At 42.3% G+C, this 144,179-nt stretch overlaps 1 protein-coding gene across 5 annotated transcripts; it reads left to right on the forward strand.

Annotated features, from left to right (window-relative positions):
* Positions 1–14,066: 14,066 nt before the first annotated feature.
* On the forward strand, positions 14,067–112,895 carry CCDC91 (coiled-coil domain containing 91). 5 transcript variants are annotated; one of them, XR_014026947.1, is made up of 15 exons: positions 14,075–14,087; positions 22,593–22,669; positions 27,647–27,689; positions 30,013–30,094; positions 33,766–33,890; positions 35,250–35,417; positions 36,342–36,446; positions 53,810–53,887; positions 69,387–69,494; positions 81,694–81,786; positions 83,150–83,218; positions 85,401–85,577; positions 91,410–91,523; positions 98,316–98,488; positions 109,027–111,041. XR_014026947.1 is itself a non-coding variant. In XM_081331331.1 (13 exons), exons 2-13 carry the CDS (start codon positions 27,660–27,662, stop codon positions 109,153–109,155), a joined length of 1,278 nt encoding a protein of 425 aa, XP_081187457.1. In that variant the 5' UTR covers positions 14,067–14,087; positions 27,647–27,659; the 3' UTR covers positions 109,156–111,036. The 5 variants fall into 5 exon arrangements, 2 of the variants coding, with proteins under 2 accessions (XP_081187457.1, XP_081187456.1); XR_014026948.1 differs by lacking the exons at positions 14,075–14,087; positions 98,316–98,488 and adding an exon at positions 111,050–112,895 and having other exon boundaries at positions 109,027–109,370; XR_014026949.1 differs by lacking the exons at positions 14,075–14,087; positions 98,316–98,488 and adding an exon at positions 111,801–112,895 and having other exon boundaries at positions 109,027–109,370.
* The last annotated feature ends 31,284 nt before the right edge of the window (positions 112,896–144,179 follow it).

Consider the following 144,179-nt stretch of genomic DNA (forward strand, 5'->3'; position numbering starts at 1 on the left):
TAGTCCAACCCCCTGTTTGGGCAGGAAACCCTATACCATTTTAGACAAATGGCTGTCCATTCTCTTAGAAACCTCCAGTGCTGGAGCATTCACAATTTCTGGAGGCAGGTGGTTCCACACTGGTTAATTGTTCTGTCAGGAAGTTTCTCCTTAGTTCTAGGTTGCTTCTCTCCTTGATTGTGTCCTGTAGTTGTCAGAGTCTTTTGCCTTTTGGTTGGTTCAATTTGACTATGTCAACAAACAAACTTTCCAGACAGATCCGACAGACTATACAGGATTTTCATTTGCATCAAAGGTATTCCAGGCCAGAAATCACTCTGAGGTCTAAAGAATCTAGTCTTAAAACACAATTCATTTCATTGACTGGCTAAACGCCAGGCCCAGAATCAGCTTCACTATCACCAAGCACTAAAAAACACATAAATCACACACAGTTTATTAGTCTTCCTGGGATTTCTCTGAGTTAGATTGAATGTAATGTTGGAATGTTAGCAATAAGGAAGCCAGCTGACATAATTTATTAGGACTTGCGTAAGGAGTTTGACAAAAGCTCTTAAGAGTTGTTAAAAGAGTTGAAAAATGGCAGGAAGGATACGACATTTCTGTCCAGCATCTCAAGCTGTAGGGATAAAATGATTCTTTTTACACACATCTGAAAGGCTGACAATAGTGTTATTACTAAGCTCAGCTTTGTTTCTAAAGTTATCACCCTTCCCTTTGAGGTATTTAAATACCATGTTGGACAGGAAGCATTGACATGACATGGTCCTGTGACTGGGGGAAAGTTGAGTCTAAATGATCTCTGAGACACCCTTCGTGCTTCCTTCCTAAAACATACAAAGGACAGCTGCAGGAATTGGGTATGTCTAGTTTAATGAAGAGAAGGGCCAGGGGTGACATGATAGCCGTGTTCCAATATCTCAGGGGCTGCCCCAAAGAAGAGGGAGTCAAGCTATTCTCTAAAGCACCTGAAGGCAGGACAAGAAGCAACGGATGGAAACTCAACAAGGAGAGAAGTAACTTGGAATTAAGGAGAAACTTCCTGACAGTGAGGACAATTAATCAGTGGAACAACCTGCCTCCAGAAGCTGTGAATGCTCCAACACTGGGAGTTTTTAAGAAGAGACTGGACAGCCATTTGTCTGAAATGGCGTACTCCACACGGCCATCTCAGGACAAGCCAAAAGTGGTTTCCAAAACCTTTTTGATTCTACTTCAAAGGCCAGCTGAAGTATGAAGTCGAGAGGAACAGCCTACGTGACAAAAGCAAAATTTTAATTGAGCAGGATCTGGAAAGAATGAGTTAATGAAACAAGAAGGTGCAAGTCTAAAATTGCCAATTAGTCATCCAGCAAGAAATGGTAGGTATGCTTCGGAAATAGGCTCAGCGGCTGAGTAGCAACCCTGTTTATGCCTTCTAGTATTTCATTTCAATCAGCCTTTCAGAATGCGGAAAAGACCCATGTAATAAATATTTTGCAGCAATAAATAATACTGTGAAGACCAGCTCAGGGTAAGGGTAACAGGAACAGACTCTCTTCTAATTAAAAGCTGCCTGTGAGATCACCTCAGCCCTAAAAATGATGAGCAAAAAAGCACTTTTTTAAAAACTCTGCTTCTCAACATAAAATACCTTTCTGACTTAGTAAGGGAAAGTGTGCAATGGCACATATCCTTGGCAACTTGCTTGTTTAGTTTTATTTTTTATTTTATTTTTTTAAAAAAATCAGAGTCTTTTGCCCCCCCCCCATCCAAAATATTTCCCTGCCTATTTCAGCCCTGTTATGTTTGTATGCAAATGCCAGGCTGCAGATCATTAATAGCGGTCTTTGCCTAATGGGAAGGAATGCAGCCTTGCTCCATATTGTTTTGGGGATACATTTTCATATCGCATCGTCTTCAGAAGTCTGAAATTTAATAACAACGACCTCTTTCATGATTTGAATAGTTCAGGAGAGAGGACCACACATTTTGCTTTGGAGCTATTCAAAAAGGAAAAAAAGAAAAATAAGCAGTTTTCTATTTTTATATTCAGGTTTTCATTTCAAGCTTTTCCAAATGATTTCTAGCATGGCGTTTGCCCCCTTTCCAGACATTATACACCCTACATCACCATACGCTGGGTTCGTGCACTGGGAAGAGTGCAGAAAAGAGGAACAAAGATAATTAGGGGGCTGGAGAGTAAAACATATGAAGAACAGTTGCAGGAACTGGGCTTATCTATTCTAGTGGGGGGAAAAAGGACTAGGGGTGACCTGATAGAAGTATTCCGATATTTGTGGGGCTACCACAAAGAAGAGGGGGTGGGGGTAAACCTATTTCCCAAAGCACCAGAAGGCAAGACCAAAAAAAAATATGGATGGAAACTCATCAAGGAGAGAAGCAACCTGGAGTTAAGCAGAAATTTCCTAACAGTGAGGATAACTAACCAGTGGAACAACCTGCCTCCAGAGGTTGTGGGTGCTCCATCACTGGAGGCTTTTAATAAGAGACTGGATAGCCACTCATCTGGAATGCTATAGGGTCTCCTGCTTATGCAGGGGGTTGGACTAGAAGACCTCTAAGGTCCCTTTCAACTCTGTTATTTTCATTGACTGTAATCCACCCTGACTCGGAACATGTAATGAAGTTTAGATTTGAGAGACCAGCCTTGGTTACTTTGTGCTTGCTTACTGAAGCCTTTGTGATATTTTGATGCCCAGTAGTCCTTCTGACAAGTTCAAAATCTTCTTTTAATTATTTTAAGATAAATGTAGACCTTGAACCCACCGTTCTTAGTGTTTTCTCCAGGAAAAAAGCAGCGAATCATGCCACCTGTTTTACTGATTTTGCTTGTAGGAAACTGGCAGAGAACATGAGAAATCCTTCCTTCCTTCCTCCCTCCCTCCCCCCCTCCTATGACAGATGTCTCTGCCTTGGACGTACCGCAATTTATCATCCAGGATTGATTATACCTTCAGAAGTCTTTTATGAAATAAGGAGCAATTGTATGCTATGACAGACTGAATCCTTCCAAGCACTCTTTAATACTTTACAGTTTGAAGTTGTGCATTTTATAGCTAGTGTAACCGGCTAAATAATTGTGTAAAAAGGCAAAGGCTCCTTTGAGCTGAACTCAGCTCTTGATGACTACATGGACATATCAACATTGTTCACTTGGCAAGAATTTGAAATTGCATTGCCATTCTTCTGGTCTGTCTGTCTGTCTGTCTCTCTCTCTCTGTGTGTATCTGGTGTGTTCTTTCCAACTTCCCAGGCTACAGCCTTAGGATCTCCTCTAGTCACCCATCCAAGTACTAATGAGGCATGATTCAGCTTAGCCTTTTCAAGATCAGCCAAACATTGGTAGGTGCTGCCAATAGCTATTATAATTATATACAGACTGTAATGTTTCTTCACTTCTCTTCCTTGCCAGTTTGATCAAGAGGCCTAGAAGATTGTGTGTGTGTGTGTGTGTGTGTGTGTACATATGGGTGTGTTTGTCTGTATGTGGGTGTCCGGCCTGGGAATAGTTTGGCCTTGTTTTGGTAAGAGCTTTCTTTATAGATATAATTCAGAGGCCTGCAAACCATTTTTGTGTCACCGCAGCCTTATTTACTGGAAAGATGCGTATCTTGGTCTTTGAAAACCGTGTCTGCCCAGGTATCATGAAGTACAAACAAGGATAACATTCGGCTATAGAGTTATTTATTTATTTTCCTATGGACTGATAGAGCTATGAAGCCTTTTCACGAGTTAAAGATTTGGGCATCTTACAGGCTCGTGATATCTTCAACTTCTTTGCTGACTGAAGACATAGTTTAGGGCTTTGAAAACTGAACATAACTCCATCCACATGTTAATTTTTTTAGGACAGACTCCATATACCTCCTGCAATGGCAAAAGGTTCAAGGATCTAGGTGAAAGAATAGAATAGAATAGAATAGAATAGAATAGAATAGAATAGAATAGAATAGAATAGAATAGAATAGAATAGAATAGAATAGAATAGAATAGAAAATATGGATGAAATAGAATAGAATAGAATAGAATAGAATAGAATAGAATAGAATAGAATAGAATAGAGCTGGAAGGGACCTTGGAGGTCTTCTAGTCCAGTCCCCTGCTCAGGCATATTAGGGTTGATACCTAATGTAGGTAATTTTTCAGAATACCGGGAAGAAAGAGATCTAGCCTGATTGATAGGCAGGGAAGAAAGAGAACTTATATTGAGTTGTGAAGGTGAAATGTTTTAATTTAAATATTAATCATTTATTTCATCTGAGTCTTTGTAAGAAAGGTCTCTTATTCACTATCCTGTTTCCCAAACACCTTTGAAGAGAGATTACCCACTGGAGAATTCCTGAGTATTGCACAGTCTTGGAGTGACAAAACCTGGGGGCGGAGCTAAAAGAGGAATCAGCCTAGAATCCCTATATGGTCACAAACAAAGTCCGACCTCCACTGACCTTTATCCAACTCCTAGCAGATGCTAGCAGTTGAGAATCTTCCTGTGCATAGGCACGATTAGCAAAAAAAATCAGCTTAACTGGATGTCCACAGGATCTTTCCTGCTTGACACAGCTATTTGATATCAACGTTATAGATTTCAAAATCCCATGAAGAATGAAGTAAGAATGAGGTCTGTCTTACATAGCCCAGGAGTTCTCTTGATTGCAGTGCATTCTTCAAAAAGTCCATTAGCTGGGAGGTGATTACACTTGTGGTGTATTTCCTGTAAGAAAATGAAGCATCCATGCATAATTTCTGCCGATTCATATTCACATAATCACTGGAGGAGAAACTTTGCCTGGAGTTTGCCTGGAGTTGATGGGAATTCAGTACCTTTAAAAATTAATAATGAAATGGAAACTCCCTTGATGCTATCTGTCTGAATGTAGCCTGCCTTACACGATAACGAATATTTCACTCCTGCAAGTTTGGGTTTCTCTGTCTCTTCTTCCTGAGGGTGCTTTATCTCAGAGCAAAACAGATGCCAGATTCTTTACAAATTCAGCTACATTAAAAGGGCTCGCCTTATGCAATTTAAAATTCCGCCAAAATGAGTTTTCTTAGTAACTGCAGTATTCTCAGTGAAAAATATTCTCTCCAAAGCAGCTGAAGGCAGGACGAGAAGCAACGGATGGAAACTAACCAAGGAGGGAAGCAACCTGGAACTAAGGAGAAATTTCCGGACAGTGAGGACAATTAATCAGTGGAACAACCTGCCTCCAGAAGTTGTAGGTGCTCCAGCACTGGACGTTTTTAAGAAGGGACTGGACAGCCATTTGTCTGAAATGGTATAGGGTTTCCTGCCTGAGCAGGGGGTTGGACTAGATGACCTCCAAGGTCACTACCAAGTCTGTCATTCTTTTAAAATGTATGCACTAGGATTCACCAACTCCTAGGGGTTGGCCCAAAGTCACCAAGGTAGCTTTCGTGGCTAAGGTGGTGTTAAAACGCATGGTTTATAGCCTGGTGCCTTCGTCACTAGACCAAAGTGAAGTCTGCAGTAATAAAACACCAGGAAAAGTAACCATGACTGGGGCAGGTGATCCAGGCACATTCACCTCTATATTGGCATTAACACTGATTGCCAGGACAGTTTTATGGGGCTTAAAAACCCCCAACATGTCATCATTAATATTTATGTTACTCATATGTAAGGGGGTAGGTCTATACATATGCTGTATATAGTAGCTTTGTATGTTATGTATGTGTACACTTTGAGAGCAAGCAACTAAATTTCATTTTTAATGTATGCCGTTGTGCCCACAGTAAAAAAATGACCATAAAAGTTAACTATCTGTCTATCTTACCAACTCTTATTATTTTATTTTTTTTGCCACCATGTCGGTGCCCTGTTTTCACAGCAGGAAATAAGAACTTTCCCTGAATGTTTGCAAGACCCTCCAGGGAAGGCGCCTTCAAATTTGGCCCTTTTATGACTTGTGGACTTCAACTCCCAGAATTCCTCAGCCAGCATTCCTGGCTGAGAAATTCTGGGAGTTGAAGTCCACAAGTCAAAAAAGGGCCAAGTTTGAAGAGCCCTGCTCCAGGGGGATGTGAAATCCTGCTTCGGCAGCCACCGGCATTCCAGAGAGATCTCAGAAAAGCTGGCTGGGTGACATTAATCCCGATTTCCCCAGGAATTAATGAGTTGCAGACATTTATCATGGATTGATGGAAAACAGGGAAGCCCTTGAGATCTTGTCCCTTCTCTAGAAAACCCACTTCAGAAGACAAGGATTGAATTGAGACCAAAATGCAAGAAAGGCAGAATCCAAAAACAATTAAAGTCTTTCTTGACTCCCCATTGGGATGGGGGTGGAGTGTTTATTCTGTATCCTTCCATTTTGCTTTCCTTCCACGGAGCTCAGGCGAAGTGAGACTTAGGGTGACGCTCCCTTTAAAATGGAGTAACCACTATAAAAATCCTTGTGGCACATCATAAACCGAACCACTTTCCATCCAGAAGTGTTGGCTGGCTCCACTCTGAAAGTCACATGCAAAAATATCTAGCCTGGACAGCTATCATTGATTGTGCTAAGCCAAGTAACTGTGGTTTAATGCTGAATAAACCACAGTTGGCTGGACTCCCATGATAACTAAGCCATAAACCATAGTTAACACACTGCAGGGACTGGGTTTGCAAAATAGGATAAGCCAAACCCAAACCCAGCCACATTTTGGCACGTTACCATGTGTTCATCCAGTTCCTGGCATCCAACGGATTTTATTTTCACATCAAACCTACGATAAAATAATTGGCCTCGGATCACCCACGGAGACTGACGGAGGAACTGCAATTAAACCAGGCTTCTCTGATACACAAATCCGTTGGATAGCATGATACGGTGCTGTTAACCACTATAGTCTCGAATTTTCATAAAAGGGATGGGAGTGTAATGGACTGCCCCCCCCAAACAAAGGCGGGGGGAAGAAAGTGCAGGGGAATTGCGTGTGTGTGTGTGGGGGGGTGTCTGTTGCAATTTTTGGCTCACACAACTGAGAAAATTGGTGCAATTTGTGGAGGGCAGGTTTGCAGAGCTGTTGCGAGGGACCATGGTGTGCTTTGGAGCTGGAGAGATCCTAAGGAAAGATGGAGGCGTGTCTGCGGCTTTTAGGTTTTCAGACTGGGACTTGGGTCAACTCTGGGGTGTGTTGGCCACTGCTGGTGGAGAGGAACTGCTTTTGGAGAATTCACAACTTCTGGAGGCAGGTTGTTCCACTGGTTAATTGTTCTGTCAGGAAGTTTCTCCTTAGTTCCAGGTTGCTTCTCTCCTTGTTGAGTTTCCATCCGTTGCTTCTTGTCCTGCCTTCAGGCGCTTTGGAGAACAGCCTGACTCCCTCTTCTTTGGGGCAGCCCCTGAGATACTGGAAGACTGCTATCATGCCCCCATAGTCCTTCTCTTCCTTAAACTAGACATGCCCAATTCCAGCAACCGTTCTTCACATGTTTTAACCTCCAGACCCCTGATCATCTTTGTTGCTCTTCTCTGCTCTCTTTCTAGAGTCTCAAGATATTTTTTTTTACATCGTAGTGACCAAAAGTAGATGCAGGATTCCAGGTGTGGCCTTACCAAAGCATTGTAAAGTGGTATTAACACTTCACGTGATCTCGATTCTATCCCTCTGTTAAGACTTCTCAGAAATTTCATTTGGGCCAGAACTTGATGGTGTTAGGGACATGGTATATACAGTATATATGTTATACATGTGTAAACTGTGTGACCTGTACTGGCTACCAGAAAATTTCTGAATGAAAAAGATTCTGGTGACTACCTATGAATTCCTGCATGGCCTGGGACTTTATTATTTGGATGTTAGAGCTGGTGGTCATCAAAACCCTAGCCTTAAGCCTAACTCTAACCCTAAATCCCGTTGTTTTTGCTTATCCTTTAAGATCAGATAGAGTCAGCCATACTCCAGGTCCCATCCTTTAAACACCTACTCTATTGAACAGCATCCGCCCACCAAGATTTGAATGGCTCCAGCTCTGTTTTGATTTTTTTTCCCCAAGCTCCTGGCTAAAAAGGATGTGGGTTCCTCTTGCGAGAAGTTTTATGAGATTTTTGTGGATATTTGCTCCACCGGGGTAACCGTCCTTCCCCCCCCCCTTTTCTGTCTAGCATTTGGTTTTCTATCATTGTTTTTAATTCTGTATGCTGCCCAATGTCCCTGAGGAATTGGACTGTGCTAGGAATGTGAATTTTACATACATTCATACATACCAGCGTTTGGCTGCAGCTTAAGAAGTGCCCGCAGATGTCACAATTGAATTTGTGATGATTGGCCTCACCTAATGTGGTTGGCTGGCTCTGCGTTTACAGAATTGCATGAAACCCGTTGCTTCCCTCAGGTTTTAGCCAACGAGCTTTTATTTTACATGCTGCTTCTTTAAAACAGACATTCCCGCTTCTTAAAAATGCAGTAAAGCAAGATTAATAAAAGGACAAATTTCAGCAGACAGAAAACGCTCAGAAATATTTTGTGTAACCCGATCATGTGGACAGACCGAGGAAGCTTCTTGGTGTAAAGTAGTGGGGCAAAACCTATTTGTCTGGAAAGTATAAAAACAAATAACAGCATAGAGCTAAAAACCAAGCTTTTGTGTGAACTTTATGTTATTCTGCTAAAATCATTTTATGGGCCACATCAACCAGAGGTGTGATTTGTAGCACCTATAAATTAAACAAGCAAAATCAATCAAAACCAACCAGTCAATCAATGCTTTTCACATCTTTGACTTTAATTTGCCTCCGTACTGAATAATAAAAAAAACACTAATCGAAAGCAGTTAGTTTTTCCAGCTAGCAAAGCCAGAAGCCGCAGCCCATGAAAGCACATGTCTTTTAATTACATTTGTTAAGTCAGAGATGATGTGTTATTGTATTCCGTTTGATCTGCCGTCAAGTAGCTTATTTCTCCTCCTATCCTGTCTGGTGCAATTCACTTGTTGGGTGAATTTCATCTGCATTATCCTTCACTTCATTTTGGGATGCTGTTGTTCCCTATTCTGCAGCTGCTGACTTGTTTCCGTCGGGGGTTCGTTCTGTGGGAAGAATCCAGAGAAAGAAATATTTTTGGGAATATTAAAAAGGCAGAATATATTTCCCCAAAGGATTTTAAAGGCAGAAACCAACACACACACACACACACACACACACACACACACACACACACACACACACACAAAACACACACAAGTCTCTCTGCCCCAAACACAAACCAAGTTTGCAGAAATGCAGATGTGATAATCTTGTCACAAAGATTGGAGCCAGGAAGCTGGAGGGATTAGAAAGACAAAGATCCCTAGAATCAACAATCCCTCACACCAAAAAACCCAAGTCATCAGCCCCAGAGAAGCAGGATATGACCTTTGGGATATAATAGGATTAACCCACCACCATCAGAATACCAGAAAAGCACACTCAAACTCAGGTGAAAGTTCATGCCACAGGAACAACTCCAAACAAAAGCTCAAGAAGGTATAAATACCCACCATTCTCTACTACATGTGGTTAGTTTTTTCCAGAGCTATCTTTCTGTCTGGCTCTCCTCTTCAATAAACTACAACTTTCTTTCTAAAGCAGTCTCCATGTTTTTTCTTCCCAGCTTGGACTGGACCCTGATGAAGATTTTTTTCCCCTTCAACAGTTCTTTAGGAATGCAATATGTTTCTCGAATATCTCCTTCAGCGTCTTTCCGAGCACTCTTCTTATTTTCAGAGAAGACAGTGTACAATTTTGGCTTTAACTAGCTGCTGCTCCGCGACTTCCGTTTTGTGTGATGCAGTGCCTGAATTCTTTTTCTTTTGCTTCGCTGTGTAACCAACGTCCTCATTTTTCTGCATTTTAGCTTTAGCTTGATGTTGAGAATTAATCCAACTCTCTGAGCTGGTGTTTTATAAATTAACAGGCTACAGGGTTTCTCAAACTTGGCAACCTTAAGGGGGGGTGGACGTCAGATCCCAGAATTCCTTGGCCGGTATTTTTGGGAGTTGGGAGTCCACACACCTTAAACGTTGGCAGGTTTGAGAAACAGCGGTCATCTAGTCCTCAATTTAGGCCAGGGGTCCCCAACCCCCAGTCTGTGGACCGGTACTGGGCCGCAGCATGCCAGCAACCGGTTCGCACAAATAAGCAAAGCTCCATCTGTGGGATGCAGGCAGCACACAACACACCTGGGTCCGTGGAAAAACCTTTCTCCACAGAACTGGTCCCTGGGGCCCAAAAGGTGGGGACCTCTGATTTAGGCGATTGGGACCACAATATTTATCATTAAACAAGTATGAGACATCATGTGACCACATCCAATTTTTCAACCTTTTTTGCCAAGGTCTTTAAGTAATTCACTGTCATTAGGCAAGTCATCAACGTGGTTGCAATTGGCAAGCTTCTTCTCCATTGACTTTCTTTTATTATTTTATTTTATTCATTTCATTTCATTTTTATTGCTTTAAAAAACAAAACAAAAAATGGGCACCACGATTGGGATTTGCCAGCTTCCCAGCCTCTGGGCCTCTTGACTTTTTTTCTGGAAAGATTCCCCCCCCCAGAGATAAAAATAAACACACTGTCAATGAAACAAAACAAACCCACTTAGTGCTCATTGCTCAGAGGTCTGGCCAGGAAGGTGGCAAATCACAATTAGATGACCACAGAATGCTACAACCCTCGCAACTGATTGTCAAGTGTCTTAATTGTGATCCTGTGATTCCCCAGGGATGGTACAATTGTTGTAATTTTGAAGACAAGTCGTAAATGAGTTCCCCCCCCACACCGCACTGTTGCAACTTCAAACTGTCGAGGACTACTGTGGCCTCAATCTCGACGGCTTTTCTGAACATTTTCTTTGCATGCATGGCACACATTTTTCAGCTATCCTTGCCAGAAGCAGGAAGTAGGCATGCTTGACGCTGCAAAAATAAGATTGTCTGCATAGTTGAGCAGTCACATTCCGTTGAACCCCCATTAAAATCTGGGTTCAAAAACAAAAAAAACCCCACACACTGTGGTTCTTGCAAGTGCTGTTGTATGATTTCTGGAAGGCTGTTTACAGGCGACCTGTAGGAGCAGATTGTCCTTGGTTAAAGGCTAAATTTTTGATTTTCAGAATCAGAATAAGCGAGTTGGAGGGAACCTTGTAGGTCATCTAGTCCAACCCCCCCTGCCCAAGCAGGAGACCTACACTATTTCGGACAGATGGCCATCCAGTCTCCTTGAACACTTCCAGTGATAAAACTCAAAGTGTTTTGATTAACTCTTTAACTTTTTCCCAAGTCTGTTTCAAAGTGGGTGAAACCCAGCACTCTAAGTTCAAAAGCATCGTTAATCGCTTGGACACTCAATGCTACCTCTAGCTCACCCTTGTGTCATAGTTTCTAGCTGGGGACCCCCCCGCCCCCCAATTTCCTCTGTGTCTCGTTTCAGGCCTTCTTAGTAATACGATGACCAAAAACCATTCCACCTGATTTACCAATTTGTCTGCGTAAAGCAAAGGCTTACGATGCCTTTAGGATCAATTTATACACTTCATTTTCTCACCTAGAACTTCAGGTACCTTAAGGTGGAAAATCTTCAGAAGCAATGGCAAAATCCGCCTCTTTGCAATCCATGTTTTCTAAATGGATATTGTGAATATACTACTAACTTCTTTTTTTTTTGCCAGCATCCAGTGGGCCTCTGAGGCACTAAAAATAAAACATCTTGAGACAATTTACATACAAAGTTTTGCAACCTGGGAAAAAATGTATTTGAATTTATATAGCCGTCTCTCACACACTTGATTTTAGGCGATTAACAATGCAAAAATAAAAATACACGGCAGCTGAGTATTTATTTAATGTTGTCGGTTGAGATCCTGGGATCTAAGCAAATCGGGAATTGCTCTATTTCATTTCTGTTCTGAATATTGGGCCAATAATTCTCCACTTTCTATAAGCTTTAGCTATTTTTCTATTCTGCTCAGCGTGCTATTTGAGCTTTTCCCGTATGTGGGCCTTCTTGGTGTGGCTTCGTTCTTTCCTAAGACTGATTAGACACAAACATGGCATGCATCTTAATCCAATAAAGATATACATACATTCATGCATGCATGCATACATACATATGTAGGATTGCAGCATTTGTTTGCGTAAATTTTTTTCTTCAGTTGCAGCCAATCCATCTTGATAAATGTTACAGCTCATCCAGGAATAAATTTTAATGTTCCTTGCGCGAGAGATATCTTCCCATCGGTCCTTGCCGTCACGCCCTGGTATTTATCTACCCACATTTTTAATAAATGTGTTTGAAATCCCATTAAAATTTGGATCCTTTCCGTCTCCAGGCCGAAAGCTGCTTTTCCAAAAAGCAATACTGGGCTTTCTTAATTTTTTCCCCTTTTTTCTTGAAAACGGCTTCACTTTCTTGGATGAGAAGTGAAATGTTTTCAAGGAAAAAGTAAAAGGAAAACCAAGAAAGTCTACTTGCCCTTTGGAAAAAGCACCTTTGGGACAATCATGACCTGGAAGATTGAGAATCCCCATAGACATCTTCTGTCCAGGGAGAATTCAGCTGAATTTTTCCAGCTTAATTTCCTTGGCGCATTTCCTTTTTCACAACAATTTGTGTCGATGCAGTTTTTACTTTTGCACCTCCTTCCCCCCCCCCCCATTACTGAGTTTTCCTCCGATTGTTGTATTTCCACGGGCTTTAGCTGTTTGCCTTCTGAAGCAACCAAGGTTAAAAAGTGTTAAGATTTACTAGGGGAATATTTTTTTCTATTTTGCAAGCAGGGCATTCTTCTTCAATAGGCCGCGTTCTATCTTTGCATTACAGTTCTGCCCCCTTCGATTATTCTGTGCTTTCTTTTTTGCTTTGTATTTTTTCCACGGCTAAATATTTGCCACATGTTGTACCTTATTCGGTTTCAGCGGAGCTGCCTTTATAATTTCGGCAGCCACATCTGGAGTCAAATTATCGCCCTCGTAGTTCAGTGCGTTGAAAAAGAACTTTGTATTTGCATTCCACCATCCACATCGCAGAACGTTCAAACGTAGCTGAATGTGTTGATTTATTTCTCATTTCTTGATTCATTCTTCCCTTGATGGCCCTCATTATGGAAGTTTTTGGTTACAGAGTACGATACAAGTAGTTCTTGACTTGTGACAGTTCATTTAGTGAGCAAAGTTACAACAAAGTGACTTGTGACCGTTTCTCGCAGTTACGACCTTTGCAGCATCCCCAGGATCATCTGGATCAAAATTCAGATGCTTGGCCACTGGTTCATACTTATGACCGTCGCAGGGTCCCAGGGTCATGTGGTCACTCTTTGCAAACTTCTGCCAAGGGGGAGGGGGAATTCTGGGATTTACAGTCCATGCACATCTGGTGAATCCTGGGACTTGCACCTCATGCGCACCTGGTGAATTATGGGATTTGCAATCCACGTGCACCTGGTGAATTCTGGGACTTGCAGTCCACGTACACCTGGTGAATTCTGGGACTTGCAGCCCATGCATGCTGGGTGAGGGGATCTGGAGGTTGCAGTCTCTGCATGCTAGGGGAAGGGGATTCTGGGATTTACAGTCCATGAACATCTGGTGAATCCTGGGACTTGCACCTCATGCGCACCTGGTGAATTCTGGGATTTGCAATCCACGTGCACCTGGTGAATTCTGGGACTTGCAGTCCACGTGCACCTGGTGAATTCTGGGACTTGCAGCCCATGCATGCTGGGTGAGGGGATCCGGAGGTTGCAGTCTCTGCATGCTAGGGGAGGGGATTCTGGGATTTGCAGTCCGTGCATACTTGGTTGGGCAAGACCGGTCCAGATGAGCTCGGGAGATCCCTTTGCACCCGCGCCAGACTCTCTTGCCTTTCAACCTCTCTGCCTTCCACCAAGAGAGACGCCCGGGAAGACCTCGGAGCTTATCCCTCCCTCCCTCCCTCCCTCGGCGGACGCGACTAGATGACCTCGGGAGTGCCCTGCCTCCCTCCCTCCCTCCCTAGGCTTGGCGAGAGCGGGCAGGCGGAGCTTCCCCCCCCCGGTGCCCCCCCTCCCAGTGTGCTGATAGGTCCCTCCGCCGCGCAGGCGCCCTAGAGGCGGAGGTGTGGCTGCAGGTGAGGGGGCCGCGGCGAGCTGGGAGGGGGGGCGCAACGGGCGGGGTCTCCGGGGTCGCCCTGGGCACGATCCGGGCATTGCAAAGGCGGCCGGTGGGCAGTGCCCACTTTGCAAGCGTAGCCGGCGATTGCAAGGTCTCCGGGGCTGATTGCACCGAGCCGGCTTGCTTTCCGCAGCGGTGCCCACCGACGCCCGCCGGGCGGCTCGGGTGGGCATCCCGGCTTCTTCCCCCGGCCGGGCTGGCATTCCCCCTCCCCCCCACCGCCAGCGGGCACCGGCCCCCGTGGGCTTCCCTGGCAGGCTGGGTTGCCTTTCCAGAAGAGGCCCAGCTGCCATCTGCCAGACATGGTGTAAGGTCTCCTGCTTGGGGTGGGGCGGGGTGGACTAGATGACCTCTAAGGTCCCTTCCAACTCTGCTAACTCTCTTAAGCCCCGGCTAGACGGTCACTGCACGGCCAATGGGCCCTTCATTCCCTGCTTTGGCTCAGGTGGAGCTGGGCATGACCTCTCGGGATGCCCGGCTCTGGTTCTGGCCAGGGTGGCATTTGTGGGCTGGAAATGGGGAGGGGGGGCTTTCTGTGGGATGCCCGTTTTGGAGCCATAGAAGAGCTTTTTTTTTTTTTTAAAGGCTTGGCTGACTCTTTCGTGGGGCACCCAAGGAGTTGGCCCGGTGAAGTTTCTAATCAGATGCTGCCTCTTGAATAGAATAGAATATAGAATAGAATAGAAAATAGACTATAGAATAGAAAAGTATAGAACAGAAAACACACTTGGAAGGGACCTTGGAGGTCATCTAGTCCAACCCCCTGCTCAGGCAGGAAACACTATACCATTTCAAACAAATGGTTGTCCAGTCTCTTCTTAAAAACTTCCAGTTTTGGAGCATCCACAACTTCTGGAGGCAAGGAGTTCCACTGGTTAATTGTTCTCACTGCCAGGAAATTTCTCCTTAGTTCCAAGTTGCTTCTCTCCTTGATGAGTTTCCATCCGTTGTTTCTTTTCCTTAGTGTTGATATAAACCTTAATTGACACCTTCTGCCTTATTGATATCTAGGGGTGGTGTGTGCTTCTGGGTGGTTTTGCATTTGCCAGGAACTTGGTAGAAAAATTGTGAATGCAGCTGGTTGGATTGTTGAGCAGTGTCCCAAAGGTGCTTTTTTCAGCTTTTCTTTGAAGACGTTTCGCTTCTCCTCCCAGAAGCTTCTTCAGCTCTGACTGGATGGTGGGGGGAATGGAAGGATTTATACTCCTTGCAGAGAGCTGGTCATTTGCCTTCTTTTAGTGAGTCATTGAGGCCACATGGAGGTGTACCTGTGTCCTCAGGGTCACCTGAGTAGGTGTGCAAATGGGTATGGAGCCTTCTTGGAACTGCTGAAAAGGGGTTTCATTCCCCACCGTCCAGTCAGAGCTGAGGAAGCTTCTAGGATGAGAAGCAAAATGTCTTCAAAGAAAAACAAGAAAGTCCAGGTGCCTCCTGAAAAAAAAAAGCACCTTTGGGACAACCGTGGCCTGGAGGACGGAGATGGTCCATCAACATTGTAGTGCAATGTTTCTCCCCCTTGGCAGCTTGAAGACGCGTGGATTTCAGGGCCCAGAATTCCCCAACTATCCTTGTTTTCCGGCTGCGGAATTCTGGTAGTTGAAGTCCACCCATCTTTAAGCTGTCAAGGTTGTGAAACGTGCTTATTTTTCTGTTTCAACTTACTCAGTGTTTTGTTTTGTGCTTGTTGTTTTTAAGCGGTTACAGTTTTATACTGACGTTGTTCATTCTGTTACAATAGTTGTATGCCGTTGATTAACGCAGGGGTAGGCGATCAAACCGGTCAGTCCTAGAGGAGATCCACCCTGACTGCTCTTTAGAAGGCCAGATCCTGAAGCTAAAACTCAAATACTTTGGCCACCTAATGAGAAGGAAGGACTCACTGGAGAAGAGCCTAATGCTGGGAAAGATCGAGGGCAATAGAAGGGGACGACAGAGAATGAGGTGGCTGGATGGAGTCCCTGAAGCGGTAGGCGTGAGCTTAAATGGACTCCAGAAGGTGGTAGAGGACAGGAAGGCCTGGAAGAACGTTGCCCATGGGGTCGCGATGGGTCGGACACGACTTCGCAGCTAACAACAACAACAGGCAACCTTGGCTCTTTTATGACTCATGGACCTCAACTCTCTTGAAGTCCACGAGTCATAAAAGAGCCAAGGTTGCCTACCCCTGACTAGTGGGTACCACGTTAATATATATTGCTAATCCATGTACGGTATGCCACACAATAAGTGGTATCATGCAGTATACAAGCACACGTCACTTTCAGAATAAGCAATGATTTGTTAAGTGCAGAAAACATAGGAACTTGTGTGTGTGTGTGTGTGGGGGGGGGGAAATAACAGCAGAGAAGAAGAGAAAAGAAGATGAGTTATCTAATTTCCCTCAACACTTTTCCGTCTTTCCAGCTAATTGATCCTCTAGTTCAGGATCTTAATTATTGCTGAGTTCTCAAGGAGTCGCCAAACCACTGAAAACCAGTGATTGACAGTGAAGAACTATCCATCACAGATGGCCGGGGATGAGTGGAGGAGAAATGGTGATGGGTAATAAAATGTGCAGGGCGGTGCAAACTCTTCTCCTTATGTTATATCGTTTTGGCACCATCACAGTGATAGACAGATGTCTCTTTTCTAAGATTTCAACCATTCTATCCATTTCTGTACTTTTTCCTCCAGCTCCTCTTAGAATAGTTTGTTATCAAACTTTCTGTGTTGCTCTAAATACAGGGATCTTCAAACGTGGCCCTTTTATGACTTGTGGACTTCAACTCCCAGAATTCCTCCGCCAGGCACGCTGTCTGAGGAATTCTGGGAGTTGAAGTCCACAAGTCATAAAAGGGCCAGGTTTGAAGACCCCTGCTCTAAAATGCCTCTCCATCCAGTCTCATCATTCGTTCCCGTTGCGTTTTCCTGACCACCGAGATTGTGCTCCTACTCCATGTTGTATGTTGGGCCTTATTGTTTAAGCTCCATGCTGTTCTTTCTGTTTCGTTAAGAGTCTTTTAAACATTTTTTTTCAGTCTCTCTCTCTCTCTCTCTCTCTCTCTCTCTCTCTCTCTCTCTCTCTCTCTCTCTCTCTCTCTCTCTCTCTCTCTCTCAATCTCTCTCTCTCTCAGTCACTCTCTCTCTCTCTCTCTCTCTCTGTGTGTGTTACATAGAACTTTCATTTTAATTTATTTTTTATTTATTTTATTTATTTTATTAGATTTATATACCGCCCTTTCCCGGAGGACTCAGGGCGGTTTACAGGGCATTTTAAAATCATACCAATACAAAATACAAGTTAAAAGACAAATAAAAGATTAAATTATCCCTGAAAATAAAACCCCAGTTAAAATTCTCAGCCTGTTATAATTCTTTAGTAAAGTTCCTTGTAGGGCTGGTAGTTTGTCGTTTGTTTAAGCTTCAATGACACAGTACAGTCATTTTAAATGAGAGTTAGATTTTTGATCTGGTTCCAAATCTCTGCTTATAGGTTTCATGCTGCTTAGTGCAGGCTGACTCAGGAATTCTGGGAGTTGAAGTCCATGAGTCATAAAAGAGCCGAGGTTGCCTACCCCTGGCTTAGCGTTGGCCAGTCCATATTTACAACACTTAGTTTTCCAACAGGATCACCACCTTTTTAATCCTTAACTGACTCCTCTGCACTTTTTCTTTATTAAGTCCTGGATTCATTTTTTGAACTTGTTTTTTTATTTTTGTGGTGAGGTCTACCTACCGGAACATAATAAAAAGGTAGAAGAGTCGGATGGCGCCCGACCTTCGCTCCTTCCGGCACGATCTGAAGACTTATTTGTTCGAACAAGCCGGCCTGGCCTGATGGGGGATGGGTTGGGATTTTATTGTTGTTGTAAATATATTTACCTATTGTTTTAGCTTGGGCATTTCGTTTAATTCTTTTTTAACTTTTGTATCTTTGTACTTTTATATGTTTGCCCTGTTCACCGCCCTGAGTCCTTCGGGAGAAGGGCGGTATACAAATAAAATTATTATTATTATTCGGTATTATTATTATTATTAAAATCAAACAAGAAATTCATACGTAATAGTGATTAAGAGGTACTAAATGTAAACAAAAGAGAGACCTATATACTATTACAGTAAATATAATTTTGCCAATCCTTTTAAGTATTATTAAATCTGGAGTGTGCAGAAATTTACTACTCTTCTTCTTTTTATAATAAAAGGATTTTTCAAAATGGCCAACTGCTGCTGTGCAGCATTAATACCGGAGTGGGTATAGATTCTCCTGCTTGAACAGGAGGCTGGACTACAAGACCTCTAGGGTCTCCTCCAATAATATTTTAGGGTTGTTAAGTTTTACGTGAATTCTTATGCGGGTCAAAGACCGAAATAAAAATTCATTGAAAAAACAGTTGTGCATCTTTTTGAACAGCGGGCTCACACATCATGTGTGGTTTGTTTTTGCTTAGTGTGATATGCAAATGTGGTCTTTGTGGTTTACAAACCATGATTAACAAGTCTGAAAAACTGCCAAGCAACAGTCACTTGAAGCAGAACTTTGGGACGTTATGCAAACTTTTCCTTAGTAAAACTTGTTTTTCTGTATGCTTGGGTCTGTTTTTTTAAAAAAAAATATTTATTTTCTCTTTAATACTTTGTGTTTTTATTTTTGTATTATGTAAACCGCCGAGAGACTTTTTTTGGAATTGAAAGGCACGTACATCACAGAAGTAAATAAATAACACGAGTTTTAATGCATTAATCATTTTTTAGTCAAATTTATATGGCCGCCCACTGCATGGAAAGTTACTGTGGGCTTATTTATTTTTTTTTACAATTCTATTTATTGCATTACGGTCATTTTTTCCAAAATAGCCGCTAGGTAACATAGAGAAATTTTGAGGGTCTCCTTCTATGTTAAAATCAAACAAGGTCATTTCTTAGGGCAAGTTGCATATTTTATATATTTATTTGCATCTTACCTTTATTATTTTTACAAATAACTCAAAGCGGTGAACATATCCATCACACCTTCCTCCCACTTTCTCTACAACGACAACTTTGTGAGATTGTCAGGCTGAGAGAAATCCCGAGGTCTTCCAGCTGGCTTTCACGGCTAAGATAGGATTTGAACTCATGGTCTCCTGTTTTCTAGCTTTGCGCCTTAACCACCCCGCTCTCTTATCATATTAGGGGATATGTGTGCTAACAGATGCAGTTGACTTTTTTTAAATCAAATGCTATCTGGATTAATATGAATTTTAAGCTGCAATGTACAGCTCGTTTTCTAATTAGGTGACAAATAAGATTTTATTTTGAGAAGGGTTTTTAATCGGGTGCTTATACTGCGTAGATTATCTTAGGCTTGGCCAACCTTATTTTGCCTCCCAACCAAAATTGTTGCTTAGTTGGAAGCTTCCATTATGATGCTAGCAGCATTATTTTGATACGCAGATTTGAGTCACGGCAAACTGCCTTCCTACATCCAGATTTCCCCTAAGAAAATATCAAGGAATTTGGGGTGCTATCCTTGATTTGCTTTCTTTGGAGGCCATCAAGGCTTTTTCTGGAATCAAAGAATAGAATAGAATAAAGTAGAGTAGAGTAGAGTAAGTAGAGTAGAGTAGAGTAGAGTAGAGCTGGAAGGGACCTTGGAGGTCTTCTAGTCCAGCCCCCCGCTCGAGCAGGAGAACCTATACCATCTCAGACAAGTGACTGTCAAAAACCAGTGATGGACCACCAACTGGAGGCAAGCTGTTCCACTGGTTGATTGTCCTAACTGTCAGGAAGTTTCTCCTTAATTCCAGGTTGCTTCTCTCTTTGGTCAGTTTCCAACCGTTGTTTCTCGTCCTTCCCTCTGGTGCTTTGGTGAACAAGCTGGCCCCCTCCTCCTTGTGGAAGCCCCTCAGATACTGGAAGACTGCTAACATGTCACCCCTGTTTCTTCTTTTCTTTAGACTGGCTAAATAAACCCAAGTCCTGTAGCTGTTCTTCATGCATTTCATTTAACCAATAAGATCAAGCAATGGAAAAGAGATGTAAGCCTCTGCTAAACTTGAGAATTTATTAGACTCGCAGACTTCAGCTTTCTCTTCCTACCCTAATTGTACATAAAGTCCCTGACTCGGTATCCATCTGCAGCTGACTTCTCTGGAAATGTCTTCTTCTTTTCCAGCACTTTCGTAATCATGGCATGCAAATCACTTTCCTATTTTGGGGAGTGCATAAGCCCTCTCCTCCTACTTAGATTGCCTCTTAATTAAACTGTCAGTTTTGTTCAACGGTTGTGAGACGAGCTTCTCTTCATTTATTAGAACATCTCAGATAATTAGTCCGTTGCAAGAAGATCAGTTCATCCTGTTCCTGATCAAAGCATCTGAAGGGTTTCTTAGTAAAGAAGATGATGTGGAACTGGAAATTCTTTTTACAACAGCAGACAAGAGTGTGTGTTGGAAACTCATTCGGCAGACAGCAAATTATAACTCAGGCTCATCTATTTCAGAGTTTTGTGGAGCACATGTTTTTTTTTTTGCATGTACAGTGTCCGTTACTTGACAAGATTAAATTTCTATGCTGGCAGGTCCTGGCTCATGAACAGCAAGTTTATAGATAAAATTTGCATGTCATTCCTCTTAACAAATTTTTTTAATACCCCTGAGGGTATCACTGCCATATGGTTAAAGGTGCTTCAGGTTTTCTGTTTGCAGGCAGCCTGAATTATCCACAAAAACATTATTGAACATATTTGTGTAAAGGGTGTTGTAGAAATATCTATGGGGATTCTCCATCATCCAGGTCATGGTTGTCCGAAAAGTGCTTTTTCAAAAGGACTGGACTTCCCTTGTTTTTCCTTGAAGACGTTTCACTTCTCAAATAGAATAGAATAGAAAATAGAATATAATAGAATTAGAATAGAAAATAGAATAGAATAGAATTAGAATAGAAAATAGAATAGAATAGAATTAGAACAGAATAGAAAATAGAATGGAGAATAGAATAAAATAAAATAGAAAATAGAATAGAATAATAGAATAGAATTAGAAGAGAATAGAAAATAGAACAGATCAGAAGAGAAGAGAAGAGAACAGAATAGAATAGAGCTGGAAGGGACCTGGAGGTCTTCTAGTCCAGCCCCTTGGCTCAGTTCTGAAGAACTGAAGAACCTTCTTGGATGAGAAGTGAAACATCTTCAAGGAAAAACAGAGAAAGTCCAGTTGTCTTTTGAAAAAGCACCTTGGGGTGATGCAGAAACATGATTTTGCTCATCTTCACAGGATTTCACACAAGTATCTCTTTATTATCTGCATGAGCAAGAAGAATGTGAAAAATGACCAGCAGCTTTCGAGATTGCATAATCAAAGAGCCTGCCAATTTAAGGGTAATGCAATAGCTAAGAGATATGCCGTTTTTCTTGTCCTGTCTCTTTCGTGGATGTGCTGTGTAAGGCGGTGGCTCATCAGGGGAGACAATGTTGGTATCATATTGCTGATCAGCCCAAACACTTAGACTTAAGAGAATTGTAGCTCTTGAACTTCCTTGATGCAATCATGTGGTCTTCTGTTTACTACAGGGGTCTTCAAACTCAGCCCTTTTATGACTTGCGGACTTCAACTCCCATGCCTGGCTGAGGAATTCTGGGAGTTGAAGTCCACAAGTCATAAAAGGGCCACGTTTGAAGACCCCTGGTTTACTACTTGGCCTATGCTGGACCTAGAAATTGAACAACACTTGTGGAAACTTGATGAAAATAACAAGCCATACCACTTGGTTTCTGATATGGTGTGAATGGGGTTTCTTGAGATAATGATGATATCTTGGGATAGGTCAATCACTTTTATCTCGTGATCTTCATTTTTTTCCTATATTCCCTGCTTTAGTTTGATCTGGACTGAACCCCCTTCTTCTGAATCTCTGAGGACCAGACATGAAAGCTGATCTATTAAATACTGTTTATATAGTCCAGGGGTCTTCAAACTTGGCCCTTTTATGACTTGTGGATTTCAACTCCCAGAATTCCTCAGCCAGGCACGCGTGCTTGGCTGAGGAATTCTGGGAGTTGAAGTCCACAAGTCATGAAGGGGCCATGGTTCTTCCATGCTGGCTGAGGAATTCTGGGAGTTGAAGTTCACAAGTCATGAAGGGGCCATAGTTCCCGTATGCTCAGGCTCAGGAATTCTGAGAGTTGAAGTCCACAAGTCAAGGGGTCTTCAAACATGGCCCTTTGATGACTTGTGGACTTCAACTCCCAGAATTCCTCAGCCAGCCTTGTCATAAAAGGGCCAGGTTTGAAGACCCCTGTTCTAAGATGACGCTTTCCCCACTTTTTGTCTGAGTGCAGTGGAAACGCTCTACACGTTCTGAGTAAGAAGAAGCCAGTTGCAAACTGCCTGAACAGGAATTGTTGGTGATCTGATTGACTGAGATGATGTAATGGACAGGACTTGACTAGCTCAACCTGTTCTACTAGATTGGGCCTAATCCAGATATGTTTGTTTGCTAGGCTTGTATCCAGACTTTGAGATCACATGTTCGAGAAGAACAATAAAGAAAGAAAAATAAAAGTCCAGGACTTCACAGGTACCTTCCCTTCAGGTCAGGAGTTGCTAGAGCAAGCTAGTAGTGAATTGATTTGCATTGCAATAACTCTCTGATGCAGTTGTGTGGTGTCTCTTTTTTTGTGAGCTCAAAGACCCCGTATTTACAATGTTTTTAGGGTCTTAAATCTCACTAAACGTGGCCTCAGCAGATACATTTCCAGTCACTTGTCTGAAATGGTGGACAGTCACTTGTCTGAAATGGAGTAGGTTTTTCCTGATTGGGCAGAGGGCTGGACTGCAAGACCTCCAAGGTCCCTTCCAGGTCTATTCTATTCTAATTTCCAACTATCCTTCCTTCTGGCTTCCAGCCCAGAGATTTGCATCCCCAATCTCATAAGCTATCTAGACCCAGGAAACGTGGGACCACTTGTGAAAGGACTTTTTTTCGATGTTGCGTTGACTTGCCTATTATCCTGGTGCATAAGTATGTAAAGGAAATCAGGTCACACCAATGAGTGGGTAGTGTCAAGCTTGACTCTTTAACGTTAGCGATACTGCTAAGAATGCATGCTAAGAAAAATACACATTGTGATGTTGGATCTTAAATATCACACCGTTGAAAACTTACATCGCTCTAAGATGGAAGAAATTCGTGTGTGTTTCTCTTTCTTTGTTGCAGTGTTAATTGTTCCGTTCAGAAAGCAATCAGGGTTCCAGAATTCTGTGATTTTTTTATGTTGTTTTCAATTTGGAAAAAGAAATATTTTAAAATGCTCTACCTGTGTGTGCACGATTCAAGATTTATTCTGATATCGTTTTTTTAAATTTAAATTTCTTTTTTTTAAAAAAAGGGAAAGAAGCTCAGAGTTAATGCTGTAGCTTGTTGTTGGGATAGAATGTTTACATTTTGCGAATTAAGTTTAAGATTAAGATCTGGTAAAATAGAGAAAAGAGAAAATAAAGGGGAAAAAATGCTGTTCTGTGTTTTTTTTAAAAGAAAAAATAAATGTGTATTGCTACGATATACATGCTATGATTGAGCGATGATTGGTTTTAAAAAATTCTTGTTGATTTCTTGTGGTTCTCGTACCTAAAATATTTCAGAAATGGGGAAAAAATGTCTTAAAAGCTTTGAAGTATAAATCGGCACATTTGTAACGAGAACTTTCTTTTGTTGCCGTGCTGCAATAATTCTTTATTAAGGCTCTTTATAATAAGCAAATATTTGCTGTCATTGAGAGCTATTTCACTTGTAGTTTATATCCCTTAGAATTAATTGTAGCATTAAAAGTCTTGGGGGGATTTTTTTTTAATGCATGTCAGATCGCACAAAATAACATTTAGGTCTATATTTAGCCAGCCTAGCTGTAAATAATTATGGAACATCTGGAATTGGTAAAGGGATGAAGGATCGCTTGCTAGAAGTAACTTTCCTTTATGCTAGGCAGTTCTGATTTTTCCCATGTTCGTCTCTAAAATAAAAAAAAATGCACTCGTTGTAATCTTGTGCCCTTTGGAGACATGGGGATGGTGATCTACATTACAGATTAGCCTACTTTGAAAAAAAAAGGCAGCTGTGCATTTCCATCTACCTTTGCAAATTTCTTTTTAAAGCAAGCGACATCTCAAGAGTGAAATCCATAGACGTAGGGACAACAAGAAGAAAACAGTATTTTTCTAAGAAAGAGAAACAGTATTTGTCGGTGTATTTACTACTGTCAGTGTGGCTGTCCTAAAAATATTTGGAGATAGTCTCATAGAATTGTTGAAAGAAAAGTCTTCATCATGGTTCAAGCCGGGGATAAACAACATGGCGACTGCTTTGGAAAGAAGGTTGCAGTTTATTGAAGAGGAGAGCCAGACAGGAAGATGGCTCTGGAAGAAAAGAGAGGAAAAAAAGGGCTGAGCACATGTAGGGACTGGGTTTTTATACCCTCTTGAGCCTTTTGTTGGGAGTTGCTTCCTGTTCCTGTTTGAGGCTATTTCCTGTGTCATGTATTTTGACCTGTATCCCTTTGGCATCTGTGAGTTAATCCTATTATGTCCTGTTTTAGACTTTGGGTGGGGTATGTAGATTTTAGATTTTAATAATCCAACTTTCCTGGATTATTTACCTCTGCATCTCTACAGAGCTGGTTTCTGCTTGGGAGACCTGGGGCTATCAAGAAAAACTGGGCGTTACTTTCTGCCTCTTTAAGATCCTTTTAGGAAATATATTTTTCTGCCCTTTTAATATTTCCTTCTCTGGGGGGGGGCTGACTTCCCGCAGAATCATAGGCCTGGAAGGGACCTCGGTGGTCTTTTGTGCCAACCTGTTACTCAAGACAGGAGACAGGAGACCTTCCCAGTCAAATGATTGTTCAGTCTATTTAAAAAACCCTCCAGTGATGGAGCATCCACAACCCTAGAGCAAGCTATTCCATTCATGAATTGCACTCATTTTCTCCTTACTTAATTGTTGTATCTCAGCTTCCACCTATTACTTCTTAACTTGCCATCTGACGCTCTAGAGAATAGGTCAATCCCTTCTTCTCTGTGACAGCTCCTTAAGTACTGGAAGAGAACTGTCATGTCCATCCCACTTGTTCTTTTCGGTAGGCTAGACATATCTAGGTCCCTCAACTATTTCTCATACATACAATTTAGCCTCCAGGCTCTGTCATCTTGGTCGTTCTTCTCTGCCCCCTTTCCAGGGTCTCAACGTCTTTTTTTTGTATTGTAGTGACCAGAACTGGACACAATATTCCCAGCATGGTCTCACCAGCATGTAAAGTGTAAAGTGGTAGTATTACTTGTCGTTGTGTTGAGGCAATCCTGCTGTTGATGCAGCTTAAGATGTTGATGCATTGGCTTTTTTTGGGCAGCTGCGGCACACTGCTGGCGTGCTGCTGTACAGTTGTATTGCCTTTTAATCACCTGTTTATGCCTCTTTTTCCGAACGGCCTGGCTAAATAATCTGTTCAAGGGCTGTGGAACACTTAAGAGGCACGGATAGAGGAGAATACTTGTCGCTCAAGGTTGACATGAGCGGTGCATAGTGCTCTCTGAGATTGGTGGTTTTCTTGCAGATGTTTCATTACCCAACTAGGGAACATTATCAGTGCTAGAAGGGAGTGGGGTTTGTGGAGAGGAGGAAGAGGAGGAGGAGGAGGAGGACTGTGGGATCCTTAGTGTTCTCTGAGCTTGGTGATTTTCTTGCAGACGTTTCATTACTAAACTAGGTAACGTTATCAGTGCTAGAAGGGAATAGGGTTTGTGGAGAGGAGGAGGAGGAAGAGGAGGAGGAGGAGGAGGAGGAGGACTGTGGGGTCCTCGATGCTCTCTGACCTTGGTGGTTTCCTTGCAGACGTTTCATTCCCAAACTAGGTTACATCATCAGGGCACAGTAAGAGGCATTGGAAAACCCCTCTGGATGCTCCATTGCTTGTTAATTTGGGTGAGGGCTGAGAATGAGGTCCCCTCCTGAACTCACCAACCTTCAGTGAGTCAACAATTCACTTTTTGAAATTACTGATATTTGGAAATCTACGTTAGTAACATATATGTATGTCTGAGTTAACTTTATCTTCCTAAAGCTTATCACCACAATTGACTTCTTTGTAGAGGTCTCTAGCAGCGGGCCACCGGTCACTGAAGCCCCTTGGCGTTTGAGCGTGAAAAATACATTTCACGGGAACTAACAAATCAAGTTTAAGTTTCTGAAAAAAAGGAATAAGCCTCTGTCTTCATTTGCTAAATAAGGGCTAGGCATTCTTTTGAGAAACATTGTGCACATCTGGAATTTTGAAGGAATACTTCTGGGTTTGTATAAACTGGAAGCTGGCAGGAAATTGCTTATTTAAATATATCTTCCATAGAAGTCATGAATAAACACAAGCTAACTGTTATAAGAAAGCAAAGTTCTTTTCACCCTATTAATCTACCCAAAATTTTGCAAACCGTTATCTGTTTTCCTTAACTGGTGGATAGGCTTCCAAATTAGGCAGTTTCTTCACTAGATTTGCATCCTGCCATTCCTGCAAGGGCAGAAGGCACTGTAGGTATTTTTTTTCCACAGCCACAACCAGTAGTATAGGTTGACCCAATAGGTAGTAGTTATCCAGTCACTTTCTACAACCTATGGAGCATACATCCACTCACCACCAGCCAAGCTGAATTCAGGAAGTATTTACATTTTGTTTGCAACCAAAGAAACGCATAATCCTTGACTTGCAAACTTTCATTTAGTGACTATGTAGGTGAAGAGGGAAGGGGTGTCCCTCCTGCATTTTTCATTCAACCTACTAAACCCATCCTAAGTGCCCTGATTTTTCTTTTTTTTAAAAAAGCAATATATTTTTTCTTTTTTTAAAAAAAGCAATATATTTTTATTGAGGGTTTGATTTTAAAAAAAAACCAGTGAGAAGGCAATGTTCATAGGATGTAACCGGTCCCTCTATTTGCCCCCAATTCTGTGCTTCATTAGTAATTATTAATTAAAAAGGTAAAGGTAAAGGTTCCCCCGCACATGCGTGCTAGTCGTTTCCAACTCTAGGGGCCGGTGCTCATCTCCGTTTCATAGCCGAAGAGCCAGCGCTTGTCCGAGGACATCTCCGTGGTCATGTGGCCGGCATGACTAGACGCCAAAGGCGCACGGAATGCTGTTACCTTCCCACCGGAGTGGTCCCTATTTTTCTACTTGCATTTTTTACGTGCTTTCGAACTGCTAGGTGGGCAGAAGCTGGGACGAGTAACAGGCGCTCACTCTGCTACGCGGCACTCGGGATTCGACCCGCCAAACTGCCGACCTTCCGATCGACAAGCTCAGCGTCCTAACCCACTGAGCCACCGCGTCCCTTAATTATTAATTACTAACTACTAAATATTAATTATTAATTACTAACTACTAAATCTAGATTTTGAAGGCAACTGTAATAGTCCAGTCAAAATAGTTCTGTTGTAAATTTATAATATATAAAAGAAAATAAATTGCAAGTAGGGAGGAGACATTAACTCTTAACTGTGTGTTGTTCTCTAGGTATTCCTGAAAAATGGATGATGACTACTTTGGAGGATTTGAGGTATGGAAGTAAAAATATTTAAGTGTTCGCCACTGATATTTTCAATAATGAAAGCTATGTAGCACTCAGAGTTTGAAAGCATGGCAATCGATCGCTCTGTGTAAATGATTTGTGTAAATTTTATTCCGTCACCTGTAATGTGTCAGATTCTAATTTATGTAACTTGTTATGGATTTACGAGTTGCTAAGACGGGCAAGAAAACACAGTTTGCACTTGAAATGCCCTGGGATATTCTATTACTTCTTTGAATATCAAGCGGTAAAATTTCTCTAAATGTTCAGAACTGAAGTGTATCAATGTTGATCACGTCTCGGGAATCTTTAGCAAGTGATTGCTTTCGCAGCGTTTGAAACTAGCTTATATTTATTTCCCCTCTTTACCAAATTCTTGTGTTTTAAAAGTGTCAGAATCCCGGACTTCTGCATCCGGATATGGTAGTTATTCCCTTGAAGGAGTTCTGCCTAAGTCCCTCTTCAGAGTCGGGCAGCAGAGGGAAGTTGAAATCCTGTTTGACCGGTGCTAATTTTTTTTGGTGTGTGTGTGGGGGTGGCATTTCATCTCTACCCCCCCTCTTTTTCCTAACAGAGTGCCAAAAGTTAGGAATACAGGAAGCTGGTTTATACTGGTTGGGAAAGCCATGCCAGGGGAGCGAATTTCCTGACCATTGGGCCAATGTTTAATATAAAGTTATGCCAAACTTCACATTTTTATATAATATGGAAAGAAAATATTTTTGGCATAAATAAAAAGCCAATCAGGGTAAAGTAACAGGGCGCTTTCAAATGCTCACACGCTGGTAATCAAGGAGAGATGCAGCCTAGAATTAAGGAGAAACTTCCTGACAGTGAGAACAATTAACCAGTGGAACTCCTTGCCTCCAGAAGTTGTGGGTGCTCCGTCAATGGAGGTTTCTAAGAAGAGACTGGACAGCCATTTGTCTGAAATGGTATAGGGTCTCCTGCTTGAGTAGGGGGTTGGACTAGAAGACCTCCGAGCTCCCTTCCAACTCTGTTATTCTATTAATTAATCAGTGGAAGATCTTGCCTCCAGAAATTGTGAATCCTCCAACACTGGAGGTTTTTAAAAAGAGATACATCCTCCTGCTTGAGCAGAGGGTTGGACTAGAAGACCTCCAAGGTCCCTTTCAACTCTATTCTGTAACTAAGTAGTAAAACAGAGGTGGAAGGTGTTACAGTATTGGATTATGTGCTATACCAGGGGTAGGCAACCTTGGCTCTTTTATGACTCGTGGACTTCAACTCCCAGAATTCCTGAGCCAGCACGGCTCAGCTTGGAAACCTCTCCTTTTCCCCTCAGCATGGCTGGCTCAGGAATTCTGGGAGTTGAAGTCCACGAGTCATAAAGTGGCCTACGCCTAGCTCAGGGGTAGGCAAACTTGGCTCTTTTATGACTCATGGACCTCAACTCCCGGAATTCCTGAGCCAGATGGCTCAGGAATTCTGGGAGTTGAAGTCCATGAGTCATAAAAGAGCCAAGCTGGCCTACCCCTGTGCTATACTGTACTATATAATTCATTTGTTGAAGGGGCCAGACAGTTTTTGATGTGACTGTTTTTCTCTAGCGTCACATTATTGATGAACAAGCTCCTTAAAAAAAATACAGGGAGTACAAGATCAGCCAAACTGCAATCTTAGTGAAAGTTGAAATAGCATGAAAATGCCTTCGTACCAAAATCAGAGCCTTGGTGGAGCAGTGGGCTAATGCCTCCTTAAGTAACACCAGCTGCCTGCAATTAGTGCAGGTTCGAGTCCCACCAGGCTCAAGGTTGACTCAGCCTTCCATCCTTCCCAGGTAGGTCAAATGAGGACCCAGATTGTTGGGGGCAATTAAGCTGACTTTGTAAAAATGCCGCTTGGGGTGTGTGTGAAAGCCCTAATAAGCAGGCATATACATAGAATGAAGGCTACTGCTAAGCTTGTAAGCCGCCCTGAGTCTTCGGAGAAGGGCGGGATATAAATGGAATTAAAATAAAATAAATAAATAAATATAAAAATGGTGCCATGACTAGCATCTTCACAGCCGGAGGCCGCATGTATGGCTTCATTGCAAAACGTAAATAGTCTGCCGGGGGGAAAAACAACAACAACAACAACAACAACTAGATTTGATTTAGTTCAATCCAGGTACGATTAAATAAATTGTCATGCCCATTTGTCTCGTGGTGCTCCCCACGGAAGTGTGCGCATTGGAGCCATGGACACCAAGCTGGGCTTCAGAACTGCTTGGAAATTCTTCAGATTAATAATGAGCATTGAAGAAAATCTTGTGCCTAGCTGAACAATATGTGCCTTGCACTTTTAGGCTGCAGAAATTTTTTTAAAAGATGGAAACGGTGAACCTCAGACAACGTCTCCTGCTATTCCTTGGGCAGCCTTTTCCACAGGTATAGAGAAATACTGGTAATTTTGTGTGTGTGTGTGTGTGTGGGTGGGTTCTTACGGGCTTTTCTGACTACTGGGGGCAGTGTCAAGAGAGAAATCAGTCTGGAGTCATTACATTCCCACAAGCGAAATCCAGCCTCTTTTGACATCCGTTAACTCTAATCTAGCTCTAATTTAGTGCTGACCATTAGCTGACCAGATTCTTGTGCCTAAGCTTGGGCAGAAAATCTTAATGTGTGGTCCTGACAGTTTGCGCCTGACATGAAGATACGTTAGTCCTTCCTTTTATGTCATACTCAGATACACAGACATATACACTATGATGGAGATAGATTAGTTTATTTCCCAGCTTGAAAAAGATGTTTTGATTTTTAGTCCATTTCTAAAAGACTCCACAGACGCTTTGCTGGTCTTTACTGATTGGAATAATCCCTTGGCCAGAGAAGTGAGTTCAATCATCTTGAACATTTCAGAAGTGAAATTCTCAAGCTTACAAACGCTTTAATGTTTCCAACCCGTACTGGCTTATAATAAGGGTTATTACAGTACATTTTCCCCAAATACTATAACATTACATAGTATTTGTCTTGGGTTCTCAAGATGCCTTCCCGAATAATCTTTAGAACAGTTTTGTGAGATGTTGTGAACAACTTAGTGAGATGTTGTTTAGTGGAGAAAGAGTCAAGAATTAGATACCGTATATACTTGAGTATAAGCCGAATTTTTCAGCCCACTTTTTGGGCTGAAAAAATCCACTTCGGCTTATACTCCAGTGAACAAAAAAAAAAGAACTTACCGAGGACTTGCGCGCGGCCGAGGCTTCGGTGCTTCCGGGATCGCGCGCACCTCTCCCAAGCCGCCGCCGTCCGGAGACCTGCCGAAGTTTGGGGAGGTTTGGGGAGGTGCGCGCGCACCTCCCCAAACCTCCCCAAACGTTGGCAGGTCTCCGGACCTCCGCGCCCTGCCTGCCTGCTTCTTTCCGCTGCCTGGCTGCCCTACGATGTAACCCGCTTCATGATAGAGTGCGACGCCTGCAAGGACTGGTTTCATGGCAGGTAACACAAAGCGGTCATTCTCGCCTTTCCCTCCCCCCCTCGCCCGCCCGCTCGCTTTTTTTTTCCTCTCAAGCATCACTGGACTGGGCCAGGGAAATCAGAGAGAAGCTGGGCGTGCAGCGTCACGGCGACGGCTGGAAGCCTCGCCCAGCTAGAGACAGAGAGGAAGGAGGGAGGGAGGGAGGGAGGGCGCGCGCAGGCAGAGAGGGTTTGGTCAGGGTGGCGGCGGCAGCGGCGGCGGACACGGGGAGCTGAGGCGCCGTCCGGTAGGTAGAGGCCGTTATGGGAAGGAGGCGGGAGAAGGGACGTGTGGGGGAAGTACGGGGGCCGTGTAAACGGAGTACGTGCGGCGCCGCGCGGGTCTGATAGAACTGGGCCGGCAACGGGTGCTTGTGAAGCGGCTGAGGGCTGGCTAGGAAGGGGGCGGCGGCGGTGGCGCTGGCGTTTTGCGGGTGGGACAAGGCTCTCGAGAGAGAACATGGTGGAGGCGGAACCGACCCCGCCGCTCCCTGCAGGGGAGAGAAGCCGGGCAAGCGCTGCTCCAGTCCTCGCTCTTCTTCCCTCTCCCGATTTTGCCTTCCTCTCCAAGATAAGTTCGAGCGGTAGGGGAAAGTTAGAGCCCCTTTCTGAGGCCGCCCCTTACTTGGGATTGTTGGGCGAGAAGGCGACGTGGGCATGGAGGAGGAAGTAAGTCGCGCTTTACTCGTCACTGCGGGGTGGGGAGAAAAAAAGTTCTTGCCGGCCGGACTTGGATGGCGGCAGCGGCATCAGCTGGGAGCTGCAGCCCCGCCTAGTCCGGCTGAGCTGAACCAGCTCAACACAAAGCGATCGGGCCTTTCCTCCCCCCCCTTTCCCTCCCCCCTCCCGCTCTAGGGCAGAGATCCCCTTCCTATCGCTCGGGGCCTTTCGTCTCTTTGGCTTGCCAGGGCTGGAGCGGCGAGAGCGAGCGACAGAGGAGAGATGGTGGGCTTTCCTTTCCTTTCCTTTCCTTTCCTTTCCTTTCCTTTCCTTTCCTTTCCTTTCCTTTCCTTTCCTTTCCTTTCCTTACCTTTCCTTTTCTTTCCTTCCCTTCCCTTCCCTTCCCTTCCCTTTCCGTTAGAGAGCTACCTTCGTGATTACAATGTGGAGTGGCCGACTGAGGCTGAAAGCACATTAGGTAGCACTTGAGACATGCAGGCAAATCCTGCTAAAGGGCTTTTCCCCCCCACTGGATCCGCGCTCCGCAAGCCTCTGCCGCCGGCGGAGGGTGGATCCGCGCTCCGCAAGCCTCTGCCGCCGGCTGGATCCGCGCTCCGCAAGCCTCTGCCGCCGGCGGAGGCTGGAACCGCCGGCGGCAGAGGCTTGCGGCAGAGGCTTGTGGAGCACGGATCCAGCCTCCGCCGGCGGCAGAGGCTTGCGGAGCGCGGATCCAGCCTCCGCCAGCGGCAGAGGCTTGCGGAGCGCGGATCCAGCCGGCGGCAGAGGCTTGTGGAGCACGGATCCAGCCGGCGGCAGAGGCTTGTGGAGCACGGATCCAGCCTCCGCTGGCGGCAGAGGCTTGCGGAGCGCGGATCCAGCCGCCGGCGACAGAGGCTCGATCCGCCGTTCTGCAAGCCTCCGCCGCCGGTTAATACCCTGTATTCAGCTCTGGGAAGTGGGGGGAAGGGGGAGAGAGGGGGAGTTTGGGAGGAGGGGGAGGGGGAGCTCCACAGTGCAAAAATAAAGCCCTGCCGCTCTTCGCGTTGCTTGCCCGACTGGCTGTCACGGGACCGCACGGATCGCCTCGCTCCCACCGGCAGCTGATTCCTTCGAGTTTGGTCTCGAGCGATTTTGCATTTTCTCCAGTGCTGAAAGCCACTCGGTGGATCCCAGCCTCGGCTTATACTTGAGTCAAGAACTTTTCCCAGTTTTGGGGGGTAAAATTAGGGGTCTCGGCTTATACTCGAGTCGGCTTATACTCAAGTATATACGGTATTTGATTTTCGAGAAGGAGTGGAGATTTGATCTATGGATTTACCATCTGCAATTTTATCCTCCTCTCTGTATTGGGTGTGCAGAAAACTAGACAGTGTGCAAATTCACTCCAGTTTGTGCAGAGTAGACAGACGCAAATTAAGCAATATCTGTTTGGCATACATAACTGCCTAAGCCGTTTTCCAAATCAGCATAACTGCAAAAACATTGAATTCTTGCTATACAATTATTTTGTTTCCATAACCTATATTTGTGTGTGTGTGTGTGTGTGTGTGTGTGTGTGTGTGTGTGCATCAATTAAGATCGTTTACCCTTAAAAATCGGACAATTATTTTTACAAAGCAATATTTATTCTACTCTCTTGCACAATTAGAACAATTTGAAAGTTTCACTCATGGCGTTTGTTTGCTCTTATGCTCTTACAACAGGAAAACTTATGAGAATTGCTACTATTTTGTTAAAAAAAGATAAACACACACACACTAAGCAAATTTGTGTTTTGTTTTTATGGTAATTCATGGTAATTTGTCGATTGTTTTTGGCTAGCACACCAAGTCCTTATTTTTAGCTTCGCAGAAAGATACAAACTTTTAAAAACAGATGTCTATTGAAATTTCTTTTCCTTTCACTTGCATTCCTTTCTCTTCCTTGTTTTCAACAAATAGTGCCTGGAATTATTGTACCACCGACAGCTTCTGCCGGGCTGCTTTTGAAACAGGCTCCAGATGATGTCCCAACAGACACTCAACCGCCACCCAATACTTTAACTGCAGCTGATCTTAAAGAGCAGGTAAAAATGATTTTATGATGATTTTTAATGCACGCAACAATACTTTTGAAACAGAATCCACGGTTGTAAATAAATTGTAAGTAGAGAAGGACGAGGGGGTGGTATGATAGCTGTCTTCCAGTACTTGAGGGACTGTGCCAGAGGAGAAGGGCTCAATTTATTCTCCAAAGCAGCTGAAGGCAGAACAAAAAGCAATGGATGGAAGGTTATCAGAAGAAGATCCAATCTGCAACTAAGGAGAAATTTCCCGAGAGAAGGTGTGTGAATTAATTAATCAGGGGAAGAGCTTGCCTCTGGAAGTTGTGGGTGCTCCAACACTGGAAGTTTTTAAGAAGAGACTGGACAGCCATTTGTCCAAAATGGCATAGGGCAGGGGTCTTCAAACTTGGCCCTTTTATGACTTGCGGACTTCAACTCCCATGCCTGGCTGAGGAATTCTGGGAGTTGAAGTCCACAAGTCATAAAAGGGCCAAGTTTGCAGACCCCTGATGTAGTAGATCACTGTGGATTAATCGGACTTCCTTAGAAGTAATCTTGCATAAAGTGCAACGATCTGAATGTCTTGCCAGAGATATTGTTGCCTCCAAACCCGGTTGTCAGGATTAAAACTCAGATTTTAGTGTATCTAAAGTGATCTAAAACATTTCCTTTCACATACAGGATTATTGGAAATCAAAGTGTAGTTTAAGAAATAGGGTAAGGAATTAAATGTGGAATAAGCTATTTCCCCTTTAAAGAGGAAATTTCTTGACTATTTTGCTTTTTGCTTTTTTTTTGAGATTGGAAAAATGCTATGATGAAAATTAGGGATGGAGAAATATCAGGCTAAAAAACTAACTAGGCCTGACAATGGGATGGTTCTTTAGATGGGTAATTTAGTAGATGCTTCTGAGAAAGATCAACGTGTGCCTATTTTCAGATCTATACAGTCAGGAATACAGTTAGTCCTTGATTTACGACTCTAATTGGGATGCTAGGTGAGGTTGATGTTCTGAGTCATACACAGTTTTGTATTTGATTTCTCATGCTTGTTAAGCAGATCACTGCAGTTGCTATTAAGCCAATCCAGCTTCTGCTTGTTGGAAACTAACTGGAACGGCAACGACTTCAGGATGCTGCAACTGTTGTAAATACATGCCGGCTGCCAATTGCCCAAATTTTGATCACAGGATTGTGGGGATGCTGGGATAGTCGTTAAGTGTAAGAATTGGTCCTAAGTCACATTTTTCAATGCCGTTGTAACATCCGACAGCCGCTAAACAAGTGATTGTTTGTCTAGGGCTACCTCTGTGTTTAAGCGTCACATGATTAAATCTTTACATCTCTACATCTCACTGTTTTGTGTCTTCCATAAAACAGTCAATTGATCCTCCGTTGACTGAGAATCCAAAAAGAGCATCTGCCAGTTATGACGAAGCTGATACAAGATTAAGGCGAAATGATTCTGAAAAGCATTTTCAACAAACCCTTTCAGCTCTGGAAAGTAAACTTCAAATGGCAGATGAAGAAAAAGCTAGAATAAAAAAGGTATAGCTACAAGTCTACAGAAACTCCCATTCAGGGCTGTGTGGTTGTTAAGCAGGGGTGGGGAACGATGGTCCTTTTATGACTTGTGGACTTCAACTCCCAGAATTCCTCAGCCAGGCCTGGCGTGTGCCTGGCTGACGAATTCTGGGAGTTGAAATCCATAAGTCATAAAAGGGCCAAGTTTGAAGACCCCTGTCCTAGAGAATAACTATTTAAGTATGAGCCAGCTGTGAGGTGCAGCTGCCCCAAAAGCCAATGAAGTCCTAGGCTGCATCAACAGAAGGATAGTATTAAGATCATGTGAAGTGTTAGTACTGCTTTATGTTGCACTGCAAGGACCACATTTGAAATATTGCACCGAGGTTTGGTCACCACGATACAAAACAGGCGTTGAGACTCTAGAAAGAGTGCAGAGAAGAGCAACAAGGATGACTAGGGGACTGGGGGCTAAAGCATACACTGAATGGTTGTGGGAACTGAGTATTTCTAGTCTAACAAAGATATGGAGTAACATGATAGCAGTCTTTTAATATTTGAGGGGTGGTCACAGACGAGGGGGTCAAGCTATTCTCCAAAGCGCCTGAAGGCAGGACAAGAAGCAACGGATGGGAACTCATCAAGGAGAGAAGCAACCTAGAACTAAGGAGAAACTTCCTGACAGTGAGAACAATTAACCAGTGGAACTACCTGCCTCCAGAAGTTGTGGCTGCTCCAACACTGGAAGTTTTTAAGATGAGACTGGACGATACCTTGTCTGAGATGGCATAGGATCTCCTGCTCGAGCAGAGGGTTGGAGTAGGAGACTAGGAACCTCCTTTCCAATTGTATTATTTTGTATTCTGTTGTGTAAGTTGGACCCTGAGTGGCAAGTGTAGTTGACAATTATAAAAGAGAGATGTTTTAATACAAGCTAATTTTTTTTAGGAGTTAGAAGAGCTTTTGGAAAAACACAGGACTTTGGAAACCAATTACATGAAAGAAAAAGAAGATAAATTAATTTCACATAAGGATATATACGACAAGCTCCAGGTAATGTTTTAAGATTTGTATCCCCTGAGGACGTTCTGGATTGCTCTGTTAGTTTATAGGCCTAACCATAAAGAACGATAGAAATAGAAAAGAAAATGCATCTGTTTAAAAAAAGAACTAAGGGGGGGGGGGGTAGAGCTATTTTGAATAGTGTCTGTTATTCAGTTTATCTAGCCATTTCTGCTGGTTGTAACCTTTCTGTATGTTTATTGTGTTTATACGTCCATTTTTAAAATCTCATCGCTCAGTTGAGCACTTAAAAATGTGTATTGGGACAAACATCCTGATACAGAAAAAGAAAAGAAAAACTAAAAATGAGAAATATGAAGATGGAGCCGTATCAATAAACAAGAGTATTTGTAGCTCAGGGTTGAAATGAGGGATCTCTGAGCGTGCTTGTTTTCTTGCAGACATTTCAATGCACTGATGATGTTACCTAGTTGGGTAATGAAACGTCTGCAAGAAAACCAGCAAGCTCAGAGAGCACCAAGGACCCCACAGTCCTCCTCCTCCTCCTCCTCCTCCTCCATCATCATTCCACAATCCCTACTCCCTTCTAGCACTGATGATGTTACCTAGTTTGGGTAATGAAACGTCTGCAAGAAAACCAGCAAGCTCAGAGAGCACTAAGGACCCCAGAGTCACACCCTGGTTGGTATCTCTTTACTCTCCTACCACCAAGTAGGAGATACAGGAGTACAGCCAGCCATACCAACAGGCTGAAGAACAGCTTTTATCCATGGGCTGTCAGCCTCTTGAATGGGAAAGAATTTTATAATTTTATGTATGATTGACTTGCGAGGCCGGTGTGTTGTGCAGTTAGCTCACTTGGTGTAATAAGATGGAGGGTTTGTGTCTCTGTGAGTTGGGGGTGGGGGCATGAAGGGAGGCTCAGCCAATCTCAATGTTTGTATACATGGTTGTACTTTGACAATAAAGGTTCATTCATTCCTCCTCCATCATTCCGCAAACCCTATTCTCTTCTGGCACAAAGGATGTTACCTAGTTTGGGTAATGAAACATCTGCAGGAAAGTAACCAGTCTCAGAGAGCACCAGGGATCCATCTCAGAAAGTTGTCGCAGCAGAGCCATGACAGAGAGATTGCTTTTAATTGAAAGATTTATTCAAAGCTCCTACCTTAACCTAGTTTAAACTCCAAGGAACCTTCACTGCTAAGGATCTTATCCTGTTCTTGTGTTCAGAATGAAGCTTGGGTCCAGGTGAATAAGGGAATCAAACTGTTAGGGCTTCCGTTGCTTGTTTTCTTCATGGAAACAGGATGTTTGGCCCTCTTCACTGGGTCCCGTTCTAGGTACCATGTTGGTTTTTGCCTTCTCTGGCGTTAGGACCAGCACCTGTGGCCACACAGCAAGCAAGCTGAAAAGTACAGCTGTACAGCTTGTCAGCAACTTCATTCAGCGAAAACAGCTGGCTTTGGTACTGCATAAGTAAGAGAAAAATCAACATGAATCAGGGACTTGGTATTTTTCCAGATGAATCTGTAGGTACTGTGAGTCTTTGGGAACCTCACAATTAGTATAAAGGGCAAAAGCTCTTGGGATTTTCTGGAAGCTTAGCCAATGAATTGTGGTGGAACAAGTTCTCATGGGCCAAAGGAACATGTAAGAAAAGTCGCTTTAACTAGTTTTTAACCAAGATCAGCAAATGTTTCATGCAGCACCCCCAAACCGTGTAAGAGGAAAGTCAGAGTGGGAAGTTACTCCCGAATCCTTCTCAGGTGTAAGTTGCACAGGTGAGGCTCCTTCCGACAGGCATTAGTCACGCGTGCTTCCTCCAGCTTTATGGTCTCCGATATTTACTATATGCTTGCATAGTCCACTTGCATCTCCCAGAACGAGCATTGGAAAACTTCAATTATAATTTTTCACTTGTCAAATCCGTTCCCAAACCGATAGATGTGTATATATTTAGATTCTCAGCAAGATCGTGTTCTTGAAAAACAATGCAACTTAATGTGGTTTGGTCTTCTCTCTCAAACATAGTTACAGTATTTTCTTTTAGAGTTGGCAACCGTTTTTGGAATTAAACACAAATCCTGGATTTGATTTTGAAGGCTGAAATGTGTCTTTATACTCCTGCCACCGCTCTATTTTTTCTTTTATTTTTCCCCCCATATCTTAAAGCTGGAAGAATCCTCGTTACAATTCACTCCGTCCCAGTGGTAATTAGGAAACAATGGTAAGAAGTGATTCAGAAGAGCATCATCACTGCTGACATTTAGGATAAAAATAGCCTTGGCTTTCATTCTTCTGAACAATCTCAAACTCAGGGATTCAGTTACGAAGTGACCCTATAGACAAAGTTTTAATGTATGTTTGTGTGGGAGAGGTTAAGGTATTCAAAGGAACTGGAGAGCAGCAAAATTTCGAAGCTTCCAATCACTCTGTAGTGAACACAAAATAGGGATTGGATCAGGAGAGAGAAAGAACTACTGCAGGAAGAGAATTTCGCATATTAAAAATATATATTCTGTCAAGATAGTAATTGGAGTGACAGGTGAAGAGTCACCAATTAAATAAAGATTATGACTTACCATTTTAAAATTTATGTAACTGATCACATATAAATAACTATTAAAAGTCACCTGTCTGAGGTCATTGCAAAAAAAGTATATCCTCTAATTAATTGGAACAACCACACTGTTGTCAAAAGCAAAAATAATTAAAACCAAGTTAACTTCTTTTTAGATACGTGATAGTAATGTATCAGAAATAAAATAGTTTCAAATCAAGTCAAATAAATCAAATTGAATCAACTTGAAGTAAACTTGAATAATAATAATGATGATGATGATGATGTTGGAAGGGACCTTGGAGGTCATCTAGTCCAACCCCCTGCTCAGACAGGAAACCCTATACCATTTCAGACAAATGGCTGTCCAGTCTCTTCTTAAAAACTTCCAGTGTTGGAGCATTCACAACTTCTGGAGGCAGGTTGTTCCACTGGTTAATTGTCCTCACTGTCAGGAAGTTTCTCCTTAGTTCCAGGCTGCTTTTCTCCTTGACTAGTTTCCATCCGTTGCTTCTTGTCCTGCCTTCAGGTGCTTTGGAGAATAGCTTGACTCCCTCTTCTTTGGGGCAGCCCCTGAGATACTGGAACCCTGCTATCATGTCCCCCCTCATCCTTCTCTTCATTAAAGTAGACATACCCAATTCCAGTAACCTTTCTTGGTATGTTTTAGTCTCCATTTGCTCTTCTCTGCACTCTTTCTAGAGTCTCAACATCTTTTTTACATCATGATGACCAAATCCCCCTTTCTCCAAACAAGTGTTCATTCCTCTTTATTGAAGAGTATAATGGGAGAGTATAATGCAACTTTTAGTATGCCGCTAAATCTTCAATCAGCAAAACACTGTTTAATGCTGTTCTTGAGAAGTCATTCCTTCACATTAAATACTAACTTGAGAAAAATTTGAGAGGTGAACTTGATGGAGCAGCTTCTCTGTTGAGTTCCAAACCTATCTTGCTCCCAATTATAGGAGTCTGAATTCTTGATCCTGAGGCGGCAATAAAGATGGAATGAAAAGTCTCTTCCTGAAGTGAAAAGGAGGGGAAGCCATGAATGATGAAGGATTGGTGGAGTGTTTTATTCAGGGTTGTGAGTATGATTCCAAAAGACGCATGTTTTGAAAAGGGGCTCTGCTGTCATCACCCATAGTCGCCATGTTACAAAAAAGATGTTGAGACTCTGGAAAGAGTGCAGAAAAGAGCAGCAAAGATAATTTGAGGGCTGGAGGCTAAAAAAAAAGAAAGAAGAACAATTGCGGGAATTGGCTATGTCAGGGGTCAGCAACCTGAAACAGTGAAAGAGCCGCTCGGAACCGGAAAAACTGGGAGCCGCAAAAAATGCGTGCGCATGCGTGTACATGCACGCATGCACAGAACAGGGTTTGACTGAATAGTGGAGCCAAGGCGAGATATGCACCTACCCTGCATATTTGAATTGATTGGTTGAACTATTTTAGTCCCACTTTTTTTTTTTGGACTGCACATGGCAGAGGACTGGGAGCCGCAGGAGACTGCTGAAAGAGCCGCATGCGGCTCCGGAGCCGCGGGTTGCAGACCTGTGGGTTATGTCTAGTCTAGTGAAAAGAAGGACTAGGATTGGCATGATAGCAGTCCTCCAATATTTGAGGGGCTGCCACAAAGAAGAGGGGGGGTCAACTTATTCTCCAGAGTACCTGAAGGCGGGACAAGAAAGAATGGATGGAAACCAATCAAGGAGAGAAGCAATCTAGAACTAATTTCTAGGTTCCTGTCAGAAATTTCCTGACAGTAAGAACAATCAACCAGCGAAACGACTTGCCTTCAGAAGCTGTGGGTGCTCTGTCGCTGGAGGGTTTTCAAGGGAAAATTGGACACCCATTTGTCTGAATCGGGTCTCCTGCATGAGCTGGAGGTTGGACTAGATGTCCTCCAAGGTCCCTCCCAACTCAGTTACTCTGAGTCTGGAACATCTAGATTGGTCCTTAATAATTGAAGTATGTAGGATGATCTCTGTAGGTTGGTAGATCTGAATACAAGTTGCTGGGCAAGGTGGCTTGGGTGTGTGTCTTGGAGGTAGGTGATTTCTCTGAGGAAAAACACTAGAAAATGTATGTGGTTTTCTTTTTTAAAAGTAATATGACTTGCATCCTGTTAAATACCATCTTCTAACAAAATATTTAGGTTGGTTTTGGGCGCAGACATGGAGGAGACAGAACCTGAATAATGAAAAATAGTGTTAAAAATCTACTGTATCTGCCTGTGAATTTGTAGATGAGATTCCTGGACTATTGACAAATTAAGGAAGAGCTTGGAATTAAGCTGTGCCAGTGGGTGGAAATGTACTTTTTTAGTCACTAAAGTGGGTTTTGGCTGTTTATTTGGAGAGATTTTATGTTTATGATAATACCCTCTTGCCTATTTCCCTTCAGTTTTTCTGCAAGGGCTCCGCTGTCAATTCTTCGTCCCCCCCACCTTTTTTTTTACATTTTTTTAACTCTACAACAGGGGTCTTCAAACTTGGCCCTTTTATGACTTGTGGACTTCAACTCCCAGAATTCCTCAGCCAGGCATGCTGGCTGAGGAATTCTGGGAGCTGAAGTCCACAAGTCATAAAAGGGCCAAGTTTGAAGACCCCTGCTCTACAACATTGTTCTTTGAACCACTCGGAACTGTGAAGTTGCTCAACCAGCGAGAGTGGAATTGAATAAAACGGATCAGAATAACATAAAGCGACCCTACCAGTTGGCCTGTTTGGCCTGAGTTTAGTTCAGGGGTCTTCAAACTTGGCCCTTTTTATGACTTGTGGAATTCTGGGAGTTGAAGTCCACAAGTCATAAAAGGGCCAAGTTTGAAGACCCCTGCTTTAGTTCATTTTGTTATCAACGGGTGTTCAGATAAAACTGACCCCATTCTTCTGCCATTAGGGCAGTAAAAGGTGGAGACGGTCAAAGAAGGTCTTGGAGGATGGCCTGTCTGGCCTTGGGAAGGAAGATCTGTGATCCTTGAAGCAACCTTATAGGCCAGATAGCATTGTAACTCTTGAATGCCTGGATCCCACTTTAGAGCAGAGCAACTTAAAAATGCATGGACTTCAATTCCCAGAATTCTGCAGCCAGCTTAATGGCTGGGGGAAGTCCACAGACCTTCAAGTTGCTAATGTTGAGACATACTACTTTAGAGAGAGCAACCTCTTCTTGGGAAGGGCATTAGAAGTGAAATGCAACCTTTGAGCAACCTGTCATAAAAATCACAAGACGTAATGCCAAAAAAGCCAACACAGTGCTGGGCTGCATGAACAGAGGGATAGAATCAAGATCACATGAAGTGTTAATACCACTTTACAAGGCCTTGGTAAGGCCACACTTGGAATCCTGCATCCAGTTTTGGTCACCATGATGTAAAAAAGATGTTGAGACTCTAAAAAGAGTACAGAGAAGAGCAACAAAGATGATCAGAGGACTGGAGGCTAAAACATATAAAAAACAATTACCGGAACTGCGCATGGCTAGTCTAAAGAGAAGGAATAGGGGTGACATGATAGCGGTCTTCCAATATCTCAGGGGTGGCCCCAAAGAAGAGGGAGTCAAGCTATTCTCCAAAGCATCTGAAGGCAGGACAAGAAGCAACAGATGGAAACTAACCAAAGAGAGAAGCAACCTAGAACTAAGGATAAATTTCCTGACAGTTTGAACAATTAACCAGTGGAACTACCTGCCTCCAGAAGTGGTGAATGCTCCAACACTGGAAGTTTTTAAGAAGAGACTGGACAGCCATTTGTCTGAAATGGTATAGGGTTTCCTACCTGAGCAGGGAGTTGGACTAGATGACCTCCGAGGTCCCTCCCAACTCTGTTATTCTGTTAATTGCTGCAGCCCCTCTAGATTAACCCACCACAAGAAAACTGGTTTGTTCAGTGAATAGATGATACTCATCTTTTTCAGAAAACAGTCTGCTCCATATTACTCTTTTGAGATGGAGACTGAAGATTTATGCTCATCCTGGCCCCAGACTTTGCCTTTTCTCTCTTGCATCTATGGTGGCCAGGATCTCGTGTCTTCCAGTTTGGGGTTACTGAATAGTAGCTGAAGGATTAGATGTCTAGACACTTAAACGTTTCAGTAATATTCTGACTCAGTCTTCTAAGTATAGAAATGTATTTATTCTTCCATAAACGTTTGGATATTAACAATTTCAAGATGGATGCAATTATTTCAGAGGCTTCCTCAAGCGAGAATCATAATGAGTAAAATTAGATTATAGCTTAAAAACCACTATAAAATTGATGATAAAACTTAAAGCAGAGCTTAGTTCTTTTTTTTATTCCAGGGAGGCGTTTAATCTTAAATTTCAAGTTACGTTGTGCCCTTTAAAATAAACTCTCATAGAAATGAAGAGTTGGTTATAATGCCTAGAATTATGTTTTCTTAAAGCTAAATACATGGGCTTTTTTTGGTCAGACACTGTGCTTTTCTCTGTAAAATAATAAACCAGAGATGAAAATGTAAGATTATCGTGATAAGCATGAAAAGACATGGGTTATGCTTTCATGAAAAAAAAACAACTGTGGGAAAGAAGAATGAATAACAGGATGGAACTTCAATTACTGAGAATTGCCAAAGGTCCATAGAACATAGAATAGCATAGTTGGAAGGGACCTTGGAGGTCTTCTAGTCCTATCCCCTATTTGAGCAGGAGACCCTATACCAGGGGTAGGCAACCTCGGCTCTTTTATGACTCACGGACTTCAACTCCCAGAATTCCTGAGTCAGCATAGAGTTGAAGTCCGTGAGTCATAAAAGAGCCGAGGTTGCCTACGCCTGCCCTATACCATTCCAGACAACTGGCTGTCCAGTCTCTTCTTAAAAAGCCTCCAGTGATGAACCATCCACAACTTCTAAATTTTTCACACCCTTTAACAGAATAACATAATTGGAAGGGACCTTCTCGTCCAACCTCCAGCACTTGAGGAGCTGTCACAAAGATGAGGGGATCGATCTGTTCTCCAAAGCATCTGAGGACGGGAAAAAGAAATAGCAGGTAGATGATCATTAAAGAGAGAAGCAACCTGGAACTAAGGAGAAACTTCCTGACAGTTAGAACGATTAACCAGTGGAACTACCTGCCTCCAGAAGCGGTGAATGCTCCAACACTGGAGGTTTTTAAGAGGAGACTGGACAACCATTGGTCTGAAATGGTATAGGATTTCCTGCCTGAGCAGCGGGTTGGACTAGAAGATCTCAAACGTACTTTTCAAACCTATAATTCTTTGTTCTTCCAGGTCCAATTTCCTAGTAGGTCCTACAGAGAAGTTGCTGCTTAGAACATGCATTTTGCAGCATTTTTCCTAACGGATTCCTCTGCACACATGTTGGCGTCGGTATAAATATCATATCTGGGCCTTTAGACTAGACTAGACTAGACTAGACTAGACTAGACTAGGAATAGAATAGAATAGAATAGAATAGAATAGAATAGAATAGAATAGAATAGAATAGAATAGAATAGAATAGAATAGAATAGAATAGAATAGAGCTGGAAGGGACCTTGGAGGTCTTCTAGTCCAGCCCCCTGCTCAAGCAGGAGAACCTATACCATTTCAGACAAGTGACTGTCCAGTCTCCTTAAAAACCTCCAGTGATGGAGCACCCACGATTTCTGGTGGCAAGCTGTTCCACTGGTTAGTTGTCCTCACTGTCAGGAAGTTCCTCCTTAGTTCTAGGTTGCTTCTCTCCTTGATTAGTTTCCATCCGTTGTTTCTCGTCCTGCCTTCAGGTGCTTTGGAGAATAGCTTGACCCCCTCTTCTTCCTTGTGGCAGCCCCTCAAATACTGGAACGCTGCTATCATGTCTTCCCTATTTCTTCTTTTCTTTAGACAGGCCAAACCCAAGTCTTGCAGCCGTTCTTCATATGTTTTAGTCTCCAGGCCTTTATTTAAATATTTCTATTTTCCCCCCTTAATAATCGTTAAGGGGACAGACGGGAGGGAGTTTTGTAAAGCATGAAAAATCCTGGATGAATGACAGAAACATTAAATATTTCCCCTGTTCCCCCAAATTAAGAGCTAAACGGTTAATAAAAAGTTTTTAACAATAGGCTGTAATCATTTGGCTAGCACTTCAGATTTTCAACACATTTTCATTCTGTCACTCCTTAAATTGTGTTACTGTAGGAAAGCTCTGAGAGCAGATGACAGATCCATTAATCTTCCATTGCACAATCACAACGTGTCTGTTTTGCTAACACTTCTATTACAACAGAGATTTAGCATCATCTTTTTTAAACTATAGTCTACTTGGCGTAAATATAATACCGAGCTTGTTATACTTCCCTCATTAGACAACAGGGTTTGATGGATCTTTTGCCTTGAGCAATTCTGAATGTGTCTGAACTCGGAAAGACAAAATACAGCAATTTCAGTAAGATTCAATACAATATATAGGAGTTGCATTTCACAACCTCAGCACTGTGAAAAACCCCTAAGCAGCATGAACACCGGGCGCTAATTGCCTAACTATAACATTGAAGGATCTCCCATGTTGAACATCTGGCCTTTTCTAGGCAACAAATATATTGAATAATAAAAGGACGGTGTTTTTTATTAATTTATTCTCTTTTTTTTTTCTTTTTGGCATCGCTGCAGTTAATTCTCATTTTGATTTTTAAACAAGACGAATGGGAATGGAAACAATACTCAACTGGAGGATACATTTCAGGTCTCCCAAAAAGACATTCCCGTTGGTGACATAGTTTCACCCACCGGTTTTCAGAATTAAATATACATTCATCTGTACCCATCACGCTGTCCCCTTTGGGGATGAGCGTTGTTAAACAGATCGCAGAAAAAAAAAAGATAAATTGTAAATGCAAGAAATTGAAGGACTGCTATATGGAAAAAAAAAGACAAAATGTAGTTAAAACTAGTTTTACTAGATATACATTTCCATACCTTGGGATGCTTGCAAACTATCCTTGTTTTCACCATGCCCATACAGTGTATATAGTTTTTTAAAAAACTGTTCATCTCTCTCTTTGAGGAACTCATTAATTCCATCCATCCTTCATTTCCTTGATTTCTCCCTTCCAATCTACCTGATCACTCTTCCTTCCCACTTTTTTGCAACCCATTTTTTTACAACCAGACAGGCAAAGTCAGTGGGGAACCCAGCTTCATTTAACAATTGGGTTGCCGACGAATATTGTTTCCAATGAACAGGGAGGAAAGAAAAGCAAGCAGTGTAAATTCCCTAAATGATTGAATAATTCTTCTTCTTCTTCTTCTTCTTCTTCTTCTTCTTCTTCTTCTTCTTCTTCTTCTTCTTCTTCTTCTTCTTCTTCTTCTTCTTCTTCTTCTTCTTCTCCTTCTTCTTCTTCTCCTCCTCCTCCTCCTCCTCCTCCTCCTCCCCCCTCCTCCTCCTCCTCCTTCGTTCTAGGTTGCTTCTCTCCTTGACTAGTTTCCATCCATTGCTTCTCGTCCTGCCTTCAGGTGCTTTGTAGAATAGCTTGACTCCCTCTTCTTTGGGGCAGCCCCTGAGATTTTGGAACACTGTTGGAACAAATAACATTATCAGTGCAATGAAAGGGATGTTGCTCCTCTCTGAGCTTGGTTGTTTTCTTGCAGATGTTTCATTACTCAGCCTAGGTAAACCCAAAGGCAACTGGACTTTCTTTTTTTACTTGAAGATGTTTCACTTCTCATCCAAGGAGTGTTCTTCAGTTTGTTCAAAACTGGAGACGCTTCTGAGATGAGAAGCGAAACCTCTTCAAGGAAAAACAAACGAAGTCCAGTTGCCTTTTGATAAAGCACCTTTGGGTTTACCTAGGTTGAGTAACGATGACGGAGGATCTGCATAGAAACCAAACTAGGTAACATTACTGTCTAGCATTGATCACCACAGTCTAGCACTGATAATGTTACCTAGTTTGGTAATGTAATGTCTGCAAGAAAGCAACCAAGCTCAGAGGGTATCAAGGACGTCTCAACCCTGAGCTACAAATATTTTCCTTTATTGGTATGTAACTACATAGAATTACTACTAGTGGGTACTCCTTCCTGATGGATAACAAAGAAATAATGATTACTACAAGGAAAGAGTTTGCTTTCATGTTTGTGTCTTCTATCTTTGATGAAACTTCATTTTCTCTCCCAGTAGAAAAAGTAGGTTTATGTCTATCAATTCAGTCCTGGTATGCACATGTTGTATCTGACAAGGCTGTGTTGCCAGCCTCCGTTTTCACATCTAGAACATAACTGAATCGCAGTGATTTAAATTACACTTAGTTCTGCTTAAATTTGAAGCATGCAAACATTGGTACAATAGCCTTGAGTTAGCCTTATGCGTCACATATAATTGATTGTAATTCCTTCCAGCAAATTGCTGTGCTAACAATCATTTCCAAGATTTTTTTGCTCAGCAGAAAGTATATTTTTCAGGCCAGTGCTGAGTCGCTTTGTAAAAATAGTTTCACCGGTAGGTAGGCCAATTTCTTTGAAAGCAACCTTTGTATTTTGATACTCTGTGTAATGATGTTTAAACATCACATAGATCTAGTTACATATCAATTAGAGAACGTCGTTCAGGCCATTTTGGAACGGGCATGGATGAATACCGAAATATTTAATTATGCTGATTATTGTGGATATTGTTGAATTTGGCACTACCAGCCATTCTACTTTACTTTTTAATTCTTAGATATGATTTACGATTTAAATATGATTTAAATAAGAGGCTGCTTAAGGACAGAAAAAAAATTGAAGAAATTCTTCGGTATCTCACTGGAGTTTTCCAAAAAGATTCTTCAATGAGCATTTCTGAAGATTTGTAGAGTATGAATGGACCAAAGCAGAACTGTTAGATCAGGGGTGGGCAAATATGGCCCCTTTACGATCTGTGGACTTCAACTCCCAGAATTCTTGAGTGAGCCTGCTGGCTCAAGAATTCTGGGAATGGAAGTCCACAGGTCATAAAGGGACTGTAGTTGCCCATCTGTGTGATAAAGCTTCTGCATATGAGAAGGTGAACCTACAAAGAGCCAGCCATGTGATGCAGCTGTAAAAAAAGCCAACACAGTCCCAGGCTGCTTTAACAGACGGATAGAATCGAGATCACGTGAAGTGTTAATCCCACTTTACAAGGCCTTGGTAAGGCCACACTTGGAATCCTGCATCCAGTTTTGGCCACCACGATGTAAAAAAGATGTTGAGACTCTAGAAAGGGTACAGAGAAGAGCAACAAAGATGATTGGGGGACTGGAGGTTAAAACATACAAGGAACGGTTGCTGGAATTGGGTATGTCCAGTTTAATGAAGAGAAGGATGAGGGGTGACATGATAGCGGTCTTCCAGTATCTCAGGGGCTGCCCCAAAGAAGAGGGAGTCAAGCTACTCTCCAAAGCAGCAGGACAAGAAGCAACGGATGGAAACTGAATAAGGAGAGAAGCAACCTGGAACTAAGGGGAAATTTCCTGACAGTTAGAACAATTAATCAGTGGAACAACCTGCCTCCAGAAGTTGTGAATACTGGAAGTTTTAAAAAAGAGACTGGACAACTATTTGTCTGAAATGGTATAGTTTCCTGCCTGAGCAGGGGGTTGGACTAGATCAGGGCTTTTCAACCTTTTCACCCATTGTACCACTTTTAGGATATGGCAACATCCGAGTACCAGCAGTCGCCTACCCACCTACCTACCTACCTACCTACCTACCTACCTACCTACCTACCTACCTACCTACCTACCTATCTATCTATCTATCTATCTATCTATCTATCTATCTATCTATCTATCTATCTATCTTTACCATTCTCTCCTCTCTCATCTGTCTATCTATACCATTCTCTCGTCTTATCTGTCTGTCTATATCTATCTATATCTGTCTGTCTGTCTGTCTGTCTATCTGTCTATCTATACCATTCTCTCGTCTTATCTGTCTGTCTATATCTATCTATATCTGTCTGTCTGTCTGTCTGTCTATCTATCTATCTATACCATTCTCTCGTCTTATCTGTCTGTGTATATCTATCTATCTATCTATCTATCTATCTATCTATCTATCTATCTATCTATCTATCTATCTATCTATCTATCTATCTATCTATCTATCTATCTCCCTCTTCCTCCCTCTCCCTCTCTACTTTGTTGTTGTTGTTGTTAGCTGCGAAGTCGTGTCCGACTCATCGCGACCCTATGGACAACATTCCTCCAGGCCTTCCTGTCTTCTACCATCTTCTGGAGTCCATTTAAGCTCACACCTACTGCTTCAGGGACTCCATCCAGCCACCTCATTCTCTGTCGTCCCCTTCTTCTCTTGCCCTCGATCTTTCCCAGCATTAGGCTCTTCTCCAGTGAGTCCTTCCTTCTCATTAGGTGGCCAAAGTATTTGAGTTTTAGCTTCAGGATCTGGCCTTCTAAAGAGCAGTCAGGATTGATCTCCTCTAGGACTGACCGGTTTGATCGCCTTGCAGTCCAAGGGACTCGCAGGAGTCTTCTCCAGCACCAGAGTTCAAAGGCCTCAATTCTTTGGCGCTCAGCCTTTCTTATGGTCCAACTTTCACTGCCATACATTGCAACTGGGAAGACCATAGCCTTGACTATACACACTTTTGTTGACAGGGTGATGTCTCTGCTTTTTAGTGTGCTGTCTAGATTTGCCATGGCTTTCCTTCCCAGGAGCAAGCGTCTTTTAATTTCTTGGCTACAGTCCCCATCTGCAGTGATCTTGGAACCCAGGAAAACAAAATCTGTCACTACCTCCATTTCTTCCCCATCTATTTGCCAGGAATTGAGAGGGCCAGATGCCATGATCTTGGTTTTCTTAATGTTAAGTTTCAACCCAAGTTTTGCACTCTCCTTCTTCACTCGCAACAAGAGGCTCTTTAGTTCCTCTTCACTTTCTGCCATTAGAGTGGTATCATCTGCGTATCTTAGGTTGTTGATATTTCTTCCAGCAATCTTAATTCCAACTTTTGATTCATCTAGCCCTGCCTTTCTCATGATGTGCTCTGCATATAGGTTAAATAGGCAGGGCGACAGTATACAGCCTTGCCGGACTCCTTTCCCAATTTTGAACCAATCAGTGGTTCCGTGTCCAGTTCTCACTGTTGCTTCTTGACCTGCATATAGGTTTCTCAAGAGACAAATAAGATGGTCTGGTACTCCCATCTCTTTAAGAACTTGCCACAGTTTGTTATGATCCACACAATCAAAACAGTTTGTTATGATCCACACAATCAAAGGCTTTAGCATAGTCAATGAAGCAGAAGTAGATGTTTTTCTGGAACTCCCTAGCTTTCTCCATGATCCAGCGTATGTTGGCAATTTGATCTCTAGTTCCTCTGCCTCTTCGAAATCCTGCCTGTACTTCTGGTAGTTCTCGATCCACATACTGCTGAAGTCTAGCTTGTAGGATTTTAAGCATGACTTTACTAGCATGAGAAATGAGTGCAATGGTGCGATAGTTTGAACATTCTTTGGCACTGCCTTTCTTTGGAATTGGAATGTAAACTGATCTTTTCCAATCCTGTGGCCACTGTTGAGTTTTCCAAATTTGCTTGCAAATTGAGTGTAGCACTTTTACTGCACTGTCTTTTAAGATTTTGAATAGCTCAGCTGGAATACTGTCACCTCCACTAGCTTTGTTGTTGCTCAGCTTTTCTAAGGCCCACTTCACTTCACATTCTAGGATGTCTGGCTCGAGGTCAGTGACCACCTCATTGTGATTATCAGGGACGTTAAGCTCATTCTTGTATAGTTCTTCTGTGTAATTTTGCCACCTCTTCTTAATCTCTTCTGCCTCTGTTAGGTCCCTGCCATTTTGGTCCTTTATCATGCCCATTTTTGCATGGAATGTTCCCTTCATCTCTCCAATTTTCTTGAAAAGATCTCTGGTCCTCCCTATTCTATTGTTTTCTTCTATTTCTTTGCATTGTTCATTTAAGAAGGCATTCTTATCTCTTCTAGCTAGTCTTTGGAATTCTGCATTTAATTGGGCATATCTTTCTTTTTCTCCCTTGCCTTTCGCTTCCCTTCTTTCCTCAGCTATTTGCAAAGCTTCCTCAGACAGCCATTTTGCTTTCTTGCATTTCTTTTTCTTTGGGATGGTTTTGGTTGCTACCTGTTGTACAATGTCGCGAACCTCTGTCCATAGTTCTTCAGGCACTCTGTCTATCAGATCTAATTCCTTAAATCTATTTGTCACCTCTACTGTATATTCAACAGGGATATGATTTAATTCATACCTGAGTGGCCTAGTGCTTTTCCCTACTTTCTTCAGTTTAAGCCTAAACTTTGCAAGGAGAAGCTCATGGTCTGAGCCACAGTCAGCTCCTGGTCTTGTTTTTACCGACTGTATAGAGCTTCTCCATCTTTGGCTGCAGAGCATATAGTCAATCTGATTTCTGTGTTGACCGTCTGGTGATGTCCATGTGTAGAGCCGTCTCTTGGGTTGTTGGAAAAGAGTGTTTGCTATGACCATCGTATTCTCTTGACAAAATTCTATCAGCCTGTGCCCTGCTTCATTTTGTACTCCAAGGCCAAACTTGCCTGTTATTCTGGTTATCTTTTGGCTTCCTACTTTAGCATTCCAATCCCCCATGATGATAATTTAATTTAATTTAATTTAATTTAAGGACATCATTTTTTGGTGTTACTTCTACAAGGTGCTGTAGGGCTTCATAGAACTGGTCAATTTCATCCTCTTCAGCACTGGTGGTTGGGGCATAGACTTGGACTACTGTGATATTGAATGGTTTCCCTTGGATTCGAACTGAGATCATTCTGTCATTTTGAGGATTGTATCCCAGTATTGATTTTCCTACTCTTTTATTGACTATGAAGGCTACTCCATTTCTTCTGAGGGATTCTTGCCCGCAGTAGTATACCTGATGGTCATCTGAATTAAATTCACCCATTCCTTTCCATTTTAGTTCGCTGATACCTAAGATGTCGATGTTCAGTCTTGTCATCTCTTGTTTGACCACGTCCAGCTTTCCTTGATTCATGGATCTTACATTCCAGGTTCCTATGGAGAAAAAATCTTTACAGCATCGGACTTTCCTTTCACCACCAGACACATCCACAGCTGAGCATCCTTTCGGCTTTGGCCCAGTCGCTTCATTCTTTCTGGCGCTACTAGTACTAGCCCTCTGCTCTTCCCCAGTAGCATATTGGACGCCTTCCGACCTGAGGGGCTCATCTTCCAGCGTCATATCGTTTTGCCTTTTGGTACTGTCCATAGGGTTTTCATGGCAAAGATACTGGAGTGGGTTGCCATTTCCTTCTCCAGTGGATCACGTTTTGTCAGAACTCTCTGCTATGACCTTTCCGTCTTGGGTGGCCCTGCACGGCATAGCTCATAGCTTCATTGAATTACGCAAGCCCCTTCGCCACGACAAGGCAGTAATCCATGAAGGGGCCCTCTCTACTTACTATCTACCTATCCATAAATAAATAAATAAATAAATAAATAAATAAATAAATAAATAAATAAATAAATAAATAACTTAAGCTTTCAAGCTATAAAACGCTTTGTGTCATCAAACTAGGGATACACTGAATGTGGGATCCTTGGTGCCCTCTGAGCTGGATGGTTTTCTTACAGACATTTCTTCACCAAACTAGGTAATATTATCAGTGTTAAGAGTTACCTAGCTAGCACTGATGATGTTTCCTAATTTGGATTGAGTCTCTTTCAGTTTGAACTTCAATTCCATTTTAGCCGCCTTCAGTTTTTTATAAAAATAATAAAGGCAGGATACTAATCAATCAATCAATTAATTAAATCCTTTTATTCAATAACTTCTAGGCCAAGTTGCCATATTCTATTCTGCTCCATTCCATTCCATTCTATTCTATTTTATTCTATTCTATATTTTCTATTCTGTTCTATTCTATTCTATTCTATTCTATTCTATTCTATTCTATTCTATTCTATTCTATTCTATTCTATTCTATTCTATTCTATTCTATTCTATTCTATTCTATTCCATATTTTCTATTCTATTCTTCGTATCCTGCCTTTATTTACAAAAGTCAAGGTGATGAACATATCCAGCACAACTTCCTCCTATTTCCTCACAACAACAATCCTGTGAGGTGGGTTGGGCTGAGAGAGAGTGACTGGCCCAAAGTCACCCAGCTGTTTTTTTTTATGGCTCTAAGGAAGGACTAGAACTCACAGTCTCCCACTTTCTAGCCTGGTGCCTTAACCACTAGACCAGGGGTAGGCAACCTTGGCTCTTTTATGACTTGTGGACCCAGAATTCCTGAATCAGCCATGCTGACTCAGGAATTCTGGGAGTTGAAGTCCGCAAGTCATAAAAGGGCCAAGGTTGCCTACCCCTGCACTAGGCCGAACTGGCTTTCCTGCCTTGACACTGAATCTTCTTGTGGATGTGTGGGCAGGGAGCTTCATTGTATGGTAAAACAGCAACAGCTGGATAGGCTGGCATGGGCCCCTTGTTTCATAGAAGGTCAAAAATCTAAACTGCTTTGGGAATAATAAGTTGCCCTTTCTGCTAACTGTGGGCAAGGCTGGTTATCTAATGAGGTATTTATCCTCCTTGGTTCACATTGCTTTTCGCTAAGCCTTAGCTGGAGTGAAAGAGAACTCATAATCAGACTACGAAGTTACGTTCAGACCAACGTTTCCCCAGCAGGATCCAACAAAATGTCTTTGTCTCTTACGTTATCGTCTTGGAATTAAAACTCTGGAACTGGAAGCAGAGAAAGCCTTGGTAGCGACGATGCCTCTTTGATAGACATTAAAGTGTGTCGGTGACGCCTGCCCAGATGTAGTGGCCTGGAAAAAAAGCTCGACCATTTTCCCTCATTTTTGCCTCTTATATATCTTTGTCTCCAGGAGAAGCATAAAGCGGAGTTGGAAGATTTAAGAAAAGCTGGACACGAGGCCTTGTCTATTATCGTGGAAGAATTCAAGGTAACCGTCGTGTTCTTTTCCAGGGTTTGAATTGGCTTCTAAATCCGTTCTGATTGTAGGATAGATTTCTTGCTGGGAAGAGGCAAACTAGAAACTGGAGACTTGTTTGTTTGCCTTTTTTTATTGAAAAGTTTTACAATACATTTTATCTTTAACAATCCCTCCCCCCCTCCCCCCGCCCACCCCTTCCTAGCCCTCCCTAACCCTCCCCCCCTTCCCCCCTCCCCCCTCCCCGACTTCCCAGAGCTAAATACAAGGTATAAAAGCAAAAAAACAATCATAAACAACCATATGCTAACAACAATAAACTATTAAGTCTATCGCACTCTAGCTCATATAAAATGACTACAAGCAATACTAATATTACATAAAAAAAGAATAAAAAACTTATTCAAATGCTAAGTGAAACTTTTTGGTCCCATATTTGTTCTGGATATAATCAATCCACTTTTTCCACTCCATAATATAACGTTGTTGCAAAGTTTGTTTGCCTTTTTTTTTTGTACCCACATCCTTAAAGCTGTTTTTGTAGGGAGGTGGTTCAAAAAAAAGAAGAAAAAGTAAGTTTAAAAGAAATTTTCGGGGATATCAAGCAGATGACCTTTCTGCTGTGAATGATGGGAAGGAAGGACCTTTGCAGGAAATAATGATGATATTTTTTTTTTAAATTCCATTTATATCCCGCCCTTCTCCGAAGACTCAGGGCGGCTTACAAGCTTAGCAGTAGCCTTCATTCTATGTATATGCCTGCTTATTAGGGCTTCCCCCCCCCAAGCGGCATTATTACAAAGTCAGCTTAATTGCCCCCAACAATCTGGGTCCTCATTTTACCTACCTGGGAAGGATGGAAGGCTGAGTCAACCTTGAGCCTGGTGGGACTCGAACCTGCACTGATTGCAGGCAGCTGGTGTTACTTAAAGAGGCATTAGCCCACTGCTCCACCAAGGCTCTGGAACGGTCCAGTGGATCAGCTGCTACTTCAGTCTTCAGAAAAAGAAGACTTTTTCTAGCTGTCTATGGGGATTCTCAGTCATCTGGGTCCTGATTACCCCAAAGATGCTTTTTCCAAAAGGCAACTGACTTATCTTGGGTTTTTTTCTTCTTTCAAAACGTTTCAGTTCTCATCCAAGGACTTTCTTCAGTTCTAACTCAGTTAGAACTGAAGAAGCTTCTTGGATGAGAAGTGAAATGGTTTTGGAGGGGGGAAAAACGCACACACACACACACAAGAAAGTACTTTTGGGACACAACTTTTTCTCCTGCAAACCAAGATGGTAGATGGGTTTGGAGTTAGAATCCTGGAGGAAAATCTGTCCTCTCCCCTCGCCCCCCCAATTCAGGGTGCAAAAAAAATAATAATAATGAGCAAGGATACTGAACACGGTGGTCACTTGAAAACCAGGAACCTGGGAAACAAAACTATTTAGTGCAACTTTTTTATTATGGTCACTGACCAACACAAACTTAATTACTGGAGTCTGCACGTCTGGCTTTCAGCTGCTTGAGTCATCCTTGTGAAGAATGGGGCAGAAAAAGAAGACAGGTACCGTGAAGATTTTCAGCAGCAATTAGTATCATGGACTATGGTGTCCTTTTTGCACTGGCTGTGTTGATTCCCCAGGGCTACGTCACTGGAAGTAATGTTGGGAAATGGCTAATTTCATCCCTGCAGGGAATCACACTGGATAATATCTGCATGAATGGACGTTTGGGAATTGAGCTGGAGTGACATCAGAGTATGACTCATGCCGCTCTGCCTGTGACTTTTCTCTAATCCAGTGTTTCTCAACCGTGGCAACTTGAAGATGGGTGGACTTCCACTCCCAGAATTCTCCAGGCAACATGGGAGTTGAAGTCTACCCATCTTCCAGCTGAGTTGAGGACAGTGCTCTAATCTCAGAAGGATGCAAAGGGCCAGACTGCTATCTAACCAGACTGTAGGAGATGACCAGGTTGAGCCCGAGGGAGGGGTCAAACGCGTCATTAGCTTGGAATCCCTTCGTGCCCACAAGAGACCTAAGTCCAGTTTTCCATGAATTCCCTTGACCCTTATCTACCGCCAATTTGCCTTAACCATTAGTGGAACTAAGGAGGAATTCCCTGACAGGGAGAACAATTAACCAGTGGAACAACCTGCCTCCAGAAGTTGTGGGTGCTCCAACACTGCAAGAGATTTAGGTCCAGCCCACTTTGAATCCTTTTCTTAACTCCCACTCATTTGAACGGTCTGAATCTCCCGGCGCTTGACACCCAGAAGATAATCTTCAGCTCATGAAAGCATCTTGCCTTTTAATAAACTAGGTTAGGCGGACCAATTTTAGTCTACCACATACATTCCTGCATTTTTGCTGCCATACATTACACAGATGCCGTTCTCTCCTTACCGTGCTAACAAATCCTAGGTTGCTGCCAATATATTTCAGTACATTTGAAGATCTTTTTCAAGGCTTTCCTGGCTGCTGTATGTACCGAGTGCTAGCCTGCAGTGTGTTTCTTGACTCCTTGTTCTCTTTTGAAAATGATGAGAAAGCAAATTTTACATGGAAGAAATCTTGCTGTATGTCATCTAAGACAGAAGCATAAACTCTCACGGTATGGATGAGCAATGAGGATGGAGAATGTGTTACATACAAAAAGTAGGGCCTCTTCTCATAATCCCTTGAAATTAAGTTGTTCTGTGAGGTGAGAAATAAAATAATGTTAATAAAGGTGGTCCAAAGCCTCCTTGGATATAAGAAATCAACTGTGAAGTTATTTGGATTCTACCTATATATATACCTATATATTTTAAACCACTCATTGCCAAGTTCGGAATCCAGTAGAATGGCATATTTTAGCCTTACTTTGCACAGAAGATGCTGTTTGCATAGTTTTTATTCTACAAAGGGCTTTCGTATCCACCATTAATAACTTTTTGTGAAGAACTTTCCAAAGGAAATACTAGCTGAGGTTCAAAGCAGTAACATGTCTAAAAGCTTTAGTAACATGTCTAAATAAGAGTGGAAAAAGTTCAGAAAACTTAAGCGAACATCTTGTTTTTATTTATTCCCACTTAAAACCAGCGCGCGCGCGCGCATGCACACACACACACACACACACACACACACACACAAGCAAAACCCCAACTTGGCTGGCTTGTACTTGCATTTTCTAAAAATAACAGAAAAACCCCTCTTAAAATATGCTCAGGCTGATGTCTGTTTTCATGTCACAATCATCCCGCTTCACCATCAGTCAGACATATAAGAGACCTTAGTGCGAAAGATCACACATGCATTGTACAAGGGATGTTTTGGTGACACACCTCCTCCAACTTGGAAGATTGTCGCAGACGGTTTGGACTTTTGATGTGAAATCTACAAGACAGTTAACAGGACGTTTCTCCCCCCACCCCATCCCCTTTCTGCCTGCAAGGTTTCCTGCGTTCTTCTCAGCTGTCTCTTTGGAACTGATCAGGACATGAAGAATTATGGATTTTTCACTCACAAGGGATGGTCAAAAAAGTGATCATCCAGAAGTTGAAGGAGAAATCCACACGCTGATAATTAATTGTTTGTTGGGCAACATTTAACTTACACTCTTCTTTTTTTCTGGAAAGGGGAGGAGAAGAAGAAGATAACTTTAGAACATAGAACGTAGAATCATAGGGACCTTGGAGGTCTTCTAGTCCAACCCCCTGTTCAAGGCAGGAGGGCTCATATCATCCCAGTCAAATGATTGCCCCATCTATTTCGAAAACCTCCAGTGATGGAGCAGCCACCACTCTGAAAGGCAAGCTATTCCACCGATCAATTGTTCTCACTGTTAGGAAATTTGTCCTTACTTCTAGACTGGATATCCCTTTGACAAGCTTCCATCCCTGACTTCTTTGGAGGATAAGTCAATCCCCTCTTCCATGAGATAACCCCTCAAATACTGGAAGACGGTTATCCTGTCCCCCTTAATCCTTCCCTTCAATAGGTTAGACATACATAGCTCCCTCATCCGTGGTTTCGGGGTGAGGTATCATCAATATGCCGATGATACACAGCTCTTTATCTCCACCCCGAACCAAGCCAGTGATGCCCTCGATGTGATGTCCCGTTGCCTGGAAGCGGTACGGATTTGGATGGGGAAGAACAGGCTCCAGCTCAACCCGGCCAAGACTGAGTGGCTTTACGTACCGGCATCTCGACTTGTCCAAGAGGTTCCATCTTTGGTTATGGGGGGAGAGGTGTTGCCTCCCGTTGATGGGGCGCGCAATTTAGGTGTCCTCCTGGATTCATGACTCAGTTTTGAAGATCATATTGGAGTCGTGGCCAGGGGGGCATTCGCCCAGGTTCGCCTGGTGTGCCAGTTGCGCCCCTATCTGGACCGAGATGCCCTACGTATGGTCACTCATGCACTCGTTACCTCTCGGATAGATTACTGCAATGCTCTCTACGTGGGGCTGCCCTTGAAGACCACCCGGAGGCTCCAGCTGGTGCAGAATGCGGCTGCGCGGGTAGTGATGGGAGCATCCCGATACTCCCATATTACACCCCTCCTGCGTGAGCTGCATTGGCTACCGGTTGTCTTCCGGGCGAGATTTAAGGTGCTGGTACTTACCTTTAAAGCCCTACATGGCTTAGGCCCGGGATATCTGCAGGACTGTCTGCTGCCGGGGACGACTTCCCATCGCCCAGTGCGCTCACACAGAGAAGGCCTCCTCAGGGTGCCGTCGGCCAAACAATGTCGGCTGGCGACCCCCAGGGGGAGGGCCTTCTCTGTGGGAGCGCCAGCCCTTTGGAATCAACTCCCCTTGGAGCTCCGGATGGCCCCGGATCTCCGGTCCTTTCGCTGCGACCTCAAAACCTTCCTTTTCCATCAGGCTGACCTGGATTGATGATGGGTTTTTAAAAGTTTAAATTTTTAACTGTGTAATTAATATCTGGGGCTGTTATTTAATTTTTTCTTAACTTTTGTATTGCTGTTTTTTATTGCTGTTAGCCGCCCTGAGTCCTCCGGGAGATAGGGCGGCATATAAGTCCCATAATAAATAAATAAATAAATCCCGGACATTCATTTCTTGAACTATTAAAGGTAAAAGTTCCCCCGCACATGCGTGCTAGTCGTTTCCAACTCCAGGGGCCGGTGCTCATCTCCGTTTCAAAGCCGAAGAGCCAGCGCTTGTCCGAGGACGTCTCTGTGGTCATGTGGCCAGCATGACTAAACGCCAAAGGCGCACGGAGCGCTGTTACCTTCCCACCGGAGTGGTCCCTATTTTTCTACTTGCATGTTTACGTGCTTTCGAACTGCTAGGTTGGCAGAAGCTGGGACGAGTAACAGGCGCTCACTCTGTTACGCGGCACTGGGGATTCGACCCGCCAAACTGCCGACCTTCTGATCGACAAGCTTAGCGTCCTAACCCACTGAGCCACCGCGTCCCTCTCTTGAACTATTACAGGATAATAAAAACAAAGACCAACAGGCTGAAAAATAGTTTTTATCCAAGAGCTGTAACCATATTAAATACCACTGTATAGTGCGACATTGAAGTGCATTATTAGGGGCAGCGTAATGGAGAATGGAATGTGAAGGATGTCTGTATATAGGGTATATTCTTATTTGTGCTTTTTACTTGTGTGTAGTGTACACTGTGGACAGCACTTAATTTCATTGTGAGATACACAATAACAATAAAGATATTCTATTCTATTCTATTCTATTCTATTCTATTCTATTCTATTCTATTCTATTCTATTCTATTCTATTCTATTCTATTCTATTCTATTCTATTCTATTCTATTCTATTCTATTCTATTCTATTCTATTCTATTCTATCCTTTATTCCTCTATTCTATTCTGTTCTGTTCTGTTCTATTCTACTCTTATTCTCTTCTCTTCTCTTCTCTTCTCTTCTCTTCTCTTCTCTTCTCTTCTCTTCTCTTCTCTTCTCTTCTCTTCTCTTCTCTTCTCTTCTCTTCTCTTCTCTTCTCTTCTCTCCTCTCCTCTCCTCTCCTCTCCTCTCCTCTCCTCTCCTAATCCTATCCTCTATTCTATTCTATTCTATTCTATTCTATTCTATTCTATTCTATTCTATTCTATTCTATTCTATTCTATTCTATTCTATTCATTCCATTCCATTCCATTCCATTCCTTCTATTCTATCTATTCTATTCTATTCTATTCTATTCTATTCTATTCTATTCTATTCTATTCTATTCTATTCTATTCTATTCTATTCTATTCTACAGTTTAGCCTTTCTCATCTTCGTTGCTCTCCTCTGCACAATTTCCAGAGTCTCAACAACTTTTTTGTATCGTGGTGACCAGAACTTGACACATCTTTCAAACAATGTGATTCAGTCCGGGGATGTGATTTCCTTATGATGTAAACATACAGGCTATTTTTCTTCCTCATTTTAACAGCGTTAATATTCATAGCATGCAGGTCTTCACTTCTGCTGTTTATTGGTGGAAAGATTTCCTGGTGATGCTGTGGGATATTTCAGGTTGCTTCGGGCAGAACTATAAGCACAGTCGACCAGTATAAACTTACTGCGTTTTGCAGACTGGGACTCCTACCACCAATTGGAAATCTCTGTCTAAATATGGTTGATTTCCTGCCTCTGTATTTAAATAATTTAATCGGATTTTGCATTGTGTTTTTTGTGGCTGTTTGGATTCAGCAGGGCGAGCCTTACTAAATACTTTGCGTGCCTCCTTAAAGGTTATAGACCGATGGACAGCTTTGCTGAATTCCGGCTTTTAAGATTTCCATTTGTTTATAACTACTGATTAATTGAGGAAAGAAATATTGGTCTCTTTGGATTATCTTTTGGTTTTCTGTGCTCCTTTTCTGTTCCTAGAAATAATTTAGAAGTGCAGTGTTTAAACAAGAAAGGAATAATGTTTCTTTGGGTTATTGGTTGCTGGGTGTGTTTAAAAAGCTTTTAAGAAGGTTTTGTGGGTAAACCTCTAAAGTTCCACTGAACTTGGTCCCTGCTGTTTAACCTTTCTCATAGTGAAAGAAACAGAGCGAGGCTTAGTTCTGCAGGGGAAGAGGCCCCGTATGCTCAGCTTGTCCTCTTGAATTTTGGGTTGCTTCTGACTTTGCACTTGCGGTGTTCCACAGGCATATTTTATATTCCTTCCTAAAAACAGCGTTATTACATTAAGATTGATCCACCAGCTTTCTCAGAACTAGAACTTAACTTTGAGAAGAGTTGAGATAAACTGTTGTTGTTGTTGTTGTTGTTGTTGTTGTTATTATTATTATTATTATTATTATTATTATTATTATTATTATTATTATTATTCAGAATAGAGCTGCAAGGGACCCTAGAGGTCTTCTAGTCCAGCCCCTTGCTCAGGTAGGAGTCCCTATGTCATTTCAGACAAGTGGCTGTCCAGTCTCTTCTTAAAAACCTCAAGTGTTGAAGCACCCACAATGTCTGATTCTTTTTAATACTTGCTTTATCCTCCTTGTAAATTAATACAACTTTTTAAAAAGAAAGTGGCACTGTAGACATGTGAATTTTCTTTTTTTTTAGTTTATTAGTTTTTTTATTCATTTTTCCCCATACATACAATAGCAATTTTTCAACCAACGTGCTGTCTGAGTTTACATGCTAATACATATTTAATTGCTAATCCTTTCTTCTTTCCTCCAGCCAGTGGTAAAATAAGTCCCAGGTTTGATAATAATCCGATTCTTCTTTTTCTTTCACTCTCATAGGCAGTCTGTCCATCTCTGCGCATTCTATTACTTTTTTAATTATTTCTTCATCTGATGGTATTCCTCCATTTTTTCATTATACGCGTGAATTTTCACAGCATGCTTATGTCTGCTTGCTGTTTAATTTCTAATAGTAACCAATCTTTAGAATCTCACAATTAAATAAAAAACATGATGATGATAGGCTGTAAGTGATCCTGATGTTTGAACGTCGATTTTCTAGTCAGTTATGTCATGAATGTATTCATCTTGTTCAAACTATATTATCTATTACTCATTTCCATCACACACACACACACACACTATTTATTTATTTATTTATCATTTCCATCACACACACACACACACACTATTTATTTATTTATTTATTTATTGATTGATTGATTGATTGATTGATTGTTGGGACTTACATGCCGCCCTATCTCCTGAAGGACTCAGGGCGGCTAACAACAATAAAACACAATAATACAAATGTTAAAAAAAGATTAAACTAACCAGCCCCAGTGATAAAATATTTAAAACATTTTTTTAAAAAAACCCTATCGTCAGTCCAGGTCAGCCTGATGGAAAAGCCATGTTTTAAGGTCGCGACGAAAGGAACGGAGATCCGGGGCCATCCGGAGCTCCAAGGGGAGTTGATTCCAAAGGGCAGGTGCCCCCACAGAGAAGGCCCTCCCCCTGGGGGTCGCCAGCCGACATTGTCTGGCCGACGGCACCCTGAAGAGACCCTCTCTGTGTGAGCGCACCGGGCGATGGGAAGTCATTCCTGGCAGCAGATGGTCCTGTAAGTATCCTGGACCTAAGCCATGTAGGGCTTTATAGGTAAGAACCAGCACCTTAAATCTCACCCGGAGGGCAACTGGTAGCCAATGCAGCTCACGCAGGAGGGGTATAATATGGGAGTATCAGGATACTCCCATCACAACCCGTGCGGCCGCATTCTGCACCAGCTGGAGCCTCCGGGTGGTCTTCAAGGGCAGCCCCATGTAGAGAGCATTGCACTAATCTATACGGGAGGTAACGAGCGCATGAGTGACTGTACGTAGAGCATCTCGGTCCAGATTATAATTTCCACTTACACGCTACGGTCTTTAATTTCTGGTTTCCTTTCTCTGTTCAATTTTAGTTCCTTTTATTCTTCAGGTTTAACATCAGAGATGAAGTTGATTTTTTTCTCCCTCCTTAATTGACTAACCAAGTTAATTCCTAACTGTCTGCCAGTGTTTTAATGTTCCTTAAGAATTGATGGGGTTGAAATGGCTAGTAGACGTTCTTATTCAATCCTAGAACTACTATGAAAGAGCAGGTGTAGGAGATGACCAGGCTGGGCCCGAGGGAGAGGTCACAACTTGTCATAAGTCAGAAGTCCCTGTGCACCAAACAAGAGATCTCAGCTCAGCCCTCCTTGAATGCCTTTCTTATCTCCTGCTCATTTCCCTTGGCTGTTAGTTAGCCAGATTCTTGTAGACAGCCTAAGCTTGCAGTAAATCTTTATACTCATTACAACTGCCTGACTCTCCTGATTTCCCTGGCGCTTGACAATTGGTTTGCTCGGCAGATTTGTTCTGGAAGAGCTGTTTTAGACTCAGTGTTTTGACCTCTCCTTTTATTTTAAGAATTTGAGACTATCATTTATTGCACTACTGTGCTGAAAGCCTCTAACTTCAAAATTGGGAACGGCAAGCTTGAAAAACCATCTAGCTTCCAAGAAATTTTTAAGAAGTCACACCCTCCTTCTTCGTTCCTCAGACTCTTTTAGTTCTTCCATCACCCCCCCCCAAAAAACCCCATTTTTGTTTTTAAATAGCCCCTGCTTAAAAATGGTATGAAAAAGAGTGTTTTTATGACTGTGGGAGAAAAAACAATGAGGCCGTTTACCTGGTACAAAATTAAGTATAGCGTAGAAGCGTTTCTTTCTCTGCAAGTATGGAACAATATCTGCATCAGCCTGACATGAGGTAAAACCAGAGTTTGAAAACAAAGATCCAGAAAAGTTGGCCTCACCTTAGTAAATGTCAGGCTGACCAAACAAGGAAAACTTTTATGGCAATCTTGGAACGTCCAAAACCGAAGGAGTGATTTAAGATTGAGGGGAATAACACGGACTGCAATGGAGCATTCTTGAAATGTTTTAATAACATTCATTAAACCCAGTGACTAAGCCAAAGACAGAGGTTTTATAACTCTTCCTCAAATTATACGTGCTTTTCTGCAGGAATTACAGACAGATTGGGCGTCTTCCCCTCTAAGAGAAGAATTCTCAGAGAGGGGTGGAAAACCCTTAGGGTCTCAAAGAGTTGGTTGTAAGGGTGCTTTCCACCTTCTAAAACCAGGGATGGACAACTTCTTTGAGCCACAGGCTACACTTTGGAAAACCAGGAATATTTTACTCCTCCAAGATCATCGAGATGTGTCCTGGTGACTTCCAACGGATGGGGATGGTTTTAATCATGAGAGATGTGGTTAGCCGTAGATCCATAGGGGTCTAGACACGTATGTCATGGCTTCATCACGTTAATGGAATGAAAGCTCTGATGTCACACCCACCCCTGCAGATCTCCACAGTCACTTGGATCTTGGAAACTGACAGGAAGGGAAAAAAAAACGGCATTCCTAAACATGACTATTTTTTTGCATATTTTGACAGCATTGTCTCAGATCCTTGAAGTGGTACAAATTGGGAACTGTAGGCTGCATTGACCCGGTTCTGCGTTTCACCATGGGTTTGGTCATCTGTCATGGTCTGAGGGTATTTCTGGCAAAGTGCTGTGGACATTCTAAGACAGGGGTCTTCCAACTTGGCCCTTTGATGACTTGTGGACTTCAGCTCCCAGAATTCTTCAGCCAGCCATGCGCCAGGCCTGGCTGAGGAATTCTGGGAGTTGAAGTCCACAAGTCATCAAAGGGCCAAGTTGGAAGACCCCTGGGTATAAGAGGTCCTCTTCTCTGTGGCACTCTTCCTGTGAACTTCAATCAAAGAAACGTAAAGAGGAATAAAACAAAGATTTAACTATTATTCTTCAGATGCAGAATTAGATTTGCCTTGATATTAAGAGTTACAGCTGCCAGACACTTTTTACAAAGAGGAAAAAGAAATAGCTTAACCAATGGACATTGCTAAGTGTTCAGATTCCTGCTGGATGTGAAGACAGCCATTGCTTAGGAAGGGATATCACCCATAGTAGAAGGCAACTGAAGTTTTATAGAATCCATTTGTCAGAGAGTGCACTGTCTTCTTCTTCTTCTTCTTCTTCTTCTTCTTCTTCTTCTTCTTCTTCTTCTTCTTCTTCTTCTTCTTCTTCTTCTTCTCCTCCTCCTCCTCCTCCTCCTCCTCCTCCTCCTCCTCCTCCTCCTCCTCCTCCTTCTCCTCCTTCTCCTTCTTCTTCTTCTCCTCCTCCTCCTCCTCCTCCTCCTCCTCCTCCTCCTCCTCCTCCTCCTCCTCCTTCTCCTTCTTCTCCTTCTCCTCCTCCTCCTCCTCCTCCTCCTCCTCCTCCTCCTCCTCCTCCTCCTCCTCCTCCTGCTCGTTATTGTTAGCTCCTTCGGATTGTAAAACTGAGCATATCACAGACGTTGGTCCCGTACTTTTCCCATGTGTTCACCTGGGCCTAAACCTTGCGTAGAAGAAGAATAGCCAATATTTTCTTTTTCCACAGAGTGTAGCCTTTCACTTTTCACACCTTCACTGAAATAGCAGTGCAGGGGCCGTTGGCTGAACCCCTTTGTGGCGCTCTCGGCTCTGCAGGCAAAAATCCTGGCTGCAGGATTTGTTTACAGCACCTTCTTCGCAATGGCAGTGTTGCCTGAGGAACGTTGTGGAGCAAGATTTACACGCTCGCCCGCACACATGCAGCCGAGTCTGGCTACACGCAAAGGCTTGCAGTGCTCTTCAGGGTATATCTGTGGTGAGACGAGGCAGCCATGGAGTTGAATCGCCTAAGCAGCTGAACGTAGCATAAATGTTTTCTGGAGGTAGCTAGGAGACGGAAGAGGGAAACACAGAACAGCGAAAGAGAAAAAATAAGGTTGGAAATGTTGAGGTCCTGATCGGTGGTCTTCATCCAGCAGAGTCTGGAGTTTATTGGCTGATAAGGAGGATCTCAGTCAGGTTTGGAAACGACCAAGGAAAACTTTGGTCTTTCAGCAGGAGGCCGGGAGAGACCTTCCTCGGCGAGAAAGAGAGTTATGGTCAAAGAACGTGATGGATGAAGGGGAGAGTGCATTTTCCCATTGGATTATGTCAAATAACGAAATGAGATAAATATTAAGCTACATTTCTCTGTGGTTGAATTTCATCTGCCTCTTGGCCTCCCTCGCTTGTTAATTTGGGGTTATATAAAGAACTCATGTCAAAGAAGTATTTTTTTTATTATTAATCATTTGAAATACATGTTCCATAAGAAAACCTTGAGGAGTGAAAATACAGGCCTTTATAGATCCAAATATGGGGAACACAGACTGGATTGGAGAGTCAACTCGCTGGGCCATAATGTTCTCACTAGAAGAGAACCAAATTTGTTAGTGGTCCTATTATACCTTGCTAGAGAAATGTTAAGTTATTTGCAGCATCAGTAAAGGAGAATATCTACAGCTCATGTTTGAAATGAGGGGTCCTTGGTGATAATAGAGTAGAGTAGAAATAGAAATAGAGTAGAGTAGAGTAGAAATAGAATAGAGTTAAAGTAGAGTAGAGTAGAATAGAAATAAGAATCGAATCGAATCGAATCGAATCGAATCGAATCGAATAGAATAGAATAGAATAGAATAGAATGGGAGTAGAGTAGAGTAGGAATGGAATGGAATGGAATGGAATAGAGTAGAGTAGAGTAGGAATGGAATGGAATGGAACAGAACAGAACAGAACAGAACAGAACAGAATAGAATAGAATAGAATAGAATAGAATAGAATAGAATAGAATAGAATAGAATAGAATAGAATAGAATAACATAAGAGTAGAGTAGAGTAGAGTAGGAATGGAATGGAATGGAATGGAATGGAATGGAATGGAATGGAATGGAATAGAATAGAATAGAATAGAATAGAATAGAATAGAATAGAATAGAATAGAATAGAATAGAATAGAATAAGAGTAGAGTAGAGTAGAGTAGAGTAGGAATGGAATGGAATGGAATGGAATGGAATGGAATAGAGTAGAATAGAATAGAATAGAATAGAATAGAACAGAACAGAACAGAACAGAATAGAATAGAATAGAATAGAATAGAATAGAATAGAATAGAATAGAATAGAATAGAATAGAATAGAATAGAATAGAATAGAATAGAATAAGGACAACCGTGATCTGGATGAGCAAGAATCTCCAAAGACATTTGGCCTGTCCATTAATTGGAAGCCTTGCAAAACAGCCTAACTGGATTTTGAGGGGTCTTCCTTTACACCCTCTCAGATAGGAACCGGTTGAGTTTTCCTATCTTTTCACTTTTTAGAACAAAAAGTGAAATGGAACAAAAAGTGATTTGGTTCATTAGTTCCCAGCATGCCACATAGTGTAATTCGTGGTTGTAAACCGTGGCTTCGTGGTTGCAGAAGGTGAGATGGGAGGACCGCACCATCCAGCTAATGAACTGTAGACTCATAAACAAATCCTATGAGCAACTGGAGAGGGGGAAGGACATGTTTTGAAAACATGCTGTTCAGTCCTAAAGCATTAGCTCTAATCTGAGAATATAAAAGAGATTTTTCTATGATTAGATTTATTTGTTTTCCATGCTGTAAGGAAAGGTAGTGTTGATGTTGGCCCAAGTCCTTGGCTCTTAGCCTAGAAAGGTCCAGCCTGGCTGGAGGAATCTGGCTGGTTCTGTTCCATGATCTAGTTTAGGATGTTCTTCCTTCTGTGGCTCCCATTCGCAGCTCCATCGCAAGAGAAAGACACAATAGTAATAAAATATTCTTGATTGGGTTTCACATCAGGACTGCCCATGCCTAGCAATGTTAGGAGACGTTGCATGAAATTCCTAACTGTGAAGTTGGTGTTTATTGGAAAGAAATGTCTGGTCCTAATTTGTTAAAATTGCTGTTGTGCTTTGATTGTAGGGTGTTTGTGTTTTTTAAGGGGTTTTTTTTTGGCTTATCATATCCTTTTAAAAAAAAAATTGGCTTTCGTTTCAAAATTGGCAAAAGCCTTGGAAATGTCTAATTTGAAAATGGGATTAGTGTATTTTTAATAAATAATAATGCAAATAAAAAAATGGAATGGAAGAATCGGCTTAGTTGTGAAACGCCACAATAGTTTCCAACTTCCAATGATCTTTTTTTAACTGTGGCTGTGGCTTGTTTTGTAATAGTGATTCGCCCTTATTTTAGACTAACAACATTTTTGTTGAGAATGTTGACATTTGCTAATTATATTAATTACTACTCCTAAATTGTGTTCTGTAACTTTTTAGTTTATTCTGTATAATATACAGTGAAGTATTTTGGGGGAAGTATTTTTGTTTTGTCAAGCTTTGAACTGTATATATATATATATATATATATATATATATATATATATGCATGTATGTATGTATGTATGTATGTATGTATATATATATATGTACATGTATATGTATATGTACACACATAATAATATATAATATGATATGATACAATATAATATAATATAAAACAATATTATATAGTATATAATATAATATGTATAACATTATTATTAATAATAATAATAATAGTATGTAACTTTATATAACAATTATATAATGATATTTGAAGACATAATGCCTTGGGAAAAAAACAGTTCCAAGCATTTTGGTATATTTTAGGCTGTTGTTTGCATAACAGCACGAACCATTAAAAATTAGTAATAACTTGTTTCAAATGTTCTACTTATGTGCCCAAGCCTACGAAAATTTTGGTAGCACAATGGCAAGTTCAAACTCTTTGGCTCGCTGATGTATTTGAACCTTGGCGCTTGTGCATCGCGCCGTTTCTGTCGACAGCTTTGGGAAAGAGCGAAAGGGAATCTTACACAGATTGTTGGTAACAAGCTTGTGTGCAACTGCTGTGGGAAGTGTGTGAAAAACTGGTGAAGCCATCTGCCACCGAAGGACATGGGAGAACACAGCACGAATTTCGTGCTGAGTTCCCCCTCTTTCCTAGAGTATGGTAGACCTCTGCGCCACGCAGGGTTGAAAAATGTTCTCATCTTTTTGCGTTGTTGTTTTGTGTGTGTGTGTGTGTGTGTGTGTGTGTGTTTTAAAGTGGGCTGATTGGCTGCTGCAGTTTAGATTTTCAGCTCTGATTCCTGATCTCTTTGAGTTGGAGCGAGAATCGTTTGGGGGGCATTGCTTCTATATTTTCAAGCCAGTCATAATTTCCATCTGTTTTCACTTGAGTTGTGGTTATGGAGATCCTGCTCGGCCCCTGGGATCTCGCCGTCTCTGCTCAGAGGATGTGGAGTTTTGTCAGCCAGTGAAATATGTCTGACTCTCCTCCTGCGAGCCCGGCCTCTCCATGTCATCTTGGGTGGTCCCAGGAAACCCATCGAGAAGTTGAACAGAAAACTCTTCACTTTCTCTATCTGTTATGCATCCCTTCAGTGGAAGAGTTTCATAAAGGAGCTGCAGAAGCACATTCTCCGGTGGCAGACTTCAATTAGACTCATTAACATCCCTCCTTTTAAAAAATGCCTTCTGTTCAATCTCTGGATGTCCTCTTAATAGGCAGCTGGATTTGGGCTCGCCTTCTCTAGTGTGTGTGTGGATATTTTGAGGGGGTGGGGGTGGGGGGAGGGAGGAAATCACAACAAGCCTGGGCTGATTTGTCTGCACTTTGCTTTGTTCCAGGCCCTGCTGAAGGTCGTGGTGGACCAACGGGAAAAGTCCTTGGAGAAGCAACATATCTCTGCGGTGGAGAAGCAAGCGCAGAAATGCGAAGAGCTACTCAATGCTCAGGTAATGCCCGAGTTGATTTACAAAAACGGCTCCTTCCAAAGTCAGAACAAAAGCTTTCTGCCTTCGGGGTTATCTGATCCTTCACCAGCCTTCAGAGCAATGGTGGGATTCAGCTGGTTCGCACCACTTCGGCAGAACCGCTAGCTAATTTTTTGTTGCCCAGGCCCAGAATGGACTTCTGAAAGCGGCATTCACACAGAGAAACTGGTTGTTCACCTATTTGAATCCCACCACTGCTTCAGAGCCATTGATTATTATTTTTTTACCTCTTTAGCTAAAGGGTCCACCTGCATTTTGATCCAGTGCAGTGAAAACATGATAAATCTGAGTCAGCTGAATTTTGGTCAGGTGGTCCTGAGGATGCTGCAATTGTCTTTGACTTGTATGCAGGTAGTCCTTGATTTACAACAGTTTTATGAAGGCAGGACAAGGAGCAACGGATGGAAACTCATCAAGGAGAGAAGCAGCCTAGAACTAAGGAGGAATTTCCTGACAGTCAGAACAATCAATGAGTGGAACAACTTTCCTCCAGAAGCTGTGGATGCTCCAACACTGGAGGTTTTTAAGAAGAGACTGGACAGCCATTTGTCTGAAAGGATATAGGGTTTCCTGCCTGAGCAGGGGGTTAGACTAGAAGACCTCCAAGGTCCCTTCCAACTCTGTTTTTCTGTTATGATTTGGTGACCTTTCCAAGTTACAATCACACTGACAAAAGGGACGTATGACCGTTTTTCACATGACCGCTTCCACATCCCCCAGGGTCACGTGATCAGAATTCGGATGCTTGGCAATGGATTCATAATTATGATGGTTGCAGCATCCCGGCAGGTGGGTGTCACATGATCCCCTTTTGCGACCTTTGGACAAGCAAAGTCAATGGGGGAAGCCAGATTCACTTAACAACCGTGTTTCTATCTTAACAACTTCAGTGACTCACTTAAGAACTATGGAAAGAAAGGTCATAAAAATGGGGCAAAATTCATTTAACCAACGTCTCACTTGGAAGACATTTTGGGCTGAATTGCGGTCGTAAATCGAGGACTGCCGAATCCTGTAGGCCTCAGGAAAAATATCCATGTTAACAATTCAGGAACACGTGTGGAGTCCAGGCCAAGGGTGAATCCAGTCTCGCACCCACAGGCTAAATGGCTTAGTTGATGAGTGCTAGCACCTTGAATTGCAGCCCAAAACAAACAGCAGTGTGTGTGTGTGTGTGCGTGTGTGTGTGTGTGTGTGACGGGGGGGTCAGCTACTTTAGAAGGTATGCAAAATTTTGTCTCAGAGTCCCTGGCAGTGTCCATCCTGCTGGCTAGGGCACAGCTGTGGCCAAGGCTGGCGAGCGAGTCTACTTCTATTCCATCTCACTAAAAGGTCTTCTGTAAACATAAAGGTAAAGGTAAAGGTTCCTCCGCACATGCGTGCTAGTCGTTTCCGACTCTAGGGGCCGGTGCTCATCTTCGTTTCAAAGCCGAAGAGCCAGTGAGGACGTCTCCGTGGTCATGTGGCCGGCATGACTGGACGCCAAAGGCGCACGGAACGCTGTTACCTTCCCACCGTAGTGGTCCCTATTTTTCTACTTATTTATTTATTTATTTTATTTATTTAATTTAATTTGTATACTTGCATTTTTACGTGCTTTCGAACTGCTAGGTTGGCAGAAGCTGGGACGAGTAACAGGCGCTCACTCTGTTACGCGGCACTCGGGATTCGACCCGCCAAATTGCCGACCTTCTGTAAACATACTGATAGGCCAAAGACGGGATGGGCAGTGGGAGTCAGTATCCCTGGGTACATCCAGGGATGACCATGGCTTATGGAAGATTACAACTTGGAAAGAAGAGTCAGTGAATGAAGATGGTGGATGGATGGATGGATGGATGGATGGATAAGGGAAGGGAAGGAAGGAGGGAAGGAAGGGAGGGGGGAGGGAAGGGAGGGAGGGAGAAGGGAGGGAAGGAAGGAAGGGAGGAGAAGGGAATGAGGGAGGGGGAAGGGAAGGGAGGGAGGAGGGAGGGAAGGAAGGAAGGAAGAAGGGAGGAAAGGAAGGCAGGAGGAAGGGAGGGAAGGAAGAGAAGAAAGGGAGGGAAGGGAGGGAGGAGGAAGGGAAGGAAGGGGGAAGGGAGAAGGGAATGAGGAAGGAGGGGAAGGGAGGGAGGGAAGGAAGGAACGGAGGCAGGAAGGAGAGAAGGGAGGAGAAGGGAAGGAGGAGGGAGGGGGAAGGGAAGGAAGGAAGGAAGGCGTTGTGTGTCTATGCAGTGAAGAGAAAAGGGGAGAATGTAACATTGAATGACGGTGGTCTGATCTTATAGGGTAGAGCTGATGAATATATGCAGGGACCTGCAGAGGGGAAGATTAATTACATAAATTCAAAGGGCTAAATGTAAGAGAGAAAGTATGAAAGTATGAAAGTTGCAAAAGAAACTAGAATGAAAATAAAACAACCTTGAGAAGTGTGTGTCCTGTTTGAAAGGCTATGAGAAGACAGGTTAGTTTTGGATAGAAAACATGGAAGGAGGATATCAAAATTGCCGGGGAACATTATATTACTGTGCCAGGAAGTATGTTGAGTTATGCAAATGGTGATGGAAAATATGTGGGATGAAGGGGAAGAGGCTGTGGATGCAAAAAAAAAAAAATAGACTTAAGAAAATGATTGCTGAAAACCGTGAGGATGAGAGGAAGGTATCTTATAATGTTTGAAGAGGAAAAATAAGACATTTCCTAGGAAAATTGGCAAAGGGGGTCACAAGCAAAAAACAAAACAAACGAAAATCGAAAGAGGCAAAGGAAACGCAAAGAGTTTTTAACGGGGATTTTTTTTAAAAAAATTGGAGGTAGATGAAAAGAGCTAAACAAGGAGCTTTCAGCAGAGTTATTAGAATTAAAAAAAAGGAAAGCCATGACTGAAATGAGTGAATAATGAAAAGGGTTGTTTTGGAGATGGATGAATAATAAGGATGGGTGGAAGCGAAAGGCAGGCAGGCTCGTCAGCGTTCGCCTCAAGGAAGAAGGGATGAAAGGGCATATAAGGGCTATGAGAGTTTGGAAAAATGACAACTCTCCAGGAGTGCAAAATAAAATATTATGCGAAACGCTTGACAATCGGACCCGTATTCCAGATAGTCCTCAACTTACAATCATTCGTTTAGTGACTGAAGTTACAACATTGAAAAAAGAGACTTTAGAACTGTTTTTCACACTCAAGACCATTGCAGCATTTCCATGGTTACAGGATCAAAATTCGGACACTTGGCAACTGGTTCATATTTGTGACGGTTGCAGCGTCCCAGTGTGTGTGTGTGTGTGTGTGTGTGTGTGTGTGTGTGTGTGTGTGTGTGTGTGTGACGTGATCCCCTTTTGCGACCTGACAACGCAAAGTCAGAAGCCTGATTCACCAAACAGCCATCTGAGTCAGAACTGAAGAACCTTCCCAGAGAAGGAGCAAAATGTCTTCAAGGAGAGAAAGTCCAAATTGCCTCTTGAAAAAGCGCTTTTGGGGCACCCGTGACCAGGATGATGGAGAATCTCCATAGACAACCACGGTGTTACTAACACAACAACTGCTGTAAAGCACTTAACAACTGTGAGAAGAAAGGTTGTAGAATGGGGCAAAACTCACTTAACAACTGCCTGTCAGAGCATGCACGGTCTTATTGCACTGAGATAACCCAGGAGTAAACACAGTAAACAGTGGTTTGTATTAAATGGTAGTTTATCTTACACTGTCTGCAATATCATACACCAGGAACAATATACATACACGTGCTAATACAGCAGGATCCAGCAAACCACAATTACAGCAGGAAAGGGAAGAGAGAGAACACATCAGCAGAGCCTTCCCTTTATACAAAGGCTCTTAAAGAGACACAGACCCTGCTGGCTTTTAAAGAGACATAGACCCTGCTGGCTTTTAAAGAGATACAGACCCTGCTGAGTCATTCCCATCTTTACATTCCATCTTCCATCTTCCATTACATAAACTGGTTAGCTGTTAAATCAATACCTTGACATGTCTTAGCAGCAGAAATTTGGGACTCTGTTGTGGTGATAAGTCGAGAACCACATGTACTCTTGTTTCCCTAAAGGGAAGTGTAGCAAGAATGGATTACTTAAGTATAGGGGGGCAAATTGTATTGAAAGGCCTCAGCTTTGACCTTCCAAAAGAGCTGTGAACACTTGGGTTGGTTCACCCAAGCTTTGGGCGAAGATGGAAATGAACCAGCAAATACACACTTGGCGAGATGCTGTAGTGCTGATATTTTGTGTGGTTTTGTGGGTTCATATTTATCTTGCTCTTATGAAATAGGGCTGTGAGTATTACATGCCATGGTTATCAATAACAACAACAACAACATTGCAAGGGACCTTGGAGGTCTTCTAGTCTAATCCCCTGCTCAGGCAGGAAACCCTACACCACTTCAGACAAATGGCTGTCCAGTCTCTTCTTAAAATCCTCCAGTGTTGGAGCGCTCACAACTTCTGGAGGCAGGCTGTTCCACTGGTTAATTGTCCTCACTGTCAGGAAATCTCTCCTTAGTTCTAGGTTGCTTCTCTCTTTGATTTAAAGGTGGACCTTACAAGTTTTATAAATAAATATAGAGGGATTGAAATGGGCTGGATGGGTATTTGAATAGATGTCGGAAATAAAATTGAAAAATTGAAAATGATAATAAAAATAGTTCCATCTTAAAAATATGGAATCGCAAGAATGTTTTTTTGGAACACTCCAAATGGAATCAACTGAAGCTGCTGCGTCAGGAAATGGGCTGAATCTGTTCATGCAAATTGTAGCAATAAGTCTATTTTAGATAGAATTGTTCCTCAAATGCCTAAATATGCTCACAAATGATATACATTTGAAGTTGTCTTCACAAGATGGTTGCTATGCTAAAAGGAAGAGGCCAGAACTCACTGTCTCCCAAGTTCAGCATCACAAAAAAATGGATTAATGATGGAAGCCTACAAGTTGTTGTTGTTAGCTGCAAAGTTGTGTCCAACCCGTCGTGACCCCACGCACAACGTTCCTCCAGGCCTTCCTGTCCTCTACCATCTTCTGGAGTCCATTTAAGCTCACGCCTACCGCTTCAGGGACTCCATCCAGACACCTCATTCTCTGTCATCCCCTTCTTTTGCCCTCAACCTTTCCCAGCATTAGGCTCTTCTCCAGTGAGTCCTTCCTTCTCATTAGGTGGCCAAAGTATTTGAGTTTTAGCTTCAGGATCTGGCTTTCTAAAGAGCAGTCAGGGTGGATCTCCTCTAGGACCGACCGGTTTGATCGCCTTGCAGTCCAAGGGACTCGCAGGAGTCTTCTCCAGCACCAGAGTTCAAAGGCCTCAATTCTTTGGTGCTCAGCCTTTCTTACGGTCCATACAAGTTATAATAGGCTTATTATAATGTGAGTTGCCCAGAGCTGGTTTGGAGTTGGGACTGAATTAAATTGAATTAGTTGAGTGATAAATAGCAATGGGAGTGCAGACACTCAGAAAATTAATTATGGTGAACAAGTCTGAGTGGAGATAATTAATTGATTGTGAGTCACTGTGGAACTGTGACACCAGCAATCCCAGAAGGAAACTGGGAGTAGAAAATGCACTGATTCTCAAAATAGGATTTCATTCTTCTGCCTTTTAATCCTCAAGGAATTTTATTGACGAACTTTCTTGACCAGTAAGTCTTACTAAGAATTGTAGAGTGTACAGTGTTTTGTTTAAATGGCTACTTAAAAAATGGAGGATAAGAAGAAATATAAATACAGCTATAATCTTGTCTCATTTTCTGAAGATGTGAGTTTCCATGCTTTTAAAAACATCAGTATAATTTGTTTAATGGGGCAGTCCATGCATTTTTTTGAACGTTTGTTTAGTGGTAAATGATTGCAAAAAATAAAAACGAGGGATATAGATTTAGACTTCTAAAGCATCTGGAAGGCATTGATTTCTTCAGTTTGAAATAGTATCTCCAGTGGAGTTATTTAATTCCTATCAAATACTGTATATATAAAATACCCAGACATTTTTAAGCTATTGAAAACCTTTTTTTTCTTTCTTGCCTTTCGTTTGGGAAAGAACAACAGAAGTTTTTTTTGGGGGGGGGGAGTTGAATATATGTAATCCTCAACTTAATTTTGTTAATTAATTGTGTTATAGTAAATTTATAAAAAAATCTGTTCAACATACACATTTCTACATAAAGTTCCTTTTTTTCCGTTTTCCTAAAATTTCTGTGAACGGAAAGATTTCATGCATGAAACCCAGTTTATCCTTTTGCATGTTTTATGCTCTCTTGATTTGATTTCGTTATTTCCAAATATTGGTCATTGAAGTTGCACTTTAAAACAAAAAATATTTAAAACTATTACGTAATCTGGGGATATTACGTAATCTGGGGAAGAGAAAAGGAGGCCCTGGGGAAAGAAACACACACACACACACACACACACACACACACACACACACACACAGAGAGAGAGAGAGAGAGAGAGAATATACGTGTGTGTGTGTGTGTGTGTGTGTGTGTGTGTGTGTTTATTTCCTGTTGCAACTCCTCCCCATCTTTATATTTCTATTTTTCCCCTACATCACAGGAAATCTTTCTTGCCTAAGAAGGTCCTCCATCATCTCCTACTTCAATCCAGAGCTAGTAAAAATATACTTTTTAAAAGCACCTTTCCATTTTGAGGCCAACAGGAGAATGCCAACAAAATACAGGCAGTCCTTGACATAATAACAACAATAACAACAACAACAATAATAATGATGTTTTAGGAATAAAAGTTTAATAATAATGATGATGATGATGATGATGATGATGATGATGATGATGATGTTGGAAGGGATCTTGGATTGGACAAGTGGCTGTCCAGTCTCTTCTTAAAAACCTCCAGTGATGGAGCACCCACATGTTCTGGTGGCAGGTTGTTCCACTAGTTAATTGTCTTCACTGTTAGGAAGCTTCTCCTAAATTCCAGGTTGCTTCTCTCCTTGATTAGTTTCCATCCTTTGTTTCTTGTCCTGCCTTCGGACGCTTTGGAAAATAAATTGACCAATTTACATGTGCCACTAATTAAATGTGCTACTAGTGAGCATGTAGATGTAGATTTTTGTATGGATAAGTACAGTGAAATATAGGACATTTATACAAATTGCAGTAGATTAAAAAAAGCATCATAGTTATAAAAGTGTATTTATGTGCACACAGATATACAGTATATCTGCATAATGTTTGCATTAGAACATATGATAGTTAGAAGTGTATTATACATACACATATATACAGTATATCTGCATAACATTTAGATCATTATGATAGTTATACAAGTGTATGATACACACACACACATAAAGTATGTCTGCATAATGTTTGAATTAGATCATTATGATACTTATACAAGTGTATTATTTCTCTGCACACACACATACAGAATATCTGCAGAATGTTTGCATTAGGTAGTTATATATAACATTATAAAAGTTTACTATTGTAACAAACTCTATTTTTAATTTTTTTTCCCGTTGTATTTTTTCACCTATTGTTAAGCCCTTGTTATGTATGTTTTGGTTATGTATCTTGGTGTTTTCTCTTATTTTTCCCCCCTCCCTTTTTCTGTTACTATTTTAAAAGTAATAAAGAATAAATAAATAAAAAACATACGCATTATACCAATGAGATGAAGGCACAGAGCCGAAGTCGTATTGAATATAGCTATAAAAGTACATTTTTAAAAACCCTTCTTGGCATGACTCTTTGCGGTGAAGCCATTGTTTCTGAAGAAGATATCGTTTGCGGTGTTTATTTGGAACTTAGCGCTTGTAAACATAGATTGTAGAAGTTGATGGACTGGATTTGAGTGACCTGTTCAAATGATTTGGGGGGGCGGCGGGGGTTACTTCTTGGTAAATGGGTTCTCTGAATTAGTGTGACTTCACAACCGAGTTTCTGAGTGCATTTGTGATGATGCCTCAAACACAAACTTCATTTTGAAAAAATGTACCTGCTGCTTATGAACATGATTCAATCTTTTTACATTATTTTCTTTGACTCACATTCCAGGAAATAGAATTTTTCTCTCTCTCTTTCTCTCTCTTTTTTAACAAAAATCAAGGAAAACCACAGGAGTGTATTTATCTTTGACTCGACATCAAACATTTTCATCTGGAGCAATTGCTCGAAACAGCTAGCAGGAAAAAATTAACCTGTATCTGAACTTTTGTTTTGGGTTTCTTATTGCAGTGTTTTTTTTCCTTTTTACTTCTTTTTTCTTTTCCATAGGCAAAAGTTGTTTCATCTCATTTCCCCCCCCCCCTTCTTGAGCTTGGACCCGTTACATTTTCCAGCTTAACTGTAGGAGTTTTCAGCTGCATTGTTTTACGTACTGGATGTGCAGTTTTACTGCATAAAAAGTTACCAGAGAGCAGAAACTAGCAGTTGAATTAGCAATTAGGTCTGAATGTACCTTCGCTGAAACCATCAACCATATAATGTTGTTGCTCATGACAATAAACAATAGGAGACAGTCTCCTCGTTGCATTGTGTCTTTCCCCAATCCAGCCAGCAGTAGCAACCAAAGGACGAAGCTGGCAAGGAAGAAGATCAAGTCAGGACTTCACTGAGTCTCATCCTCACCAGGAGAGGTTGAGAATCAAATAAATGGGCACCCGCAGGGGTCACAATCTCTTCGGAAATTAGATGTAATGTCCCAATTGACACTCCACCCTTTTTGTACAGGCAGGTAGGGTCTAAAACAGGTGGGGCTTTAGTCATGAAGCTACAGTCACTATCTTGCAGCTATTGAGCCCCAAACATTTGTAATGTTGAAGACCCTAAGTGGAATTTTCCTCCAATGGGATTTTCCCATGTATATTGTCAGGAAACATAGATAGGGCAGCCTAGAAAAGTAAGTGCCCTCCTAACCATACCCAAACACTCCGAATTTCTTGGCGATGTCCATTTTGCTCTATGAGTTCATGGTGTCCTAACCCTAACCCTAAGTGGAATTTTCCTCCAATGGGATTTTCCCATGTATTTTACCAGGAAACATAGATAAGGCAGGCTAGAAAAGTCAGTGCCCTCCTAACCATACCCAAGCACTCCGAGTTTGTTGGCGATGTCCATTTTCCTCTCCGAGTTCATGGTGACCTAACCCTAACCCTAAGTGGGCTATTCTTCCAATGGGATTTTCCCATGTATTTTACCAGGAAACATAGATAGGGCAGGCTAGAAAAGTCAGTGCCCTCCTAACCATACCCAAGCACTCTGAATTTGTTGGCGATGTCCATTTTGCTCAACGAGTTCATGGTGACGTAACACCAACACTAGTTGGATGTAACTATAAGGAACGAGTTTGGCTTTTTCACTTTGATGCTTGGTTTATACAGGATCACGCAGATATACAGATATCTACTATCTATCTACTGTAGATAAGGGGGTCTCCAAACCTGGCAACTTGAAGACTTATGGACTTCAACTCCCAGAATTCCCCAGCCAGGAGCTGAACTCCATAAATCTTAAAGTTGCCAAGTTTGGCAAACTTCAGTCAGAAATATCTCAGCCCAGAGACCACTATGTTATATTCTTTTATTTTCTACCAAGGTTGAACTTGCAAAGCAGGGGTCTTCAAACTTGGCCCTTTGATGACTTGTGGACTTCAACTCCCAGAATTCCTCAGCCAGGCATGCGTGATACTAACTGTATTCCACACATTTCTCAAAACGCCATCACCTAGCAGCTTTAATATTCCTTGTGGTGGCAGTTCCTTTAATTATCTGCAGATAATTTCTTTGCCCCGAATCTCATAGGCTGAATGTATCAGAAAACAGAAAAAGATATCTCTCTACTGTGAATTATTTTATAATTTGGTACCTTTGAAAATAATCCGTTTCAGAATTTTTCTTCCTACCATATATACAGTATATAAACATTCCAAGCTGATCATATTGGATAAACTCTCCAATGAGTCTTTCCAGCTGTCCAGATGCTGAAACACTGGCCATGATCCGGGGTGCCTGCATGTCCTTGGATGTTGTCCCTTCATCCCTTGTTGTATTTCCTTGTTTTTGAGAGATGAGATTGTGAGAAGGTTGGAAGGAGAAAGGAAGAGAGTGCAAGCTATGTTGACGTTCTTAAGCTCCACTTTCTGGGTTGAGTAGAAAGATGGAGATGTGAGGAAGCAGTAAGTCCCACGAGTGGTGCCTTGGAGCAGATGTCTCCGGCAAATGATTTCCAGCGTCCTGTTTGGCTACTACATTTGAGTAAATTCATTCCTTCTTGGAATTATTGTTTGGCCTTGCTTTTTCAAGTGCATCAGTCATCCTTCCAACTCTACGGCCAATTTCCGGTGCCGTGATTACATTTCTCAGCTCAGTACATTTATTTCTTGCCATTCGCCCATTTTTCCTCTCTCCTTGACAATCATAACATAGAGAATTATCCATGTAACCTGGCATATCATGTCCTGGTTTGCATTCTCCAATATTCATAGCTTGTTTATTCAGAGCCTGAATCTCTTAGCATGGCACCTTGTAAATATTGGTGCGGCGGACACAAAGCTACTGCAAAAAATACCTGTGTGTCTTGGGAAGAAGGAAAGGAACAAGCTGCATGCATCAGCTGCATGCTTCATGTCTTTGTCCAAAAATACACCAGGAAACTTCTGATCAATCTGGGGTTTTGGCTATATCGTTGATGGCAACTACTTTAGGAAAATATCCATAACATTTCAAATGGACCTACTGTCCCAGAAAGATGAGCAGGAAACCCCCACAAAATAGTTTATAATGTAATGGAAAGCCATTTTTGCATTTTGAAATTATGGTAGGGTTATCTTTGAAGCTTGGGAACTTCAGTTCAAGAGAACTGCCAAGATTTTGGGTGGGTCCAGGGGATCCTCATTGGACATTGTTGTGTTTTAAGGGTTATTCTGACTCTCTTGGGGTCCACAGAAGAGTATGTAGCCATGGGGCTGTTTAGTGCCCTGAAACCGCTCCCCTTCTTTGGCATTTTAATTGTTTTACTCCTGTTTTTCATTATTTTGTATATTTGTATAAAGCTTTTTTTTGTTTTTATGTCTATTTGCACACCGTCCAGATTCACTTTCTGAGGGAGATGGGTGATTTCTAAATATAAATGATCAATAAATTGCAAAACCTCTACGTCTATCCTCACCCAGAGGAGATCCACCCTGACTGCTCTTTAGAAGGCCAGATCCTGAAGTTGAAACTCAGATACTTTGGCCCCCTAAGGAGAAGGAAGGACTCACTGGAGAAGAGCCTCATGCTGGGAAAGGTTGAGGGCAAGAGAAGAAGGGGATGACGGAGAACGAGGTGGCTGGATGGAGTCCCTGAAGCAGCAGGCGTGAGCTTAAATGGACTCCAGAAGATGGTAGAGGACAGGAAGGCCTGGAGGAACGTTGTCCATGGGGTCGCGATGGGTCGGACACGACTTCGCAACTAACAACAACAACAATCCTCACCCAGGTTTTCCCCAAAATCCTTCCTTCTACTACCCCCTGAATCACGATGGCCTCCTTGAGGATGGCAGGCAGGTTGAGGAACTCTTCCTTGTGCACATCAAGGAGTCCACTGTACTTTTCAGGTATATTCTATCCAATAGACAAAGATGTCAGATTGTGCCACGATGTCTTGATGCGCTTCCTGCTGTCATCTGCCTGATGATGCCATGACATGTCACTTCCCCCATTGTCACCTCAGTGGATATCCATGAATAAAACCAGTTATAAACTTTGAAAACCAGAAAAGTTGGTTTTGCTTGTTGTCTGCCTTTTATATAAATGTAATCTCCCTTCCCTTCATTTTTCCCCTCCTCCCTCCCTCCCTCCTTCTTTCTTTCTTTCTTTCTTTCTTTCTTTCTTTCTTTCTTTCTTTCTTTCTTTCTTTCTTTCTTCCTTCCTTCCTTCCTTCCTTCCTTCCTTCCTTCTTCCTTCCTTCTCTCTCTTTCTGTCTTTTCTTTCTTCCCTTCCTCCCTCCTTCCTTCCTTCCTTCCTTCCTTCCTTCCTTCCTTCCTTCCTTCCTTCCTTCCTTCCTTCCTTCCTTCCTTCCTTCCTTCCTTCTCTCTTTCTTTCTGTCTTTTTTCTTTCTTTCTTTCTCTTTCTTCCCTCTTTCCCTTCCCTCCTCTCCATTTCCCCCCCTCTTCTTCCTTCCTACCTCTTTCCTTCTCTTTTACCTCTCCCCCTTCCTTCCTTTAGCATCAAAGGCTGCTTGATATGTTGGAAGAAGAGCAGGAAAGCTTAGAAGGCAAAACCAAAGAATCCTTGTTGCAACAATCCCAGGAATGCAAGGTACATTTACTTTTCCACATCAAAGGGCTGGAAAACCTGACAGCGTTTAAAAAGAGGGGTCATTGAGAACCCAGAAGAATATTTCAGAGGGCCTTCCTTTCACAAGGATGCAACATCTAAGCCAGGGGTAGGCAACCTCGGCTCTTTTATGACTCATGGACTTCAAATCCCAGAATTCCTGAGTCAGCTGACTCAGGAATTCTGGGATTTGAAGTCCATGAGTCATAAAAGAGCCGAGGTTGCCTACCCCTGATCTAAGCAGAAGGTCTTGAACCACGAAGAGGGGTCAAAGGCAAAAGTAGATTTCCTCACATTGGGTTTATCTAAGACAGAGGTGGGGAACTATGACCCTTTGAGGACCTGTGGACTTCAACACCCAGAATTCCTGAGCCAGCCAAGCTGGCTCAGGAATTCTGGGAGTTGAAGTCCACAGGTCATGAACGGGCCATAGTTCCGCATTCCTGATCTAAGTGAAGAAATGGACACCCGGCACTTAGGATGCAATTGTAAAAGCTAACACGTTGCAATTAGTTCCACCGTAAAGATGTTTTTGCACCTTTATATTCCATTCCCTTTTCCCTTCATTTTGCTTTTCTTTTTAAGAAAAAGGGTTTGTCTCTGCGTCCCTGCAGGAAAGCCTCACCTTGTCGGTCATTATTGACTTCAAATAATCTTCAATTGATATTAACTATTTCTAGGCTGCTTTTTAGGGCAAAGGGCCTCCCCCCAAAATAGCTTATATATAAAATTGGGATAAAAAGTTAATAAGCATTACAACAAATGTATTTATGCTGGTCTCGCCTTGCTTGCCGTGGCCCTGAAGATAATACTCTGTGACAGAACAGCTGGGTGTCGCATTATTCCCTATAAGAATCCTGAAATAGAATCCAGAAGATTTTCTAGAGGGATGAGTTCTAATTCTGGCTTATCAGGGGAAGGGAACAAACTTCTTTTTCCTAGTTGGATTCATCACTAAACTACAAATGGGTTCCGTCTCGCTCACTTCAGCTGACTTCAGATTTGAGCATTGACACCAACTCCAAATTCTGTTCCAGCATCTGGATGGCCAGCTGTGGTCCTTCCAGATAGCGTAATCTGGAAGGAATGGTGCTTAGATCTTCTAGAAAGAAATAAAGCGAATTAAATCCTTTGGAAGATGCCTGTTTGTGAGAGGAGCAAGGTGATGAACAAATGATGAAATGGGCTCTGCCTCTTTTTGTGGTTGTGTTGTTGTGTCACATGAGGTTACAAGGCACCTTTCATCATTCTGACAAAGCCTCTGGCTTCTGTGGACATCCATGCTTTTTGGAAGATATATATATTTTTACAAGCTGTAATACTTTTTACTGTGCTTTGTTTCCAGGAAATGTTGGAAAAATGCATGGAGAATGAAAGGGAACGTAATAAGGAGGCTTTGGCAGCAGCTGCAAAGGTATCTTAGCGTGCAAAAATTGTCCCTGGGGGAGCTTTTGAAGCTCCCTTTGATGTTGTTGCTTTTGACTTCAAGGCGAAGAAGATGGGACTGCACCAAGTCAACATCTGGAAACGAGTTCTTAATGCGAGGGATTTTTTTTATTGTTACACTGAGTTTTTATTCTTCTTGATGCCTGTTATCAAACTATGCTAGAACTAAAACAAAACTGCTAGAAGCCAGTGAAAACTTCTTCTGCCCCCCTTCAGTTTCCCTTCTAAAAAGCACTGAGAACTTTAGATGGTGGCTTTCCACTCTGGAAAACTTTTCCTAGTGGATATTTTGAGAAGAAGCTATTTTGACCAGTCAATTTAGCTTGAGAATAGAACAAAATAATTCCTTATTGGCCAAGTGGGATTGGACACACATAAGCTCTCAGTGTACGTAGAAACAACAAAGTGATAAATCATAAGATAAAAAAAGTGATACAGGATACCAATATGAGAAGGTAATAGGAGGGATGAGAAGGACAATGGCAATACAGCCCTACTACGTGGGTAAATATCCTTAGACACAAGACAGCGTGGGGGGAATTAGGGGTTTAGCAGAGGGATGGCACAAGGAAAAAAACTTTACGTCTAGTTGTTTTTGCATGCAGTGCCCTGTATTTATTATTACATGTATGTATTATTATATAATAATATATTATATTAATTATTTTCTTAATACAATGGATATATATCTTATATTCACACACACACATATATATATATCACATATAATTTTATTATATTATAATATAATGCAATGCCCTATATTTATTATTACATATATCTATATATATATCTATCTATCCATCCATATATTCATATTATAATATATTAATTATATTATTTTCTCAATACAATGGGTATGTTATATATATTATATTCATTTATATGTTTATATATATATATATATACAGGTGTGTAGGTCTTGGCATAAGGAATACGCCAAGACCCTTTATCTATCTATCTATCTATCTATCTATCTATCTATCTATCTATCTATCTATCTATCTATCTATCTATCTATCTGTTATCTATCTATCTATCTATCTATCTATCTATCTATCTATCTCTATCTCTATCTATCTCTATCTATCTATCTATCTATCTATCTATCTATCTATCTATCTATCTATCTATCAATCTATCTATCTATCTATCTAAAAGATATAATTTTATTATATTATAATATAATACAATGCCCTATATTTATTATTACATATACATATATTATAATATATTAATTATATTATTTTCTCAATACAATGGATATATTTTATATCTTATATTAATTTATATATTTATAAATAGATATTAATAAATACATATATAACATAATTTTATTATAATATGCAATGCCCTATATTTATTATATATTTATTAATATATATAATATATAATAATATATTAATTATATAATATTATAGTGGATATATTATATATGTTATATTCATTTACATATTTCTAAATACATATCTATAACATATAATTTTATTATATTAATTACTTTGTATTATAATTGATATAATACATTATATTATTATAATAGATATAGTATTATGTTTATTATTATCTTGTGCCATTGTTATATTTTGCTTTCTGATCCTGACATAACTCCCAGCCAGGCCTCCTGTCTCTCTTTGGCGTCATTTCTCCTTTTATGGAGGTGAGGACACGAATTGAGGAAAAGAGGGGCCTTCTTCACATTTGTTTTTACCACATAATGCCCACTAGCCATGCTGAAAATAATATTTCCTGTCCCTGCCCTGTTATTTTGTGGCTAGCAAGGAAAGACTATCATACTGCATGAATAGAGAATACAGTTTTTATAGCCCAGTAAGTGGAACTAATCTTTGGCTGATGTTCATAATTCGTTCAATTGGTTTTTACTGCAGAAGTGTTCAGTCTAAAGGCACTTTGTTCACAGAATCTGTTTTAAAGCAAGATGGAAACTGGAAATCCAATGTCGCAGGGGACAATGTTTTCTGTTTCTAAAATTAACCCAATGTTCGGAATTAGTTTAAATAAACTTGAGGGCCTTTCCTCAAAGCAACCTTTGACATTTTAGGGATCGTAGACAACATTTTGGCTACTGACCTAAACTGCGGAAATGTCCGTATCTTAGACTCACGTTGACTTTGTTATTTAATGTGCAGCTTGAAAAAGAGGATTTGCAGGCCGCCGTCCTAGCAGCGGTAACAGCTGAAAGGGAAAACATGAAAAAAACGCACGACCAAGAAAAAGAATTGTGGCAAGCAGAGAGAGACAAAGATCGTGGGAAGATTACTCAAGTGGTAGAAGAAGCAGTGGAACGGCAAAAACAGAAATCCGAAGTTAGTGAATTATATGTTCTATGTTTTACGTTTATGGACCTACCTGCCCATCTATGTAAACTGGTGTGGGTGTTATTTGTCTGGATGTTTCTGAGTCACGGTCTGGATTCGGGCTGTTTGATTGGCTGTTTGTTGTTGCTGGGCCATAGTCCTTTGTCTTTAAGTATTGTCTGTGTGCTGCAAATGGTGTTTGGTTGTTGGTTGCCTCTGAGTCTGGTTTTGGGTTGTTTGGTTGGCTGGCTGTCATTGTCGAGACGTGGTCCAGTTTACATCACACAAAAAGGTATTTAAAGGCCAGTGCTCTGATTGATGAGCACAGTTCAAAGTGCACTGAAGATGTCCCCCCAGATGGAGACGAAACATTTGCAGCCAAATCGCCAAGCTCGAACAGCCCAACAAAGATGATTAGGGAACTGGAGGCTAAAACATATAAAGAACAATTGCAGGAATTGGGTATGTCCAGTTTAATGAAGAGAAGGACTAGCGGGGACATGACAGCAGTCTTCCAGTATATCAGGGGCTGCCCCAACGAAGAGGGAGTCAAGCTATTCTCCAAAGTGCCTGAAGGCAGGACAAGAAGGAACAGATAGAAACTAATCAAGGAGAGAAGCAACCTAGAACTAAGGAGGAATTTCCTAACAGTGAGGACAATTAACCAGTGGAACCTTGGTGGAGCAGTGGGCTAATGCCTCTTTAAGTAACACCAGCTGCCTGCAATTAGTGCAGGTTCGCCTCCCACCAGGCTCAAGGTTGACTCAGCCTCCCATCCTTCCCAGGTAGGTAAAATGAGGACCCAGATTGTTGGGGGCAATAAGCTGACTTTGTAATAATGCCGCTTGGGGTGTGTGTGTGAAAGCCCTAATAAGCAGGCATATACATAGAATGAAGGCTACTGCTAAGCTTGTAAGCCGCCCTGAGTCTTCGGAAAAGGGTGGGATATAAATGGAATTAAAATAAAAATAAATAAAAAATAAACTCCTTGCCTGCAGAATTTGTGAATGCTTCAACACTGGAGGTTTTAAAGAAGAGACTGGACAACCATTTGTCTGAAATGGTATAGGGTTTCCTGCCTGAGCAGGGGGTTGGACTAGATGACCTCCAGGGTTCCTTCCGACGCTGTTATTATTATTAACTACCAATCTGAGCTACGAATATTCAAACACATCTCTGTCAACTTTTCCCTATTCAAACAAACAAACAAAAAAATCCACCTGACTTTCTCTAAAGGTATAATCCCTTTTAGGTAAATCCAGATTTGCTAGTTATCTTCTTAAACCGAAAATACTCTTTTGGGAGAAATAAAGATGACAAAAATAAATGTATATTAGATCATCACAGGAGCAGAGAAGATTTTGGAGAGTCGTGTCTGCAGCAGCTAAATGGTTTAAGTAAATCCCAAAGTCTTGTTTCTTTCTTTTGCTGCAATTTCCATTTTGAAACATATGTTATCCAGGTGGATCAGAGCAAATTACGAAGCGAAGCCTGATTTTATTCAAAGGAAAGCCTTTGATAGTTTCCTTAGCCTTTCTGGAATGCAATAAAGTTGAAAGAAAACTTAACTTCCTAAAATAAGAAACTTTCTGATTACAATAATATGCTGGCGTTTCCTCTACTGGTTCACGATTTTTATAGCAGATACTAAAAAGTCTTTGCAATCAGGATGGGGTGCTGGTAAAATTCTACTCTTTCTGTTCTGTTTTTAGCACCTTGCTTAGATTTGACACGGCCCTTTAAATGCAAAGGCCATTTTTTTTGCACTGTTGGGATAAATCGTTTCTGGATTCTTCCTTCAACTGGATTGTTTTTAATTCAAACCATTTGTGTGCTACTTCCTGAAAAGAATACAGTGGAGCACCCAAGGACTGTAATCCCCTTCCTTATTGTTTGTATATATTAAATGTTTACTCCATCTGTATGGAATAAAATTGCATAAGATGCAGATGTTGGAAACCATCTACGCATCCTAATTCAGTAAGAAAAACAATATTCCCTAAAAAAAAAAGAAGGTAAATTGGCAGTTATATGTAGATGGGTGCAATTTCTCAGAAAATATAACTGGGATTGTTTTTATAACTTACTTTTGGAAGAGGGTCTGTGAAGAGCTCCCAAATAATCCATCCACATGTAAGCAACTGGGGGAAATGAGCAAATTAAGAAACAAATTGAGATGATCTAAAAAGTACGTCCTTTTTCTTCTTCTGGACACTGATGGAAAGGAGTGGAGCAATTTCCCCAGGAAATTTTGGTGCCATTAGGTGAAGTGTTAATACCACTTTACAAGGCCTTGGTAAGGCCACACCTGGAATCCTGCATCCAGTTTTGGTCACCACGATGTAAAAAAGATGTTGAGACTCCAGAAAGAGTCCAGAGAAGAGCAACAAAGACGATTAGAGGTCTGGAGGCTAAAACAAATGAAGAACAGGTTGCTGCCTAGTTTAATGAATAGAGGGATTAGGGGTGACATGATACCTGTGTTCCAATATCTCAGGGGTTGCCCCAAAGAAGAGGGAGTCAAGCTCTTCTCCGAAGCACCTGGAGGCAGGACAAGAAGCAACAGATGCAAACTAGCCAAGGAGAGAAGCAACCTAGAACTAAGGAGAAACTTCCTGACAGTTAGAACAATTAATCAGTGGAACAACCTGCCTCCAGAGGTTGTGAATGCTCCAACACTAGAAGATTTTAAGAAGAGAATGGGCAACCATTTGTCTGAAATGGTATAGGGTTTCCTACCTGAGCAGGGGGTTGGACTAGATGACCTTCAAGGTACCTTCCCACTCTCCTCCTCCTTCTCCTCCTTCTCCTGTCTGAGAAAAAAATCTCAAGCATCTTTTAGAAGGCTGATGATGATGTTGCTTTCAAATTTTGTTTCTCGTTGTTTCCCGTTGCCCCGGACACTGTCAGCAAAAGCAAGGGAGTGTGTACGAACACACATGTCCAGACTGCAATGTCAGCTTTGGAAAGATGCAGCCGTTTCAATATTTTTTGTGCACGAACACAAATGGCAAAACATTTTATCTCCTCCTTTTCTCTTTGCAAATCTGACGTTCAGGTTGCTTCCTGACCTTCTAAGGCAAGTAAAAACAGTCCCCAGCTTATGACTGTACTGAACCCTGGAATTTCCCTCAGACGTGTCACGATGGTCGTAAGTCGAGGCACCCGTGTGACTGACCCGGCTTTACAACTTTTTTTGGTGGCAGTCTTTAAGCGAACATCACGGTTGTAAAGCCAATCCATTTTCACCCATAGGAGGTGGTGTTTTTTTTGTCAGAAACACCATTTTGGGGGCAGAAATGGCGTCAACTGTGGTTACATGAACATGGGACTCTTGCCAACAAGCATAAATGTTACATGATCACATGTGTGTGTGTGGGGGGGGTGGGGGGGCTATTGGAACTTTGAAACTAGGTCATAAGTTGCCCTGGAGAGGTCCATCATAACTTTGAACAGCCACTAAGCAACCGGTCGTAAGTAGAGTAGACTATGTGTACTCCTTCAGCAGAAGAGGCCTTCTCTCAAGGAGTAGTGGTGCTCCTCAGAAGCCAGAGCTTTGGGAAGGCCTCCTTAGCGTGGGTCAGCTTGGCTGTCCTTGGTATTCCTACAACGGTTCCTTCTCTCATAAGCCTTTCAGGAAAGTCCCAAAGATGCTTCTTCAGGAGGCAGCGGGACTTCCTTGTTTTTCTTTGGAGAGGTTTCGCTTCTCATCCAAGAAGCTTCATCAGCTTCTTGGACGAGAAGCGAAATGTCTTCAAAGAAAAGCAAGAAAGTCCCGTTGCCTCCTGAAGAAGCATCCTTGGGGTAACTATGACCTGGATGACTGAGAATCATCCACTGACATTTAGCTTTCAATAAAGCAGGGGGGTCAAACTCAATTTCATTGAGGGCCGCATCAGCATTGCAGTTGCCCTCGGGGGGCCGGGTGGGTATGGCCTGAGTGGGCGTGGCCTACTGGGTGGGCGTGGCTAGAGTGCGTATGGCCTACTGGGTGGGCGTGGCCAGCTCTCCATCGTTCGCATCAAGGGTGCCTGTGGGGGCCTGGGCAGGAGTGGGACAGATCTGAGGGTCTCTGGGCCAGGGCCAAGGCAATGGGGGCCGTTCCCTCACTGTTTCCAGCATGGCTTCGCGGGCCGCATGAAACCACTTTGCGGGCCGGATCTGGCCCCCGGGCCTTGTGTTTGACATGTCTGCAATAAAGTGTTTAGCTTGCAGGAATGAAGCCCTTCCTACAGACATAGCTCCGTCTTCCTGTCACCTCCTCCTTTTTGCAGCTTAGAGCCCAGATTTTCAGCTTTCCCGCTGATCCCGTCTCTTTTGTTTGCAGCCTCATGACCTCAGCTGTGAGCGTTCCCACTCATCCTGTAAACTGCTTACGTTGCATGTCGGAAATAATCAATATGTGTGCACGATCGTGGGAGAAAGATTCTTTCTTCTCCGCGGTAATCATGGTCAAGAAATCCCCGCGATTACTGGAATTAGAAAAAACCCAGGAGCTGTACCAATGTGGATAGAGGTTGCACGACGGTTCGCCACGACTGCAAATTGTTGTGGTCGTTCAGTCTTCTGGGCTGTGGTGTCTAACCTGCCTTGTTGTTGTTGTTTTTTTTTCTTGAAGGGGAAACATCTATGGAGATTCTCAACCATCCTGCTTGTGGGTGTCTCAAAGGTGCTTTATTTCCAAAAGGCAATTGGACTTTCTTGGGTTTTTTGTTGTTGTTTTGTTCCTTTGAAAAGGTTTCGCTTCTCATCCAAGAGGCGTCTGAAGAATGAATTCTGAATTCTGACATTTTCTTCAAAGGAAAAAAAAGCCAAGAAAATCCAGTTGCTTTTTTTTTTTTTTTTTTAGAAAAAGCACTTTTGGGGCAATTCTCTCCTTGAATAAAGGAGTCTTAGAGACAATTCCATTTGCACTCTGCAAAGTGATTTCTAGGCTTCTGTAGATTTCCCCCCCTCTCCTGTTAGTCTCTCTTCTTAGAAGGGCAGTGGCTTCCTTAAGACTCCCAAAGGCATGAAGGATGCAAGTAGTCCTCATGGCACCCGTCTGTCATGTTTCAAGTCCTCAGTAGGACACGTTCTACCCATGGGTGTCCCTTACAATCCATGATGTCCCCCAAGTAACATTCCAGCCTGACACTTTTTTTTCCCCTTTTGAATATCTTTTCCTATGTTACCCTCAGTAAGAGTTTGTTCGATTTAGCAATTACTGTAAAAATGATTTTAGTGTCTTAGATCAGTGTTTCTAAGCCAGCTGTGCTGGCTGGGGAATTCTGGGAGTTGAACTCCACCCATCTTCAAGTGAGCTTAAATGGACTCCAGAAGATGGTAGAGGACAGGAAGGCCTGGAGGAACATTGTTCATAGGGTCGCGATGGGTCGGACACGACTTCGCAACTAACAACAACAACAACAACATCTTCAAGTTGCTAAGGTTGATCTCGATTGAAGGCATAGACTGGCTCTGAACAACACAGTCTCCCATTCAAATATTAACCGGGTCTGATCCTACTTAGCTGTGGGGGATCAGTCAAGGCAGAAATGAGAAACGTAAAAGGTCTTGGTATCACATTTTAGGCCGGTGCTTCTCAACTCGAAGATGGATAGACTTCGACTCACAAAATGCCCCCGTAGGCTCATTTAGAAATTCTGGGAGTTGCAGTCCACACATCTTCAGGTTTTTCAGGGTTAAGAATACTGTTAAAGGAGGTATTCATGGGGTGGGAGAAAACCGAGGTAGCCTGTGCGGTGCTGAAAATGTTGAAGCAAAATAAGTACATTATTATCCTAACTACTCTTCTTTCTAAATATATATATGCTTGTGTGTGTGTGTGTTAAATATTAGGAAATGGTAAAAGCAGCAATCCTAGAAGAACAAAGGAGAAGTGAGAAAGCTGTAGAAGAAGCTGTGAAGCAAACGAGGGAAGAACTGATGGAATATATCAAGGAGCAGAAAAGAGTAAGTGACATCTTGAAGACAAGAGTGGTCCCAATTTTGGAGCTGGAGAGAAATTATGCAAAGAGTTGGCTCAAAACCCGCTTAGAACTGCTAGATGGCTTGGTTGGGTAGGTGTCCGTGAAGAATCAAGGATGATTCACCAGATGTCTGACCTGGCTCAGAGACACTTGCTCAAAACAATATAATTGCACCTAATTGGGTATAATGTGACCTGGTCATGGATGGGAGGGGGAATTCTATACTTTTACTAAAGGGGCTTGGGCTGGGATTTACCAGAACTGGTTAAATGTCAAAGTTCTCACTGATGAATCCAACCAAGCAAACAGCTTCAAGACAATCCGATCTCTTAATGTAAAACTTTATTGAGTACATCATTTCAGCACATATGAAAGCAAAACCAGCTCTGGCAAACCCTTACCTATCTGTCTGTCTGTCTGTCTATCTATCCATCCATCCATCTCTCTCTATCTCCTATCTATCTCCTATCTCTATATCCATCCATCCATCCATCCATCCACCCACCCACCCACCCACCCTCCTTCCTATCTATCTATCTATCTATCTATCTATCTATCTATCTATCTATCTATCTATCTATCTATCTATCTATCTATCTATCTATCTATCTATCTATTCTACTGCTATTGCTATTGCTATATCATCTATCTCTATCATCAATTTATCTATCTATATCATTATTTGATCTATCTATCTATCGCTATTACTATTGCTATATCATCTATCTATCTGTCTGTCTATCCTATTGCTATATCAACTGTCATGTATCTATCTTCTATCTCTATCATCTGTCTGTCTATCTATGTATTATCTGTCTATCATGCATGAGAGTTCTCTCTCTCTCTCTCACACACACACAGACGTGCACACACATTCACGCACACACATAAACACAGAACAAAATAACAATGAGATGAATATTAGAACATCTCCTACATCTGCCTACTTAGGTAGGTAAGGAAATATCTAGAAGTGAAAAACCAAATTCCGAAAAATCCAGTTCTGAGCCTTGCATACTCTCTACAATCCCCCAAAATTATGTGTAAAATTAAAGTTGCTCTATGCTGCTTCACGCCAAGCTAACTAAAACATTTCACAGAATTTCTGGAAAAGCTTCAGACTTGGCTGTTGCCAAACCTTTGGTATTAAGGAAATATTTTGTTGTTGGGCAGCCATTAATGATGCCTTCTAGAACAGGCGTATAGGCTTAAATACCAAGCCTCACAAGCTGTGTCCCATTTCAGTAATGTACATCCCCAATCTGTGTAGCAGCAGTCTTATTTCTCCTCTGATTTGCAGCGAATCCTGATTATGGGATGCCCATAAAACGGGGAAGATCGAAAGGTCTTGCAAATAGGTGTAAAACACTAGCATGCCCAAATTGGTGGATGGAAAAGACCCCGTTGCACTAGGACAGGGGTAGGCAACCTCGGCTCTTTTATGACTCATGGACTTCAACTCCCAGAATTCCTGAGTCAGCATAGCTGACTCAGGAATTCTGGGAGTTGAAGTCCATGAGTCATAAAAGAGCCGAGGTTGCCTACCCCTGCACTAGGAGGAAAAAAAAAAGAAGTTTCCTTTCGGGGTTAAGACAATGCAGCGAGGGTGTTGCATTTATATACCGCCCTCCTTTTTAACTTTTGTACCTCTGTATTTTTTATGCTTGCCCTGTTCACCGCCCTGAGTCCTTCGGGAGAAGGGCGGTATATAAATAAAATTATTATTATTATTATTATTATTATTATTATTATTATTATTATTATTATTATTATTATTATTATTATTATTATTATTAAAATGCAGCGTTATGTTCTGAAACAGTCGCTGCCCCCTTTGGAGTGAACGAAGATGCGTTGATTTCGCCTCGGATCAATTAAGGATATCCGTGGAAATAGATGCTCGTTCTCTTCTATCCCCCGTAGCCAGTGGTGGGATTCAACCAATTTGCACCAGTTCGGTAGAACCGGTAGCTAATTTTTTGTTGCCCAGGCCCAGAATGGACTTCCGGAAGCGGCATCCACACCGAGAACCGGTTGTTCACCTATTTGAATCCCACCACTGCCCGTAGCCACCTGCAACCTATGAGAAATTGAGTGAGGGGGGGAACCTCTCACCCCTGCGACGCAGAACGGTCAAAGCTCTTGGGGATAGGAGGAGTCCCGATTTTCCTTCTCCCAATTTCTTTCGCCCAAGTTCTAACTCCGGCCATTGTTTTGCTTGCGACGTGTTCATAGCAACTAAAATGATCTTATTAATAATGTTTTTTTGTGTGGTCATTGCAGGAATTAATTGCATCTTTTGTTGGCATAGGGCAGGCAGCTAAAAATATTTCTGTAAGACCTTTCTAAGATAGCCAAGTTTGAGAATATTAAGAGCTGCCAACGTTGTTCGGTCAAGAGAAAGCTGTTTTGCAACCAAGAGAAGGAGATGTAGAGCTTTGAACGTACGCGGAGTAAGAATGGAGCTTGTACAGTATTCAAATGAATGCCTTTTTTTTAACAGTTTGGTGATTTTACGCATTTGTTTGAAAGCATAAAAATGGGATTAGATGGACAGCAGAAATATAAAAATGGCTTATTTTTTATGCATGGTGGATGCGGATTCTCTTGCAACATTTCCTCCACTATATTCATCTTAGTTTAGTTTAGTTTAGTTTAGTTTAGTTTAGGCAGCTTATAATTCAAAAATATATATTACAGTTAAAACATTAAAACATTTCTTAACAATAAAAAAAAATGAAAACGTTCCCAATAAATATACATAGCAGCCGAGATGCTTGGCCAGTTAGCAAGACAACTAAGAAACTGGATCCCTTGATGCATCCCAGAATGTAGCCAGGTTGGGCTAACCAGGTTGGGGCCGTTCAAATATATCCAAGGGAAGGATATTACCCAGAGTAAGGGCCACGGCAGGAAAAGTCCATTTTCTGATCCTTGCGGCTGACGCTCTTTGGCTGGCAGGATTCGCAGCTTGTCCATTGCGGTACATCAGGTTGGACAAGTGTTGACTTTTGGAAAAAGGTGATCCCTCAGGTACCCTGCTAAAGGTGACAACAACACCTTGAGTTGCACCTGGAAAGACACCGGTAACCGATGCAGCTCACACAGAAGTGCTGTTATGTATGCCATATATCGGTCACCATTTCCTACCCTGGTGGTGCCATGGTTAGAATGCAATATTGCAGGCTGACTCTGCCCACTGCCAGGAGTTTGATCCTGACGGGGCTCAAGGTTGACTCAGCCTTCCGTCCTTCCGAGGTAGATAAAACGAGGACCCAGATTGTTGGGGGAGGGGCAATAGGCTCTGTAAACCACTTAGAGAGGGCTGTAAAGCACTGTGAAGCGGTACATAAGTCTAAATGCTATTGCTAAGTGGGCTTGGTAGTGCAGTGGTTAGAATGCAGTATTTCAGGCTGACTCTGCCCACAGCCAAGAGTTCAATCCTGACCGACTCAAGGTTGACTCAGCCGTCCATCCTTCCAGGGTCAGTAAAATGAGGACCCAGATTGTTGGGGGGCCATATAGGCTGACTCTGTAAACTGCTTAGAGAGGGCTGTGAAGCACTATTGGGCAGTATGTAAGCCTAAATACTATTGCTATTGCTACCAACCCAGCCACATTCTACATCACTTGAATTTTCCAAATGCTTTTCAGGGCCAGCTCCGTGTTGAATGTGTCATAGTAGTCTAAAAGTAGAGGTTGCAAGGGCATTGAGTTTTACATTTGAGGCAAAGATCCCGTCTATGGCAGCATCCAGCATAGTTCTTGATATTTAGCTAATAAATGACTCCTACCACCCTTGACAACTAAATCAAAGTGTATAAGGTACAATAAAATACACCAGCTGTTAGGTACGCGGTGGCTCAGTGGATTAGGACGCTGAGCTTGTCGATCAGAAGGTTGGCAGTTTGGCGGGTCGAATCCCAAGTGCCGCGTAGCAGAGTGAGCGCCTGTTACTCGTCCCAGCTTCTGCCAACCTAGCAGTTTGATAGCACGTAAAAAATGCAAGTAGAAAAATAGGGACCATTCCGGTGGGAAGGTAACAGCGTTCCGTGCGCCTTTGGCGTCTAGTCATGCCGGCCACATGACCACGGAGATGTCCTCGGACAAGCGCTGGCTCTTCGGCTTTGAAACGGAGATGAGCACCGGCCCCTAGAGTCGGAAACGACTAGCACACATGTGCGGGGGAACCTTTACCTTTACTTTACCACCCTTGACAACTAAATCAAAGTGTGTAAGGTGCAATAAAATACACCAGCTGTTAGAACCTAGAAGATACGCTCTTTAGAAACCCCATCCTCCGGGTGTTTAAACCAGAGGTCTCCAAAATCTCCAAGGCCTCCTTCTACACGAGTCTGAAAGCCGGGGGAATCCTCCTCTGGGTTGCCAATGTTAAATCACACACACACAACCCTGTGATTTGCCTAGTCTGGTCCCAAGCTATTTAAGGCCGTGGAAGTCAAAACCAGATTTTTGAACCAAGTCCAGAGGAAAACCAGAAGCCAGCGGGGAACCTAATTAAGGTGGTAAACTTGACATATATTTTTTTTTACTTTGAAATGCGTGACCTGCTTTGATTGCTAAAGTATATATTGGGAACGTTCTATGAAAATATGTCGTGATTTGAGGAAATGCTCTGTGAAAAGCTTTGAAAGGATGTTGATGAAGGCCAAAGGGGTTGTTTTGGAGAAATAGGATGAAGTGGATTCCGTTGAAGATAATCAACTCAGTTCCATAGAAAAGTAGCTTGTGACTTCAAGGGCTGTGCAGAGATTCACCAGAAGGGCTTCAAAGCATACGGAGGGGATTTTTGGAAGCCACAACGATGTCAGGACTATTATGATCACATAATTGCAAATCGCACAGAGGTCACCGCGTACCTCTTGGAGTCAGCTCTAGTCCAAAAGGAATCTTTACTAGGACATGCTTGGTTGTGGGAATACAAGACAGGACTTAGTATTGTTTTACAAATTGAAATTTTATAAAGGGTACCCAGTTCAACCCCCCTTCCCTCAACCCCATTTGGTCAGCCCCCATCCTTCTACTTCCTGTCAACCCTTTCGTGGGGGAAAAAAGGAACTTCTAATCTTTATGGTTATTGCCTTCTTCCTCTCCAGAATTAAAAGAAAACACAATCCAGATACCTCTTCTCTAACCCTCCCTTTTGATCCCCCTAGTTCAAAAGGTTTCCCTTGGTCTTTGAAATAACCTAAGGCAGGCTGAATCCACATATGCTCCTCCTTCTTCGGGAGATGGCAGAATCCGTATGGGGGGGATAATGTTTTAAACATACATTTATGAATGTGATATAAATGGATTCTGACACCCTCCATCTTATTAGACCAAGTGAGCTAATTGCAAAACACACCGGCCTCGCAAGTCAATCATACATAAAATTATAAAATGATTTGCCGTTCAAGAGGCTGACAGCCCATGGATAAAAGCTGTTCTTCAGCCCGTTGGTACGGCTGGCCATACTCCTATACCTGATGGTAGGGACTTTTACAGAAAGCTGTCAAAACTAGTAGCGTTAGCTGAGAACACTCTTAACACAGAGATGGCTTGAACTGGGTCTGACCAATGCTTCAGACCTGCCTGGTGTTTTCGCTAATAAAACAATTTTCCTAATAATATAATAATCTTCTGTCCCAGCTTGGATATTCAGGAAAGAAAAAAGCCCTCGACTCCATTGGTAGTGAAAAGTATAGCTTTTACTGAAGCCAAGTGATTACAACGTGGCAAAGCCAGATCTGAATGTTCCTGCATAAGCCCATTGCTTGTCCCTTCTCCTGGACCGTCCCCCCTTGGTCCTTTCGTAAATGTCCAATGGGGCTCAATCTAGGTGTTTCGGTAACAAGTCCTAAAGTTTGGCACCTCTTTGGTGGGTGTTCGTATTTCATTCTCATGCTTGGCTCCCTGTATCTTCCAGGCTGGCACCTCCAGTTCCTTTCATCCGGTCTATGGAGATTCTCAGTCATCCAGGTCATGGTTGTCCCAAAAGGTTCATGAAAAAAAGCATTTTTAGGACACTCGTCCTGTCAGTCCCCCCTCCCTATATCCCCTTATTCCTCCCTACCCCCTTTTATAGCAGGATGCCATCAAACCAAAGCAGGACTGAAGCAATCCAATGGGAGGCCTGACAGCTGCTGTCACATGATTCCCCTCCTTGTCCCTATGGAGCAGAACTTCTCAAGACCTTGAAGCTTCTGACAGGGTGGAAAATAGGACCTATAGGAGTGCTGGTAAGGTCAGGTCAAGACTCCAAAGACTTGAAAGGAGAGCAGGGTGGAACAGCTTGCCTTCAGACATTGTGGGCGCTTCATCCCTGAGGTTTTTAAGAAGAGATGGGACAGCCACATGTCTGGAATGGTACAGGGACTCCTGCTTGAGCAGGGGGCTGGACTAGAAGACCTCCAAGGTCCCTTCCAGCTCTATTCTTATCTGAATTCGCTTTGCTCTGGAGTAGACCAGACTTTTGAGCCAAGGAAAAAATGCAGGGCAGTTGACTTTGAATGGGGCTTGGCCTCTGGGTTGTATAACTTACCATCTGGAAATAAGCCACGGCTGGAAATAAGCCTCCATACATTATACTTCCACAATTAGCTGCCGAAAACTCTTTGGACCAGTTTTGTGGACTCTGACTTGGTTTGTACCTGACTTTGCTTTTGTTTATGCCTTTTGGCTCTCTGACTTGTATGCTTTGGCTTGACTGAAGTCCTGGCCTGTGCTTCAAACACGTTTCTCCTTAACCCTCTGCCACCTTCTTGTATTTCAGAAGAAGCGTTGGCCACTTCACATTCTTGGTTGCCTCCCTGCCCAGCACAGATTATTTTGAAAGCCTGGAGGTGGTTTTTTTTTCCCCCTGGGGGCAGAAAGATGGTCCACCACCAGGCACTCGGGAGCAGTAGATGTCAACCATGATCACAAGCCTCCACCTGGATTCAAAAGGTCCTCAGCAGGGCTTTTGCTAAACTCTGGTTTATCAAATTTATTTATTTATTTATTTATTTAATTTTTATACCGCCCTTCTCCCAAAGGACTCAGGGCGGTGTACAGGGCAATACAATAAAAATACAATATAAAAAAGTTAAAAAAAAATTAAATACTGCAGCCCAAATCCAATAAATTAGTACAATAATATTTAAAATACCCCTAAACCCATCAGACCAGGCCGGCTTGTTCAAATAAATATGTTTTTAGATCACGTCGGAAGGAGCAAAGGTCAGGAGCCGTCCGGAGCTTGACCGGTAAACGGTTCCAAAGGTCTGGCACGCCCACAGAGAACGCCCTCCCCCTGGGGGCCGCCAGTCGACACTCTCTGACCGGTGGCACCCTGAGGAGGCCCTCTCTGTGGGAGCGCACTGGACGAAGGGAAGTTGATGCCGGCCGCAGGTGCTCCCGTAAGTAACCCGGACCCATGCCATTTAGGGCTTTATAGGTCATAACCAGCACCTTGAATCTTACCCGGAGGGCAACCGGAAGCCAATGCAGCTCACGGAGTAGAGGTGTTACATGGGAGTATCGGGAAGCCCCCCCCACCACTCGCACGGCTGCATTCTGCACCAGCTGGAGCCTCCGAGTAGTCCTCAAGGGCAGCCCCATGTAGAGAGCGTTGCAGTAGTCCAAACGGGAGGTCATGAGTGCATGAGTGACTGTGCGCAAGGCATCCCGGTCTAGATAGGGCCACAACTGACGCACCAGGCGAACCTGGGCGAAGGCCCCCCTAGTCACAGCTCCTATATGATCATCCAAGGAGAGCTGTGAATCTAGGAGGACACCCAAGTTGCGAGCCCACCGTTGCCTACAGCAGGCTAAATGTAACAGTTGCCTGCAGCATACTAGGCCACAAATCACGGGTGAGAAAACAAAACAGCCGCTTCCACACAGATCCAAACTTAGATTCCAGGGCTGTCTATTTCAGGCCAATTTGCACCACCCTTAAAGTTTTTTAATGGGATAGTTTTGAAAATTTCATAATGGGTACATTTGTAGAGTGCTTGGTGTTCTCTGAGCTGATAGATAGATAGAGAGAGAGAGAGAGAGAGAGAGAGAGAGAGAGAGAGAGATAATAATAGATATAGATAGATTGATGATGGATGTAGATAGATGATAGATGATAGATGATATAGCAATAGCAGATAGATAGATAGATTATAGCAATAACATAGATAGATAGATAGCAATAGCATAGATAGATATAGCAATAACATAGAGATAGATAGATAGATAGATAGATAGATAGATAGAAATAGCATATATATATATATAGATAGATAGCAATAGCATAGATAGATAGATAGATAGATAGATAGATAGATAGATAGATAGATAGATAGATAGATAGATAGATAGATAGATATAGCCAGATAATAATAGCTCTAACCAAAAAAACAGGGATGTATCTCAAAGGTTGAGCTTGGCCCCTACAGGAAAGAGGCACGCCCAGCAGTGGCCATTCCTTCTGAGGGTCCAGAGACATCCAGTGTCCAGCAATGAATGCCAGCCCCAGATGGTCACTATCCCTACCATTCCCTAGCTGCATCTCCATCCATCAAGCTTTCATCAACCTCAAGCCGCTTGGAATGGGCTGGTCCTTTTCATGAGTAATCCACCTCCTTCCTTTAAGGACAGCTGACTTGAGTGAGGAAACAGGTCAAAAATGTGGGCATCGACCCCAGGAATAAAGTTGTCCATTTGAAAAAAAAAATAGCATGAAATGTTTTTCGGATGATCACGGTAATTTCGCTTCTTGTGTTTCATGCCTCAGCCTTCCATCCTTCCGAGGTTGGTAAAATGAGGAACCTAATTGTTGGGGGTGCTCAATATGCTGACTCTGTAAACCACTTAGAGAGGGCTGTAAAGCACTGTCAAGCGGTATACAAGTGCCATTGATAAGTGGGAAGGAAGGAAGGAAGGAAGGAAGGAAGGAAGGAAGGAAGGAAGGAAGGAAGGAAGGAAAGAAAGGAAGGAAGGAAGGAAGGAAGGAAGGAATAGGGAGGGAAGGAAGGAAGGAAGGAATAGGGAGGGAAGTGAAGTGTAAGTGAAGCCCCCTCCCTGTTTGACGTACATCACACGATGATTCATCGATAGGGCTGCCCTCTCCTTTGGCACATGCGCGCATGGATGCTCAGCGCCTCTCCTTAAATTCACCCATAAAAATCCAAGTAGGAACTCCGAGGGTCACGGGAGGGCTCCCAAGTCAGTCCACATCTGGGGGGAAAGAGTTGCAGACAGGCGTTGTGTACGTTGTGAACTGGCAAACTCTTTAAAAAAAGCAGTCTGCCATCAAAGCTGCACTCACACAATCCCGGCCCTTACAAAAGGGCCCCTTGAATTTTAAAGGTTTTGCTGCAAAAGCTTAGGACAATCCATTGTCAGAAGACCTGGGTTTTCTAAATAATGCTGCCTTAGCAATTTTCCTTCCTGCATTGTAGCAGCATTAGCGTTGACACCCCGACATTCTCGGGAAGGTTGCGGTAAAAACAAACAAACAAAAAAACCCCACTGCACTTTCTGCTCATCGGCTTATCGTTTGGGGCTTCATCTCCGAACCCTGAACCAGTTCACCCTCTTCTTGTGGAACTTCTGAGATTATTGGCTTTCTTCTTCTATTATTCTTAGGGCTTCTGCTCTCATTATTGGTGCGAGAGATTCAGCCTGATTGAAGCCATGGTTAGGGAAAGAAAGAACTGCTAAACTTCGATGCCAAAGGGAGCCATAGCAAAATGTTAGGTAAAGGTAAAGGTTCCCCCGCACATGCGTGCTAGTCGTTTCCAACTCTAGGGGCCAGTGCTCATCTCCGTTTCAAAGCCGAAGAGCCAGCGCTTGTCCGAGGACGTCTCCGTGGTCATGTGGCCGGCATGACTAGACGCCAAAGGCGCACGGAATGCTGTTACCTTCCCACCGTAGCGGTCCCTATTTTTCTACTTGCATTTTTACGTGCTTTCGAACTGCTAGGTTGGCAGAAGCTGGGACGAGTAACAGGCGCTCACTCTGCTACGTGGCACTCGGGATTCAACCCGCCAAACTGCCGACCTTCTGATCGACAAGCTCAGCGTCCTAACCCACTGAGCCACCGCGTCCCTTAGCAAAATGTTGCTGGAGGGTAAAAAAAAAAAAAGAAGGAATTAACTGGGAACATTTGCCAGTCAGCATAAAGAAACGTGTCAGAAATATTATATTAAGCAACGGGCGGGGGAAAAAAAAAGGGAATCAAACCGTTTCTGAAATCTAGCAGATTTTTAAGTGGGTTTGTTAATTTAGTGTAGGTTAATAGCTGGAGTGAGGCTGCCTAGGAAAATACATTTTGAGAAATAATTTTCCATTTGTCCATCGTGTAATTGGAGACTTATCACATTATTATAATGATTTGGAGAACCACCTGAAACTCCATCCAGATTTTTTTTTAAAATATCAAAATAAAGCTGTCACTCTTCACAGCTGTAGAAAAATAACACTGGGAATAAAACAGTGTTATTTGGTTAATAAATATCCCTGAATTATTCCTTTGGATTTTCTCCCCTTAATTTCTTCTGGGTGCTCAAAACCCAGCAAATCTCCCTGAATTCAAGATGATGGTTGCAACCAAAGGCATTTTGCTTCTAATATTCCCTTTTTTTTTTTTTGGAGCATCGCCCAAAGCACCATTAGATGGCCGAAACCCAAAATGCCCCACTTCTTGGCTTTCTTTGGCTAAAAAAAACCCAGAGACCCATCTCATTCTGCTTTTAGATTATTTTGGACGGTTCTCTGGATACAGTATGAGCTGGGCTAAATCCATCAGCTGATTCTGCATAGAACATGGATTTAAAGGCAGCCACATACCTGAAAGACCTTAACATTTTGGCAAAAACATTCTCGGGCACGCTCTTAAACAGCAGTGGGCCTTATTCAAGATGACAATGAGGGTGTTTACCGCAAGGAAGTTGAGGGTTTGGTGAACTGGTGTAAGAAAAACAGCCTCGTTTTAAACGTTGGGAAAACCAAAGAGATCATTGTCGATTTTAGAAAAGGCAGGCACTGTCACACACCATCTGTGCATTAATGATTCCCATGTGGAGGTGGTTAGCAGCATCAAATTCGGGGTGTGCAGCTAACGAGTAGGCTCAACAGCGAGACCCTAGTGAAGTGGGCGCAGCAGCACCTGCATTTTCTGCGTCGCATGAGAAAAGCACATCTTCCTTCCCCTGTCCTGACCACTTTCTACAGAGGGACGATCGAGAGCATCCTGTCATACAGCATCGCAGTCTGGTTTGGAAGCATCCCTGCTTCGGACAGGAAGGCGGTGCAGAGAGTGGTGAGGACAGCAGAAAAGAACATTGGCACTTCCCTCCCTCCCATCCAGGACGTGGCACGGAAGCGTTGCCTGAGCAGGGTCCGCAAGATTGTCTGGGACTTGACACATGCTCTTCACCACCTGTTTGCCTTGTTACCTCCTGGGAGGAGGGGGGGCCTCGTGGTATCTGTAGCAGAACATCCAGATTCACTCACAGTTTGTTCCATGCAGTATTAACCTGGTGAACTCTCAAGCTTCCCCTTTCCACTATGTATCCAGGATAGTTCCCACATGCTTTATGTGGCTGGTAGTTAGCTTTAGTTTGAAAAGATTCTGTCTATAGGTCAGGAATGATAAAGAAATCTGCATTAGAATCACAATGTGCCCTTCATGGTTTTGGGAGCTGACACCTTGCCAGGCTTGATGGGGAGGGGTCTTTCACCTTGATGGTTGCTTTATTAATATAATGTTGCTTCCCTGCTGATTTGGTGGTGGCTGCTGGAGATGGTTTCACACTGTTTGTTTATTGATTTGTATCCAACCTTTATTATCTTTACAAATAACTCCAAACAAACCTAACCAACAGGCCTACCGAGCAAGCACCATTGAGACGATCCGATCGCTTAATGCAAAACTTTATTTTGGCACGAATGAAACAAAAGTAGCACTGGCTATATATATAGTTAAAATATAGAATTTTCTCTGCCCCTATTAGTGCAGGTCATGTGGTCCAATTGAGAGTCAAGCTACTGTTATGAGAAAGTGTCTCTGTGTGTTTGCAAACATCTGCTGAAACGTCCTTGGTTCACACGGGCTGCCTTCTTGTTGTCTGGAGCCTGCATTCCATTACCCCCTCCCCTCTAGTGTGTTGGCAGGCTGAGAAGCAATAATACACAACACTTCGAGCTTGACAATAGGTTCTTCATCCTAAAGATGCTTCATGGTGCTCATCAAGTTTCTACCCTTGCTCCATTCCTTCCAATCCCACAGGTTCCTTCCTACATGGCCATTGACAATCCTACTAGATTACTCAAAGGTACATAAAATAATTGAAAAAAAGCAATGCCCCCTATGCAAACTGCAGATAATTGCCTTGAATATTTCTTGAATGAAGTTGTGTCTGCAATGAAGCGAATGCCTATTATTTATTTCCCTTCGCTGTTGCTGTATATAAAAGATACATAAATCTAGCTACAAATTCTTCCTCCACTAGAGATGGTGCTAGAATGATTAAAGCACAGATACTGTACCAATCTTTTCTACTGAGATGTAAAAAGGCATTTTTTTTCTTTTTCTTCAAAAATAAAATACCTGTAATTTCCAAGTCCGCAACCAGATGGATGGAGGTCTATGGAAAAAGACTAGACGTTGCCTTCTCACTGAGGCATGTGGCTAATTCATAACAGTTCATTTACTTTGATGGCTCCTTTCTGCACGTCAACTAATCTATGAAAGGCATTTGGTTGTACAGATTTTTCAGATTCATCTATGAATGAATGATCTGCTATTAAGCGGAGGAATGAACCAGACCATTTTGGCAGAGGGCCACAAAAGGTTCATTGCAAATTATGAAAGGTTATTCAGTGACATAATTACTCGTGAAAAGCAAACCAATCTTAAAGCTTTCTAGTCAATCCCTTGCAATACTTCTCTGCAGTTGATCAGGACAAGAGTATTTGGTGGGAATATCTCCAAAGGTCATCCTGTGGGATTATCATCTTCCATCCTAACCCTTAAACATCAGCACAAGTTGTTTAGCAGATAAGCTGTGATGGCAGGACTTCCTGGAGGAGAATGTTTGAAAAATATCACATGAGGGCATGTTTATGGTTATGAGGAAATGGCAGGGGCACTATCAAATACAAGGAGCTGGAATGTGACCATGAGCTGCTCAAGGTTATTTCTTTATTGCTGCATGCCTATTTACAAGAATCTCACCAGACTGACTGCATTCTCTCGTTGTGTGTGTTCGTGTATGTATAAAGTTTTATTAGCTTATAGTATACGATACAAAGAAACTACAAAAGCAAATAGCGGTAAAGATGGGGAAGGGAAAAGGGAATAGAGAAGCGAGGTAGGGAAGAGGGGGAAAAAAGGCATTGACTTCCAACTTCCTTTGGTGCAGCAAAGGAAAGTATCAACTTCAGACCTTTTACAAAATTGTCAAGGTAATGATTTAATATCTAACCAGCTTATGTAATGTACGATGTATGATGTAATGATGGGAATGACTCAGCAGGGTCTGTGTCCCTTTAAGAGCCAGCTGGGTCTGTTTCTCCTTAAGAGCCTTTGTATAAAAGGAAGGCCCTGCTACTGTGTTCTCTCTCTTCCGTTTCCTGTTGTAACTGCTGTGTGTTGGATCCTGCAGGATTAACACGTGCATGTATATTGTTCCTGGTATATGATATTGTAGATAGTGTAAGATAAACCACCATTTAATATAGACCACTGTTTACTGTGTTTATCTCTGGTTTATCTCAGCGTAATAAGACTGCATACTCTGACAAAAATAATATTTATTTTATTTTTTTTATTTTATTAAATTTATATACCGCCCTTTCCCGAAGGACTCAGGGTGGTTTACAGAGCATTTAAAACAACCAGTACAAAAGTTAAAAACAAATTAAAAAAAGATTAAATCATCCCTAAAATTAAAAACCCCAGTTAAAAATTCTCAGCCTGGGCCGGAGAGCTCAAAGAGCCAGGTCTTCAGGTCCCGGCGAAATGTGCGAAGGTCGGGGGCAGTCCTAAGCTCCACGGGCAGCTGGTTCCAGACGGCAGGCGCACCCACAGAGAAGGCCCTATCCCTGGGTGTCGTCCGCCGACAGTCTTTTATCGGCGGCACCCTGAGAAGACCCTCCCTGTGGGAGCGCACTGGACGAAGGGAGCTTGATGCCGGCAGCAGGTGTTCCCTCAGATATCCCGGACCCAAGCCATTCAGGGCTTTATAGGTCATCACCAGCACCTTGAATCTCACCCGGAGGGCAACCGGAAGCCAATGCACCTCGCGGAGTAGAGGTGTTACATCGGAGTATCGGGAAACCCCCATCACAACTCGCGCGGCCGCATTCTGCACCAGCTGAAGCCTCCGAGTGGTCCTCAAGGGCAGCCCCATGTAGAGAGCGTTGCAGTAGTCTAGACGGGAGGTCACGAGCGCATGAGTGACTGTACGTAGGGCATCCCGGTCCAGGTCGCAACTGGCGCACCAGGCGAACCTGGGCAAAAGCCCCCCTGGTCACGGCTCCTATATGATCTTCAAAATTGAGCTGTGAATCCAGGAGGACGCCCAAGTTGCGAGCCCTATCAACGGGGGGTAACACCTCACCCCCCCATCGTTAAAGGTGGAATAATCTGGTTAGCCCAATATAAGCTAGCCATTTCGATAACATCAAATCTATCTAATTGGTAAAACCCAAAATCAAAATTTCATTTTTCCCCCCAACCTTAAACACAAAGTCTAGAAATGGTTTCCATTTGGCAGTAAAAGTGTTCGTATTCCTATACTGACTGCATTCTCTTTGGAACAGCTGGATAAGATTTCAGGGATTCTGGGGGAGGAAAGCTCTTGGTCGCTTGCTACTGTGCAAGAACTCTTAAGCTCAAACCCCCCCCTCCTTCACACCTTCCCCCATTCTAGCTGGAGATTCCATCACAGGCACCCAGACAAAATGGCTGCCATGTGGGAGGCTATTTGCAAGAGCACTCCCCTATTTAAAGGAGCAAAAAATGAAATAACTACTAAATTGTGCAAACGTACAGCGTTCCAATTAACTGCAATAAAACGCTGGCATTTCAAACAGTTTTAAGAGCATCTTTTATTTCAGTCTTAAACAGCATAACACATTTTAAGAAATCGCTTTTTGGAAAAAAGCAAAAAAAGAAACGTGATGAGGCATTTCCTTGAAAATCAATTTGATCTGATGCTTTTTGTACAACAAAATAAACCCATGTATTGAGCAAAAACATTTCTTTGTTTTTACTTTGAAAACTGATTCTGTATGTTGTGCCTGTATGTGGTCAATCATTCTGTCTTTTGGGGGGGGGCTAGGAGGAGAACTACTCTCCTGCCTTGCAAAAAGTTATTGCTTTTTCACCAGAGTGTCAGGCCTAAAGGATCAAGAACAATATATGGTTTACTTCTGAGTTCTTTCATTACCTTACAAGTTATCTTACAAGGAACGTTTGCTGGAATTGGGTATGTCTGGTTTAATGAAGAGAAGGACGAGGGGGGACAGGATAGTAGTCTTCCAGTATCTCAGGGGCTGCCCCAAAGAAGAGGGAGTCAAGCTATTCTCCAAAGCACCTGAAGGCAGGACAAGAAGCAACGGATGGAAACTCACCAAGGAGAGAAGCAACCTAGAACTAAGGAGGAATTTCCTGACAGTGAGAACAATTAACCAGTGGAACCACCTGCCTCCAGAAGCGGTGAATGCTCCAACACTGGACGTTTTTAAGAAGAGACTGGGCCGCCATTTGTCTGAAATGGTATATGGTCTCCTGCCTGGGCAGGGGGTTGGGCTAGATGACCTCCAAGGTCCCTTCCAACATTATTATTATTATTATTATTATTATTATTATTATTATTATTATTATTATTATTATTATTATTATTATTATTATTATTATTATTATCATCCATTATTATTATTATTATTATTATTATTATTATTATTATTATTATTATTATTATTATTATTATTATTATTATCTGGACCGGGATGCCTTGCGCACAGTCACTCATGCACTCGTGACCTCCCGTTTGGACTACTGCAACGCTCTCTACATGGGGCTGCCCTTGAGGACTACTCGGAGGCTCCAGCTGGTGCAGAATGCGGCCGCGCGAGTGGTGGTGGGGGTTTCCCGATACTCCCATGTAACACCTCTACTCCGCGAGCTGCATTGGCTTCCAGTTGCCCTCCGGGTAAGATTCAAGGTGCTGGTAATGACCTATAAAGCCCTAAATGGCATGGGTCCGGGTTACGTACGGGAGCACCTGCAGCCGGCATCAACTTCCCTTCGTCCAGTGCGCTCCCACAGAGAGGGCCTCCTTAGGGTGCCGTCAGTCAAAGAGTGTCGACTGGCGGCCCCCAGGGGGAGGGCGTTCTCTGTGGGCGCGCCAGACCTTTGGAACCGTTTACCGGTGGAGCTTCGGACGGCTCCCAACCTTCGCTCCTTCCGACGTGACCTAAAAACATATTTATTTGAACAAGCCGGCCTGGTCTGATGGGTTTAGGGGTATTTTAATGTTATTGTATTAACTTATTGAATTGGGCTGTAATATTTAATATTTTTTTAACTTTTATATATTATATTTTATTGTATTGCCCTGTACACCGCCCTGAGTCCTTCGGGAGGAGGGCGGTATAGAAATTAAATAATAATAATAATAATATTAATTATTATTATTATTATTATTATTATTATTATTATTATTATTATTATTATTATTATTATTATTATTATCTACTTACTTACTTAGAATCAAAGCTGGAAAGTTCTGTATTAGGTTCCTATGGATGGTGTCAGCCCAATATCTTTATATATTCCAGCAAAACCAGATTAAAGGGTTTGAAGCAAACAGTTGAATCCAAAATGTTAATGAAAGACTCTTGACTGTGTTCCAAACAACTTGGGGGGGGTTGTTCAAAGATTGTCATTATGTGTTTTTCTATTATGTATAATTATGAATGAAACCAAAGGTTAAAGACCTTCTAGAATCTTTGAAATTGTTTGAGAATCCCCAAGAAACTGGTTTATGACTTCTGAGATCCCTCAGTTGTGGGAATACAGTAGCAAAAAGATGATTTAAAAAAAAGAGAGAGAGAGAGAGAAGGAAAAAGACATTTTCCACAATATTTTCATTTAACTACCTTGCAGTTCTCCCTGAGAAACTTGAAACTCGCTATCATGCAACCTGCCAAATTTTGGTGATGGGGAATAGGGAACCCTGGGTGTTAAAAGTCCACACATCTTAAAGTTGCTGAGGTGGATCTAGAGATGATTTGAAGTCTCTCTTTTGCAATAACAGCTGCTGGATATAGCAGCCTCGGGTTTGGTTTAGCTTTTAATGTTTGGAACCAGACGCAATTAAGCCAATATGTTACATTAGACCTTGCGCATTACCCAACTCCTTGTGCATTCACATGTTATGAGTTTAAATAAAGAATTCCTTGCATTTTGCTTCATGTTTGCTTTTTCTCTCTCCTGACAGCTGGATCAAGTGATCCGTCAGCGAAGCCTTTCCAGCCTGGAATTGTTCCTCTCTTGTGCTCAGAAGCAGCTGAGCTGTTTGCTGCAAGAAGAAGTCACAGTTGCAGAGACAGCAGGAAAAAATCCATAACCTCGATCAATTCTCTCAAAGACCCGGGAGAGTAGATGGAGAGCTAGGATCAATCAGCCGGTCACTTTTCTGTTTTGATTAGATGTTCAGAATCGTACTGCAGTCCTTGTAAACCTAATGGTTGTGTGAAATCTTGTCAACAGCTCCCACATCATTTTAACAAGAAATGCCGTCATTGGCAAATCTCAGTAAAACAACTTATTCCCAGCAACAGAGTAGGTACATTTGTCATTTACAAACCTAAAGCTTAGGGTTATATAATGTTGCACGGAAGGCCGCATTGCTTTTATTATGGATGTCCTACTTAGCTGGCATTGATCAAGTGGAATAAAATAATTGTTAATGCCAGGAATAAAAGGAGAGCATCAGCTCTCATCCAAATTGAAAACGCTAATTGAAGACGTTTGAATAACAACTGGAATTGAGACGCCTTATTACGTATTTGCATCTGTTCCAAAAATGGCCTGTTGCATTCTCCGTGTTTGTGTCTTTTCGTGAAAAACAAAACAAAACATACGGCTTCTCAGTTTCATAATTCGTCTTAAGAGTCCCTCCAAGCTGGGAAACCCGGATATGCTCAATTATTAGTTCTCTTGTTCTTACAAACATTAAGTTAAGGTTATCACCTTAACTCATGCAAGGAAATAACAATAATTTGAAAGCAGCAACAGGTTTGGGAAATTGTTTAGTAGCTGTAAAGCAAGGTGTGTGGACTTCAACTCCCAGAATTCATGCCCAGAATTCATTCACTCCCAGAACCCATGCTGTCTGCGGAATTCTGGGAGTTGAAGTCCACGTATCTGAAAGTAAAGCCTGCTCTAAAGTACGGTATGGTCTGTAAGGACAATAGTGTCCCTTAGATCAGAGGTCACCAACCTTTTCATGTTGGCAGCCTGGAGGGAGAGGGACCAGCTGGGAAATTTGCGTGCGCAAAAAGAGGGCCACATGGACCCACACGGTGCTAGCGGCCCCATTTGGGCAGGTGCCAGCCGCTGCCACTAGCCCCACACGCATGCACAAACAGGTCCGCAACCCGGTGGCCCGGTGGCCAGTAAGCCACGTGGCCCATAGGTTGGGGACCCCTGCCTTAGATTATAAAATCAGTTCCATGAAACTTTTTCTGATTTCTAATGACATGGTGATTGTTTGGGGGTTTGGAGAAGATGTTGAATGTTTTAAGCCAGGGGTCCTCAACCTTGGCAACTTTAAGACTGGCTGAGGAATTCTGGGAGTTGAAGTCCACAAGTCTTAAAGTTGCCAAGGTCGAGGACCCCTGTTTTAAGCTTTTTATTCTGGGGAGAAATTTAACGATTGGGGTGACTTTTGGGCACACTCCAGTATACATTCTTAATTTGGGCTGTTCCACACAGTAAAAGACATGGCTAAGAATTGCCCACGTTGTGGTAAAATTCTAGTGACAGCGTCTCCCAAGGGCATCGGAGCCATAGAGAGCAAGTTGGCCCCTGCCTGGCAATGACGCAACAAACTTACAGAAATGGAACAGTCTCTGAAATTTCCACAGCTTTTTGCAGATGTGTAGTAATGAGGAGATAGTAGTAATGTAATTATTCACTTTGGGGTATAAATTTTAATTTTTTCCCCTGCCGTTCGCAATACACTCCATGTTAATGATTTACAGGGTGAAATAATTGACCAACCTATTGCTTTTATGCTTGTTACTGTGAAAATCATTCTTTACCAAATAATCCCGTGTTCAGTATATTTCTTCAGGGAGTCTTTTTGAAGGTATGTATGAAGTGTGTTTGTGTGTGTGTGTGCGTTTTCTTCTCTGCACTCTGAACTCCCACCTGCCAAGTTCACTTTGTGCTAGAGCAGGCTACGTTGGGTGAACAAGAGCTATTGTACAGCTGTCAGAAAGAGTCCTGTCTTGCAGGTCCACCCAAGAATCTCCCATAAATGAGTGAACAGTTGCAATAAGATGATGGAACCACAACGTCTTGTGCAGGATCCTTTCTTGACCTTGATGGTGCCATCGAATTTCACAGTGCTTCTAATATCAACATATTTGGGTTGAGGTTGTTCAATAAAGAGCAGTTCAGGACTTTATTTCAGGTCTATACCGGGTTTTCTGTGAAATGGGTTTGGTAACAGGAAGAGTTGAAAAGAAAATCCCTGCCTTTAGAAACCTGCAGGGGCTGTAGATATTATGGTGCTTTGCTTCATCCTTGACCCAACATCTTCAGACTTTACATGGCCTTTGCTGGTCAGCAGGCTCCTGAACCTGGCCACCTCTCTATAGTCAAAATGAATGACTCCAGGTATACAGGTCCATAAGACCCACGGTAGCGCAGTGGTTAGAGTGCAGCATTGCAGGCTGACTCTGCCTACTGCCAGGAGTTCGATCTTCACCCGGTCAAGGTTGACTAGCTTTCCATCGACTCAGCCTTTTACCGACATCGGTAAAAAGAAGCACCCAGATTGTTGGAGACTGACTCTGTATGCTGACTCTGTAAACCACGTAGACAATGCTGTAAGGCACTGTGGAACAATATATAAGACCTAGTACTATGATGTAGCTGCTTAAAGGATGAAGAATATTGCTTTCTTTTTTTTCCCCGGAACTCATCTTTTGGAAATTTACATCTTTCTTAACCTGATTGACATTTTTTTCCTGTTCCTCCAAGATGTAACATTCTACATAAGATAAGACGGGTTTGTGATGGTTTCTCCCCTCTGGAGACGAGGATCTGCAAGGTGGATCAAAATTTCGAATTATGGATTTTCCAGCCAGATTTATCCCTGTTTCTACACGCTTTGATTGTATGGACACTGATGTATTCGCGAACATTTTGACTTTCCCCTCGAAATAATCCTGTTTGGATTTAGTTCCAGATTAATTGGCCAGAAACCTAAGATTCATTTGTTGAACACAAGCATCCAAATAGTCACAATTCATCCACTGACTTGACATTATTACGTTTGGTTGCACAATCAGTCAGATGTTTAGATAAGAAGAAGAAGAAACATGCAGGACAGATAAATGTTTTGCACTGGTACATACTGTGCGTGCAAATTGCAGTTGTGATCTACATTTCCTCTTTGTTGCTTCCTAGGGGGGAAAAAATGCAGAGGCCCATAAAACTGTGTCTTAAAAAATAGCAAGTGTTATGGGTAGTTTCGAACATCTTTTATAAGGAATCCAAAATTTGATTTGAAGCTGCGTTTAGAAAATAAAATTTTGTGGTTTTTACCTCTCTTGAAGCCATATTTATTTTACAGGGAGTGTTTCTACATTCATGACATTGTTTTGAGGGGAATAACTTTCTGCAATAACAGAAGCCACCTTTTTCTTTTTTTTTTCTGCCTTGCAAACTGTCTCTAAAGAAATAGATATTTTAATACGTGCCATTTTGGGATTTATTTATTTTTTTCATCTGTAATTCTGCACATTTCCAACTTCCTTATAAACCCAGCATTTTTTCCATTTTTTCCATTGTGCTTTGTGATTAACGAGGCACAGGAATGTCGAAGCATAAATAGTTGGGCTATTCTATCTCCCCCCCCCCACCCCGTCATATTTTAACTGCCAATTTGACAGTTGGCTCTAAGAAAGGTAACAACTGCAGCAGCAACAAAATTGTGGGGTGAATTTGTCTTCATGACCACACGCAACTCTAGCACTGCGCACAAAATACATACGGAAAATTCTCGCTAACATCTCGCTGAGTTGGAGCATGGACTTGACCTTGCAAAAATATACTAAAGGCTCATCTTTAGAGAAATGCAGAGACGCCCCCATTGGAAGATCACCTCTCAAAATTGCAAAAGGACTACAATCGAAAGAAGTATGCAAAGTACAGATAGCAGTGCCAGACAGTTTTACACAGGGAAGACACGATGGTGAGGTTTCCAGTTTTAGTTCCTTGATGTTTGTGGGTTCACACTGAATCGGCCCTCCATTTTGAGTACAGCCTTGCAAATTATGATCTGAACTGAACATATCCAGTTCAACCTCCCCACTACATTGTTGCTTCCCTCATCAGCCTCCCCTTATTGTTAGAGGATTTCCAGGAAGCAGTTGTGTCCTGCATGTTCAGTTGCCTCCTGAAAAAGCAACTTTGGGACCACCATGACCTGGATGACGGAGAACCTCCATAGAGTTTGGATGAGAAGTGATACTGAGAGACGGAAAAGTTACAGCAGATTATACAGTATATGCTAAGGAGAGAAGCAATCTGGAACTAAGGAGAAACTTCCTGACAGTGAGGACAATTAACCAGTGGAACAACCTGCCTCCAGAAGTGGTGGATGCTCCAACACTGGAGGTTTTTAAGAAGAGACTGGACAGCCATTTGCCTGAAATGGGATGGGGTCTCCTGCCTGAGCAGGGGGCTGGACTAGATGACCTCCAAGGTCCCTTTCAACTCTATTATTCTTCCTTCCTTCCTTCCTTCCTCCTTCCCTCCCTTCTCCAACACTGTGTAAGTCTTTAAGAAGAGACTGGACAGCCCTTTGTCTGAAATGGTACTTATAGGGTTTCCTGCCTAAGTAGGGGTTTGGATTAGATGACCTCCAAGGTACCTTCCAACATCATCATCATCATCATCATCATCATCATCATCATCATCATCATCATCATCATTATTATTGTTATTATCTATCTCTCCCTACGTCTATCGCTATTATCTAGCTATATCTCCCTATCTATCTGTCTATATCTATTATCTATCTCTATCTATCTATCTAACCCGCCTCCAGAAGCGGTGAATGCTCCAACACTGTGTAAGTTTTTAAGAAGAGACTGGACAGCCATTTGCTGAAATGGTGTAGGGTTTCCTGCCTGAGCAGGGGGTTGGACCAGATGACCTCCAAGGTCCCTTCCAACTAGTATTATTGCTGTTGTTATTATTATTATTTTATTTAAACTTCAGAAAAAAAGAGAGTCCTGGCAGACAATGTGTGAGGCGCGAATCCTATTTAGGATTGTCCATTGCTGGTGTGGTAGTTCAAAGCCTGGCACCTTTTTCATGAAGTCATTTTTATGTTAATCAGAATACAGCTAGAAGGGAACTTGGAGGTCATCTAGTCCAACCCCCTGCTCGAGCAGGTGACTCTGTACCATTTCAGACAAGTGGCTGTCCAGTCTCTTCTTAAAAACTTCCAGTGTTGGAGCATTCACAACATCTGGAGGCAGGCAGTTCCACTGGTTAATTGTCCTCACTGTTAGGGAGTTTCTCCCTAATTCTAGATTGATTCTCTTCTTGATTAGTTTCCATCCGTTGCTTCTTGTCTTGCCTTCTGGTGCTATGGAAAATAAGTTGACCCCCTCTTTTTCTGTGACAGCCCCTCAAATACTGGAAGACTGCTATCATGTCCCCCCTCGTCCTTCTTTTCTCTAGACTGGCCATTCCCAAATCCCGCAGCCGTTCTTCCTACGTTTTAGTCTCCAGGCCTTGGATTATCTTAGTTGCTCTTCTCTGAATTTTTCCCAGACTCTCAACATCTTTTTTGTGATATGGTGACCAAAACTGGCCGCAGTATTCCAGGTGTGGTCTCACTAGGGTTATATAAAGTGGTACTAATACTTTGTGTGATCTTGATTCTATGCCTCTGTTTATACAACCCAGGATTGTATTAGCTTTTTTGGCTGCTGCTGCACACGGCTGGCTCATGGTCAAGTGATCATCCACTAGGACTCCAAGGTCCCTCTCACAGTGGCTGTTTTAGAGTTAGATTTTGCCTAATCTGTACTTGTACTTTTGGTTTTTCCTGCCTAGGTGTGAAACCTTGCTTTTCTCCACGTTAAATTATGCCTTCCTATGACTGGGTGATCAGCAACCCATTTGGTTTTCCTTTGGGAACCAGTGATAAAGTTATCAAATTCATAGGATTCAATGCTTCCCAGGTCCACAGCCCCCCACGGCAAACCTTTGGAAAAGTGTCTTTAATACAGATACCGAGTCCAATTGCACACAGCTAAGTTCACCCAAACGTTTGGGCAAGTCTGATTCAAGAGAGAATCAGGATAATAAAGCAATTTTGAAGACAGTAAACGCATGGGGGAGAAAGCAGGCTTTCCAATTGCGGTATTAAAAAGATAATTTAAAAAACACAAAAAACCACCCGACACGTTGAAATGTTATTTCTGTCAATGTTTGGTCATTATTACATCGTTGTGGAATTTGGTTTACAGTCTTTTGTTTGGCACCTGAACTCTTGAGTGTCACAAATGACTTCATTACAGCTGCCTCCAGTTTTAAGAGACAGAAAAGTTAATTAAAAGAACTTTAAAATAGACTTCTGACGGCATTTGTGGTAAGAAATGAGCACTAACTGGTGAAGAATTGCTCTGAGTTAAGTTGCATAAAATGGGGGGGATTAAAGATGTGCAGGGTAGTTATATTCTATTATGTCTAGCGGAGATTCTTGTTTTACTACTCATTAGCAGATTTTAGAATCCTAATCTATTGAATAAGCGTCTTCTTGATTTTGGAAGTGGTGTCTCTCAACCTTGGCAACCTGAACACTTGTGGATATCAACTCTCAGAATTTCCCAGCCGGCAACATCATAAGGTTGCTGCAACCTTTTTTCCAGTGTCGTTGCAATTTCAAACAATTGCTGTTTGAAGGCCTGATTGTCATCAATATAACAGTGACACTGAGTTCTCTTTTTCCAACTGGTTGAAGATTTTGTTATTATGAAACATAACAATACATTTAATGATAATGAGGATAATAACGTGAGTCAGACCTTACCCTGTTCTCTATGTTCTTTTATAACCAAGTCTATTCAAAAATAAGATTGTTATCACCCCTATAATTTGCAAAATCTTACCGTGCTTATTCTGCTTCTTGGAAAATCTGGGGTCTCTTATCTTCCAGGCAATTGAAAAACGTATTTGGGTTTTTGAGATTTCTCTGGGCTAGGGATAAGAAATGTAACCTATTGGAGATGTTTTGGATTACAAATTTAAGACAACACATTCCAATGGGCTTAGACCAAGGGCCTCCAAACTTGGCAACTTTAGGATTTGTGTATTTTAACTCCCAGAATTCCCCAGCCAGCATAACTAGCAGAGGAATTTTGCGAATTGAAGTCAGCAAGTCTTACAATTGCCAGGTTTGGAGACACCTGGCTTAGACGAATGCCCACGGAATGCTGGGTGGTGGGCAGGAGCACCTTAGAAAGGTGATTAGCCAAGTATATTTAATTACCTATTTCCCCTCTACTTGGAAAAAAAAAACACTTAGGCTGCGTTGCAATACATTTCCATTAAAGAACATCTACTGTAAGAAAAAGATTCTGTACTTCTAAAGTTCTTTGGTGAGTGTCTGTTTGATTGTAACCTTCAGTTGGATGAAACGGTGCAGCATAATTTTTTCACTTTCAGTTAACTGGGCAAGCTTACCAAAAGTCCAAGACCCATGATTCCTGTGGGATTGAAATTTGGCAACGTTTGATCGTCATTTCCTTTTTTTTTTTATTGAAAAGTTTTAAAATACAGTTTTCCTTTAAAAATCCCCCCTTCCCCCTCCCTCCTCCCCCCTCCCTACCTCCCCCCCTCCCCCCCTCCCCCCCCCCGACTTCCCAGAGCTAAATACAAGGTATATATATAAAAAGCAATCATAAACAATCATATACTAACAATTATAAACTCTAAAATCCATCACTCTCTAGCTTATATAAGATAAAACAAATAATAATAATATTGAATATGTATAAAAAGAAACTAAGATAATAAAAGAAAAAAAAAACGAAAGAAGACTTATTCAAATGCTACATAAAACTTCTTAACCCTATACTTGTTCTGGATAAAATCAATCCATTTTCTCCATTCCATAATATAGCGTTCTTGCGAATGATCTTTCAAATAGGCCGAAATCTTCGCCATCTCTGCCAGGTCGGAAACCTTTAAAGTCCACTCCTCTATGGTCGGCAGTTCCTCTTTCTTCCAGTATTGGCCTATCAAAAGTCTTGCCGCCGTAATTAAGTTCAACATCAACTTGGTGTCCACAACTGTGGCATCTGTAATTATTCCCAACAAAAAAAATTGCGGACAAAACTTTATCCTCTGTTTAAAAATCTTCTGCATGTTCCACCAGACTTTTATCCAAAAAGCCTTAACCTTTTTACAAGTCCACCATATATGAAAATATGTTGCATCTTCATCACCACACCTCCAACATTTAGGCTGATAATTCGGATACATACTTGCAAGCTTTTTGGGATCTAAATGCCATCTATAAAACATTTTATAAAAATTCTCTCTTAAATTTTGAGCTTGTGTAAATTTTACGTTCCTCACCCAAATCTTTTCCCACGTGTCCATTGTGATAACTTCCTGGATATTTTGGGCCCATTTTATCATACAATCCTTAACAAGCTCTGTTTCTGAATCAATCTCTATCAATGCAAGATATATCCGTTTGATATGTGCTGGTCCCTGATTCCTGATTTGCTTTATCAAATTTTCATCAGTCATTGTAAATCCATTTTTCTGGTCTTCTTTCCACCTGGCCCGTAACTGAGTATATTGAAACCAATTTTGAACAACCTTCTCTTCTCGCAAGAGGCTATATGATTTCAAACACCAAACATTTCTTTCCAAACTGAGAATCTCCTTATACGTAGTCGAATCATGTTTGAAGCCAGCATGTATATTTTCTATTGCGTGTTTTGGAATTGCCCACAATGGTATCTTGCAACTTAACTTATGTCTGTACTTCTTCCAAACTCTCAGCAATGCCTGTCTTAAAATATGCACCCTAAACACGTTGTCTACCTTCTTATCATACAACAAATATGCATGCCAGCCAAACAACAAATCGTGGCCCTCAAGATTTAATAACCTCCCTTGCGTCAAATTAATCCAGTCACTTATTCCTACTAATGCAGCAGCTTCATAATATAATTTAAAATTAGGCAATTTAAGGCCACCTCTCTCACGAGTATCCTGCATAATCTTAAGTTTAACTCGTGGTTTTTTCCCTGCCCACACAAATTTATTGATACCTCGCTGCCATTCCTCCAGATTAGAATCTTTCTTAAGAATCGGTATCATTTGAAATAAAAATAAAAATTTAGGCAGGACATTCATTTTTACTGCTGCAATCCATCCCAACAAAGACAATTGCAATTTTTTCCAACTCTCCAATTCTTTTTGAATTTTCCCCCATAATTTTTCATAATTATTTTTATATAGCTTTGTATTAGAGGGCGACAAAATCACCCCCAAATATTTAACCCTTTTAACAATCTCAAATCCAGTTAATCCTTCTAAAAGGGCCTTTTGCGATGTTGTCATATTTTTGGCCAAAATTTTTGTTTTTTGTACATTAACCTTAAATCCAGAAACCTTCCCATATTGTGTTATTATCTCCATCAGGTCCACAACAGAGTTCTCTGGCTGGGTCACTGTAACAACCAGATCGTTTGCGAATGCTCTCTACCTAGCAACTGGCAGGAAGTCAGGAGTCACACACATCCCCACTGCTTTTTTACCTGCTCATGAGCAGACAAAAAGCCAATTGCAGTCTTAGGCTGCATGAACAGAGGGATAGAATCAAGATCAAGTGAAGTGTTAATACCTCTTTATAATCCCTTGCTAAGACCATACTTGGAATTTGTTGTTGTTGTTGTTAGCTGCGAAGTCGTGTCCGACCCATCGCAACCTCACGGACCACATTCCTCCAGGCCTTCCTGTCCTCTACCATCTTTTGGAGTCCATTTAGGCTCACGCCTCCTGCTTCAGTGACTCCGTCCAGCCCCCTCCTTCTCTGTCGTCCCCTTCTCCTCTTGCCCTTAATCTTTCCCAGCATGAGGCTCTTCTCCAGTGAGTCCTTCCTTCTCATTAGGTGGACAAAGTATTTGAGTTTTAGCTTCAGGATCTGGCCTTCTAAAGAGCAGTCAGGATTGATCTCCTCTAGGACTGACCGGTTTGATCGCCTTGCAGTCCAAGGGACTCGCAGGAGTCTTCTCCAGCACCATAGTTCAAAGGCCTCAATTCTTTGGCGCTCAGCCTTTCTTATGGCCCAACTTTCACTGCCATACATTGCAACTGGGAAGACCATAGCCTTGACTATACGCACTTTTGTTGCCAGGGTGATGTCTCTGTTTTTTAGTGTGCTGTCTAGATTTGCCATGGCTTTCCTCCTCAGGAGCAAGCGTCTTTTAATTTCTTGGGTACAGTCCCCACCTGCGGTGATCTTGGAGCCCAGGAAAATAAAATCTGTCACTACCTCCATTTCTTCCCCATCTATTTGCCAGGAGTACTTGGAATACTGCATCCAATTTTGGTCACCACGATATAAAAAAGATGCAGAGACTCTGGAAAGAGGGCAGAGAAGAGCAACAAAGATGATTGGGGGACTGGAGGCTAAACCATGAAGAACAATTACAGGAACTGTGCATGGCTAGTCTAGTGAAGAGAAGGACTAGGGCTCGCATGATGGCAGTCTTTCAATATTTGAGGGGTTGCCACAAATAAGAGGGGGGGGGGTCAACCTGTTTTCCAAAGCACTAGAAACAATGGATGGAAACTCACCAAGGAGAGAAGCAACCTAGAACTAAGGAGAAATTCCCTAAGAGTGAGAACAATTAACCAGTGGAACAACCTGCCTCCAGAAGCGGTGAATGCTCCAACACTGGAAGTTTTTAAGAAGAGATTTGTCCAGAATTGTATAAGGTTGTCTGTTTGTACAGGGGTTTGGACTAGAAGGGACCTTCAAGGTGCCTCCCAACTCTGTTATTCTGCTTAGCTGAGGAAATGTTTCTGAAATAATGACGCAACCGGTCACAGATTGTCCACCAATGTTTGACTCTAGATTCACCATGTTGATGTTGCTGTCACATTGGGGTTCTGGGTGGTAAAAATAGTCTACGTCCACTATCACTTCCTCATAAGCCATACCGTCCCTTGAATAAAGATGTGGAGCCCAGGAGATAGCCTTCCCTGTATTGGAAGCGTCTGCTCTCCTAATACTAAGCTTTGAAATAATTGTTTGTCATGAAGTTTGGGGCAAATCAGAGCTGGTGGGAAGGAAAGACAACCTAAAAAAACAACAACAATATTCAAAGCCACATCTGGAATTCACCTCATCTAGTTAAGCCTTGCACACAAGGATATGAGATTAAAAAGGAACAAGTGTGAGGGATACATTGGTTACACGTAAACCCCTTGGACCCTGCGTTTTTCTCTTCCAGCCTCTGAGCAATACAAAGGCTTGCAAAACAAGACATGGCCTTGACTGCAGGATTGCGGTTGCCATATTGACTTTGTTGACCCCTTCTCTGAGGACATTTCTGCTTCATCTTCCAGAGCAGCGCGGTCAGAAAATCTCTGTGGTGTTTTCAAGGCTTCACAGAGAGCGTAATACCTCCAAACAACCATAAAAACAACCATTTATTTTATTTTAAAAAAAAACAAGAAAAAAAAACAAGAATCCCCTTTCTCTCTTGTGCCTTCTTTCACAGACCTTCATGAGTGGAAACAGCAAATGGAAGGCATCAACCAAACGTCGACTAGGAGACCTCAAATTCTACCCTGTAAATAAAACAATAATAATATTTTTAAAATGATCCTGTGTAAAGGCCTGGAGATTAAAACATACAAAGAACAGCTATGGGACTTGGGTTTGGCCCGTCTAAAGAAAAGAAGAAATAGGGGAGACATGATAGCAGTGTTCCAGTATCTGAGGGGCTGCCACAAGGCAGAGGAGGGGGTCAATTTATTCTCCAAAGCATCAGAAGGAAGCATGAGAAACAACGGTTGGAAACTGACCAAAGAGAGAAGCAACCTGGAATTAAGAAGAAAACTCCTGACAGTGAGGACAATTAACCAGTGGAACAGCTTGCCTTCAGAAATTATGGGTGCTTTTAAGAAGAGACTGGACAGTCACTTCTCTGAGATGGTATAGGTTCCCTTGCTTGAGTAGGGGGCTGGACTAGATGACCCCCATGGTCCCTTCCAGATTCTATTCTATTCTATTCTGTTCTACCCTACCCTACCCTACCCTACCCTACCCTACCCTACTCTACTCTACTCTACTCTACTCTACTCTATTCTACTCTACCCTACCCTACTCTACTCTACTCTACTCTACTCTACTCTACTCTACTCTACTCTACTCTACTCTACTCTACTCTACTCTACTCTATTCTATTCTATTCTATTCTATTCTATTCTATTCTATTCTATTCTATTCTATTCTATTCTATTCTATTCTATTCTATTCTATTCTATTCTATGATTAAGCACCTTTGTGGCTAGCTTTAAGAGTTTAAACAGATAACAAGCACATCCCAGTCAAGCCCATCTGTCACAGATTCAAAGGATGTCTGGTTGACGTTCAAAAATCATGTCTGTTCTTGCTAGATGGATATCAAAGTGGGGTTGATGCCTACACCCTGCTTGCGATGTGTGCATTGCCTATTAAGGCAATCATCCTTAATAAGCCAACTGGCTTGTGTTTCTCCCCTTGCTCTAAGCAGGAGAAAAATGGGAAGGCTGTGTGAGGAAACAGAAATCCTTAAAACCTCCTTTGAACCTTCACATGGCCCGAGATGATATGTACACACCACACTATAGAGCTTGGATGAGAGCAGAAGAAAGGCATCCTTGAACTCCGCCAGGTGAACTGATATTTCATGTCAGAAGCGAAAGAGGAAGCCAGCCAAGAGATTAAGTTGCCCTCCCATTACATAGGCCCGTAAGAACAATCCATCAGGTGCTGTGACACCCCTGCTATTTTCCATCTGTTTGAGCAGGGGATCTGTTCAGGCTCAGGACGCCAAGCTGTTGACTCTGGATCAGGAACTACTACTAGCTGGCACGCCCAGCTTTTCGAGTGACTTAACCATGCAAGATAGATGAAATGGTTTCCAATGTACACCTAAGGAGCCCCTCAGCAGAGCAAACATTGACTTTGGAGGAGGACTCTCTCTCTCTCTCTCTCTCTCTCTCTCTCTCTCTCTCTCTCTCTCTCTCTCTCTCTTCTTCCAATTTCTCTTTCTACACCCCATGCCAAAAAGGCTGTAAATAGGATCCCTGTCCTCTCTCTTTAATAGCAGCCCATTCTGGAGGTGAACTGCAGATGAGTGGAACTTGCGAGGATTCTGCCCACACCAGGAGTGCCAGGGACCAGCCTCGGCTGCTCGTGGTTGTACACCACTTAGAATGAGGTAAGGGATAGGAGGCCGCCCAGCGCTCACGGGTGGCCCTTGACAGCTGATTCACTCAGTCCGTTCTATGCTCAGCCGACTCGCACAGGCTCATAAATCAAGGAGCTATGATTTTTCTTCCTGAAGTAACTTGTTTGCTTTATTTATTTGGAAAAAATCAGTAACTGACCTCCTCTCCAGAGCTCACACTAATGGAGGCTTAGTGGAGAATGTTTAGTCTTAACGGCCTGTGGTTTCCTCCGCTGGCTTATGAATCGCACTCTGAAGACAGGCGTGCTGGTCCTGAAGTGTGATAAATATACACGTTGAGATAAGCCATCTCTCCCTGGCAAACAAGCCTCTTCACAGAACGGCTGCAGGGGCTGAGGTCTGCGTGGCCCACCTCCATCCCTTGCAAGCTTACATACTGTAACTGAGCGGCAGCAGGACGCAACCTTTTTGTAGGGGGATCCTACAATTTCTTGACAACCGTAGCCTGTTCAAGTCAAATAGGTTCCAGGTCAAGAACCACCAGTTGATGCAACTTCTGGAGAAGAAGAGAGAATCCATTCCAACAGCGCAATGAAGCAATGTCTTAAGATGCATCTCAAAGAGGTCTGCAAAAAAAAAAGTAGGCGGTGATCTTAAGGGATGTATTAAATTCACCCAAAGGAAAATGGAAAAAAGCATCAAGGAGGCTTCAAGGAAACATCCATTACAGCTGGTTCTCCTAGAAAGTTCGGAAGGATTCATCGGAGAGGTCTGAGAAGAAGGGACAGACTGGGATCGGTGGGAAATTCGACAGGACAAACCTTCTCAAAAGGAAGAGAAAGAAAGGGTGGGTAGGGGACGACCAGGCTGAGCCCGAGGGAGGGAGGGGTCCAAGGCGTCCTTAGTCACAAGTCCCTTCGCGTCGCAAGAGATCTAAATCCAGCCCAACTTGAATGTGTTTCTTTTCTCCTTTGTGGAATGAGACAACTCACCACAGGAAAATTTAACAATTCAATTTCATTATATAAAATAAATAAATAAATAAAATCATTACAGCTAGTGATCAAAACAACACTTTAGCCAGCTGGGAATCTTTGAGGAATTCAGCGATGTCTCTTCGAAAATCTTCCAGGGAACGTTTCCTGGGTTTGATTCACTCGTTTTAGGCAAATTGGTAGTTTTGGGTGTTCTTCTGTTGTATACCAACAGGGTGTATTTATGCTCAAGGCTTCATTCTCTCTCCAGGGCTTTCCAGTATCTGTATGAAACCACTGCAGGAAATCATCTCGAGTAGGATCCTGGTGATGGTCAAAGCAGTTTCTCTGCCACATCTTCAGATCCTGGTGAATGGTCCTCCTGAATGCGAGTTATTAGGAGGGATGTAGGACAATCTAGGGACGCGGTGGCTCAGTGGGTTAGGACGCTGAGCTTGTTGATCAGAAGATCAGCAGTTTGGCGGGTCGAATCCCGAGTGCCGCGTAACAGAGTGAGCGCCTGTTACTCGTCCCAGCTTCTGCCAACCTAGCAGTTCGAAAGCACGTAAAAAGGCAAGTAGAAAAATAGGGACCACTCCGGTGGGAAGGTAACAGCGTTCCGTGCGCCTTTGGCGTCTAGTCATGCCGGCCACATGACCACGGAGACGTCCTCGGACAAGCGCTGGCTCTTCGGCTTTGAAACGGAGATGAGCACCGGCCCCTAGAGTCGGAAACGACTAGCACGCCTGTGCGGGGGAACCTTTACCTTTACCTTTTAGGACAATCTAGGAATTCCTTGTAGGATATTGATAATTCCAAGCAAGTTAAGGCTCTTCTTTTTCTGGGTGGCACATACCGGCCAGAAATAACAGGCTGCTTAGGGTTTTTCCGGATTTAAGTCTTTTTTCTGTTCAGATATAGGTCACGAACTTCCTTCTCAAGCTTTCCTTAATAAAAGAATGACCTTAGTCATATTTTTATGATTCCCGTTTTATGGTTTTATTCCAAACCTATCTTGCAAGCATCTGCTACCCTCATACTAACCTTTGAAAAAATTGTTTGTGGCGATTAAGTTGGGAGCATATCAAAGCTTGTGGGAAGGAAAGAAAATATATATTAAAAAAACAAATATTCAAAGCCACTTACTTTCAGAGCATCTAACCAACCAACTGCACTCAAGGACGTGGGTTAAAAAGGAACAAGTGCGAGTGATGCATTTGTTACACGTACATCTCTTGGGCCCTACATTTTTCTCATCCAGCATCTCAGCAATCCAAAGCACACAAAAAATGAAGTGGCCTTGATTGCACTGTTGCGGGTGCCCTCTTGACTTTGTCGACCCCTTTCCTGAGAACATCTGTGGCACCAAATTCATCTAGTAATTTCTTATCAGATTTCCAAGATCCTCAAGAGCTAGCCTTCCTTCCCTTCCTAGAGCTCTGGGCCCAGTGCTCTTCAACATCTTCATCAATGATTTGGATGAGGGGATAGATGGGGAACTCATCAAATTTGCAGATGACACCAAGCTGGCAGGAATAGCCAACACCCCAGAAGATAGGCTTAAAATACAGGAGGATCTGGACAGACTTGAACACTGGGCACTATCTAACAAAATGAAATTCAGTGATGAAAAAAGTAAAGGTTCTACATTTAGGCAAGAAAAACCAAACGCACAGGTATAGTATAGGTGGTACTTTGCTCAACAGTAGTAACTGTGAGAGGGATCTCGGAGTCCTAGTGGACAATCCCTTAAATATGAGCCAGCCATGTGCTGCAGCTGCCAAAAAAGCCAACACAGTGCTAGGCTGCATTAACAGAGGGATAGAATCAAGATCACCTGAAGGGTTAATACCACTTTACAATACCTTGGTAAGGCCACACTTGGAATACTGCATCCAGTTTTGGTCACCATGATGTAAAACAGATGTTGAGACTCTGGAAAGAGTGCAGAGAAGAGCAACAAAGATGATCAGGGGGCTGGAGGCTAAAACATACCAGGAACAGTTGCTGGAATTGGGAATGTCTAGTTTAATGAAGAGAAGTAGGAGGGGGGACATGATAGCAGTCTTCCAAAATCTCAAGGGCTGCCCCAAAGAAGAGGCAGTCAAGCTATTCTCCAAAGCGCCTGAAGGCAAGACAAGAAGCAATGGATGGAAAGTAAACTTGGAACTAAGGAGAAACTTCCTGACAGATAGAACAATTAACCAGTGGAACTACCTACCTCCAGAAGTTGTGGGTGCTCCAACACTGGACGTTTTCAAGAAGAGACTGGACAACCATTTGTCTGAAATGGTATAGGGCAGGGGTATGCAACCTTGGCTCTTTTATGACTGGTGGACTTCAACTCCCAGAATTCCTGAGCCAGCCATGCTGAGAGAAAAGAGAGAGGTTTCCAAGCTGAGCCATGCTGGCTGAGGAATTCTGGGAGTTGAAGTCCACCAGCCATGAAGGAGCCATAGTTCCCCCATGCTGACTCAGGAATTCTGGGAGTTGAAGTCCATGAGCCGAGGTTGCCTACCCCTGGTATAGGGTTTCCTGCCTGAGCAGGGGATTGGACTAGAAGACCTCCATGGTCCCTTCCAACTTTGTTGTTGTTGTTATTTCCATCATTTGGACACAAGAACCTCTTGACCAACTATCAGAGTTGTGAGAATCCTGATCAACATGTTGAACCAATAATGCAAAATGTGCATGGTGGAGCTGAGAAGAAACTCTCTTTAGAGTTGCAACTGTGGATCATGGTAGCAGGCTCAGGAAAAAGGAGTGAATTAGGGGAGAAAAGATGCTGGCTACACGGGGAGTCCAAATGGCTGACGAAGATTATTCACCAAGAGGATCTAGAGCACAACAGGATGTCACCCTTTCCGTCTTCCAAATCACGTCCGTGTAGTGTCAGCCTTAGGAATTCATGTAGCGTGCTTGTAATTCATGGCATCTGAGTCAAGAGAAAAATAAACCCTTGGGATTAAATATTATGTTCAAATGACTTGAACTGGTAGCAGCCAAAAAAGGAAACAAACACACTCTGTTTAAAAATACACAATTTTTTTTTCACAATGAAAAAATCCGGAATATCTGACGCATTTATACCCTTTAATAAAATTATTAACTGGGAAATGAAGTCATCTATTTTTCTTTTAAGATCCACTATTTTTGTTTACATACCCAGGTGACAGTTAAAATGTCTTCATCAATCTCTCCAAATATTTCTTTTCTCACCTCTGATAGGGTTACATTCCATGTAGAGCTTGAACTAATAGGATGTTTCACAGAGCTTCACTGCCCACTTGGTCCAGCGTGTTAGAAATATTTTTGCAATTCTACTGAAGCTTCTAAGATTATAAACAAAGCAGCCGTTTTTCCTACGTGTCTCTCAGACATATTAGATCAGGGCTGTCCAATCTTGGCAACTTTAAGACCTGTGGATTTCAACTCCCCGTGTTCCCCAAACAGCCCTGCTCTTATTGGTATCATCATCATGGTTATTATTACTTTGTTGTATGATTATTATTACTTTATTGTTTTGCATGTACACTGAGAGCTTATGCATCGGAGACAAATTCCTTGTGTGTCTAATCACCCTTGCCCAATAAAATATTTTATATTTTAAAATATTTTATATTATATTCCATTCCATTCCACTCCATTCCATTCTCTATTCAATTCCATATTCTATTCCATTCCATATTCTATTCTATTGCATATTCCATTCCATTCTCTATTCTAGTCCATTCTCTATTCTATTCCATATTCTATTCTATTCTGTTTTCTATTCTGTTCTGTTCCATTCTATCCCATCCCATCCCATCCCATCCCATCCCATCCCATCCCATCCCATCCCATCCCATCCCATTCCATTCCATTCCATTCCATTCCATTCCATTCCATTCCATTCCATTCCATTCCATTCTATTCTATTCTATTCTATTCTATTCTATTCTATTCTATTCTATTCTATTCTATTCCATTCCATTCCATTCCATTCCATTCCATTCCATTCCTACTCTACTCTACTCTACTCTACTCTACTCTACTCTACTCTACTCTACTCTACTCTACTCTACTCTATTCTATTCTATTCTATTCTATTCTATTCTATTCTATTCTATTCTATTCTATTCTATTCTATTCTATTCTATTCTATTCTACATTCCAATCCAATCCAGTCCAATCCAAACCAATGGGAGATGTGCTTTCATTTGAGGACAGCCTATACCACAGGTCTGCAACCCGTGGCTCCGGAGCCGCATGTGGCTCTTTCAGCCGTCTCCTGTGGCTCTCAGTCCTCTGCCATGTGCAGTCCAAAAAAAAAAGTGGGACTAAAAAAGTTCAACCAATCAATTCAAATATGCAGGGTAGGTGCATTTCTCGCCTTGGCTCCACTCTTCAGTCAAACCTTGTTCTGTGCATGTGCGCACATGCGCACACATTTTTTGCGGCTCCCAGTTTTTCCTTTTGTGAGGGAACTGGTTCCGAGTGGCTCTTTCACTGTTTCAGGTTGCTGACTCCTGGCCTATACAATCCATCCTTTTCTAGCCACCGTTTTACAGACCCTCCCTCCCTCCCTCCCCCGAGCCTCCAAAACATTGCTGGAGTTGGAGAGTCAATCTTTTGGGACCATCTGTGCATTTTGGGGGGTGTCAGGGAGGTTTTAATGGGCACAGGAGTGCCTTGACATATACAAAGGATTTTTCCATTTGCCATATCTAGGTGGAGAAAAAACAACAACAACAACAACAACACAACAACCCTGTGCCTGGCCTCTGCGAATGTGGATGTTGATCTCCCTGGAGAAGACGACATGGAATTTGTGATGCAGACACAATTTGTGGTCCATGCGCAGCTCCCAAGTGCGAGGCCGTTGAAATCGGAATCCTCGACTGAACGGCTTTCTACATTTCCATCAAAGTTAATGATATTTCGTGAGCAGAGTGCAATTTTGGTGGGCAGATCGGTTGCTTAGTGAAGGCAAAATCCGAATGGAAAGTGTTCCCAATTAAAAAAATGAGACAGACAGGAGTTTCCTTCGTTTCGGTGGGGCAGGAATCACAATTTCCTAACGGTACAGCTCCACTTTCTTATTTTCCTTTCAGCCAAGTACCAGACTCTTTTTCCCCCCTTTTTTTTAAAGCATTAACACTTCTGGTTTTCTGCCTAGCTGGTAAACGTTGTTAATGTGTGTTGGTGGTACAAGGGTATTACATGCTGTTTTTAAGATTACTACTAATAATAACAGGAATGTATATATTCAGTTTGGTTCCCAAAGCGCTGCTACCTTGCTTATAGCACTATTATATTTTGAATTCCTGCATACCTCTGAATGCTGCATGGATAAGCAATGAAATTTAATGTGTTTTTATTCCCCAAGCTGGCTCCTTTCAAGAGTGAAACTTCCTTGCACAAGATGTCCCACCACAGAAGGATGAAGGCCATCAAAAGAACTGGCTGTTGTTGGTTTTTTTAAAATTTTTCATTAAAGTTTATTGAAAGTTAAAATACGAACGAAAGTCAAATCGTGAAAGTTAAAAAGAAAGATGCGAAGGAAGATGTAGAATCCGACTTTTTTCAGTGTGCTGGATATAGAACACACACGAAAAAGGGTACCACCTCAACCGTTTGCTTTACATTTCTAAATATTTTAAGCCTTTTCTATAAACGTTCCAATCGTCAAACCCTAAAAGTTTGTTTTGTTCAGTTTTGAGCACAAAATTTAGAAGGGGTTTCCAAATGGAAACAAAAGTAGATAAATTTTTCTCTTTACTTAGCACAGTCAGTTTTGCTAAGCTCCTCGCCTTCACCGTTCATGCTCCCGCGGTGGAAATTTAGTGTATTTTTCCAACTTTGCGCATGTAAGATTATCGCTATGGTTAACATACTGTATATGCTAACGGATTCTGTAACATGTTCTACATATGGGCAGGTTTTCCAGTTCTACTATCCGTGCAGCTTCAGATCTGATAGCTATCCCCAAAGTGCTTTTTGCAGGAGGCAACGGGACTTTCTTGTTTTTCTTTGAAGACCTTTTGCTTCTCATCCAAGAAGATTCTTCAGCTCTGACTAGATGGTGGAGAATGGAAGGATTTATATTCCTTGCAGACAGCTGGTCATATAATATAAATCCACTCCCCACCATCCAGTCAGAGCTGGGTCCCCATTTTACCGACCTTGGAAGGATGGAAGGCGGAGTCAAGCTTGAGCTGGTCAGGATCAAACTGCTGGCAGTGGGCAGAGTCAGCCTGCAATGCCGCATTCTCACCACTGTGTCACCATGGCTTAGATAGCATTAGTATTTAGACTTATATACTGCCTCACAGTGCTTTACAGCCCTCTCTAAGCGGTTTACAGCATCAGCGTATTGCCCACCAACAATCTGGGTCCTCATTTTACTAACCTTGGATGGATGGAAGGCGGAGTCAGCTTAGTCGGTCAGGATCGAACTCCTGGCAATGGGCAGAATACGCTGAGCTTTTCGATCAGAAGGTCAGCAGTTTGGCAGGTCGAATCCCGAGTGCCACGTAGCAGAGTGAGGGCCTGTTACTCGTCCCAGCTTCTGCCAACCTAGCAGTTTGAAAGCACGTAAAAATGCAAGTATAAAAATAGGGACCATCCCGGTGGGAAGGTAACAGCATTCCGTGCACCTTTGGCATCTAGTAATGCTGGCCACATGATCACGGAGACGTCCTCGGACAAGCGCTGGCTCTTCGGCTTTGAAACAGAGATGAGGACCAGCCCCTAGAGTCGGAAACGACTAGCACGCATGTGCGGGGGAACCTTTACCTTTACCTTATTGCATTCTAACCACTCCGCCACCACAGCTCTATGTTAGATGAGTTGGGATCAAATCTTAGGGAGTTTTATACTTTAGTATAAAAATATTCAGGAGCTGCTAAAACTGTTGGACTGTTGAGCAAAGCCATCAGCTCTGAACGGTGAACATTGGAATCTGCCAAAGATAAAGGGCAGAGATTCCTGCTCGCTGCAGGTTTTCTAGGAATATCAGATTGGTGTACCGTGTTTTAGAAGCAGCCAGGGAAGACCAGCTGGGTTTTCCATTCCCGAAAGGTGACAATTTCCTTCCATTCCGATCATCTGCCAGGACGGGACAGGGAAAGGCAGCATTCCTTAGAAGCACTTAAAGCTATTTTCCGCTGCAGCTCAGTTGAAGCTAACTGAGAAGGAGAAGGGCTAGAGCTGCAGTACTGAAATGCCTTAAACCTTAACTAATCTGGATAAAAAGCGATTTTGTGCGAATAGGGTGCGTAGCTGAAAGAAGGGCAGGATTAATGGTGCTGAGAAAAGTGACCTCATTGGCATTTTTGAGTCAAATCGTTGCTTAGAATGAAAAGCCCCAATCTGGCTGTTTAGCTTCTCCATCACACAGCTCATTTTGCTACCCTACACTCAACAACTGTGGGGGCCATGAATACATTGAAAAAGAAAGAAAAAGGCCAGAACGCGTAATACCGCAAGAATTGTATGTGCTGCAAGCATCAAATTCAAATGCTGTATATGCCCTGAGAACTCTAGGAACTAATAATAAAAATAATAAATATTTTAAAAATATGTCTATACTTTGCCTTTAACTAATCATATGTCCTGTAAATTCGTCCAACAGGGTTCAAGAGCTGGAAGAGCAGCTAAAGTTGAAGGATGGGCCAAGTTAAGTAGGCCTGTGTCTTCTCATCTGAAACTAAAAATAATAAATATTTTAGAAATAATGTCCATTCTTTCCCTTTCACCGTAAAGGCAAAAGGGGATCGCCATCTATTAACTGGAATTAATCATGTATCCTGTAAATTCGTCCAACAGGGTTCAAGAGCTGGAAGAGCAGCTAAAGTTGAAGGATGGGCCAAGTTAAGCAGGCCTGTGTCTTCTCATCTGAAAGCATGAGAGGCCTCTGTAGGCCTCTAAGGGTGAAATCCTTTCCACGCCCGTGAAACTCATGCTTCTGGCTGGCTTTAGCATTTCTGTATAATAGAGGTCAAGGGGGATTGCTTTCCTACTTCTGAGTTGTCAGGTCTGTTTTGAGAAGGTGTTGAGGAGGTATCAGTTCTAAATGACTTGGCAGCTGTCAAACGTATTCTTGAACAGCTTGGCCTGGCGTCTTAAAAAAGAGCGGCGGGGGGTGGGGTTTTTTTTATTCTGTGTAGGTAAGCATGGAAAAATAAATGAGAAAGTTACCAGGGATACCGCAGCGTGTATCTCTGTGCCCACATCAGAGCGGTGAGTGACCTACTAAGCTGGAAGGTTGAGGGGATCTACTGTGGCTGGTGCTGACTGTGATTTTATTTTGTAATGGATTTGAATGGCTTCGGGGATATAGAACAAGGCAACACTTGTCGAAGTCTGAGACCTTCGGAGGTGTCAAATTTTTGCTCCTCAGCGGAATGAAGCCACACTCTCGGGCCAGGAGCTCGTCGGTTTTGGCACCCATCTTATCCATTCCTGGCACACCGGACCTGCTGGTTGAAAGGGAATCTTGGTCTCCTAAACGGTTTTTTTTTTAAATTTAAAAAACAGCACCTCGATTTGAATTATAATAGGAGGGTATTTGCAGCATTCTTATCCAAAGGGATGGGAGGAAACCGGGGCTTTGGTGACTGATCAGCCCAAGGTCTGACGATCAGGGGGAGGCAGGGTCACCATCAAACAAACATCACAAGGGTCAGATGCAAGGTGCTGCAAGCCAACTTTTTTGTCAAGAGTTTTAACACGTTTCGAGCTGCCTTCTCAAGGAGGACTAGGGACTTGAAGTCTGATGCAAAACTTAAATTTTGCATAGCATGTTTTTTTTTATCTTATAGCATCTTGTGACCTTGAATTCTTTCTTTCTTTCTTTCTTTCTTTCTTTCTTTCTTTCTTTCTTTCTTTCTTTCTTTCTTTCTTTCTTTCTTCTTTCTTTCTTTCTTTCCCTTTCTCATCCACCTATCTCTCTCCTTCCTTCCTTCCTTCCTTCCTTCTTTCTTTCTTTCCTTCCTTCCTTCCTTCCTTCCTTCCTTCCTTCCTTCCTTCCTTCCTTCCTTCCTTCCTTCCTTCCTAGGCTGAGTCAACCTTGAGTTGGTCAGTTTCGAACTCCTGGCAGTCGGCAGAATTAGCTGCATTCTAACCGCTGCCCTACCACGGCTTAGATAACAATGGCGATAGCACTTCACAGTGCTTCACAGCCCTCTCTAAGCAGTTTGCAGAGTCAGCATATTTGCCCCCCAACTATCTGGGTCCTCATTTTACCAACCTCGGAAGGATGGAAGGCTGAGTCAGCCTTGAGCTGGTCAGGATCAAACGGCTGGCAGTGGGCAGAATCAGCCTGCAATACTGCATTCCAACCACTGCGCCACCATAGCTTAGATAACAATAGCGCCACCACTTAGACTTATATACCGCTTCACAGTGTTTCACAGTCCTCTCTAAGCGGTGTACAGAGTCAGCCTCTTGCCCCCCAACTATCGGGGCCCTCATTTTACTGACCTAGGAAGTATGGAAGGTTGAGTCAGCCTTAAGATGGTCAGGAACGAACTGCTGGCAGTGGGCAGAGTCAGCCTGCAATAATGCATTCTAACCACTGCACCACCACGGCTTCTCCAGTTGAGCAATGAATAGTCGTAAGTCAAGAGCTTCCAGTATAGTTGAGATTCCAGAAATGAAACAGACATTGTTTGATGGGTTTGTTTCCAAAAAAAATATGAGATAATGGACTTACTGGAGCCAAAGAGTCCATAAAACATGGAGAAGAAACAGCCTATTAAACTGATGTTTAGACATGGAAGATGCAGTTTTTAACAGAATATACAGCGTGCCCACGTAGATGGCATATAAAGTGAAATATAGAAAGAATGAATGAACATGTCATCTCTGATTGCAGAAATATGGTCTGGTTTATATCTTGGCTGCGGGTTTCAAACACGGCGTGCCAGGACCGAGGAGATCTAAGATGCAAATGTACTGTATTTGTCTCTCATTGGATCCCTTTGTATTCAGGCCAAACTGTAACCAACCAGAGTTTAGAGGGTCAAGTATCCATCTGGAAATTCCAAGAAGAGAATTTATAGCTCATAAACCTGAGCCCTGCAGTCTGATTCTCAAGACTCACAAAAGTTGTCAGGTTTTTGGGGTGTTGTTTTTTTTTGGACTTCTGAGAAATACATTTGTGAACAGGATTGAATTTAAAACATTTCTCGCTCTGTCGAGCTGAAATTGGAAAGGCTGGTTCCAAGGAATCCTTTTATTTGTTTGAAAGTTGTTCTTCGGGTACCATAAAACCTGGAATGATAACAACAGAGGAAGTTTTGCAAAGATTTCCTGTGGTTGCAATTTTAGTTTATTTGCTATAATTCAGTCAGCAGCATCTATGGAGGTGCGGCTAGAATTTGCTTTGACCAGCGAGGGGGGGGGGGAGAAACCAAAACAGGGGATGAGAGAAGCCAGAATCAAGCAATAAAATTCAGCCAGTGGGAGCATATAGAGCAGTAGGTGATACGAATTGCTGAAGGCAATTATCTGGAGAGTCCATCACTCGCTTTTGCATAAACTAAGTTGGACTGTGAAATAAAAACAATTTGTCCAATTTGAAGTTTCCTTCCTTCCTTCCTTCCTTTCTCCCTCCCTTCTTTTTTCTTCCTTCATTCCTCCCTCCCTCCTTTTTCCTTCCTTCCTTCCTTCCTTCCTTCCTTCCTTCCTTCCTTCTTTCTTTCTTTCTTTCTTTCTTTCTTTCTTTCTTTCTTTCTTTCTTTCTTTCTTTCTTTCTTTCTTTCTTTCTTTCTTTTTCTTTCTTTCTTTCTTTCCTTCCTTCCTTCCTTCCTTCCTTCATTTCTCTTTCCCATTTTTATAATTTTTACAAATAACTCAACATATCCCATAACCTTCTTCCTTCTATCTTCCCCACAGCAACATTCCTGTGAAGTGGGTTGGGCTGAGAGAGTGTGGTTGGCCCAGAGTCAGCCAGCTGGCTTTTATGCCTAAAAATAGAATGGAGTGGAGTGGAGTGGAGTGGAGTGGAGTAGAGTAGAGTAGAGTAGAGTAGAGTAGAGTAGAGTAGAGTAGAGTAGAGTAGAGTAGAGTAGAGTAGAATAGAATAGAATAGAATAGAATAGAATAGAATAGAATAGAATAGAATAGAATAGAATAGAATAGAATAGAATAGAATAGAATAGAATAGAATAGAATAGAATCCTTTATTGGCAAAGTGTGGTTGGACACACAAGGAATTTGTCTCTGGTGCATAAGCTCTCAGTGTACATATAAGTAATAGTGATAATCATGATCATAAACGACTTGAACTCTGAGTCTCCCACTTTCTGTCCTGATGCCTTTAGCCACTAGACCAAATTCTCTTTTTTCAGCTAAACGAAAGTGAGTTACTTTAACATTATTTCAAAGGCGAAGAGGTTTTTTGGCAGATAGCCTCATGGTGGCTTCTTCTTCTTCTTCTTCTTCTTCTTCTTCTTCTTCTTCTTCTTCTTCTTCTTCTTCTTCTTCTTCTTCTTCTTCTATTATTATTATTATTATTATTATTATTATTATTATTATTATTATTATTATTATTATTATTATTATTATTATTCCAGAAACACCTTCTGTCCAGGTGGACAAAGAGGTCTTTGCCTCTTCTGAAGAGGATCAGAGAGAAACACTCTCTCTCTCTGATGTTGCTTTCATTAGGAATTTCTTTCTTCTCCGAACCAGGAGACAAGACGGAAGTCCTTCATAAGTACCTTCTAGGACAGGATTTCCTGGTTGGACTGCAAGACTTCCAGGGTCCCTTCCATCTCTGTCATTCTGTTATTTCGTCAGACTGATTTCTCTTTATACATCGATTCTGCTTTTCTCTAGAAGTCCTCCAAAGCTTCTAGTTTCCTTTTACTTTATTAATGAATGCCATATTCAAATTTATCTGGACATATAAATTTGCCTTTGCAGGGAATAGGGTTAAATTCCACCCAGAGCATAGTTTCTGCTTAGCAGGAAGAAAATGTCTGGCTCTAAATGTTAAAATTGTAAAATAGAGTTTACAGCTGTCAGCCACAGAATAGTTTAGTGATGGGAGAAGAGCAGAATTCCAATTTTTAGTACTAAAAGATATTTGAAGTAGGAAAAAAAATCAAGGAAAAGTCAGCTAAAAATAGATACGGAATGGACTGATTTAAGAACGATAGAAAAAAAATGTATAGGTTTATAATGGGAAGTGGATTGTATGATTTCTGATGTTTGAAAGTTTAGATTCTGTTGGTGTATTGTTCCAGTATTTTCCTGATCTTTTCTCCACGTATTAGAATTTTGGCAATTAACACAACACCCTCCCAACTTTATCTAATACAGATCACCCTCAATTTCCAACCATATGTTGAGTTGTAACAATGGAACTGAACAAAGTGATTCATTGACCATTTTTCACACTTAAGATCCTTGGAATCAAAATTTGGATGCTGATCCAAATTATTTTTGCAGGGGCAGGCATCTTGGTGACAGAGCCCCCTTTTTCAAGAGGCAACTGGACTTCCTTGTTGTTTTTTAAAAAACATTTTGCTTCTCATCCAAGAAGCTTCTTCAGTTCTGACTGGATGGTGGGGAACAGCAGGATTTATACTCCTTGCAGCCAGCTGGTCATTTGACTTCTTTTAGAGAGTTGTTGAGGCCACTTGAAGAAGGCCCCACACCCATTTGCGCCACTCAGGTGATCCTGAGGACAAATAAACATCAAAGTGGCCTCAACAACTCTCTAAAAGAATCTATCATCTATCTATCTATCTATCTATCTATCTATCTATCTATCTATCTATCTATCTATCTATCTATCTATCTATCTATGTGTGTGTGTGCGTATAGATAGATATAGATAGATATAGATATATAGATAAAGATATAGATATATAGATAGATATAGATAGATAGATAGATAGATAGAGATAAAAGAGAAAGTAGTCAACTGATTGTGCTAAACATGACACTAATCTTTAATTCCCTCTGTTAAAAATCTGTTACTATATTTAGCGTGTAGAAAGTCCACAAAGAGTTTCCAGTCTCTTATCTATAGCTAGCTGTCTAGTCCATTATCTCTAATCAAAGTGGTAAATCACTTTTTTCAGTGCTGTTGTAACTTCAAACTGTCACTAAGCCAATTTTAAGTGGCTTACTTGAGGACTTCGTGTAATACTTTATGCAAAGTCCAAAACTCGCCCAAAGTCCCTATTTTCATAAGAAGATCAATATGACGATCTAATGACTGATTTATCTTCTGTTAAAATAGGTTCAGCTCGTCAATAACCCATTTCCTTTTTAAGCATTACGACAGGGAACACTTTCTTCTTAAATTTTATGCCTGAGAAACATGATCATGTAAAAAAAGAAAAATTAAAAGAACACATTTTATCACTGTACTTAACCAAAAGTTTAAACGAAGTTTTCATTCTCCTTCCCGTCTATCAATCTCAATTTTATAGCTATAATAATTTAAACATATGAGTAGAAGTTTGGAGGAATATTATATAACACTAGCCATTATATATTGGACCACATGACCAGTCACAAGCTGAGCAGTGCCACAAGCCAAGCAGCACCATGATAACCAGCGCAGACAAAATACGCATGCGTCGGACTTGACACACAAGCAGCCTGCATGCATCATTTTAATCATTTTGCCACCAACCTGCTACGCTTGACAGGGCAATTCATGACCAGGGGACTGGAGGCTAAAACATAGAAAGAACGGTTGCTGGAATTGGGTACGTCTAGTTTAATGAAGAGAAGGACAAGGGGGGACATGATAGCCGTCTTCCAATATCTCAGGGGCTGCCCCAAAGAAGAGGCAGTCAAGCCATTCTCCAAAGCGCCTGAAGGCAGGACAAGAAGCAACGGATGGAAACTCGTCAAGGAGAGAAGCAACCTAGAACTAAGGAGAAACTTCCTGACAGTTAGAACAATTAACCAGTGGAACTCCTTGCCTCCAGAAGCTGTGAATGCTCCAACACTGGAAGTTTTTAAGAAGAGACTGGACAGCCATTTGTCTGAAATGGTATATGTTTTCCTGCCTGAGCAGGGGGTTGGACTAGATGACCTCCAAGGTCCCTTCCAACTTTATTATTATTATTATAAGTCCACATGGACCAAACATCAAATTTTCAAAAGTTACTTTTAAAACTTGGAAAATCCATCGAAAAAAAGGTTCCGGAACGCTGTTCCGGTGTGTTCTATGACCAAAAAAAGCATGGTGTTGCCCAACGCTTCATGCATTCTTTTCTGAAGGAAATTCTCCAAAACGTAAACCAAGCTAAGATTTAAAAATAGAAACGCAATCAAAATTTCAAAATAAATATAGACAAAACATTTATAAAAATGTAAATTGGTCCTCAATCAACACTCCCCTCAAGTATCAACAAAAACAGCAACCTTTTTCACTATCCGGTCCCCCCCCCCATTTTTTAATTACTTTTCTTAACCACAGCTTTCTACTCTGCTAAAAATAAGATTGTCAATTTTTTGTGTAAACAGAATATGGCCTAATTCCAGATCCAGAACATTTTTCTTGAAAAAAAACCCATTAACATCAATGTAAAGCTTACACTTTTTAAATAACAACAGCAACAACAACAACAACAACAATCATCATCATCATCTACCTAAGGAATAAGAAACTTATTGTCCGGTTTGGCAAATTTACCTAAGCTGTTTTTATAGTTAATTGAAAAATTGAAGACTGGGCAGCCAAAGTATATACCGAAATGCTAGAGACCCTTTGAGGCCTACTATTGGTGGTTAAAAATAAGGAAACTTATATGTGAAATTCAAATTTAGGATTAGTTTCATAACCGTGTACACAGTGTATAATCACAATGACCCAGTGTAGAGGCCTGATCTTGTAAATTGCATTGCCTAGGAAATACATATTTTAAGTCTAGGAAATACATAGTTTATGCCTAGGAAATATTTTTTTTTATTTCTTGGTCCTCACAATATAAAAAACAGATGTGGAGACTCTGGAAAGAGGGCAGAGAAGAGCAACAAAGATGATCAAGGGACTGGAGGCTAAAACATAAAAGGAACGGTTGCTGGAATTGGGTATGTCTGGTTTAATGAAGAGAAGGATGAAGGGTGATATGATAGCAGTCTTCCAATATCTCAGGGGCTGCCCCAAAGAAGAGGGAGTCAAGCTATTCTCCAAAGCGCCTGAAGGCAGGAGAAGAAGCGACGGATGGAAACTCATCAAGGAGAGAAGCAACCTAGAACTAAGGAGAAACTTCCTGACAGTGAGAATAATTAACCAGTGGAACAGCTTGCCATCAGAAGTTGTGGGTGCTCCATCACCGAAGGTTTTCAAGAAGAGACTGGACAGCCACTTGTCTGAAATGATATAAGGACTCCTGCTTGAGCAGGGGGTTGGACTAGATGACCTCCGAGGTCCCTTCCAGCTCTATTCTGACTTCTGACGTCTTCTTCATGCTGCACGATGAACAACAGAAATAACCACAAAACAAGAAAAGGTGAACCATTAAGATAAAAACGCAACTTTAATAAGTCAACTCTCTAGGCTTCAAATACATTTTTTTTTAAATATGATGAACATTTTTCCCCCCATTGGGATTATGGAGTAACATTCAGACTAAGTTCTTCTCAGAAGCACCGTTGAAACCAAGGAGACAATTAGCCGCAATTAAACTTAAGTCCCACTTTATTTCAATGGGACGTGGTTACGATTAACATACTTTGAGTGCCACCCAGGAATTCCGCAACTTCCTTGGAAAGAAGTATATAAATAAATAAATGCCGCAGATTAATTCTGAAGACGCTGTTTCAAGTTCTGACTAAGAAAACGGGTCGTTACAAAGCATCTCTTATTCTAGAGCTGCTCAGATGCTCTTCAAAGTTAAGCTGTTGTAAAGCCGTAGAGTTAACACAAGGAGCACCACATTTTGCAAAAGCCAGGAAGGAGTTCAGGTGCTGGGACAACTTTCCCCGACAAATTTACAGATGTGTGAATCAAGCTTGTCTCACGCCGTGTGGAAATTCTATGTCTGCTCTGAATTTTGCTATCCTCCATCAATGAAGTGAAATCTAGACAGCACACTAAAAAGCAGAGACGTCACCCTGCCAACAAAAGCGCGTATAGTCAAGGCATGGTCTTCCCAGTTGCAATGTATGGCAGTGAAAGTTGGACCATAAGAAAGGCTGAGCGCCAAAGAATTGAGGCCTTTGAACTCTGGTGCTGGAGAAGACTCCTGCGAGTCCCTTGGACTGCAAGGCGATCAAACCGGTCAGTCCTAGAGGAGATCCACCCTGACTGCTCTTTAGAAGGCCAGATCTTGAAGTTGAAACTCAAATCATTTGGCCACCTAATGAGAAGGAAAGACTCACTGGAGAAGAGCCTAATGCTGGGAAAGGTTGAGGGCAAGAGAAGAAGGGGATGACAGAGAATGAGGTGGCTGGATGGAGTCACTGAAGCAGGAGGCATGAGCTTAAATGGACTCCAAAAGATGGTGGAGGACAGGAAGGCCTGGAGGAACGTTGCCCATGGGGTCACGATGGGTCAGACACGACTTTGCAGCTAACAACAACAATCAGTGAAGTGACTTGTTCATGTTGATTCGATCAAAGAGACTAACTAAATAACTAATACTAGTTATAACTAGTTCTTACACTTACGGGTGCAGTTGGGACCCAGACTTTCCATCTGAGTTATTGTAGTCGTAAATTGAGCCAGACTTGATTTTACAACCCTTTTTACAACGGTTCTTAAGTGAATGCCATGGCTGTAAGTGCAAAGCCATTCTTCTGAATGGGTATATTTTCCACTGGAAATCAGTGACAAAGATTGCAAATTGTGGCCACAAGAAACTGCAACGGGTTATAAATGCGAGCTGGTTCCAAAATGCACAAATTGGGGTCATGTAACATAGGATGGTACACTGGTCATAAGTGCAAGGACTGGTTATAAAGCAAGGACCAGACTTTTTCAGCACCTAATTTTAACCGGTCACTAAACAAATAGCCATATATCGAGAACTATGCAACATATATTTATTTGAAAGGGAACTGTTTAGTTTAGCACATTTTTGCTTCCACTGGATTTATGCCATAATCCAAATTACATTAACACTTTGAAAGCAACATTGTTTGTTATTAAACCACATCAGCCCCTTTGTTAGTCTCTAGAGCAGCAAGGACAATTTTTAATTTGTACTTGTAACTTGTAAATTTACAATTTAATTTAACAAAACTGAAACTGGACGTGAAGACAATTAAGACAATTTACAAGTAGAGAGTGTAGCTTATTGGTGGGAAAAAAAATGGCTTCCACAATAACGTTAAAGGGTTTGGGGCTTTTTTTAAAAAAAAAAAAAGTCTTTAAAAACATACGGATAATTCAGTTTTTCTTCTGCCTAGACCCGGTGGAAGGCAGATTTTATAGGTTTCAGCTTATATAAATTGGCCTTCCGAAGTCATGGGTCGGCCACTGCTGTTCCAAAACTTCCGCAGAGGGTAAATTTTATCTCCATCATTGTAAGAAATCCTGTGGATTTCCTGTTATTCTGCAGAATGAGTAATTAGCTTCTCTCCACTCAAGGAAGGAATAACACTAGGTCTTTGGGATGGAGGCCAAGTGTTCAGAGGGAGCTTCGTATCCAACCAGGTGGAGGGAAGAGGACCAGTTACCAGAGCTTGGCTGGGCTTGGAATGTCAACAAAAACCAAATTCAAGATGAAATTGCTTGGCTCCCCCTAGCACGAGAAAAGAGGAAAGCTATCAAGACTCGTTTATTCAAGTGGAAAACAGCCAGATGCCCAACAGAGTCTGAAACATATTCTGTGACTTTACGTTTACTATGTAAATGTGCCTGGCTAAATTTCTGTGGCTTCTTTGTGGAATATGTGCCAGCCGTGCGCAGCAGCGGCCAAAAAAGCTAATACAATCCTGGGTTGTATAAACGGAGGCATAGAATCAAGATCACGCAAAATATTAGTATCGCTTTATAAAATCCCAGTGAGGCCACACCTGGAATACTGCAGCCAATTTTGGTCCCCATACTACAAAAAAGAGGTTGAGAGTTTGGGAAAAAATCAGAGAAGAGCAGCTAAGATGATCCAAGGCCTGGAGACTAAAACACACGAAGAACGGCTGCGGGACTTGGGTTTGGCCAGTCTAGAGAAAAGAAGAAACAGGGGTGACATGATAGCAGTGTTCCAGTATTTGAGGGGCTGCCCCAAAGAAGAGGGGGTCACGCTATTCACCAAAGCACCAGATGGAAGGATGAGAAACAATGGATGGAAACTAATGAAGGAGAGAAGCAACCTGGAACTAAATTTCCTGATAGTGAGGACAATTAATCAGGGGAACAGCTTTGCCCCCAGAAATTGTGAGTGCTCCATCACTGGAGGTTTTTAAGAAGAGGCTAGACAGCCATTTGTCTGAGATAGTCTAGGTTCTCCTGCTTGAACAGGGGGCTGGACTAGAAGACCTCCGAGGTCCCTCCCAGCTCTATGCTATTCGTATTCCTTCTAGGCTCTTAGTTCCTAGCTTATGAATTGGATATTGCTGCTGAGGGACAAGAATTCTCATCCCTGAGAAGATGCATGGAACAATTAAGGATTCCTACAACCCTACCTGCATCGTCAAGGTGAGCTCCTAGATAATCCTTACAGGTAATCCGTGAGTAACAACCAGAACAGAGTCCCAGATTTATGTTTTTTTATATTGTAATCCGCCTAGAGATATTGGATAAGAGATGGGCAGCAAATAAATTTTATATATAGATGAGTAAATAAGCAAACCTCGACCCCTTAATTATGAAAGAGATTCAGAGCAGTAGACATCAAGGAGAAGACATGCAGCCTTATACCTGGGCACATAATTTTTTCTTTGTATACTTTTATTTTTGCTACTGTATTATGGAGGAGCCGCTAATTGGCAAGATACCCGCAGTCTGAACTGGTACAGCCACGAGCATAGTATTCTCCTACCTAAATAAAGCCGAGTAGTGCCTTGAGTTCAATTTTATAGGTACATAATGCCAGACACAAATTAGAAACAGCAAATCTTTAAACTGGCTTCTCCAGAGAACTGGTTATTAGCCGAAGGAATGGAGCCTAAACATAGCTCTTTTTGAAGAATCTCAGCATTTAAGTGTGATTAGGGGCTTCAGATAATCCTTCAGTTAAACCTTAGAGCCGTCTTTCTCAGCAAGGATGGGTGTCTGGCTGTGGAATTCTGGGAGTTGAAGTCCACCATCTTAAAACTGCTGAGGTTGAGAAAAACTGCCTTAGAAGCTAACGCGTCCAGGAGTTCGAATGCCACTTTGTTTTCCCTACTTCTGCAAATGCAGATCAGACCAAAGAGGAGAACCGTTCCCAGTAGCTTAATGTTCAGAGAAAGAAACTTAAGAAAGACTCACCTTAATTGGTCAGAGGGTTAAAAGTGGTCCTACATTCTGGAGTAGGACAACTCGCCACAGCCAGGGGTGGGATTCAGCCAGTTTGCACTGCTTCGGCAGAACCGGTCGCTAATTCTTTTGTCACCCAGGCCCAGAACGGACTTCCGGAAGCGGCATCCACGCAGGGAACCGATTGTTCACCTATTTGAATCCCACCACTGGTCACAGCTAACTCATCATGGCCAACTTGCTATGGGACGAAGCAGTACAATTCAACAATGCAATTCAATTGTTTTAAACCAGGGGTGTCAAACTCAATTTCATTGAGGGCCGCATCAGCATTGCAGTTGCCCTCAGGGGGCCGGGTGGGTGTGGCCTGGGTGGGCGTGGCCTACTGGGTGGGCGGGGCTAGAGTGCGTATGGCCTACTGGGTGCGCATGGCCAGCTCTACATCGTTCGCATCAAGGGTGCCTATGGGGTCCTGGGCAGGAGTGGGACAGATCTGAGGGTCTCTGGCAGGAGGAGGGTCTCTGGGCCAGGGCCAAGGCAGTGGGGGCCGTTCCCTCACTGTTTCCAGGATGGCTTCGCGGGCCGCATGAAACCACTTTGCGGGCCGGATCTGGCCCCCGGGCCTTGTGTTTGACATGTCTATTTTAAACAATTTTAAAAATATTTTAATTTTTTGTCATTCCTGTTTCAATTTCCCCCACCTCCTTTGGCATCCTTTCTGTAATGATTCTGTTCCATTGTTTCTTTGATAGTAGTGTGACTCTTCTCCTGTGGCAAGTCGTCCCGTGGCAACTTAGCCGTGGCAAGAGTTGACCGTAGCGAGTTGACTGCGGTGGGTTCTTGTGGACCCTCTACATTCAGAGTTGCAAAATTGACATTCTGCACTATTGGGTAAAACCAGACGAGAAACAGGACTAAGGTGAGCTTCACTGTATGCTTTATGGTAAGGATACATTAACAGAACTCTGTAAGGCTGAAAAAGTACAAACTTTCCACCGACACTTTTGGCTGCTTGAACGATTGTTTCCCTTGTCTGGTTGTTTCCTATTCAGCATCCCTTTCCCTCGTCCCCCAAGGTTGTCCGCACATCCCCTTGCATGGTGTTTTGCACACAACTATTTCCAGCCTTCACGGTGCCTCAAATCCCTTAGGATCGTGCTCCATCGCATCCCATCCCTTATTCAACCGGATTCAATTAAAGCACAGGGCAGAATTGTTCTATGCATTCTTTAAAATCTGATTGCTTTACACTTCACATGTTAGCCCCAGCGTGGACACATGGTAGCTCACAAAACGTAACTGGAAGAACAAAAACCACATCACAGATAAGAGCCCAGTGAAGGAAATGCTTAATTACTGATTTCCTAAATGTGAAAAGGGTGAATTTCAGGATAAGGTCATCTGCTGAGGGTCTTATAGAAGGGAATACTGCAAACATTTCTAATGAGGTTAATAGATAGCCAGGTTTGTAAATAGACGTCTGTGGAGATTCTCAACCATCCAGGCCAAGGTCGTCCCAAAAGTGCTTTTCCGAAAGGCAACTGGACTTTCTTGGTTTTATTCCTTTGAAAATGTT

This window comes from Vipera berus (assembly GCF_964194415.1).
Source record: "Vipera berus genome assembly, chromosome: 6".
Lineage (NCBI taxonomy): Eukaryota > Metazoa > Chordata > Lepidosauria > Squamata > Viperidae > Vipera > Vipera berus.

What these genes read in the sequence shown, in the direction of transcription:
- CCDC91 (XM_081331331.1), top strand. Translation starts at nt 27,660, where the DNA reads ATGGATGATGACTACTTTGGAGGATTTGAG. An exon ending in AAAAAGCTAGAATAAAAAAG is followed by an intron (nt 35,418 to 36,341) that starts GTATAGCTACAA and finishes AATTTTTTTTAG; the next exon opens with GAGTTAGAAGAGCTTTTGGA. An exon ending in CTTTGGCAGCAGCTGCAAAG is followed by an intron (nt 83,219 to 85,400) that starts GTATCTTAGCGT and finishes TTTAATGTGCAG; the next exon opens with CTTGAAAAAGAGGATTTGCA.